The sequence below is a fragment of the Sebastes umbrosus genome, chromosome 1, assembly GCF_015220745.1.
Source record: "Sebastes umbrosus isolate fSebUmb1 chromosome 1, fSebUmb1.pri, whole genome shotgun sequence".
NCBI lineage: Eukaryota > Metazoa > Chordata > Actinopteri > Perciformes > Sebastidae > Sebastes > Sebastes umbrosus.
This window is the reverse complement of record NC_051269.1, coordinates 7,587,772-7,704,881: the sequence shown is the minus strand read 5'-3', so window position 1 is coordinate 7,704,881 and position 117,110 is coordinate 7,587,772. Positions and strand designations below refer to the sequence as shown.

The 117,110-nt window shown below is 40.3% G+C and overlaps 3 protein-coding genes and 1 long non-coding RNA gene across 5 annotated transcripts; 1 reads left to right on the top strand and 3 right to left on the bottom strand.

Moving 5' to 3' along the window:
- Positions 1-7,151: 7,151 nt before the first annotated feature.
- LOC119496595 (serine/threonine-protein kinase 4-like) lies at positions 7,152-46,881 on the bottom strand. The gene is made up of 11 exons (XM_037784007.1): positions 46,417-46,881; positions 40,110-40,190; positions 39,159-39,287; positions 37,884-37,998; positions 37,472-37,636; positions 36,057-36,224; positions 35,723-35,860; positions 35,269-35,400; positions 33,735-33,954; positions 16,784-16,935; positions 7,152-7,983 (listed from the first exon to the last, which is right to left on the bottom strand). The coding sequence occupies exons 1-11, from the start codon at positions 46,458-46,460 to the stop codon at positions 7,825-7,827; spliced, it is 1,503 nt and encodes a 500-aa protein (XP_037639935.1). The 5' UTR covers positions 46,461-46,881; the 3' UTR covers positions 7,152-7,824.
- A 2,356-nt stretch (positions 46,882-49,237) lies between these two features.
- On the bottom strand, positions 49,238-56,780 carry LOC119497066 (cytochrome c oxidase subunit 6C-1). 2 transcript variants are annotated; one of them, XM_037784876.1, is made up of 4 exons: positions 56,612-56,780; positions 50,890-51,004; positions 50,339-50,471; positions 49,238-49,372 (listed from the first exon to the last, which is right to left on the bottom strand). In XM_037784876.1, exons 2-3 carry the CDS (start codon positions 50,992-50,994, stop codon positions 50,346-50,348), a joined length of 231 nt encoding a protein of 76 aa, XP_037640804.1. In that variant the 5' UTR covers positions 50,995-51,004; positions 56,612-56,780; the 3' UTR covers positions 49,238-49,372; positions 50,339-50,345. The 2 variants fall into 2 exon arrangements, with proteins under 2 accessions (XP_037640804.1, XP_037640812.1); XM_037784884.1 differs by having other exon boundaries at positions 56,586-56,743.
- Positions 56,781-62,506: 5,726 nt separating this feature from the next.
- LOC119501346 lies at positions 62,507-63,039 on the top strand. Its single transcript, XR_005209808.1, has 3 exons — positions 62,507-62,618; positions 62,793-62,834; positions 62,925-63,039. It is a non-coding gene; the product is annotated as an uncharacterized LOC119501346 (long non-coding RNA).
- A 158-nt stretch (positions 63,040-63,197) lies between these two features.
- angpt4 (angiopoietin 4) lies at positions 63,198-109,986 on the bottom strand. The gene is made up of 10 exons (XM_037786232.1): positions 108,461-109,986; positions 75,772-75,927; positions 75,566-75,687; positions 71,321-71,405; positions 70,767-70,914; positions 69,592-69,704; positions 69,135-69,236; positions 68,838-69,004; positions 68,544-68,677; positions 63,198-63,756 (listed from the first exon to the last, which is right to left on the bottom strand). Exons 1-10 carry the CDS (start codon positions 108,851-108,853, stop codon positions 63,596-63,598), a joined length of 1,581 nt encoding a protein of 526 aa, XP_037642160.1. The 5' UTR covers positions 108,854-109,986; the 3' UTR covers positions 63,198-63,595.
- Between the last annotated feature and the right edge of the window lie 7,124 nt (positions 109,987-117,110).

The window sequence follows — 117,110 nt, the reverse complement described above, 5'->3', positions numbered from 1 at the left end:
CTCGCGCTTGCTCGCTCTCAATATACCTGAACGAGCATCGCTCAAAACAGTGAGGCGACACACGTCAGCTAAAACCACAATATCACTCTATATTTCAGCTGCTTGGCAGTAATGTTAGCTGACCAGACGAAGGTCTCTCCATGAACATGATTTAGATCTGATCCTAGTGTTGGCTTTTCCTGCCTAAGTGCAGGCTGAGGCAGCGGGGCTCTCCAGCGTGTCTCCCTGCTCTCTCCGCCCGCAGCCGGAGAGAGCAGAGGAGACACAGGCACCCGGTCGGTAACGAGAAGACAACGTAAATCTCTGTAGAGCTCCGTCACTTCACAAGACACGGAAAACCTCTGTTGGTCTGGAGGAGCTGCAGCAGTTATTTCTGCACAAACATCCCCTGTACATTCACTAGATATTCTCAGAGCTAAACTAACTCTTCTGCAGTGTGTAGTGGGCGCACGTTCACGTCTAGAGGTGGAGCGAGACAGCGAGGACGCCGCGCTGTCTGAGTGAAGGCGAGCAGGCAGAGGAGGAGGGTACAGCGGCTATATAGTCCCTTTAATGAAATACAATTTAATAAATGATTAAAATAATTTAATCCAAACTTTAACAAGAAAAAGAAAAAGAAGAAGAAGAAGAAGAAGACAATGTAAAAACACTTCAATACAAGTAAAAGTACAGTACAGTATCAGCAAAATGTACTGAAAGTACTGTAGTGTTGCTGATACATCCACACTAATGCATTTTGGTTTTAAAACGCCGTTTTCAGACGAGCGTTTTAGGGTCGTTTCAGAGTCCCCACAATGTGACTGTGTAAACAGATATATACAAATATATATATACTGTATATACAAACACTGTGTGTCCCGCTGCAGACTGAAGGACACAGGTCAGATTTGAGGCTTCAGCTGATTAAATATTCATCTCTGTTATTTTGGCGACGACGACAACATGGAGAGAGAAGAAAGAGGAACAAAAGGTTGATTTGATGGATCTGATGAGACAACAGAAGAAGAGAGGACGCTTTTATGGAGTCACTCTGTCCTCCAATAAAAGAGGACGAAGAAGACGAAGAGAATGAGGAGGAATCATTTAGTTTAGTTAGACGGTGTGTTGATGGTGATGATGATGATGAAGGAACAGTTTTTATTGCGAGGGGGGACACACAGCTTCCCAGCGTCGGACGCTTGATGGGCTGCCACCGGACACGAGGAACCTGATTGGACGAACTCTTCTCCTCGCGGGCTCCTGCTTCCGGCTTTCAAACCGAAACCAACATGGCGGCTCGATTCGGAAACTTTCTTCTCTTATTTCACGAAAATATTTCACCGAAACATGTATCTGAAAACATTTAATGAGTAATAATTCATGTAGTTGATGAATCTGTCTTTATTTTAGATCAATGGTTAGTTCAAAAGTTTCTCTGGAGTTTACAGATGCAGCGAGATCCTGATTTGCATAAAGTAGCCTCGACCTCAACTTTATGTAAATGAGATGAGGAGCAGGCGACGTGACGCCCCGTCTCTTGAATCGCGCCATCACGCTACCAGAATGCGTTGCACGGCTGCTTAAGTAAACACTGAATGGGAAGCGTGGAAAAGACGGAGGCTGTGGACAAGAACCGTTACAGATGTGGTTTAATGGAAGAAGCATCCCGTCTGCACGGAAAGCCGTAGAAATGCCACGATGATGCGCTAGCCGCTTAGCGTGCAATAAATACGCCTTTGTTGATTTACGTGTGTCTTTTGTACGTCATGTATCCTGTACCGACACCGGACTTTTAACCAGGAGACTGGTGTTCGAGGCCGTTGTTGACCGGTGTTTCATTTATAAGTTACGTTTCTGAAGTTTGTTTTCCGTAGTTGTTTCCGTCCTTATTTTAAGTTCAACCACGACGTTTTCCCTTACCTTAACTAAGTGGTTTTCTTGCCTGAAGCTAACTGCGGACGTTTACGTGACGTACAAATGACACACGAGAAAACGCTAAATTACGTCCTCGTGACACGCTGAATGTCCGTGTAACGTCGTGGTATTTCTACGACTTCCTGTGAGACGGGTTGGGAGAAGAGATATCAGGATACTAGTCAGTACATTCAATCACTGCTGGTTTCTGTCTGAACATGTAGTAGGATGTAGTACAGTACTGTATTCAAGTACTAATGTGAAGTACTTGAACGTTTCTTGAGTATTTCCATTTCATGCTACTTTATACTTAAATTAATAATATAATATTCTTTTACTCCACTACATTTATTTGACAGCGATAGTTAAATAAGGATTTTACAAACAACACTATAATAAATAATAATAAATAATAAATCCTAAACGCAGACGATCATCAAACGAATCTATAAAACCAGAAAAGTATTAAATCAGAAACATTTCTTGGTGTAAAAACGAAGACGCAGCGTTTTAACTCTCCTCCATTTTTATTCATTTCTTTATGAGACGAGCAAACAGAAACCAACCAGATATCAGTGCCGTCAAAAAGACTTCACCGCAGACTTTAATAAACTTTAAGGCAAAAATATAAACTTCAGAAACATTTTCAGGCGTCAAACAGGAAGTGTGCAAAACATGAGAAGAGCTCAGAAGAGACAGCAGATCTTTACATGGCTGGAATAATAATAATAATAATAATAATAATAATAAGGTTTGAACATAAAAGAGACTGAGGACAGAACAGCTGATTCACCTCAAGATGAAACCGTTAATCCACTTTTTCTTTGTTCAGGTTTTATATGGAAGCCGACGACGGTTTTGTATTTGAACATTTTATAGTTTGTATTTCCACTTTAGAGCACACGTATTAGAAAACATCTGGAAACACCTGCAGGAAGTGATATTTGAGCTGCTGAAGATGACCCATGAAAAATGAATAAATTAAACACGTCTCAGCAGGATTTAGACATTTTAACAGATATCACTAATAAATTAGAGCCTCATGAAGTGAAACATCTTCCACCACCGACAACAAACAACTAACCTGAAATGAATCCAGATGTGTTTCATGTTTTCACTGTAAAGCTGATCAGTAATAATAATTGTCCCGACCTTCCCTTCATGCTCAACAAACCTACAAATGCCTGCAGTGGTTTGTTTCATATAAAAACATTTAAGAACATCACAGAAAGCATTTTAAACATCAGAACAGTTTAACCCATTAGTGCCCACAACTGATATTTTTCAAATGTGACGACATTTTTTAGGATCGGTCGAACCGTTTGGCTGAAAAGTGAGTTTTTCTGATCATACTATATCAGTATTTGGGCAAATGATGGGACAACTGTTATTGCAACAGACTATATTTTTGGAAAAAACAATCATCCCATGTATCCAAATACTGGATATAGTATGATAAGATAATGTCTCTCTCAGAAACTACAAGCAGCACGATCAAGTGTCAAGTATCAGATACTGATCGGTGCATCCCTAAATGATCCCTGGATATCGGTGACAACGGGGCCGATCTATTCGGTTCAATTCTATGTTTACGCCTGATAACACGTGCACATACTACGTCAGCAGCACGCCGGTAGACCGCATAGTTGAGGGAGCTAACAACAAACATGTCATTTTTCATGTGATCTAAACATGTCAAAGTTTTCCTGTTAGATATTTGCCCAGCGTTTGTCAAACTTCAAGACTTTTGACCAATCGGAACAAACGTTGTGGCATTTTTCCTGCTCATATATAATACAGTCTTTGGGCACAAATGGGTTAATTTCTGTTGCATATCCAGTGATTACGACTTAATTTTTGATGCATCACTTCACTATGGAGGACGGAACCTGACAAAATAAAAAATAAATGGATGAATAAATAAATGAATCAATAAATAAATAAATATATCATTAAATGTAGCAAAAATTCATCAATTAATTGAAAAAATGTGATATAAATTGATATTTTTGTTTTAATTTGCCTTTTTATTTATTCACCTTTGTATTAATTCCCTTATCTTTTACTTTTATTCATTTATGTATTTATTTTTAAATCTATTTATTTATTTTTGCATTTGTTTTTATTTATATTTATTTTTAAATCTATTTATTTATTTTTGCATTTATTTTTATTTATGTATTTATTTTTTAAATTTATTTTCAAATCTATTAATTTATTTAATTATTATTATTTATTTCTGCATTTCTCTTTGCATTTCATCCCTCATTTATCTCTGTATTCTTAGAGGGGTGAAATGCAAAGGGAAAATCATGCATAATTAAATAAATAATTACATGCTTAAACACATAAATACATACATTTAAAAATAAATAAAAATAAATGCAAAAATAAATAAATACTTTTAAAAATGTATAAAAAACAATGACATAAATAAATTAAAGTGGAAATAGAACAGAAGACTAAATAAATAAAGGAATCAATACAAAGGTAAATAAATAAAAAAAACTATTTAAACAGAAATATCAATATATGTCACATTTTATCAATTAATTAATGGCTACATTTATTTTCTATATTATTTTCGCTACATTTATTGACATTTATTTATTTAGTAATTTATTTATTTAACCGTTTATGTTTTATTTTGGCAGGTTGCATCCTCCATAGTTCACTGCCGGCATCAAACAGCTCATATTTTATAACAATCACGTTGCATTATTTTTAATATTGTCCCTTTTTTTATACTAAATCACTGTTCAGAAACATAAAAGGCAGAACATCAATAATAAGGCAGAAAGGAAAATCCCTTTTTGTTTTTCTTGTAACACAGAAGAGAAAATAAAAAATGAATTGTGCTCACGAGTCGTTTTCTTTCAGAGAAACGAGTCTAACTCCAGCTGACGGACGCTCATTTTAACTTATATTATTATAAATATAACTTAATGAAAAGCGTCTCATTTTGGGGATTGAACCCTCCAACTGTTCACATATAATCCCGATATACAGCTGCAGCCAGCGGTGCTCATACTGTGTATATATATACACAGACGAATAAACTATCTACAGTCACGTCTCATCACTGCTGTCATTATTTTTACACCCCTGAGGAGTTTTATGACCTGAGAAGCTGCTTTTCCTTTTCGGTTGTGACACTAAATCTACGTAGAAAAATAGAAGTTTCTGTGCTGGGTGAAGAGGAATGTTAGAAGTGAAGGCGAGTCAGACGGCGGTCGACGCCAGCTTCAGTCTGACGCTTTTTAATCTCGTTCAGTTCAGATCAAACTAATAAATCCAGGAAATAAAAGCTTTGTTGAATCGATTCCATAAATCTGTCGACCTACGTCATTTATTTTTTGCTTACTGAGGAAGAAAAATAGATGCTGGACACTGAAATAAAAACTCAAATTATACACCAAGAAGTTCACTGGAGGTTAAACAAAGTCAAGTTTCCATCTCATTAAATTCCCTTAAAACATTTAGACAGTTTCAGACATTTTCAGATCTAGAAGAAAATGAACTAAGATATTATTATTATTATGCAGGTGAGAAAAGACCAAACTGTTTTAGCTCGTGATCCTTTAAATGAAGTAAAGTCAACCAAAGAGAGACGGAGACCTGTAGAGGTCATTTCAAAATAAAGATTAGAGGAACATCTGACGCTTTGCTTTGCGTTTTCCTACGAATGTCCAGCAACACGGGACGCACGTGTCAATTTCTGCTCCAGTCTTTTTCAAAATGAAACTACTTAGTGAAGTTTAGTAAAAGACGGCGGTTTGGGTTCAAATAAGTGTTGAAAGTCTGGTGTTTTTTAGACCCACTCATCCACCCCGACCTCCTCCCTACACGCCGCTCGCCGCTGTTTATACTTCCTGGTTCACGATTACGTGGATTATATACAAACTGATTTCATGCTGACCATCAGGGGGGAAAAAAGTGAACTTCATGTTTATGTACTGTTAATTTAATGTTGCCATTCAATCTCGTGACTATTTCCCGCCCTGCTGTATGACCGGGCTGATATGAGACACTATAATGTAGCTGTTATGATTATTAATGTATTTGTCAACTTAAAATCTGCTGAAAATAATATAAAATATGTCTTCATAAGAAGTTGGGAGTAGTTGAGAAATACTGTAGATTAATAAACGTGAGTTTCAAGTATACATTTTCTTTGTTATCATACTTTTATGTTTATGTTTGTATTTTAGCCCTAGAATTTAACTTCCACTGGCTCAGATTCTCATTTTGCTTTTACCCGTGTCTTTTCTCTTTCTTAAATACATATTTAATGAGCGCTGTTGAAGGGAGCCTGAAGATGTTCATTGCCAACGACTGCTTCGCTGTAACTGTTGTGAACATGATAAATATAGATATATATATCGGTTTATAATTACAGCTACATTATAGTGTTTTATAAACCATTTAAATGTTTACGTACTGATTATAAAATACTAAACGGGGGGTAAAGTAAATAAATGTAATTATTTTACTGTTAATCATCTCGTGACCCACAAACCAAACACTTCAGCTACATCTCAAGATCTAAATCTACATCTTGACTTCTCAGTGATGATCTGTGGATTGTGAATATTTGTCTGTAAATCGTCTTTTAGACAAAGACGTTTAACCTCCAGTTAGATCCATGATGATGGAATAATCAATCATATAAAAAATAATAGTATTAATCTTCACCAGCTGACGGAGATCAACAAACACCGACTACGTTTACATGCACACTACTATTCCTCTTTTATTCTGAATATGACAATATTGTGAATTTGATACGGGTCATTTAAACAATAGGGCTGCCAAAGTTAACGTGATAACGCAAATTTGTTTTAACGCCATTCATTTCTTTAACGCATTGATGCAATTTTATGCGCAGTTTTAAAGCTAGAGTGAAGATACTGGTATCACATGAAACTAGAAAACCTGGTTGAAGGATTGAAAGAGGGAGGCTGCGTTACGGTAATCAGAGTGTGAACGGCTGCATGTAAACAGGAATATCAGTGGAATATTCATTTTCATTAGCCGTGTAAAGAGATCAGTAGGACTATTGTCTTTTTCAGAATACGGACAGAAACCAGAATACGTTGTGCATGTAAACATAGTCGTTGTTCAGTGATCCATCATCATTGGGCATTAAGAGTAACTTGAGTTAATCTGATTGAAGAAGCTCCGTTATGAATGTATTTCTGCTGTTTGGCTCCATGAAGCAGAACTGAGCGGGAAACTCAAGTGTCACTTTTGTTGAGAGAGAGAGACGTAAAACTAAAACATGATGAGTTATGAACTTCAACCACGGCTGTATATGTAGAAAAATACAAAAAGTAAATAAAGTACCGGATTAAAGAGATTTAGTTTTCATGGTTGAGTTTAAAGTTTAGAGAGAAGAACAGATGTTCTCCGGTTATCTCCTCTCCTTTTTAGATCATTCAAACATCTGGTTCCTTATCATTTATCAGAGTTTTTGAACGATCTTGAAACTTTGATTTGTGAGAAACTTTCCAAGAAGGGAATGATCCATTTCTAGACTTTCACAGTCGAGCAGCAGCAGCAGCAGCATTTACCACCGATGAGAGGAAACACCAGTACCTAAGGTGAGCAGTCAGCAGGTAAAACGATATTGTACCACACGATTAAGTGAAAAAAAGTAAAGAGATGAGATTGTAACAACCATCACTGAGTCCAGATGAGCTGCTGATGGCGTCGAAATCAAACGTTCTTAAACCAGAAACAGAAAAAAAGTTCCTGAAGACTCAAACCTGGATCTTAAATCAAAAAGAGAGAAAAAAAAAAAGTTGTGAATATTGTGTCAAACAGCTCGTTGGAAGTTCCTCTTCATCAGTTTGATCATCAGAAGTCTTCACACAGTTTTACCGTCGTTTCACTGAACCGCTGCAGAGATGAAACATCCGTGTTTCCTTCTCAGAAGTTCTGCTGCCGGCGTTTTTTGGCCTCGATGGCGTCGAGGATAGGCTGCCTCTTGGTCTGGTAGCGCTGACGGATCTCCTCGATCTCCTGCTCCATCTGAGGGTCCAGAGAGGCCAGACGCAGTCGCAGCTCCTCCACCGACCACGAGTTCACCTACAAACAGCAAACACCTTTATTCTGACACCGTGTCCTGACTGGATGGGACGCCGCCGAGCGGCAAAATCAGCTTGATTACACTGTTTTCTATTAGAGCGTCCTAACTGGCTGCCAGCGACGCGGCGCTGCAGCGTTTTGGGGCAGAGGAAAACAAGCTACCCGGTGTCAAGAAATGTAACCGCCTCCTCACTAACGGTTAAAACACAAACAGCACAAAAATGACAACTAGTAGCCACCAAACCACCATGTTCTGACATTTTTCTTCAGATTTTTTGGGACATTTTTCAGACTTTATTTTTTTCGTATATATTTCAGACTATAGTTTGTTATCTTAGCCTGTTTCTGAAACTGAACAGTGTGTATAATCTCTACTGTTTCCACCCGGACGACAATAGAGCTACACCAACTGTCGTTTCCCGGCTGAAGAGAGCAGGCTATGCTCGCGACACAGCGCAGTTTGAGCTCATGTTTAAGCTGCGCTCGCCACAGCGTGCAGCGCCCGAAGTTGGGCTTTGCTCGACGCAGCGAAAAGCCGCTGTGGCGCCGCATAAGCCGTTAGAAATAATGTGTTTCAGAGGTCAGTGGTGGTGTTGTATTGTTGTGTATGAAAGGAGATTCAGTGAGTGAGAGGAGGAGAGAGAAATGGAGAGAACTAAGAGATAGAAATACTCAAGCAGGAGCATAAATAAATAAAAACTGATGAATATTATTTTATATCAGAGATTCATAAACCGAGGTCACACCAGAGGGGCGAATTATTCAGTTTTCTTTCCTGGGAGTTAAAGGTCAAATCAAAAGTTTAACATAAAATGCTGTTGCGGTGAACTTATTATTTTGCTATTTTCGCTCTTTAAAAGTCACCAGAATGCAGGAAACTGGGAGGACCCCCATACCCCCACTATGGGATAGAAACCCTCCCCCTCCCCCCCTTTTAAGGTCTCAAGGTTGGACAGTATGTCCGCGGTCCAGCCCAAAAAAAAAGCTGTGCAACATTCAAAGATTGATTTAGAATTTAAAAGTCAACGTTATGAGTGAAGCTTCGACATTTCCAGCTACTCAGTACAGCCTTCCTGGTTTTCATATCATTTACAAATACAGAAAACTCACTGGCTCATAGATCTCGTAGTATCTCAAACCTTAGTAAGGTTGGGACGTATATAACTGGATATGAAGCCAGTTAGCTTCTGTGCTAATGATGTTATTGTCCTGAGCAGCTGGAGGACTCAAAGATCCTTCTGTACCGGGTCCATTAACGGACACTTAGGACAAACTTCCCCGCAACCTAAAAATACCTCCAGCCTGACAGCGATGATCAAGGTGTGTGATAAGTGCATCTATTTCCGTAGCTTTCAGAAGGCTCCATCTATTGATATTTAGTCAATCTCTTTCCCTCTCTGCTGTGGGTCTCAGATGGGGACCTGATGCCTGCTTTAGCCTCCCCCCCATCCACCTCCCCTCCCCCTCTCCCCCGACCCCCCGGGGGGATTCCCCCTCTCAGCTTTTACCAGCAGCACTTCAGCTATTTATTACCCAAAATCAATGGAGCTAAAATAACAGTGGCGTCCACTGGAGAGATAACCGCCGAGAGAGGAGGGACGGTCCTGCAGCTGGACGACACCAGGGTCAACGTGAAACACACACTACTACGCTATCGCTGAGCATTGAATGATTTAGATCTGGAGGCAACATCCACTATTTATTAATGTCACAGACTATGAAGTCAGATCAGTCTCAGTATTAATGAACGCACACACAACCATTCACACATGGATTTTGTGATTGTTATATAAATGAGTCTCCACAAAAATATTTTCAATGCACAAAAAAATATATATTGTTGTATATAGGGGTGGTATTTTGATTATTTTTTAACCGATAACCGACCCACCCTCGTCAAGTGGATTGGTGATGCCTGGTCACGTAATGCCCCCCAAAGTGAAACTTGCTGCAGAGCTGGGCCAAACACGGAAATAGCTCCCCCTCGGTGAGGGAAAGGGAAAAAGAATCGGCAGCGATCTAGTAAATAGTGAAGTGATCCGTTTCATTACTTTGTATTCATGTAATAAATATTAGGAGTGGGGTGGGGGGGAATGGATTCACCTATGTATTGAATTTTATTTTTTAACGATTTTGAAATAGATGTTTTAATACCAGAATCGATACATTTGCTTCTTTTGAGTCCATGTGGAGGTAGAAGGAAGTTACCGCTTTTATTGTTGTAGTCTGAGTAACGTGACGTCATATCCGTTCCGTATCCGTCAACCAAAACAAACCGCAGAAAGTATAAAACGTCGGAGGGTCTGCGAGGATACGACCTGCACCCTCCCATTTTAAATCCAGCGTGGTAAACACTACACATCCAGTAAAGGATGGAAACACTTTGGGTAAAGAGAACGGAGCTGACGGGAGAGCTAGAGACAGCCTTGGAGAAGTTAGAGGAAGTAGACATGTGGGACTACGTCCGGTTTTCAAAATAAGGTGTTAACAAAGGGAACTGTATATACTAAATACATCTATGGAAATAAGATTGATGGATTATATTCACCAGAAGTATAAAACATTACATGTCCCTTATAAATTAAAAAGAAAATATCACTAATCTGTGAGGGAAATGTCTTTATTTCTTGATTTGTGGGTTGCTGGATAAAAAGTGTAATAAATACTTTGTGACAATGACTGATATATTTGACTTCAGGACATCTCTGACTACAGACATGCTGAAAATCAAACATTTTTACTGGATTCATTAAGAGATTTTCTGAAATAAAAGTCTCTAAAAGTGTATGATTCAACTTTTCCCATGGTCTAGTGTTAAAAACGTATCAAAAATCACAATAAATCGCAATATTGAATCACAATACTTAAATATCGCAATACATATTGAATCGGCACCCAAGTATGGTGATAGTATTGAATCAGGAGATAGGTGGATCGTCCCCGCTGTGACAGACACCACCACACACTGCTAGTGAGGATTAAGAGAGATTACTTCAGTCTATACGTTGTGTTTTTAGAAAGATCCTGCTCATTGTGCTTTTAAGACATTAGATCACACGTGGACTCATTGTCTCATGGGAGTTATAGACGGACGTCTCTGAACTATTAAACCGTGACAGAACATGTGACTGGTGATGGGTTCATTAATAGTTGAAGGCGCAGCGAGGGATTTAAACTTCTGTCGGGATCCGTTAGATACGAGTACGAGAGGAAGGACGGAGAGAAGGAGTCAGAGAGGAGACGGGGAAAAAGGACACCAGTTAGGGAAGAATAAAAATAGAGGACAGAATAGAGGCAGATTGGTTGTTCTACGTCTGCTCCTCATGAATAATGGAGGTTAGTGCTTTCCCGCCACATGTTCTATGCTGCGTTATAACACCGGAGAACTGGCTGAAGCATACGCCACAGATAACATGGTAAATATTAGACACGGCAGCTAAATATAAAATATAACATTCAAACATAATCTAAATATGGGGGTGTTATAAAAAAAGTGTTAAACTATGCTACAGCCTTGACCTCTACCTGAGAAAGTATAGAAGTTAATGTTAAATAGTGAAGTATAAACCATAAACTGATGGAAACAGCAGCCAACATGATGCTGTTTTAGATAACTACATAAAAAAACACATCTGGAAGCAAAATACTAAAATAGTAAAGTAGACAGATCTAAAATTAACCACAGTCAGCACGAAGCTGCCACCCAGCTGTCTCCACGTATTAAAGATCCCAGAAGAAATCAGCTTTTTAGCCTCACATTTAAAAGTCTAACGGAACAATAAATCCCGAGTGGATCTGTGTCGTCTAGTGAATCCTATTTGATTTCTCTAAACGCTGCGGTAAAACACGCAGATATCTTCTGTTTCATTAAACTCCTGCTGTCTTTGCACATTCGTTACACGTTACTGAGATGATACTGGTGTATAAATAACGGTAATAAGTGTCTCTCTGCACCAGCGTCACTAAGTAAAAGCTGCTTTTAGGCTCCCGATCAGAAAGAGCTGTTTTGCAGGTTGAAAAAGTAAAGCAAACTGATCTGACTGACTGACGCACTTTTGCTGTGTTTTTTTTTGCAGTTTGCTGCATCTTTTTGGATTGTTGCCAGGTAACCACCGAATGAGTGCTAATGGTTCCTTCAGATGTGGTGGTGTTTGCCGTGTTCACCAGAAGAGTCCGTATGAACGCCCCCTTCTTGTCGTATTCACAACCTCGTAAGTGGAACGTTTCTGATAGCTCACGAGTTGTGACGTGTTTGTTGACGTTGTCAGAAATGGCCGGAGCCATGGAAGTACATTGCATAATAAGTTAATATATTGTAATTTTAGTTGTATATTGTTTTTCTTCATAATTTTATAATATGTCTGAGGAAAATGTTGATATTCCCAACTGCCTCATCTTTTTCCTCTGTCATTATGTCTTTGTATTTCCTGCATTATGTTACCTGCTTGCTAACTTGCTAACTCACCAGTTTCACCTGAAGGCACCATAACGTTAGCCAGGGTTCCTGCACATTTTACATTTCATGATTCCAGACTTTTCCAGACTTCTCTGTGGATTTTTCGGATCACATTGTACTTTGAGACTCGGGAAGGAAGCTGTGACAAGATTTTACACAAAGTTTCCATCCAGCTCTGTTTTCCCATTTGGAATAGTTAACCAACCAGGCTTTGTGTTTGGCATCGTCAAGCCAGCCCTCAGAAAACTTTCATTTACCCGTTGTGTTAATACTACTACTACTACTACTACTACACTACCACTTCTACTACTAATACATATTGCTCATATGGCAGACTGTGTAGATGTAAATGAGCTTTTCTCCCCTCAGACACATGAAGAACTTCCCATTAACTCAGATCTGTTACCTGACTGACTTCACTGTGAGATGATCCTCTGACGGGGTGTGTGTGACGTCTATTAAATCTCACAGTGTGTAGGTGTCACTGCACTGTGTGTGTGTGTGTGTGTGTGTGTGTGTGTGTGTGTGTTCACAGGGAGACAGCAATAGAGATCCAACAGAACAAGAGTGAATATCAGGGTCATCCAGCGGTTACCTGTCACTGTCTGTTAGAGGAACAACTTCACATGAGCACACATCTACTCTAAGTCTCAATGGGTGCATGTAACACACAAACACACAAACACACAAACATACACACACTCAAGCCTTTGTTCTTTTACAGAAGCACACTTAAACAACGACTACATGCTGATCCACGTACAACTCAACATTTCACAGTTCTACTTCACCTACAATAACTGATGGGGGGGGTAGAAAAAAAATGGATTGACCTATATGTCGTGATTTTATATTTGTTTCATTTGAGTCTATGTTGAAGTAGAAGGAAGTTACCGCTTATATTGTTGTAGTCTGAGTAACGTGACGTCATATCTGTTCCGTATCCGTCAACCAAAACAAACCGCAGCGAGCCGAAACCAGAAAATAGAAAACGTTGGTATACGCGTGGATACGACCTGCACCTTCACATGTTAAATCCAGCGTGGTAAACACTACACATCCAGTAAAGGATGGAAACACTTTGGGTTTCACACATTTCAGGAAAAGCAGAGCTAGACATCACGGCTAAAGCTGCATGCTAACTCTGTCACGGACAGAAAACGTTATCGTATAGCGTGGTAACGTGCGGTCGAGCCGGCCGTCACTCTCATCTCCGTGGTCAAATGGGCCAAAGCTACAACTGTAGAGCACCCGTATACTGACATTTATGTTAAATGCATTGAAACGGCCCCGATGGAGCTGACCATGTATAGGAGCTGGATGTATAAAGAGAACGGAGCTGACGGGAGAGCTAGAGACCACCTTGGAGAAGTTAGAGGAAGTATAAATGTGGGACTACGTCCGCTTTTCAAAATAAAGTGTTAAAGGGATTCTTGCTGTGTTAATTTCGAGATTTTCCAAAGTAAAAGTCCTTAGAAGTGTATGATTCAACTTTTTCCCATGGTCTAGTGTTAACAAAAATCACAATAAATCATAATATCAAATCGCAGTACTTAAAAATCACAATACATATCCACACAGCACCAAAGGATCGTGATAGTATTGAATCAGGAGATACAGACGTAGGCAAAGTTGTTGGTAACGTTCCGTTAAAGAGAGAAAAACCCACAATGGTCACTGAAATAACTTGAAACTGACAAAAGTAATAATAAATAAAAATTCACTGAAAATTAACTAATGAAAATCAGATATTGTTTTTGAATTATGGTTCAACAGAATCATTTAAAAAAACAAACTAATGAAACTGGCCTAGACAAAAATGATGGTAACATTAACTTAATATTTTGTTGCACAACCTTTTGAGGCAATCACTGCAATCAAGTGATTTCTGTAACTCTCAATGAGACTTCTGCACCTGTCGACAGGTATGTTGGCCCACTCCTCGTGAGCAAACTGCTCCAGCTGTCTCAGGTTTGAAGGGTGCCTTCTCCAGACTGCATGTTTCAGCTCCTTCCACAGATGTTCAATAGGATTTAGATCAGGGCTCATAGAAGGCCACTTCAGAATAGTCCAATGTTTTGTTCTTAGGCATTCTTGGGTGTTTTTAGCTGTGTTTTGGGTCATTATCGTGTTTGAGGACCCATGACCTGCAACTGAGACCAAGCTTTCTGACACTGGGCAGCACATTTCGCTCCAGAATGCCTTGATAGTCTTGAGATTTCATTGCACCCTGCACAGATTCAAGACACCCTGTGCCAGATGCAACAAAGCAGCCCCATAACATAACCGAGCCTCCTCCATGTTTCACATTAGGTACAGTGTTCTTTTCTTTGGATGCTTCATTTTTGCGTCTGTGAACATAGAGCTGATGTAACTTGCCAAAAAGCTCCAGTTTTGTCTCATCTGTCCAAAGGACATTCTCCCAGAAGCTTTGTGGCTTGTCAATATGCATTTTGGAAAATTCCAGTCTCGCTTTTTTATGATTTGGTGTCCTCCTCGGTTGTCTTCCATTAAGTCCACTTTGGCTCAAACAGTGACGGATGGTGCGATCTGACACTGATGTACCTTGACCTTGGAGTTCACCTCTAATCTCTTTGGAAGTTGTTCTGGGCTCTTTGCTTACCATTCGTATTATCCGTCTCTTCAATATGTCATCAATTTTCCCCTTGCGGCCACGTCCAGGGAGGTTGGCTACAATCCCATGGACCTTAAACTTCTGAATAATATGTGCAGCTGTAGTCACAGGAACATCAAGCTGCTTGGAGATGGTCTTATAGCCTTTACCTTTAACATGAAGGTCTATAATGTTCTTTCTGATCTCCTGAGACAACTCTCTCCTTAGCTTTCTGTGGTCCATGTTCAGTGTGGTACACACCATGATACCAAACAGCACAGTGACTACTTTTCACCCTTTAAATAGGCAGACTGACTGATTACAAGTTTGAAGATACCTGTGATGCTAATTACAGGACACACCTTAGTTTAATATGTCCCTATGGTCACATTATTTTACATCTTTTCTAGGGGTACCATAATTTTTGTCCAGGTCAGTTTCATTAGTTTGTTTTTTAAAATGATTCTGCTGAACCATAATTCAAAAGCAACAGCTGATTTTCATTAGTTCATTTTCAGTAAATTTTTATTTATTATTACTTTTGTCAGTTTCAAGTTATTTCAGTGACCATTGTGGGTTTTTCTCTCTTTAACGGAACGTTACCAACAACTTTGCCTACGTCTGTAGGTGGATCGTCCTGGCTCTACTAACTGCTGGAAATATGTCTGTTCTTTTTAATAATAAAAGCTATCTAGTAACGGTTGCCTTGGTGGTTTATTGTTCCCTTTGAAACAGAAGAGGCTTCAGAGCCCTCTGAATATCTAAAGCTGAACCGGCAGCCGGGCGGTCTGGTAAGAGAAACCACCTCGGATTTAAAGGTCACATATTTAATATTTAATTCCAGCAGCAGCAGCTTAAAGACAAACAGCTTCTGCTCCTCCTCTCACTGTAATGTATTTTCCACAGAGGCATAGTTAGTCAAACTAAAGTAAACAACAATTTATCACTATTGATATCAGCAAAGCTAAAAAACAGAGTGACCAATTTAATGTGAAAAAATAACCTTTAATAATGTGATTTTAATACTGACGCTTTAAATCACTTCAAATTATTTCATATTGCCTTTACATTAAAATTATTGACCGGCCGATACGAGACAGGACCCAAACACACCCTCTGAGGTAGTGTTGCACAGTATACTGATACTAGAATGGTATCGCGATACCCTGCCGTTAAAAACGGTACGTCAATAAGGTTAAGGAAGTGTCCTTCAGAATTATTAATAAATATGAACCTGTCAATCACTACAAGCAGAAATATTAAAAAAAACGACATAAAGACCTTTGCAGATCTGTCATTAATCATATCTTTAAAGACATTATTATGGGAAAATATAGTGTTTGGTTTCTTCAAAACAATATTTTCTTATAATAAATTTGATGTATTTTCTTTTAATCTTTTATTCATAAATATAAATTTAACAATTAATACCTTTTTTGTTGTTTTCTTGAAGGATGTTGAGCAATATGTAAAACCACTTTCTATTTGGACTAAGAAAAAGGCTATTAAGATATTCAATATATGTAGGTTTTAATATTTTTGTTTAATGCGATAAACCTCTGGCTCTTTTGTTATTGTCATGTGAATTATGTTCTTTTGTTTCATAAAGAAAGAAAGCAGAGAGAAGTGGCCAACTGGTGTAAAATAACATGACGCTGTGGATTGTTTTTCCTCCTGTCCTCCATTGACACTCACTCACACACACACACACACACCTTCTTGTAACTCACCACTTCAAGGTCTCCGTCGGCGGGCAGTTTGCGGTTGTCTGCGTTGTTTTCTCCTCTTCCTCCTCCGTCATTGTGGCTGTTGGCCTCCTTCTCTTTCTGCTCAAAGTACTGGAGGAAGGACGGCTTGGCTGGCTGCATCGTCTCGTCTCTCCCTGAAAGACACATAACCAGTATTTACTTTATGACAGCAGACACACGGGAACCTGACTCAGCGATAAGGATGTTTGTAGTTCATGTTAAGACATAAAGAGTTCAGAGGATAATACATAATTTATTATTATTATTATATTACATATTATAGATCTCAGACACACAGTGCCACTGAAGCGTATCGACGCCCTGCTGCTGTCCTTCAGGAGGATGTCGGCTCGGTCGGTGTGTTGGGTTAAATTGAATTCTTCTGGATGAGCTAATTAAAGACTCTCTGTGTTGTCTTTATAATTAGAGCAGGTTTACATAATGTACTTCCTGTCACCTCCTTGTTAAGAAGCTTCGTAAAGGAAAGAATAATGTTCCTCAATCAAACGGTCACATGATGACTCAAGATATGAGAATATTATTTTAAGATGACAAAGTACAGAATAATTCAAACAAACAGTGCCGATAAAAGACTCCTTGGACTTTTTAATGTTTTATTTTTGTCTTGCGTTTGCACTTTTAAACAATTAGTGGATACTCGTTTGACTTCTTTTAATCAGTGTCAAAAATTCTAATTACATCTACTGAGATTTAATGTTGAAATAAATATAAAAAAGTCTTCAAGCAGTTGCTGAGAGCAAACATACCAAAGTCCCCACTTTATTTATATGTCTGCTAAACATATAAACCCTCTGTGACCTATAATAGAGACGTTTTAACCCTTTTTTAGCCGTTTTAGTCCTTTAGAGGGAGAGAGCAGGTCAACAGTAGATGTCACATAGAAGTGGTGTACATCATCTGAAAGCTGGATACCTGAATGAATTATTTAAAATTAATTTTAAAATTGTATAAGGTTTTAGAACATTATGATAGAAGTAAGTGACTTGCCCCCAAACTGCATGTGATTATCATAAAGTGGGCATGTCTGTAAAGGGGAGACTTGTGGGTACCCATAGAACCCATTTTCATTCACATATCTGGAGGTCAGAGGTCAAGGGACCCCTTTGAAAATGGACATGCCAGTTTTTCCTCACTAAAATTTAGCCCAACTTTGGAGCGTTATTTAACCTCCTTAACGACAAGCTAGTATGAAAATGTACCAATGGATTCTTTAGGTTTTCTAGTTTCATGCTACAGCCTCTGAAAGACAGTAGAGTTGGTCGGGATCGTGGTCTCAGGGGGTTAAAGATGAGAGGGAAGCAGCAGTATTTTTCACAAGCAGACTACAATGAAATTTTAGAATCGGTGTTTAAATTAAAGCAGCACCAGTCTGGAAACTTCCTTCAACCAAAAGATCAGGAAGCAAACAGATGTCAGTAAGTGTTTGCTCTGAATCCTCAACAGTAAGATGTTACTGAGCATGAACACACAGAGGACGTCCCTTCCCAGGATCAATGACATGTTGCATTATTAAAGAAGGAACATGATTATCAATATATATCTGAGCTAATCCAATACTATTATTGATCAATACTCGGCCAGCTGCTGACATTTGGGACGTAAAACTCAAGAAGACAATAGAGGCTTCAACATATAAAACATGAAGGACACAGAGGGGACAGACAAAGTTAACAGCTTTATCTGCAGTCTTACTAAATGAATAATAGTGATTAGCAGTTATTCAAAATGTCCTTTCAGCTACTCTTTATAATCAATAACCGTTGTAATGGTGCTACATTTGATTAAATTCACAGAGGTGTTAAATCTACCGTTTGTCCAGTCCAGCTCTCTCTGCAGAAACATTATTCATGATGACACTTTAATTCATTTATTACACTTCACTTCTTTTTATAATCCATTATGATTAAAAGGGGGATTCAAAAATCACAACTCATTTTAAGAAGTGAATCATTACAATGGAGATACAGCTCTCTTTAAATGAAAATGACTCACAGCAGTGGTTCAACTCTAAGAATAAAAACATTACTTTGTGAAATAGAAGCATTTAAAACGGGACAACATCCCAAATATGTTTCAAATAAGGGGACAGCGTACTGTTTTGTTGTGTTTGTATTCTCCTCAGTAAAGGAGTTTAAATGTGTTTCTATGACACACACAGTTAGTAGGGCTCTAACGGTTCGTGTATTCGTGCAGATGGTCCGGGGGTCACGGTCCGGCGCACCCAGCCGCACAATGAATACACGGTGTGTAGATTGATGCACATAATGAAAATAGTTTACCAAAGTTCCCTCAGTCCCCAGCAGGAGGATTGTGTCTGTCTTTGACACTTGGACTACTGTCTGCTCAGAATAAATCAAAACAAACAGATCGTGATGCATTTGTTATTTTTTCGCTGTACCGAACTCACCAAACTGTGACTCCTAACCCGGGGTATGAACCGAACCCCTCGGAGTTAAACAACGTGAGTTTTCAAAGCACGCATGAAGAAGAGTTGCAATCAACACGGCTTCATCACAAAACACCAAACTGCACCAGACAACACGACAAAGAGGTCCAATAAAACAAAGAATAAGGTAAAACGTAATGAGTGGGAGGGTGTACTGTATGTGTGTGAATGTGTTAGTAAAAGTATACCTGCATAGAAAATCAACCACTATAGAGACACAAAGCGAACTTGTCACGCAGCGCGATCACACACAATGTCAATGCAAAGAGGAGAATATACATGAATTCCCGCCGGGCGACGCAAATGGTGCGAATGACGCGTCGCGAACACGCAAAATTTGAGTCATTCGGGTATTCGCCGGAGTTGAAATATTTCAACTGGAGTGAGAAATTTGTGTAACGCTGTGTCTCATTCACATTGAACAACAAGAATCCCCACCAAAAACCCCCCAGAAATCTCACTAAATCTCTGGCGATCAAACGTGACTTTAGTGTAAACAAACATGGCGGAGGACGGGTAGGAAGAATTAGTGATGTTAGTTTTTACTTTGGACTGAAAACTGATGATGGATGGATGGATGAAGTCATGGAGACACGTTAAATAATCAACAAGTTGCTCCTCCATTTCTGAGCTCCATCTCACTACTACTTTATGCTTCATTAGCATAGCATTAGCCGCGGCTCTAAACTCTTGTTTCAGCTTACAGACGTCTCTTTCCCAATGTAAGTCTTTGGGAAAAAGTATTTTTGGGCCCAATGGCATCACTTGACGGACACAGAAGTTGTACTAGCGCCGTTCGACCACTATGAAGATTGGCATCAACGACCGGCGCTCTTCCTGATGGCTTGGTAAATATTGAACATGTTTAATATTTACCATTTGAAATCGGTGCGTCCAGGATGGACTTCTGAGCCGATCGGAGGGTGTGTAAAAACACTCTGAGCATACCTCACACCACAGGAACATCTGGAAAGATCATCTTTAGATCCATAAACAACCAGGGCTTTACTGACCATCGTCAGGAGGAATCAGGACCAGCATCAGCTGGATTCTGGTGTACTGTGAACCCGGGGTTAGTGTGTGGTAAGCAGTTTGGGTCAAATCGTTGCTCTCCACACACTATATGAACAAAACTGTCAAATTTGCCACATGTCGTTATGTGTGGGCTCGCTCAAATTATACACATCTGAAACATCTGTTAGTGTGGGCTAGCCTTAATGCAGCTTTAAACAAGTCATCTGTTATCAGAGACAGACTTACACTATGTGTTTATTCTCATCTTGGTAATGATGATTAATGCAGACTGAGTTGTTGGCTCACTTTAGCCAACATCTCATTGCTGATCTCACTTGTGGGCACGAAATCAATTGAAAGTATCTGGTATCCCCCCCGACTGTAAAAGAATTAATGGCTGTTTATTCTCCGTTTCTGCTGCCAGGTGCCTCCGCACTGGATGAAGCTGCCAAGAGCGCAGCCCTTTGAGAAGTCATTGTTTAAGGAAACCAGCAGCAGTTTTCCCAATATGGACTTTTTTTCAACCTAATCGGATGAAAGAAGGTCAGACCATAAAAATCCATCATCTAACGTCTCTCTGATTCTAGTTTGGTATCTGCTGCTGCTGCTGTTGTTGAGCAATTATCTGACTGGTCAAAGACTCTTTCCAACTGAGCTTCACAATCCCATAAACTGTGACCTGCTGTGCTTTGTTGGTTGCTATGCCAACCCCATGTGGAGGCAAGCCAGCTAGTGAGCAGTATTTCCTCTGTTGTTATACTTCTGCATCATACCTGCCAACCCTCCCGATTTTCATCGCCCTCTCCTGGTTTCCTCCCGGAGTCACAATCCTCCCGCATTTCTGGGAAATGTTCACCCTTTTTTCCTTTTCGTTGTGTCAACCTGTTTCGGGCGCTGTACAGCGTCTCTATAAGCTCTACGGTTTCCACCCGGACAACAATACAGCTACACCTAATGTGCCCTGGCAGAAGAGAGCTGCTCACGACTGCTTGTGACACAACGGTTTGAACTGCGCTCGCCGCTGGGTTCACATTACACCACGCAGTGCCCAAAGTCGGGCTTTGCTCGACGCGGGGAAAAGCCTTCGTGGCTGCTTGCTGCTAGCCATTGGAAATAATGTGTTTCAGAGCTCAGTGGTGTTGTTGTCACGTTGTGTCTGAAAGGACCTTCAGTGACTGAGAGAAGAAGAGAGAAATGGAGAGAACTAAGAGAAAGAAAGACTCAAGCAGACCGATGAATATTAGTTTATATCAGAGATTCAGACAAGTTCACGACAGAGGTGCGAATTATTCAGTTTTCTTTCCTGAGAACTAAAAGAGAAATTAAAGTAAGTTAATTAAACATAAAAATGCTGTTGTGGTGTATTTATTATTTTACTATTTTAATTCTTTAAAAGTCACCAGAATGTAGGAAACAAAGTCTCCCAGGACCCCCCAACCCCCTTTGGGTTAGAAATCCTCCCTATTTGTGAGGTCTCAAGGTTGGCGAGTATGTTCTGCATGTATATATTAATTACTGTGATGATTAACTGTATGAATGGCACACATATTCAAGAGGAAAGTTAAAGGTAAGAAAGATATTAAAGCAAAAAGATGTGTATTCTTCATTGAAAATCTTTACAATCTCACTGAGTTAGGAACGTTTCTGTTTCTTTCAGCTAATCCGTCTGTTAAAGGGACTCTATGTATGTTTTTACTCATATAAACATGTTTTAATTGTTTCTTTATTGCCAGTGTGTGAACAGTATTTTAACCTAACAAATTAGACCTTCCATGACTTACTGGGTTTCGTCCATCAGCCTGTAGACGGCTTTTAATGTGAATGTTTTTAAACATTTTAATGCAGAATATTCTATCTTTAAATGTGCTCATGCAGGATGTGAAGTTTTGAAACAAGATTTTTCACTTTAAACTTCAGCCTAAAACATCACTGAGAACATAAAGTCGAGTACTGACAAACATAACAAACCACTTGATCCGTTTGACCTGACGTGGTTCTGGTCCAATTTGAATGTAGCCGAGTTTAAATGTTTAATAAACACTCGGCAGGGAGACTTTAAATAAGTCAAATGTTTGAGCAGATTCTCGTTCTGACCAGCAACATCCACATTTGGTCCGAATCCCAGATGTGAGAGGCACGTGTGTTTTGATGATTAATGAAAAATATATCTATACTTGATAAGAACGGAGACTACGGAGTGAACCGAGCAGAAGAAATGAGATGTAGACAAAGAAGTTGAATACTTCTGTGTTCTCCGTCGGTAAGTGAATATTCTAGTTTTTCTCGCTGCGTTCGTTTGATCAGTAGAGACAGAAGAGAAAGACGAGGTTGATTTAAATTGGAGTATTGATTGATCAGCTGAGCTGCTGCCGCGCCCATTCGCCTTTTCATAATGAAATCATCTGTTTGACAGTTCTCATTTAGGTCCTTTTTTCCACATTCTGGCAGCAGATTAAGACGACATGATGAGGGAATGGAAAAGTCATCTTACTGGAAGCAACATGAACCAAACAGATGTTATTACAATTAGGCGATTAACCGTAATATTAGATTGTATCACTGCAGACTATGAAAGGTTGTCTGATGCCAAAAAGACAATAAATACACAAAATAAAAGAGAAATCAATGTTATGTCTGGGTCGTTACAGCAAAGAGTTTAGAAGCAAAGAGGCAAAACTCCGGTGCTTTTTTTGACAACAACCGCTAGATGGCGCTGCGGTATCGCTGCCGCCATTTTGGACTGAAAACACCAATGAGTCTGTGTCCATGGATGAATAAAGAGACGTCTGTAAATCAGAGGATATAAATCAACTTCCCAGTAGGAACACTTCAATATCCCTCATTTAAATCATGATGTCTTAAAAGTAGTAAAATGAACTAACAGCTGAATCCAGAGTTATTTTCCTCGCCATAATGAACGGTCATCAGACCCACGGGACTGCACCGCCCTGCACGCTCATATGACAGCTTCCTGCTAGCTGTATCGCTGTAATAATGGATATATTGGCTGTAATTCATCACTTTTATTATCTTATAATACACCCATGGGCTGTATGCTGTCAGCCTGTACCGTGGTGGATGTATAAACGTCTCTCTTCCCAAACAACCGGCTATCGGCCAGTAGCTAGTAGAGCTAGTAGCATGACATCAACAGGATTTAATGGGGTTGTAGGTTATTTACTAACACGCAGAGCAAAAGCACAGGATACAATCTCTTCTACATCCATGGTCAGTGGTCTATTGGACCTTCTTCTACATCCATGGTCTGTGGTCTATTGGACCTTCTTCCACATCCATGGTCAGTGGTCTATTGGACCCTCTTTTACATCCATGGTCTGTGGTCTATTGGACCCTCTTCTACATCCATGGTCTGTGGTCTATTGGACCCTCTTCTACATCCATGGTCTGTGGTCTATTGGACCCTCTTCTACATCCATGGTCTGTGGTCTATTGGACTCTATTTTGGATCCTTGACATGAAAAAGTTTGAGATTGATCTCAGAATCTGTGTGCTGGATTTTTCTAACTTCCATTTATGTCCATCGCTCACTTTATGCTCCTCTGGGAAGCAGCCGGGCAAAAAGTTTAATAAATAAAAAAGTGAGTAGTTAAAATAGTATGAATATTTATATTATGACTCCAGCACCACCGTAAGGAATCTGGGAGTTGTCTTCGATCAGGATATGTCCTTTAACTCTCACATAAAACAAACCTCACGGACTGCCTTTTTTCATCTACGTAACATTGCGAAAATCATCAGGCACATCCTGTGTCAAAATGATGCAGAAAAATTAGTCCATGCATTTGTTACCTCTAGACTCGATTACTGCAATTCCTTATTATCAGGCTGCTCCAATAAGTCTCTTAAGACTCTCCAGTTGATCCAGAATGCTGCAGCACGTGTACTGACAAGAACTAGAAAAAGAGATCATATTACGCCTGTATTAGCTTCTCTGCACTGGCTGCCTGTAAAATCCAGAATAGATTTTAAAATCATCCTCCTCACCTACAAAGCGCTAAACGGTCAGGCCCCATCATATCTTAAAGAGCTCATAGTACCCTACTACCCCACTAGAGCACTGCGCTCACAGAATGCAGGGTTACTTGAGGTTCCTAGAGTCTCCAAAAGTAGAATGGGAGCAAGAGCCTTCAGCTATCAAGCTCCTCTTCTCTGGAACCAGCTCCCAGTTTCAGTCCGGGAGGCAGACACCGTCTCTACATTTAAGAGTAGGCTAAAGACTTTCCTCTTTGATAACGCTTATACTTAAGCTGCTATAGGCCTAGACTGCCGGGGGACTTCCTATGACACACTGTCATAAGGAACTTCCTATGACACACTGAGCTCCCCTCTCCTTCTGTATATACTCATGTCCCATGTCCATGTTGTTACTAACTTCATTCCTTCCCGGGAGTCCTTGTGCCTCCTTGTCTCGCAGCTAACCGTGGAGCGGGATCACACCGGGAGCGAGGTTATACCTGGAGCAGGGGTACACTTGGAGCGGGGTTTCACCTGGATCTTGGCGGTCTCCGGTATTGTGGCTGCATCTGCTGCGGCGTCCGGTGCCTGCTTGACACCAACTGCTACCATCCTTAATTAACTACGTCTGTACGAGGGACTACCAATGCTAACGAGGGATTACCAACACTTAGTGACAATGTGGCAGCCTGGAGAATAACACTTCTCGGTCACTGCCAAAGACATCAAGAGCTCCCAGCAAGCATGCTGATGCTGCGGGAACCAACGCACGGGCATCGATCACAGGGACGTCCCACACCAACACACATGGACGTACTGAGGAGAGATGCTGGACAGTGCTGGCGATCTAGCCAGATGTATGGTGGACTGAGACAGCTGGAAGCTCCACTTGAAAACCCGTCTGGGGACGACCCAATGACATCAATTCCGATAGTTGTACTATCACTCTTTCCATCCACCACTATTGGTTTTGTGCTATCAGTCCTACTTATATTAGCTATTACAGCTGCTAGGCTACTGTTGTGACTGTTTCTCTCTCTCTCTCTCTCTCTCTCTCTCTCTCTCTCTCTCTCTCTCTCTCTCTCTCTCTCTCTCTCTCTCTCTCTCTCTCTCTCTCTCTCTCTCTCTCTCTCTCTCTCTCTCTCTCTCTCTCTCTCTCTCTCTCTCTCTCTCTCTCTCTATCCCGCCAGCCGGTCTCGGCAGATGGCCGCCCGCCCTGCGCCCGGTTCTGCTCCAGGTTTCTTCCCAGTAATCGGGGAGTTTTTCCTGGCCACAGTGCGCTTGGTGGATACTGTTGGGTCTCTAAACTATGGTGTACGGTCATAGACCTGCTCTATATATAAAGCGTCTTGAGATAACTTCTGTTGTGATTTGACGCTATACAAAAATAAATTGATTTGATTTGATAATCTAGTTGTTGTTCAACACAGGACTTAGCGCCGTGTGATGATGCTAGTTGACGAGTGTTCAACCAGACAAACTGGCCTCAGTAGGACAATAGTCTCTCCCTCCAGCAGTGCTGATGCATTATTCTGCCCACATAGTCTCACACGTGCTGCCGCCCTCTAAACCAGACTGAACATAAAAGGTTTTACAGTTTGAACTTAAAGTGAAGGCCAAAGAGAGTGGACTCTAGAGACGACCGCCATCTGCTGCAAAACAATATGAAACTTTAATAACGTAAAGAAATGTGAGAGCTGAGCAGGTACAGACAACTAAATCTTTTTAACTAGAACACTTACAAAACAGGGTCATAGAAAATACACTACTGTGTGTATACAGTATATATATACCAGCGCACCGCCACGGAGGAAATAGACGCCGGAGGGGATCCTCAAACACCGAGTGGCCTTCCCTGACCCACCGAGTTGAAATATTTTCAGTTCATAGGTAATTAACAGGAAACACTGCTGCTGGTTACATTCGTATATCTGTCCTTTAATAAATCCATCCTGACTGTGAATGAGTCGGAGACGACGAGAGCGACGGAGAGGTTCTAACATGGATTATTATTCTAGTGATTGGAGAGGCTCGGTGACTAATCAGTGTAGATTAAAAGGCTTTTTATTATTCAGAACCATTAAGGGAGGATCAATATCTGATCTAATATCTGATCTCCATCCTCAAGGTCCCCTTCAGCATCAGACTGTGGTCATTAGTTTGGGACACACACAGGCTGACGTAGACACAACTTTGTGCAAGAACACACACACATGCAGGCATTAAAAGACACAACAGAGAAGTACACACACACACACACAACTGAAGGATATCGGGGTACTAATGTAATTATAAACTCTAAATGTTCCTGTGTTAATGCGGTTTGAACTGCCAGCAGTGGAGATCTATACTAACTCAATAGTAGGACATCAGACAGGAGACAGTGTGTGTGTGTGTGTGTGTGTGTGCGCATTTCTCTGCATGTTCATGTCTATTGTGTTCAACCCCCATTACTTCTGACTTCTGCTCTTTTCATTCACAGATATATTTTACATATTATTGTGTGATTCTTAACTTTTACTTGTTTTTCTTTATATTTTCTCTCAATATGTGGGACGATACACATACAGTATCTCCTGATTCAATACTATCACGATTATTGGGTGCTTATTCGATATGTATTGTGATTTTTAAGTATTGCAATTGTTGTTAACTTTTTTAACACTAGACCATGGGAAAAGGTTGAATCATACACTTCTAGGGACTTTTACTTTGTAAAATCTCTAAATGAATCCAGTAAAAATGTTTGATTTTCAGCATGTATGTAGTCAGAGATGTCCTGAAGTCAAATATATCAGTCATTGTCAGGAAGTATTTATTATTATTTTTTATCCAGCAACCCAAAAATCAAAGAATAAAGACATTTCCCTCACAAATTAGTGGTATTATCTTTTTAATTTATAAGGGACATCTAATTTTTTATACTTCTGGTGAATATAATCCAATCAATCTTATTTCCATATATGTATTTTGTATATACAGTTCCCTTTGTTAACACCTTATTTTGAAAACCGGACGTAGTCCTACGTGTCTACTTCCTCTAACTTCTCCAAGTCTGTCTCTAGCTCTCCCGTCAGCTCCGTTCTCTTTATACATCCATGGTCAGCTCCATCGGCCGTTTGAATGCATTTAACATTAATGTCAGTATATGGGTGCTCTACAGTTGTGGTGTCGGCCCATTTGACCACGTAGATGAGAGTGACGGCCGGCTCGACCGCACGTTACCGAGACACGATAACGTTTCCTGTCCGTGACAGAGTTAGCATGCAGCTTTAGCCGTGATGCTTAGCTCTGCTTTTAATGTGTGGAACCGAAAGTGTTTCCATACTTTACTGGATGTGTAGTGTTTACCACGCTGGATTTAAAATGGGAGGGTGCAGGTCGTATCCACGCAGACCCTCCAACGTTTTATACTTTCTTGGTTCGGCTCGCTGCGGTTTGTTTTGGTTGACGGATACGGAACGGATACGGAACGGATACGGAACGGATACGGAACGGATATGACGTCACGTTACTCAGACTACAACAATAAAAGCGGTAACTTCCTTCCACCTCCATATAGACTCAAATGAAGCAAATATATCAATTCTGGTATTAAAGCATCTATTTCAAAGTTGTAAAAAAATCACGTTAAACAGGTGAATTGATATCTTTTCCCACCCCTAATTGTTATGCACCAAAACACCAAGGCAAAGTCCTTATGTGCCGTGTGTGTGAAAGCCTTCTTGCCTATAAACCTGATGCAGACAGTATTAGGAGGCCCTGCTGGATGGGAAATGACCTCACTCATAGTCCACATGCTGCCAACACCTGCCAGTGTCTGTTGATGCTATAAGGCTCCCACGGCGTAAAAACATAAAGCTCACTAGATATGGTGCAGAGGATGAGATTTAATGTTGTGACACAACAAAGCATTACCGGAGTCACACAGAGCAGAAACAAACATGCACACATCCAAACTCAGCGTGCTGTCGTGTCTCGTTGGGGTTAATTCTTTGCGTATAAAAACAAACACATGAAACACACCCACAGACTGCCAGCACCGATGAACGGAGTCCAACTCTTATTGAGACTCCCATCCAAAAGCACCCAATACAACCAACGCTTCAACTCCCACACTGCAACAAGACTCCAAACAGCTCCGGTTAATCCCTCAATACACCACACCAGAAGAAGGGAATGTTTTCACTGTATTCAGTGGGATTATTATGACTTGAGTTCTTTCCTCACTCGCCCTCAGGACCACAGCTGGTTCAGGAAAAGTAGCTAGAGTGATTGCATTCGCAGGTTTTCTGTATTATTATTATTATTATTATTAGTATTAGTATTAGTAATAATAATATAATAAATAATAATAATAATAACAACTTTACTTTAGGGCTGACCCAAATGCTTTGAAGCTTTGACCATTGCCATGGTTATCTACCTCCAAATCAGTATTACATTTTTTTATATATATATATATATATATATATATATATATATATACACACATATACACATATACATACACACACACACAAGTATGTATATATATAATGGATAAATTCCAAAATAGCCCATGAAATAAGGAATTATCCCACAACATTATTCATTATTCATATTCAGCATTAATTAATATTATTTATTCTCAGACGGATATCGCTGTTTGTTGTGTGTAGAGATGTGTGTGTGTGTGTGTGTGTGTGTGTGTGTGTACAGTAGCACTGTCCCGAAGCTTCGAATACCTTCGAATATTTCTCACCAAAGCCCAAAAAAATGGTATTCGGGAATTCAAAAACAAGTTACAAAGTGCTTTATAAAGACGTAAAAAGTAATAAATCAAAAATAGATATGATACAGTAAAAATGACAAGCAAAGTAACAACATCTGAGATTTGAAAGACTAAACAGAGATGGCCGACCTGATATCCGATTATTAAAAGCCGTTTCACACCAAGCACGGATTTTCAGCCAAAAAATTAGCATGGAAATTTATAAAGACTGATTTTGTGGGTTCTTATGAATCCTTGCACACCGCTGCAGAATGTTTGTGCAGAAATGTATGTTTAACCGATGAAATCCTTTCTTCTAACTGAGCGCCGTCATTCTGCGTAATAATCAGCGTAATGTGCTTCTGTTTGTTGCACAGTGTGAGTGTTTTCACAACAATGGCCGTTTGTTTTCGGGGTAACGGACTGTCGGACAAATGGGCTTTTTTTCTGTCCAATGGGACATTTTAGGGACTGCTGGTGTTTGGGAATAATAACGGGCCGTCCCCTTCAATAATGTCAGACAAACATGACTACCTCAACAACCAAATAAAGGACAATATCTGGCCTGATATCGATATTATCTTAATAATAACATTAACTTAGAAGTAGCAGTCGTAGTAATAATATATTTTTTTGTTTATATTCATTCTCTGTTTAGCATTTTTTAAAGTTATTATCAACATTAGAATTTAATTTGGATTAAAGATTTAGAATAATCATCTGGAGCGTGGCTCAGCGTCTGACGGAGCTTTGAAATAATCAAACATTTAAGCTTTCTGCGAGAAATACAGTTAAAGTTACGTGAATAAACATTTATTTTTATTCAAAATATTTAAAAGGGACTGTTTGTAACTTCTTACAAGTATAAATCAATCTGGGTCGGTGTCCTATGCGCGCTCGCATGTGGCTACGCTGTTCAGACTCAGACTCCAACACAAACTACACGGAAGCACCAAAACCGCAAAGTTCTATCTAGTGAAGCCCGTCTGTTAAACAGTGTTGGCCGCGGTCGGAGGACACGGGGGAGACTGTAGCTTTGGTCTCCAGGGCCGGAGTCTCTGCTGTACTCTGCTCCTCTGCCTGCCTGCTTGCCTTCACCCACACACTGCGCTCGTTCTCGCTCTTTCGCTCCACTCACGTGCATGCGCGCACACTCCACAAGGCAGAAGACTTCGTAGCTCTGAGAATATCTAGTGAATGTACAGTGGACGTTTGTGCAGAAATAAATACTGCAGCTCCTCCAGACCAACAGAGGTTTCCCGTGTCTTGTGAATTGACGGGGCTCTGCAGAGAGAAACGTTATCGTCTCCGACCAAAACTCCGGTGTCTCCCCTGTTCCCTCCGGCCGCGGTCGGGAGGCTGAGGCAGGAAAAGCCAACACTAGGATCAGCAGTGATTCATGGAGAGACCTTCGTCTGGTCAGCTAACATTACTGCCAAGCACGTGAAATATAGAGTGATATTGTGCTTTTAGCTGACGTGTGTCGCCTCAATGTTTTGAGCGAAGCTCGTTCATGTCTATGTAGAGCGAGCACAAGCGCGAGCCTGAGCAACAGGACGCTGATATTCGTTGACTTAACGGCCAGGCAGGTGTCGCTGTTAACAAGACATTTCTGATTCTCACAAACAGTCCCTTTAAACATTAAAAACAATCTATTTAATAGTGACGTCTCCTCTATTCAAACAACAGCTCCCTTTTAAAAGTCTGCGTGTCTTGTGCAACAATATCACAGCATCATGTTCTGTTTAACATTATTATCTTTAACATCACAATCCAGATCATATCCATAACGTTAACTACTCTGATGGAGCGCAGAGCAAAGTGTTGGTGAGCAGGTGTACGGAGAACGAAGAAGACGAGGGTGTCAGATCCATGAAGAAGAGACAAACTGGTATGTGATGAAGGATTTAAAATGATTAACGGGGCTCAGTGGGCGGACATGCTGCTGCTCCACCAGAAACATCTCTAAATGACTCCGCGGATTATTTTACAACATCTTATTTCTGATAGTAAGTTAGTTAAAATCGCCTTGATATCAGAGTACGGAAACAACAGTCGTCCCTTCAATCGTTGATATACGATCACAACAAAAACCCAGCAGAGCTCTGGTCCTGAGGACAGGAAGTGATGACCACTAATCTACAGATCTCTTTACCATCCTGAAAACTATTATTATGCTATTAAAAAAAGGGACAACAGAGACAATTTTGGAAGTAATCATCGACTGCTGGATGAATACGTTCTAGATAAAGTAGTGACACACACACACACACACACACACACACACACACACACACACACACACACACACACACACACACACACACACACACACACACACACACACACACACACACACACACACACACACACACACACACACACACACACACACACACACACACACACACACACACACACACACACACAGTGATCCTCCAGTTCACAGGTGAGTCGGGGAGTCATACTCAGTGTGATGGTCACTCTGCTCCCTCTAGTGGAGAAAAAGAGAAACTCTACAGCTGCACTTTGTTGGATGATGAGAACAGAACAGAAGACATGTTGACTTATGACAGCAGGAAAAGCTCAGGTGTAGATGATGAAATGAATGATGGCTGAATTCCATTTAGCTTCTTTGATTTCAGGGTCTAGGTCTGGCTGTCACGGTGAAGGAATTTCAACCCTGTGGTGATAATGATTGACTCAACAGCACGGTATCAATGTCTTTTTTGCAAATTACTTAATTTATCCTGATTTTTGCGCTGTATAAATAACCTTTATTGTTAGGCTATTAATAGGTATATTGTTGCTTTTCAAATGACAAAGATGACAGTTTTAAAACTAATAAATTACTTCTTTACTGTTAAATGCAGAACACAGAAGGACAACGAGGCGCAGCGGTTTTTTTCAGCTGAGACCCTTTGGTTGCTTTCATACGGAATATCTGCGGAAGTAAAAATGTCAGCAGCAGGTAAAGTACTGGTTCTGGATGAAGGAAGGCTGAAGCTCGTAGAGAGGGAGAGAGAGAGAGAGGACGGACCGCCGGTCTATGTGGATTCATTTCTCCTCCATTGCACTTGCAGCTACATGTAGGATGTGACGGTTGGTCGCCAAACATGCAGCGCTCAGCGCAGAATAGGCGCTCAGCCGCACCTCGTCACACTGCTGTTGTTTGTAGCAGAGTGTAAACGCGGCGCTCCCATTGCAAAGAATTAAAAAAGGAAAAAAACAACATGAACGTAGCGGTTGCTTGCACTCTCACTAGAACACTTGAATAGACCAGAGCCATAGATAGTGTTATTAGTAACACCTGAGCTTTTCCTACTATAACAAATCAAAATGTCTGCTGTAAAAAATTCTAATGAAGAACCAAACATTTAATAACAGCCATAACTGAAATTACTTGATTAACCTCTTCAACTCTTTGAGGACGCCGGCGACCTCGGCCGACTTTACTGTCTTTCAGAGGAAGTAGCAGCTTCAGCTTTAAAGCTTGAGTGAAGCTCCGAAGTTAGGCTTAGTATAAAAGTGTTATTTCCTCCTATTCTAAAATGGTGTGTTTGAATATTTCTACATACTGGGGTCCCTAAACAGTCCTGAAAGTACATAAATTGTTTCTCACTGTAAAGTTGAGACTCTTGTGGATCCAATGAGCCCAACTGTATTCATGTGAGATGATGTTAGTCACCATAAGAGACATTTCATTGTTGTGAAACTTGACCTCACTGTATAAAATGACCTGTGGTGACCTCTAGGATAATCACAGCCTCATGAAACTTTACAGCCACAAACTAGAGACCTAGAGCATTCAGAGGACGGATGGCTTTCCTAGCTAGATTGACAATAAGGGGGTTTCTGAGCAGTTTACACAACAGAAGTGCTCGCCATCCACTCGCTAAAAAAAATGCAATTCTTGCAGAAATCTCCAAATGTCAAAAGTTTTTGATCCCAAATCACAGCATGGCTTTTTCTATGGTGTTCCTCAAGGTCTTGGTGTCTTAATGTGGTATTTTGGAGGGATTATTGATTAATTTTTATCAATTCTCCAGTGGTAAAGAATTGTTAAATTTAGCACCAAATCTGTGTAACAAATGGAATCAACCCAAACATTACTGCAACAACTTATGAGACATAATAGAGCATGGGGCGGATCATCAGATACTTCTATCATAATGTTCTAAACCTTTATACACTTTAACTATTTGAATTCATGGTTATTTCTGATTTATGACTAGAACAACTTGACGCACAGTGCTGAGCTGCATCTCAAATTAATCTTCAGGTTCCCAGCTTTCAGATGACGTACACCACTTCTATGTGACATCTACTGTTGACCTGCTATCTCCCCCTAAAGACCCCCTGTAACCTCCCTAGTAGAAAAGGTTCAGAAAATCCACTTAAACTCACTGAACTGAATCTGTGGTCAGCGTTGCTCACCAACTACAGCACACGTTCAGTAACATGTTTGATTTGATAGAGAAACTCAGAACAGAACCAGTTTCTAGTTTATAGACCTTGTATTGACGGTCTATGGAGCGGACCAGATGAAGTGACAGTCAGCCTGAATCCACTTTGTTTTAAAAACACTTCCTCATCAGTTGGTTCCTCTTACACTCTGTCCAGTAAACTGTGAGCCAATTCCTCATGACGACCTGCATTAGTGTACCACATCTCTACACAGGCCTCATTAGTGACTGACACACATCGTGTTAGTGTTTACTTACTTTTCATAGTACCAGCTTCCTCCTCGTCCTCGTCATCAGAGTTGATGACCATGGTGCCCAGCTGTGACCGCATGGTTCCCGTGTCCTCGTCGTCGCCGTGTGCGATCATCGTCGGAGCCGAACCGCCGAGCGATCCTGTTAATGAGCCGGCGACTCGGACGGTCCCCGAGTCGCCTGTTCCCGCCCGCACCATCGTCCCCTGGTCCACCTCATCCTCATCCTGAAACACACAACTTTATTAACACACGCCATCACAAACAAACCGTCCTTTATAGAGCTTCTTCTGCCCGAGAACATCAAACCCACCATGTTAGTTATTATATTATTTATTCTTTTTGATTGGTTTTATTATCTCTTTGTTGATATTTGTGACAATTCAGTTTTCATTATCTATCTTTTCATACGTAGACTCATTATTATTATTTTCTGATTTGATCTTTTTGTCTACTTTGTGGAGGTTAATGTGGAAAAGGGAGTTAAATAACAAATAAAGAATATTTTAAGTGAATTAATTTTACTGCTAACGCCCATTACTACCATCAGCAAATATGATTTTATTAAAATGCCATTATGTTTTATGTCTGGAGAGTTAAAAATCCAAAGCAAATTATCTACAATGACACATTCTCATTAGTTAAGATTATTTTGTATGCTTTTTTTTAGTTCTAGTTACAGTGATCAACAGCTGATAGTGATCAACAGCTGATAGTGATCAAACAGCTTGGGACAGAATCATTCCTCTACAAACACTGTTTAAATAATCTGCTTATAGTAATCAAGTAGTCCGCCTGCAGTGTTAATTTGGGGTCTTTTCATACATGAAAACATACGGAAAAACATTTTAAAACTATGTTAGACTAACGTTAGTAGATTTTTCGTTTTGTTTTTTAACTTTACTCCCGTGATATTCTGCCTTACGGACCGTCTGCTTTCCGGCTGGATACGTGAGGCTGATGCTGCGTGCGCATTGATATCATGACGGGAAAAAGAAAGTCAGTTCCTCTGAATAAAAAACCTGGTCAAAGTGGATTGATAATGCCTCGTCACGTAATGCCCCCAAAGTGAAACTTTGTAAACCGGCTCCTCGGCATCGGCAGCTCATGCAGACCGATGCCCGTCTCCCTCCACGCCGCTACTGAGTGAGCGAGCGAGGAGCCCCAACAAAGAGGTGCCATTCTGCATGCACCGCTCGCGCTGCAGAGCCGGCCAAAAACAACAACGCCTACCCCTCGGTGAGGGAAAAGGAAGACGAATACGATTCGTCTTCCTACGAATACTATACAAATGTCAATTAGATGGTAATCTGCATGAGAAATGATGCACAACAACAATATTTACTGAATTGTGATCAATTTGACCCGGAGAGACGTGATCACTAGAAGCAGTTTCCACTGTACTGGTTTTGTAAATCCGGTAAATGGATGTTTTTTTCCATCAGGGCCAAAGTGCTCAAAGAAACGCACGACACTACAGCAGACGACACTTTCTCCATTTAACTATTTTCTACATATTCTATGATTATTTCTGTCTTTACCGAATTGTCGTCATCTTCTGCATCCTGCTCTCTCTGTTCTGCCTCCTCTTGTCTCTTCAGTTTGATCTCCATGGCGTCTGTGATCAGCGCTCTGAGGATGGAGCTGGGCTTCGCCGACTTGATGAACGGATGCTGAAGGAGACAGAGAGACAAACGAAAGAGAGACAACGTGGTTAAATTAACGAGAATAGGAAGAAGATATACACAAATTATCTGTTTTCCACACCAGCACACATACTAGCAGCTGATGCCTAATTCAATAGCTCTTAACTACAATGAAAATTCAGTCTTTACTAGTAAAGGTAATGCTCTGACGAAAACACGTATTACTATAACCAAATTAAGATTACGATGGGTATAACACCAGCGTACCCTGAGTAACACACCTAGCATAATACTGTCAAATACGTCCTCTATAGTTCAGGTTCCGTAGTGGAGTTTATTATGGCGTTACCTGTAACAACTGTGTGGCAGTCGCCCTATTTTCGGGGTTTTTCACCAAACACTGGCTGACAAATTCTTTAAATGACGGCGCCCACAGATCCGGGTTCCTGAACGTTGGCGGAGGGTTGGTGGGAATCATGAAGATGGCCTGGAACAGGAAACATAACTCAGAACAGCCAAAGACGAAGGAGTGCACGCAGAGAGAAATACTCAACGTAACTAATTATCCTCGTCTTCATAGTCGACCCTCGAACATCTCTGCACACACAAATATAAAATACTTTCTCTGTACAAACCCAAACTCTTTCACCAAATACACAAAGCCACTGCAGAGCCTCTCTCACCCTCATGGGATGGATGTCGGCGTAGGGCGGCTTCCCCTCGGCCATCTCTATAGCGGTTATCCCCAGAGACCAGATGTCAGCCACACAGTTGTAGCCGATCTCCTGTATGACCTCTGGAGCCATCCAGAACGGCGTGCCGATGACGGTGTTTCTCTTCGCCATGGTGTCCTGAGGGAGAGAGAGAGCCGGATGTTATCGATACTTGTTTTATACTGTTGGTGCAGAACTTTCTGAGAAGTAAAGAGCACAGACGGACAACAGCTTTATAGTTTGGGCTGAACAATTAATAGAATATTAATCGCGATCATGATTTGGGCTTTCCACAATTAAATGAACATGATCAACTGCGATATTGACGTTTGAAATGTGTGCTCCTCTCAGAAAAAAACGTAGCTGCAAAAAAGAGCTAAATTTTGAGCTTCCTAAACTCAAGACGATCAAGATGTTTTGTCATGCCACTGCGTACGCACCCTACAGCGGCAGCCTGTGAAAAACGTTCCTGAATGTTGCGGCTACAGTCCAGTAGAGGAGTAATTACACTGTATATTACTCGTTTTTGCCTCGTAATGCACTGAAATTAAGAATTAAGAATCTTATTTTGATGCAAAGATTTGCGGGATTGTAGCACAACATGGAAACAAAGCTAAAAGCAGTGGTCTGTTTATTTAAATGTGAAAGTGCCATAAAAAGATATTTTGTCATTCAATGAATAATCATGATAAATAATCGTGATCTCAATATTGATCAAAATAATCATGATTATCATTTTGGCCAGAATCGTACAGCCCTAGTTTGACCGATGTTGCATGATACACTGCTGCGCTGTCTGAATATTCCAATAACAACTAAATCATCATTATCTGCTTTGATACTGACTCAGATGCCCGTTTGTTTAAAGTTACTGTGAGAAACTTTTAACTGGTTATGAAACCGTCTCAATTTAATCCTGATGTCTCTATATGTCCTACATCAGTAAACAAGAGCATCAGAGAGAAGATTGGCTATTTCTATATAGATATTCCTAGTGCCCGTCATCGGGTCGGATTTTGGCAAAATAAGTCGAAACCATGCAGGTTCACCAGAAACTACTTCAGTAACAGAGGTTTTCTAAAGGGACTCTGGTGCTCGGAAACACTACCACTGTTGTCCACAGGGACCGACAAAATCAACACAGAATAAAAGTTCCTCGAAGTAGCTTTAAATCTTGAAAGTTAACAGTCCAAAACCCACCAACTATAATGATCTCATTAGTCAAGATTCCTGCTTTTTTTAGTTCTAGTTGTTTTGTTAAAGTAACATCAGGTGTATGTATGGAGATGTAGTCCAGATTTTGTTGTTATTCTGTTGACATTTTAGCGGGCAGATATATTTAATAAAACAAACATACAGTTAGTATATATCTAATTTGTCCTCACTGTGAGTTGTCCAGCAACTCCGAAGTCGGCCAGTTTGGCCTGACCCTCTGCGTTCAGCAGGATGTTTCCCGCCTTGATGTCTCTGTGGATTTTTCTCATGAAGTGAAGATATTCCAGACCCTTCAGGGTGGACTGCACGATGGTGGCTATCTCCTCCTCCGTTATCTACAACACACACAAACGCAGAGATGATGTAAGTATTAAAGTATCGTCAACACGTCAACATACTCAAAACCTCTTTTTCCATTAAGACACGTAAACACACACTTCAGCACAATAACACTTACTGATACACGTGCTCTCAATGCCCTATACAAACTATGTGTATGTGTATGTATGTATGTATGTGTGTGTGTGTGTGTGTGTGTGTGTGTGTGTGTGTGTGTGTGTGTGTGTGTGTGTGGTTCATTACCGTCTTGTTACGTAACCGGATGATATCAGAAACTGATCCGCATCCACAGTATTCCATGACGATCCACAGGTCACTGTTTTTGAAGTAGCTGCCGTAGTACCGCACCACATGAGGACTGAACACATAGAGAGGTATTAAACTCAGCAGGATACACAGAGCTGTGTCACATTGTACAAGACTGTGGTCACTTTTTATACATTTCAGCCTGCTTAAAATCTTAAGTGTGTTTTGTTACTTAAAGTGCCGGTCCATTATTTTTTGTTTTTATCTAAATCATTACAAATGCAGCGCGTCACGACGTTTTGAGCTGAGCTTTTGTCGGACGCCCTGGTCCTATTTTTCCCTGTCACTCAAGTCGAGAGTGTCGCAACAACGGCGACGAGGAACGGCTGATTGGTTTAGATAAAATGAGCCGTCAGCGGGAGAAACCTGGGTCAGTTCATTGACGCTCGCTGTTATGTGCGTAGCGTCCACCAGTAAAAAATTATTAGGAGCTACGTGGTGTCAAGAAATGTAACAGCCACCTCACTAATGGTCAAAACAAAACACAAATGGCCACGCCAGTTTTTCCTCGCCAAAATCTAGCTAACGCTCGGAGCGCGACAAGCAAGTGTTCATCAGTTTATCTAGTTTCATATGATACCAGTATCTTCACTCTAGCTTTAAAACTAGCCGCCACAACCTAAAAATCACAAGTTGCGTTAATACATTTAGTGAAATTAGTGGCGTTAAAACTAATTTGCGTTAACGTGCCGTTAACTTTGACAGCCCTACGAAGAATACATTTTGTTTATCACAAATAACCGATTCCTTGGTTCATTAACAAAAGACAAACTGTTACAGTGTTTCCCCTAAAAGTTTCTGTGACAGGAGGGAGGGTGTTTGTTTCTGGGAAACCCCCCAGACGGTTTATTTGATGTCTGACTCTTGTTTCCACGGAGGTTGAAAACACTTATTATGAGTCACTGTGGACAACCTGATGACAGTAATGATTGTAAAGTGTATATTAATAACATAATTTAAAGTCAAATAACAATCCAATGAGAGGGTTGCACTGTAAAGGACAGAAGGTGTCGTATCCTGTACAGATTGTAAAGCCCCCTGAGGCAAATTTGTGATTTTGGGCTATACAATTAAATTCGACTTGATTTAATTCACAACTCTTTTATAGCTTATTTGTAAATGTTTTCAGTTTGCAGCCCACCTCTGCTAAAGACGAGTGGGAGACCTCTGAACACGTAAACTGGAAAGATTTAATATCTAACCAACAAGTACCTGTTGCACTGCTGCATGATGGAGATTTCCTTGATGATCTCCTGAAGGTCAGACTCCACAGGAACTTGTTTGATGGCTACAATCTCCCCGGTCTCTTTATAATGGGCTTTATACACACAGCCATACGACCTGCAGAGGCACAAACAGTTGGTTGTTATTACCTGTGGATGAGCCGATACGCCACTGGTCACAAGTCAATCGATTAGCAACTAAAATCTGTCGAGTGTAGCAGCAGGAAACACATGAATATCAATGATATCATTTCAATTTAAAAGCAGACGATACACCTATCTCCTGATTCAATACTATCACGATACTTGGGTGCTGATTCGATATGTATTTTGATTTTTAACTATTGTGATTTGATATTGCGATTTTTGTTAACTTTTTTAACACTAGACCATGGGGAAAAGTTGAATCATACACTTCTAGGGACTTTTACTTTGAAAAATCTCTGAATGAATTCAGTAAAAATGTTTGATTTTCATGTCAGAGATGTCCAGAAGTCAAGAATATCAGTCATTGTCAGGAATTATTTCTCCTGTAGCTGCTCTGGATTATTCTCTAGCACTCTGAGTTAGTTCTAAATAAAAACTAACAGTGAGAAAACCCTAAAGGGTGTGACTGGTGTGAACATTAAGCCTCATTAACACCAGTGGAACTGATGATGCAGAAAGAAACTACACACAGAACGAGCTACGTTCACTGGAGGGTCATGGAGTAGAGCTAGATGCTAGTGTCAGCAGTGACACACACACGGCGTCAATCAGCCGCACTGAACACAGGAAGTGCGTTGAGAAACAGGATATGAAGAGGCAAAGTTTATGTTGATGAGCACCACAGCAGGGAGGAGCTGAAGACATGAGGCAAAGATAGAAAAGAGAAAGAGAACGATCCTTTATGACTACAAACAGCAGAAATGTGTAATACAGGTGTCTGTTCATGACTCACCCTTCACCCAGCTTCTCCAGGACGTCAAACACTTCCTCTGGCTGCTTGGTGAGGCTGTCCTCGCTCAGCTTCTTCAGCTGTCTGTAGACACAGAGACAGACATGTAGACGGTTGAGACGGGGATAACAAAGGAGCATCTTTTCAATGTAAATATTTCAGAGTAGAGTTGCAACTAACTACTACTGCCGTCATACACCGTGTAGACAGGTTAAATGTCAGGAAGGTATGAAAAAAACAGATACCGTCCGAACCTAATTAAAGCAGAATATTTTGTTAGATAAAACTAGGGCTGTCAAAATGAAAGTGATAATAAACCAAAGTTGTTTTAACACCACAAATGCGAGTGTACACACCGCTGTCATCGTCATCAGTTTATTGGCCCCCGAGCAGTGGAAAATAAATCAATAACTAGGGCTGTCAGAGTTAATGCAATAGTATCGCGGGTTGTAGCGGCTCAGTTTTAAAGCTAGAGTGAACATACTGGTATCATATGAAACTACAAAACCTAATGAATCAATTGGTACCAACCATGTCATACTAGCTTGTCGTGAAGGAGGTTAAATAACGCTCCAAACTTACGCTAAATTTTGGTGAGGAAAAACTGTCATGTTCATTTTCAAAGGGGTCCCTTGACCTCTGACCTCCAGATATGAGAATGTAAATGGGTTCTATGGGTACCCACGAGTCTCCCCTTTACAGACATGCCCACTTTATGATAATCACATGCAGTTTGGGGGCAAGTCATAGTCAAGTCAGCACACTGACACACTGACAGCTGTTGTTGCCTGTTGGGCTGCAGTTTGCCATGTTATGATTTGAGCATATTGTTTTATGCTAAATGCTAAACCCGTGAGGGTTTCTGGACAATATCTGTCATTGTTTTGTGTTGTTAATTGATTTCAAATAATAAATATATACATACATTTACATAAAGCAGCATATTTGTCAACTTCCATGTTGATAAGAGTATTAAATACTTGACAAATCTCCCTTTAAGGTACATTTTGAACAGATAAAAAATGTGCGATTAATCACGATTAAATATTTTAATCTATTGACAGCACTAATAAAAACATGTTGTGATTTTTTGAATTGATTACATCTGTCTTTTTTCAATAAATGTTGACTTTTGGACTCTCTGGAGTTCTTGGAAATGTTTGGATCACGTAATTTAATTTAATTTATTTTTTTTTAATCACACACTGGGCACAAATACCGGCTTTAAACACAATGAAGAGGCGTGTAAAAAATGCATTCAAATGTTGATTTAGAATTTGAATTTCAACGTGATGAATGAAGCTTCCAACTATTCGATAAGCACCTCTACTATCAGCCATAAATTAGACAGAATGACACAATTTAGCTCAAACAGAAGGTTTTTTATTCTTTATTCTACAGTATAAAAAGCGTAGTAACTTTGAGGAGCACTATATAAATCTGATGTATTATTATAATTATTATTATTACAAGTTAAAAGCTTGAAACACCATTTTAAGAAGTGCTTAAATGAATTAAACAGTCAGTATGACCAACAGCTATTCTTGTTTCCAGAGAGTCTTCACGTGTTCAGAATATTAATTCATCCTCCTTTAGGTGTAGCTGTCCACCTTTGCTCTCTCCTGTTTGAGCCGAAAAACAAAACTCCTCCAGATGTTTGATAAGTCAAGACAAGATAAAAATAGTCTCAGTATACAAACAAAAATAGATCCAAACATGTCCTAGATACAGATGTAACAAGCAACTTGTAGGATGAGTACAGGAAGGAAATATCTGCTGCTCCACTCTCACATTTCTGTTCAGACGCCTGGATCACACAGACTTTTGGTTTATTTATTGGTGCTTTCATACAATGTTTAAGTTGGCTTGTGTGTCGACTCAGATGTATCAAATTTATATATCACCGTAAACAAAATCTGTAGTCTCACGTGTAAACGTGTGCAGCCTGTGATGATTAGTATGCCTGAAGAAATTAAATCTGAAATGAATGTGTTGTTTAGCAGTCCTGGATGCACAGAGGATGGCACAAGCTGCATTTTTTTATCATTTTTGTTTGTCTGTCAAGTGTTCAGTTGATAACAGACCTGTGTGTCAAGACGTCCGTGACTTTCTTTTAAAGCCTCAGGACCACATTTCATACTCTGCCCAAACTGTACAGGCTTCAAGCCTCGAAAGAAACTGAGAACTGAGCACTGAAATGCTAATCTACCACAGCAGCCCATAATCTGCATTTCAAGGGACTCTGTGAACTTCTACTAATGCATGTGTGTATCTGCTGTGGACACACCAACTGTTTACATTACTAAATTTAAAGTTTTCCCTCTGGTCTCTTTTTCTAGTACGATACGTTTGGAGCGTTATTTAACCTCCTTCTCAACAAGCTAGTATGACATGGTTGGTACCGATGGATTCATTAGGTTTTTCTAGTTTCACATGATACCAGTATCTTCACTCTAGCTTTAAAACTGAGCCGCCACAACCTGAAAATCACAAGCTGCGTTAAAGAAATTAGTGGCGTTAAAATTAAAATGCTTAACGCGTTATTATCGTGTTAACTTTGACAGACCTATTACGGACACAACCAAAGTAAATAAGATATTCAAAAAAAATTTAAAGTAAATTATTTTTTGAGTCGTAAATTAAAGAAAATCATAAAAAAAAAAAAAATACTGCAGTCACTCAGAATTGCTTCTGTTGCTCTCGCATAACAAATTACCAAACTGTTAAAAAAAGCTAAAAAAACAAAACAATTCTTGCCTGAACATAAAGGGCTAAAATGACGTAAAACTCCACGTCTACATCAGTTTAATGAGGAAACGGTGGATGAGTGAGTGGACATGATAAACAAGACACACTGTGTGTTTTACTGACATCCTCCTGATAACCGGACAGAATAGGAACTCGTCAGTTCCTTCTGTCAATCACACACCAAACTGAGCTCACAAACAAGTTTAAACTCTATATTCTAGACCTAAATATACAGTTTATACTAGAATGTACTATTAAACAGAGAAAAACAGTAGATCTTTACATTAGAGAAGCCGGAAACAGTGAATGTTGGCTTGAAAAATGACTGAAACAATTAATCAATTATGAGAATAGTTGCTAATTAATTATCTGACAATGTGCTAATCACTTAATTGACTAATTGTTTCAGGATTATTGGTGAAAAACCTCAAGAATTAATACATTTAAACAAACCCCTGACAGGTCAATATAATGTATTTACACTGTTGTCCTGCATTAACCGTCACCAGACATGAAGCAGCTTGTTTGCTCAGCTGACTTCATATAATAACTTTATTATTATACTTTATTTATCTGCTTTTATTGTCTTGTGAAGCACTTTGTAACATCTGTTTTGAAAAGTGCTATATAAAAACAGTAAATATATTATTATTATTATTATTATTATTACTATCAATAAAACACAGAAAGATGTGACAGACATAAAACTGACTCAGTGTAGGATGATAAAGATGATGAAGTCTCTCGTACATCACGTACACCACACCTGAGTCAATCCAGCTGTTTCTGTTGTTTTAACCAAAGTATCTGAACTATTTCCTGTGACCTCATTTTTCTGATACTACACGTGCTGTGGTCTCTGACGCCTAACACGCCTGTCGCCATAGAAACCCATCTGACAACACAAGGCTGTCAAACCCAACACATACACCTGAGGAACACGGAGGATTACAGGCCTCCTCTATCTGAGCTGAGCTGCAAGTGAAGATTATCACACAGAGTTAAGGCATTAAACTGGATCAGCAGGGGGTGATAGTGATTAAACTCAGGGATAAGACACAACAGAGGCTGATCCAATAACAGGTGGACTCATGTAGAACTGGTTTTTATCTATTTATGGGGGTTTCTGCAACCACGGTCACTTTTGACTCTCCTAAATTAAAAAAATAAACCTCCATGAATTTTATCTATAATATTTTAACCATTGGATTATGTAATACATATAAAGAGCTACACAGGAACGTATATTGCTAAGATGTGAAAGTCAATAGTTTGTTCCACTGCAACATCAGCGCCCAGCAGCAGAGATACGCTACCGCCATTTTGGACTGAAAGAGACTACCAGACGCCAGTAAAACGTCGGCCTACAAAGAGCCGTACCAAAGTAAAGCTAAATTATTTCTCTTCTATTGTCATATACTACTACTTCTACTGAAATGGCCTGTGTTGAACAATAAATTATTACAAATAATATAATAAGCATGTTCAGTCCAAAATGGCGGCAGCGGCTGTTGTCAAAAAAACACCAGAGTTTCGTCTCTTTCCTTCAATACACTTTGGTAAAGAGGACCCGCTCCCCATGTAAATATGAAGGACTCATTCTAAGCTAACGGAAACACAACGACTCTTATTATCAGGTGATTATACACTAATGAAAACATAGTTATGAATATTATATTCCATTTCTCATGATAGATCCCCCGAAATTATACACACTGGTCCTTTAAGTAAAAGAACAAAACTATAAGCATCAATATACTCAAAGTACCAAATGTAAAAGTACTCATTGTTATGCAGAATGGCCCATTTCAGGATCATATATACTAGGGGTGGGAAATTGATTCACCTGTGTATCGCGATTGTTTTTTTTTTAAGATTTTGAAATACATTTCTTAATGCCATAATTGATATATTTGCTTCATTTGAGTCTATGTGGAGGTAGGAGGATGTTACCACTTTTATTGTTGTAGTCTGAGTAACGTGATGTCATGTCCGTTCCGTATCCGTCAACCAAAACAAACCGCAGTGAGAAGAATATGGCGGAGGGTCTGCGTGGATACGACCTGCACCCTCCTATTTTAAATCCAGCGTGGTAAACACTACACATCCAGTAAAGTATGGAAACACTTTGGGTTTCACACATTGGCAGGAAACGCAGAGCTAGACATCACGGCTAAAGCTGCATGCTAACTCTGTCACGGACAGGGAACGTTATCGTATCGTGGTAACAAAAATCACAATAAAACCTAATATCGAATCGCAATACTTATCGAATTGGGAGAGAGGCGAATATTCCCAGCCCTAATATATAAACTGGGGAAAAAAGTTTGTAAACTTGTGTTTGGTGGATTATTTCTCTGTTGTTACAATGCTAATGGTCATTGTATTTTACATCGTTGGAAAGCCTGTTTATTTACCTTCACAATGATGTTCAACTTGTAAGGATCATGCGTTTGTGGGATGAGCAGCACAGCTGATTATGTGGGTAGCGCCCAAGAAAAATTTGCCAAAATGCTCCGTCAATGGCAAACAGTGTATTCTCCTGTTGGTATTGACTCTTGTTTTGAGTTGGTTGATGGATTGGATGATTGAACTCTCTATCAGTAACAAGGAACAAACGAGATATATTGGCTATTTTACACTTTATTCATTACGTATACAGAGTAATAATTATTGATGCATTAAAGCCTCTGAACACCCACACAGGTGAATCTGCCTGATCTGGTGTTCAGAGGCTTTAAATCATGAATACTGCTAGGTAGCTTCAACATTAACCTATAAAAATGTAATTTATTAGTTGATTATATTTTGATCATTATAATCTTTAAAGTAACTAAAGCTGTAGACTTTGGACGTTAGCACTGGCACTTGCTAACCAGCTTTTAAGAGTATTTATTGCTAATGTCTATTTTTAATCTTATTTATTTTTATTCTATTCTTAATCTTGTTGTGTGCTTGTTTTATCTTTTGCTGCTGTAACTCAGAAATTAGTAGTACCTACCTAAAATAAATGTAGAGCAGTAAAAAGTACAGTAGTTCTCTCTGAGGTGTAGTGGAGAAGAAGTATGAAGTGGCATAAAATACTAGTAAAGTACCTCAATCAAGTAGAGTAGTAGAGTAAAAGTACTTAGTTATGGTACATTACACCGCTGGGTGTCTCACTATAACCAGGTATCTCACTATAACCAGGTATCTCACTATAACCAGGTATCTCACTATAACCAGGTGTCTCACTATAACCAGGTATAACCAAGTGTCTCACTATAACCAGGTATAACCAGGTGTCTCACTATAACCAGGTGTCTCACTATAACCAGGTATAACCAGGTGTCTCACTATAACCAGGTGTCTCACTATAACCAGGTGTAACCAGGTATAACCAGGTGTCTCACTATAACAGGTGTAACCAGGTATAACCAGGTGTCTCACTATAACAGGTATCAGGCTCATTTCATCCCAGCAGCAGCAGCAGCAGCTCAGTTGACCACAACCAGACAGACCAGACAGATCTAATCAATGATTACTGATCGATATGTTTTCATTATTAGCATGTTGACGTTACCTGCGAGGGTGACTCCTCATCTGAACTTTGTCCTTGTTCTCCATGTTGTCCTCTTCTGTCTTCTTCTCTGTAGTCTCAACTTGACGTTAGCTCGTCTCACACGGAGCTCACTCGATGCTAAGCTAACTATGCTAAGCTAACTGTGGTAGTAACAGATACACTGTGTGCTAACTGTGTGTTAGCTCGCTGGCTAACAGGCTAGCAGCTAGCCTCCGCTGTGTCCTGTGTCCTAGCAGCGTCCCTCCAGCCGTCCGTTAGCCGTTAAAGACACATACCGTCCGGTAATCATTGCGTAAGGACACGTTCACACCGCGGACACTCTTCACACCGCTGCCGGGTCCTCGTCTCTGAGCTCATGTTGTCCTCTCCGTGTCTCCACAACTTTGGACGAGTTGGGCAAACCGCTCGGCTGCCGTTTGAAAACACCAGGAAGTGATCGCGAGGACAGGAAGGACGGAAGGAAGGCGGGCCGGACAAAGACTGTAGTACCGGGGACCGACAGCAGGGGGGGACAGAGACACACTGAGTACAATACAAGAGAGACCACCTCAGGTAAAACACCATAGATATAAACAAACACCATGGAGGTTATAAACACTGGAGAAGTACACATACATACATACACATATATATATATATATATATATATATATATATATATATATATATATATACAGTATATATATATATATACTGTATATATATATATATACTGTATATATATATATACAGTATATATATATATATACACTGCACTGTGGTTATTTGTTATATATTGGACATCTTAATGCAAATATTTGTATAAATTTCATATATTTTCATTTCTTAGTTTTAGTTTTAGTACTTATATTTCTTTACACATATTTTGTTTGTATTTATATTGTAAGATAAGATAAGATATTCCTTTATTAGTCCCACAGTGGGGAAATGTGCAGTGTACAGCAGCAAAGGGGATGGTATAAAAAACAAGAAGCATCAGTAAAAACAAAAAGCAAGATACAACACTGTAAAAATAAAAAAGCAAAACAAAAGTAGATAGACATATAAAATATGAACAATTTAAATAGAAGGAAATATAAAAATAGGAACAATATAAACAAGGAGAATATTTAAAATAGTAACAATATATACAGTATTGACAATAAACAGACTATTAACACAATTGCACAAGTGGAAATATGATATTGCACAGTGATTGGAATGAAATTGCACCTGAAAGTATTGATATTGCACAGTCAGGGTACAGTATAGTGCAGTTATTGTCAGTTTTGGTGTGTAAGTGGTCTACTGGGAGCAGTGCTGGTTGTAAAGTCTGACAGCTGCAGGAAGGAAGGACCAGCGATAGCACTCCTTCACACACTGCGGGTGGAGCAGCCTGTCGCTGAAGGAGCTCTCCCTGCTGAGATGGTGTCCTGCATGGGGTAGCATTATGTACACGACTTACATGTTAAATACTCCTTTATTTCTATTTTCTTATATTTTTTGATGTTTATACAAGAGAAACTGTGATTATTATTTTACAGCCTACATATTTAATGGTATAGTTGGAGGGAGCCTGAGATCTAAGATGTTCATTGCCAACGACTGCTTCTCTGTAATTGTTGTACACATGATAATAAAGAACTTGAAATACTTCAGTGTAGAAATACTCCGTTACAAATAAAAGTCCTGCATTAGTATAAAAAGTTGCATCTAACTTTTGCAGAGAAGTAACTTCTGCACTATTTCATTTCTAACTAAATTGCCAATGTTCACTTGACAAATAAATAACTTTAACTTTGAGGATATGAGTTTGTTTTAACACTGGAAAAGTCATTAAATTACAAATTATGTATGCTGAACTAAAAACTACCAGTGGTGGGATCTAACTAAGTACATTTACTCAAGTACAAATTCAAGGTACATGTATGTTTCTGTCTTTTCTCCTCCTTCATAAAAGCTTTAGGGGTTGGTTTTTATATTTGAATGGTTACGTTACTGAACTGATGAGTATTTTTATTAAGTGACTTTGAGCTGAGTTGCTATGGTAACCGGGAAATCCCGAAGTGGAGTTTTGTCGTTTTCTTATAAACTGAACTGATGAACTCTGTTTTTCTTTCTTTACCTTTCACGTTAATATAACCTTTGAATTTGAATCGGTGGTGTGCTTGAGTTTATCTGATTTGAGTGTTTAATTCTACTGCTTGAAATGGATCAAACATGTGTCTGTGTTGGACAAATAACCAGTGGTAACGTTTATTATAAATGCATACAGTATATCCTTTGTGGGGTTTGCTTTAAACTTGGTCAAACCACTAAAACTTGTACTTGAATATTTTCATTTTCAACTCCACTACATCTAACACCAAGAATATAAAAACATTTCTTGTAAACTTATTATGAAGATATATTTTAGGTATAGCTTCGTGTTGATGCCTGCTCATAGTACTGTATGATAACATACATGTATATTAGTGTATGCTAATAGAAAATATGATTTGTAGGAGTGGAGATCTTGTGGTTTTTATGTTTTTAATGTTAAAAATCAGTATATAGTACCTACTTTATCTGGCAATACACTGTATGGGAGTGGGACTCAGTACTTGTCTTGAATACTGTCAGTACTACACAGCTGTACACTTCTCTTCCTCCCAAACCAAAAACTAGTTTCAGTTTTAACAGTTAAATAAAATGTCTGCTGGATGTAACGGTGATGTTTGACACTATTATTTCACAGTAGATAAACAGTATATAATCAGTTGTTAAAAACACTTAACAGACACTTGTAGTGTTCACTAGTAGAAACTTACTTTTCCAAACTCAGGACAAAACACAGAAGAGCTTTTACATTAATAGAATATTTTATTTAGAGGAACAAAACAGCACAGCGATGTTCACATCTAAATCAGTAAATAACATCCAAGAGGACACGAAGGAGCTTCATCCTCAAACCAGGAATGACTGTCGGGAAGAAGAGCTGCAGGAAGAAAAGAAAACACAATGAGATAGAGAAACATCGTCTATACGCTCCGTCTACGTTGGATTCTGGGTCTCTGGGTTGAAGAGCTGCATATGAGGCGTTCAACTCAGAGGTGAAAGTAGATTGAAGTTCTTGCCGGTACTACTGGGCTACCCCAATCTTCATCTCTTGATATTGTTCCTTTGGAATTTGTATTGTTCCAACCTGAGGGGGCATTCACATGGATTTTATCAGTCGGGAACTCATATTTCTGATTATTCCAACACTACATGAATGCAGCACAAATGCTCTATCTGGCAATGTTAATAAAAGTTAAACAAATAGACCTGTGATTAGGGATGTTTTATACACCACACAGTTGTACCAGCAGGGACACATAGGCTACAGTAGTGCACAGATGCCGTTTCCATGGTTACCACGCATAGCGTACGGCGTTTACTCGCAGAGCGCTCGTCTGAATGAGGAGCACAGTCACTACTTTCACCCCTGCTTGAGCTTTAATATAAAATAAGTCTTTACTAATCCTCAGAACTCAAGTTTGGTTGTTGCAGCTGCACATGGACAGAAATAAACACAGTTAGAGAAAGTAAAACAAATAAATAATATGATGTATATCAAACTAAAATGGAATAAAATAGAAATAATACAAGAGCAATTAAAGACAGAGTTACAAGGTAGAAGATACCGTAGTGTGATGTGGTTAGTAGCAGCAAAAAGAGTCAGCAAGTCAGTATATACAGTATACATATACACAAAGTACATATATATAAGATTATGTAATGGTCCTTAGTATTTGTCAGTATCAATATGGAAATCTGATAGAAATATAATACAGTATGTAATGTAATAAAACTGTATAACATAATATACAGTATAGTACAATAATATAACATAGAATATCAAATATAATAAAGTATAATATACGTATATATCCTTGACTCTTCAGATGTTACGGTGACTCACAGTGGTTTTACTCCCCGGAGGGCTGCACGCTCTCAAAGACGCCGGCTTCCTTCATGGCGTTGAACTCTTTGGCGGCGTCGTACTGCTTGTAGAAGTCAGCGTAGGCCTGTTTCCTGGGCTCCGTCACTCCGTACTGGGGGGGGAAACAGAAGACATGTCGCACATTGTTCACAATTTAAACCAAAAGCTGAAAAGAGAGATGGTTGTCATGAGACAAAATGTTTGAATTAAACTTCAGACAGTTTAATCTACGCCACTCGACTAGATTGTATTTCGATTTCGTTATATTATTCTGAATGTCTGCTGCAGTAGAAGCTGGTCAGGATGCTGATATTGTTCCCGCCATCATGTCTGTAAACAGAGCTCTTAATCAGCGCCGGCTAACGGCCAAACAGCCGACTACTTTATTATATTTATTTTGGATTCTAATAAAATAGCGGTCTACTCCATATCCTTGTGGACAGCCCTGTATAGAGTGTCCTTTTTAAATCTCAACAGTGTCCTCAGCGTTCAGGTTGAAGCCACGCGGACGCTGCGTCTCTCACTCTCACCTTGAAAGCGACTGCAGCCACGAAGGACAGAGCGAAAGCGATGGGCAAGTGAAACCTCAGACGCTTTCCCAGCAGCCCCCTCATCACAGGCTTTTGCAGAGACATGATGGATCACCTGCAGGGGGACAAAAAGACAAAAATACAGCTTCATTCTTGGGCCGATCTGTGCACTCAATATGTCAAGGAATGACTGCACTCGACTCAAACTGTATTTAGTCGGAGTAAAGACGCAGTCAGGCTGATATTCCCATATTCTATGAGGAACGGCAGGAGACACATTCGCTCCTTAAATAAATACAGATGTGAAACATTGTGAAAGACCAGAAGTTGTAGTTTAAACACTAGAACAGCCCGGCCAACACTACTATTTCATAGTTCTTTTTTTTTTTTTACATAAACAAATAGTCTCGATACTGATGGCTAGGATTTGTTTTGTTTGTTTTTAAAATTGTGACCAAGAGATAAACTGAGCGGGATATTTGACATTTGAAAAATAAACTTATCAGTTCTCTCTGGTGAGATACAACAGGGACAAGGTTTCTAAATGACCTTTAGTTTGGCATTTCTCTACTGCAACTTCCTGTTATCAGCCGATAAAAACACTGATAGTGACACATCTGCAAAAGTGAGTTCAACTTCTTTATTGTCATGATGTGCACAGCAATAATTACAGCAAAGAGTTTAGAAGCAAAGAGACGGAACTCTGGTGCTTTTTTGACAACATCCGCTAGATGGTGCTGCGGTAGCACTGCCACCATTTTGGACTGAAAACGCCAATGAGTCTGTGTCCATGGATGCATAAAGAGACGTCTGTTAATCAGAGGATCATTTTAATTTTTAGGGAAATCAACTTCCCAGTACGAACACTCAAATAGCTGCTAAATCAGCTACTTCTTGCTGTTCCCATGTCCAGTTCTGTGACTAGAGGGGGTCGGGATTTTGCTGTCAAACTACACTTTCTGTAGAAATTTAATCATCTAATTCTGTATCCACTTTGAAAAAAACTGTTGAAAACACATTTTTTTAGGATGGCATTCTTATAAGGTCCCGTTGTCATATGTCTGTCTATGCATTTTTATATGCATATGTGTCATGAAGCATGTGTACAGAGCATTTATGTATGTGTGTGTGGACATATATATTATTTTTATCATCTGGTTGTACCATTTTACTACATTATTATTATTATTATTGATATGTTCTGTGATGTTCTGTTTTAACTGTTACCTTTTCTTTTTTTGTTACTTTATCTGCCTCGTTTTCTTGTGAAGCACTTTGTAACATCCGTTTTGAAAAGTGCTATAGTGCTATATTAATAAATGTATAACTTATTATTATCATTATTGTGCTGCCATATTTGGATATTATATCACAAAATTATGGAAAATGAATTGCTGCATTAAAAATAATAGATACTGGATTTTCTTTGTGACATTAGTCAAACATTCAGACACCAAAGGTCAATTAACTTCACTCATCGGCTTGTTTTCAAAATATTGACTTTAGTTTTTCTTCAGACATTGAGAGAACCGTGAGACAGACATGTTTTATGATTATAAACATATTAATTTTTTTTCCTGGTTGGAATAACTGTATTTGATCTGTTTGTAAACAAGGTCATAAATCAATTTATGTAATTTCTTGGTTTTAAGCATTTGAAATCAGATGCATTAAAGAAACAAAAGTGGAAAAGGCAATGAACATAAATCAGCAAATAGGACTTGAAACAGTTTTTTTTTTATGAGTACACATATCCCACAAGGCCAAAACAGTGGAGCTGAAGCTTGAAAAAAAAAAAGAAAAACAAAAGAAAGAAAAGGTGCCAATGAAATGACTCTTTAGTGGACAGTGGGTAAAATCCATTTTACAACGTCAACAGATCTCTCTATATTATGGCACAGGATACACAGGTTATGTCCCTGAAGGCCATTAGAAGTCATGTCAGCACTGAGAAATATCCAGTGACCTCTCTGTAGGAGAGTAACATTACTTCCAGGTACATCTGTCCTGTATCACACTGTATATAGGAGCATTATTGATCACCTTCAGGAGGGTATTATTAACTAGCTAGTGTTAACAGAGAGGAGAGTCAGTGTAATGCTAACAGATGTAGCATAGCTCAGGTCAAAGGAGCATGATGTCAATTAAAGATTACTCTCTTCTCTTTAACAAACAACAAGACAATTTCCTCCTCATCCTGCGATTTGAAAATTGTAGGAGGCCATATTGTGATTTTGATAAAATTTCGACTAATTGTGCAGGCCTAGATATGATATTATATATATATATTATTATCAAATTATGGAAAATTAATTGCTGCATTAAAAATAATAGATACTGGATTTTCTTTGTGACATTAGTCAAACATTCAGACACCAAAGGTCAATTAACTTCACTCATCGGCTTGTTTTCAAAATACTGACTTTAGTTTTCCTTCAGACATGTAGAGGGTCGTGAGACAGACATGTTTGATGATTATAAACATATTAATAATGTCCCTGAAGGCCATCAGAAGTCATGTCAGCACTGAGACTATCCAGTGACCTCTCTGTATAAGAGTAACGTTACTTCCAGGTACATCAGTCCTGTATCATCCATGTATACAGGAGCATTATTCAGCACCTTCAGGAGGGTTTCATTAACTAGCTGATATTAATAAGCATTATTGATCACCTTCAGGAGGGTTTCATTAACTAGCTGATATTAATAAGCATTATTGATCACCTTCAGGAGGGTTTCATTAACTAGCTGATATTAATAAGCATTATTGATCACCTTCAGGAGGGTTTCATTAACTAGCTGATATTAATAAGCATTATTGATCACCTTCAGGAGGGTTTCATTAACTAGCTGATATTAATAAGCATTATTGATCACCTTCAGGAGGGTTTCATTAACTAGCTGATATTAATAAGCATTATTGATCACCTTCAGGAGGGTTTTATTAACTAGCTGATATTAATAAGCATTATTGATCACCTTCAGGAGGGTTTCATTAACTAGCTGATATTAATAAGCATTATTGATCACCTTCAGGAGGGTATTATTAACTAGCTGATATTAATAAGCATTATTGATCACCTTCAGGAGGGTTTTATTAACTAGCTGATATTAATAAGCATTATTGATCACCTTCAGGAGGGTTTCATTAACTAGCTGATATTAATAAGCATTATTGATCACCTTCAGGAGGGTTTTATTAACTAGCTGATATTAATAAGCATTATTGATCACCTTCAGGAGGGTTTTATTAACTAGCTGATATTAATAAGCATTATTGATCACCTTCAGGAGGGTTTCATTAACTAGCTGATATTAATAAGCATTATTGATCACCTTCAGGAGGGTTTCATTAACTAGCTGATATTAATAAGCATTATTGATCACCTTCAGGAGGGTTTTATTAACTAGCTGATATTAATAAGCATTATTGATCACCTTCAGGAGGGTATTATTAACTAGCTGATATTAATAAGCATTATTGATCACCTTCAGGAGGGTTTTATTAACTAGCTGATATTAATAAGCATTATTGATCACCTTCAGGAGGGTTTCATTAACTAGCTGATATTAATAAGCATTATTGATCATCTTCAGGAGGGTTTTATTAACTAGCTGATATTAATAAGCATTATTGATCACCTTCAGGAGGGTTTCATTAACTAGCTGATATTAATAAGCATTATTGATCACCTTCAGGAGGGTTTCATTAACTAGCTGATATTAATAAGCATTATTGATCACCTTCAGGAGGGTTTCATTAACTAGCTGATATTAATAAGCATTATTGATCACCTTCAGGAGGGTTTTATTAACTAGCTGATATTAATAAGCATTATTGATCACCTTCAGGAGGGTTTCATTAACTAGCTGATATTAATAAGCATTATTGATCATCTTCAGGAGGGTTTTATTAACTAGCTGATATTAATAAGCATTATTGATCACCTTCAGGAGGGTTTCATTAACTAGCTGATATTAATAAGCATTATTGATCACCTTCAGGAGGGTTTCATTAACTAGCTGATATTAATAAGCATTATTGATCACCTTCAGGAGGGTTTCATTAACTAGCTGATATTAATAAGCATTATTGATCACCTTCAGGAGGGTTTCATTAACTAGCTGATATTAATAAGCATTATTGATCACCTTCAGGAGGGTTTTATTAACTAGCTGATATTAATAAGCATTATTGATCACCTTCAGGAGGGTTTTATTAACTAGCTGATATTAATAAGCATTATTGATCACCTTCAGGAGGGTTTCATTAACTAGCTGATATTAATAAGCATTATTGATCACCTTCAGGAGGGTTTCATTAACTAGCTGATATTAATAAGCATTATTGATCACCTTCAGGAGGGTTTCATTAACTAGCTGATATTAATAAGCATTATTGATCACCTTCAGGAGGGTTTTATTAACTAGCTGATATTAATAAGCATTATTGATCACCTTCAGGAGGGTTTTATTAACTAGCTGATATTAATAAGCATTATTGATCACCTTCAGGAGGGTATTATTAACTAGCTGATATTAATAAGCATTATTGATCACCTTCAGGAGGGTATTATTAACTAGCTGATATTAATAAGCATTATTGATCACCTTCAGGAGGGTTTCATTAACTAGCTGATATTAATAAGCATTATTGATCACCTTCAGGAGGGTTTTATTAACTAGCTGATATTAATAAGCATTATTGATCACCTTCAGGAGGGTTTCATTAACTAGCTGATATTAATAAGCATTATTGATCATCTTCAGGAGGGTTTTATTAACTAGCTGATATTAATAAGCATTATTGATCACCTTCAGGAGGGTTTCATTAACTAGCTGATATTAATAAGCATTATTGATCACCTTCAGGAGGGTTTTATTAACTAGCTGATATTAATAAGCATTATTGATCACCTTCAGGAGGGTTTTATTAACTAGCTGATATTAATAAGCATTATTGATCACCTTCAGGAGGGTTTCATTAACTAGCTGATATTAATAAGCATTATTGATCACCTTCAGGAGGGTATTATTAACTAGCTGATATTAATAAGCATTATTGATCACCTTCAGGAGGGTATTATTAACTAGCTGATATTAATAAGCATTATTGATCACCTTCAGGAGGGTTTCATTAACTAGCTGATATTAATAAGCATTATTGATCATCTTCAGGAGGGTTTCATTAACTAGCTGATATTAATAAGCATTATTGATCACCTTCAGGAGGGTTTCATTAACTAGCTGATATTAATAAGCATTATTGATCATCTTCAGGAGGGTTTCATTAACTAGCTGATATTAATAAGCATTATTGATCACCTTCAGGAGGGTTTTATAGGCTAATACTAACAGAGAGCAGTCAGTGTCATGCTAACAGATGTAGCATAGCTCAGGTCAAAGTAGCATGATATCAATTAAAGCTTCCTCTCTTCTTATTATGACAGATGATTTCCTCTTTAACAAACAAGACACCATAACTAATATCAGATATGTAACGCATATACTATAATGCAGTCAGTCAGAGTGAGAAGGGTCAGCTAGCATGTAGCTAATGTCAGATAGCGTTAGCTCGATGCGGCTAACTGCTATCAGAGGACAGAGGTCAAATACCAGATACATGATCAAATAAATTAGTCCTTATTGGTGTGAAGAAGAACACGTTATGATCTGAATACAACACACATACTTACACAGTTGAATGTTAGAGAATACTCACGGTTTGGACTCACGACCTTCACAGAACCAGCTAACACGTTAACACCGCTCAGCTGCTGAGACGCTCTACCGGAAGAGACGCTCTACCGGAGCCACGGAGGGACACAACTAACACGGCCCGCAAAACGCGAAGTCAGGGCAGGTGAGGTCAAGGAAACCTGAGAAGAGACTGCAGTCAGATAAACACTCACCTTTAACCACATAGAGACTGACTCGTTTTAAATAGACAACATCTGATTCTGATATCTGACGTTGTTTAGTCCTGATCCAGTACTGGACCTTCTGTGAAGGTCCAGTACTGGATCAGGACTAGAACTAGTTTCTGCTGGAGTCTGCAAACTGGACCCTTACAAAGAAGAAGTTTATTCAAGTATGCTGTTAGTATACTTCTTTAAACTTAAAATAAGAGCTTATGCTTTCAGTTCACTTTTTAGATAGATGGATAGATAGATAGAGAGATAGATAAATAGATAGATACTGTAGATAGATAGAGAGATAGATAAATAGATAGATACTGTAGATAGATAAATAGATAGATAAATAGATAGATAGATAGATAGATAGATAGATAGATAGATAGATAGATAAATAGATAGATAGATAGATAGATAGATAGATAGATAGATAGATAAATAGATAAATAGATAGATACTGTAGATAGATAGAGAGATAGATAAATAGATAGATAGATAGATAGATAGATAGATAGATAGATAGATAGATAAATAGATAGATACTGTAGATAGATAGAGAGATAGATAAATAGATAGATAGATAGATAGATAGATAGATAGATAGATAGATAGATAAATAGATAGATACTGTAGATAGATAGAGAGATAGATAAATAGATAGATAGATAGATAGATAGATAGATAGATAGATAGATAGATAAATAGATAGATAGATAGATAGATAGATAGATAGATAGATAGATAGATAGATAGATAGCAACTTTATTGATCCAGAGGGAAATTCAAGTTTCCAGCATCACAGCTCCATAGTGCAAAACATGTTAGTAAAAAGGCAGTAAAAAAGTTGGTAGTACAAAGTACAAAAAAATATACCAGCTATAAAAATACAAGGAGATGAAGAAAACTGTTAAAACTGAATATAGTGCAGAAGAGACTGTTAAAACTGAATATAGTGCAGGGTAACAGCTGTGATACACGACTATTAAAAAAGTGAATATAGTGCAGAAGAGACTGTTAAAAATGTTATAGTGCAGGGTAACTCCAGTAGCTTAGTCTATGAAAGTGCACTATGTGCATTATTATCCGTCCTGCAGACCGTCCTCCTCTGTCCAACCCCTCCCTAGAGAGGTGTTGTACAATTTGATGGCTCGGGGGACAAAGGATTTCCTGAGTCTGTCTGTGGAGCACTTGGGGAGCAGCAGCCTGCCGCTTTTATGTAGTTATCAGAGATACACTTAACAAAATTATACTTTAGTATACTTGGCTTATACCGACAAGTATACAGAAACGTCCAAGTATACTGAAAAGTCTACGAAAAAGTATACGTATATTTGGCCAAGTACTATAAGTTCACTTACAAGTATACTTGCAGTAAAAACTATCAAACTAGTAGTTTACTGAGAGTATTCCTTAAAGTGTAGTTTCATAAACTAAAACGTGGGCTACAAGTATATAACTAGTAAACTAACAGTATACCTATAAGTTCACTTGTAGTATAATTCATATTATAGTTGCAGTACAAAATACAACTTGGATGTACCAGTGTGTACTCACAGTTTACTACTCTACATTTAAAGTACACTTAAAAGTATAATTTAATAAATTAAAAAGTGGGCCAATTTAGTCCCAAGAAGAATTAAAGCAGTACACTTACAAGTATACTACTAGCACATTGATATTAGTATACTTATTACATAAAGTATACTTGGGATTATACTTGAACTATACTTATATTATATACTTAGTATAATTCTTTTTTATAAGGGTACCTACACTATCATATTATAAACACACACACACACACACACATATATATATACACTTCTATGTTGTAGTGACATAGTTCGACCACAAGAGGGCGGCAGAGCGACACTGAACTCACAGTACATTACTGCACAATGTTTGTATGCATGCAGCTTTTTAAATAAGATATTCCTAAAATATTCCTTTATTAGTCCCACCGTGGAGAAATTTGCAATAATACAATGAAAATAATACACCATTTATAATTGTTCAAGTGTGAATGTGATGTAAAACAGAATAAAACTGGAACAGATGTTTCTTTGATGATGATATTTTCCTTCAACATCCCTCTACATTATCATCAACTAGAGATGCAAGGGTGTGTTTTTAAAAAAGGAAATTATGTCTGATTACACAATTCAGTCTCTTCAGCTGATAACTGATATCAATGTGCATTAGTGCAATATTTATTTATTTATATTGCTAATTTAAAAGTCTCATATTATGCTCATTTTCAGGCTCATACTTGTATTTTTTGTTTCTATTAGAACATGTTTACATGCTTTACATTTGGTGACTCTTATGACATACTAGCTTGTCATAAAGGAGGTTAAATAATGCTGCAAACTTGCGCTAAATTTTGGCGAGGAAAAACTGTCATGCCCGTTTTCAAATGGGTCCCTTGACCTCTGACCTCAAGATATGTGAATGAAAATGGGTTCTATGGGTACCCACGAGTCTCCCCTTTACAGACATGCCCACTTTATGATAATCACATGCAGTTTGGGACAAGTCATAGTCAAGTCAGCACACTGACACACTGACAGCTGTTGTTGCGTGTTGGGCTGCAGTTTGCCATGTTATGATTTGAGCATATTGTTTTATACTAAATGCAGTACCTGTGAGGGTTTCTGGACAATATCTGTCATTGTTTTATGTTGTTAATTGATTTACAATAATAAATATATACATACATTTGTATAAAGCAGCATATTTGTCCACTTCCCATGTTGATAAGAGTATTGAATACTTGATATATCTCCCTTTTTTACTGTTTATTGTTATGCACCAATACAAAAAGGCAGATTCCTTCTTGTATCTGAAAACCTACTTAAATCAGATTTCTGATTGTGATATTGTGTTGACTCCAGCCACAATCATATGATCAAAGATAACACCGGATCCATGTGATGTTACTTTGTATGGCACAATATTGATGCATTAGTTTTGCATTGGTTTAGTATCTTTGGATTAATGAATGGATTCAGATTCTCTTTCTTATTTCCTTCATGCCTCTCATTCCCTCTCGTTCTCTCTCTGGTTGTTTAGTTTGTATAAACACCTTAAAAGTCCTCTGAGTTTCTTTATCAATATACATTTTACAAAAAAAATCCCATTGATTCAAAATGATGTAAATATGTGTCACAAAGAACTTCTTTACTTCCAGTGAACGTGGAAAACATGAATGACAGGATACCTAATAAAAATACAAGTCTTTATGAAAATCATTCTCGGAAAGATTATTTAGTTCCGACTCAGACCGGCTTTATTAACATATTTTATTGTACAAAATACTGCAGACTGTTTACAGCTGAGCTTTGCTGAACATGGTAAATAAAAACAAAGAACAACAGACTGAAACAACGAGAGCAAAGATGAAACTCCACCTTCTGTTCCATAAAGTGCATTTTAATCAGCTGAAGTATAAACTTCTTTATCTGAAAACATTTTATAGGCTCCACATACAAACTGTACTGATGGCTATTGAAAGGATAATAATCGATCAGCAGAATGTCAGCTCCTCTCATGTGAACCAGCGTGCAGCTTAGAGACGATCTACCTGTTTTTAAGCATCATAACCTCGGAGACTGGAGAGACACATGCTGCTACTCTGTGTGTTTCTCTGGAAACACCTGAAATGATAACATGGTGAGCGAAGGGTTAATTCAATTAGACTGTTAGACCTCCAATTAATGTTGTTTTTAATGATTCTAGATGGTCGCTCCACCTCTTCGGTCCACACCAACATAACTCAAAAACTGTGAGATGGTTTGTCATGAAACTTTGTGCAGACGTTCATGATCCCCAGAGGATGAATCCTACAGACTTTGGTGATCCTCTGACTTTTTCCTGTAGCGCCACCTGCTGGTAGACAGCAGTGGCTTTGAGTGAAATATGAGGACAACTATTGGATGTCTCCCTCAGGTTGAATTGTGACAACATCTATCGCCATCATCAGGTCAATATTTGAATTTGTCCAACACTTGATGTTCCCATCAACCTCAGCTGTACTGCAAATACCCTCAAAAACTGCAAAGAACGTACATTGATAAGAAGTGAAGGTCAATAGTTTGTTCCGTTGCAACATCAGCGCCCGGCAGCAGAGCTACGCTTCCGCCATTTTGGACTGAAAGAGACCACCGGACGCCAGTAAAACGTCCGCCTACAAAGAGCCATACAAAAGTAAAACTAAATTATTGCTATTCTATTGTCACATTCTACTGAAATGCTCTGTAATAATATGACAATAAAATATTAGAAATATTATAAGAGTTTTCAATCCAAAATGTCGGCAGTGGCTGTTGTAAAAAAAACACCAGGGTTTTGTCTCTTTGCTTCTATACTCTTTGTATTAACATGCTAACACTCTAAACTAAGATAGTGAACATTATACCGGCTAAACATCAGCATGTCAGCATTGTTATTATGAGCATGTTAGCATGATAATATTAGCATTTAGCTCAAAGCAGCACTGTTCTTAATTACAGCCTCACAGAGCTGCTGGTATGAATGTAAAAGTTATGTATTTATTAGGGCTGTCAATCGATTAAAATAGTTAATTAACAGAAAACAACCAAATGAAACTCTATTTGTACTATTTTAGTGAGTCCGTTTCTTTCTTCCTTAGTAATCGTTTCCTTCCTTCGATGTTCCAAAACACAGAGTACAGGCTGTAGATTAAATGTGTCGTCATGTCCGACCTCAAAAATCTGATTACTGATCCATCAAAACAGATTGTTTCTCTTCCTGAACAATAGTTAAAAACATGATGTCCAATGTGTCATAGTAGCCCGTCCTTCAATCAGTTTCCATTTATTATGTACAAGTCTGTTTCATTAACAGTAAACACATTAAAGGGGAATCTGAGCTGCCATTTGTCCACTTGGCATCTTAAACATACAGTATATATGTACATATATCCATAAACCACAACCATCGTAGTGGTCTCAAGAAGAAAACATCACTGCTCATCCTCAGATCGATCCTCAGATCAATCAGATTCTTATTCATGAAGCTAAACGCTGCTGTCACCTTCCACTTGTGTTAAAATGCAGATTAAAGCTGCAGTCGGTAACTTTAATCAAAATATTTTTTTGCATATTTGCTCAATCTGTCACTTTATCCTGATAGTGTTGTTAGAAGTCGTAGGGTCGTACCATCAGGGAGGTGGAGGGGTGTTGCTAGAAGTCGTAGGGTTGGACCATGACGGAGGTGGAGGGGTGCGGTTAGAAGTCATAGGGTCGTACCATCACGGAGGTGGAGGGGTATTGCTAGAAGTTGTAGGGTCGAACCATGATGCAGGTGGAGGGGTGCGGTTAGAAGTCGTACGGTCGTACCATCAGGGAGGTGGAGGGGTGTTGCTTGAAGTCTTAGGGTCGGATCATGACGGAGTTGGACGGGTGTTGCTAGAAGTTGTAGGGTCGAACCATGAAGGCGGTGGAGGGGTGTTGTTAGAAGTCGTAGGGTCGTACAATCACGGAGGTGGAGGGGTGTTAGAAGTCGTAGGGTCGTAGCATGACGGAGGTTGAGGGGTGTTGTTAGAAGTCGTAGGGTCGTACAATCACGGAGGTGGAGGGGTGTTAGAAGTCGTAGGGTCGTAGCATGACGGAGGTGGAGGGGTGTTGTTAGAAGTCGTAGGTTCGTACCATCATGGAGGTGGAGGGGTGCTGTTAGAAGTCGTAGGGTCATACCATCACGGAGGTGAAGGGGTGTTGCTTGAAGTCGTAGAGTCGGACCATGACGGAGGTGGAGGGGTGTTGTTAGAAGTCGTAGGGTCGTACCATCACGGAGGTTGAGGGGTGTTGTTAGAAGTCGTAGGGTCGTACCATCACGGAGGTGGAGGGGTGTTAGAAGTCGTAGGGTCGAACCATCACAGAGGTGGAGGGGTGTTGGAAGTCGTTGGGTCGAACCATGATGGCGGTGGAGGGGTGTTGCTAGAAGTCGTAGGGTCGTACAATCACGGAGGTGGAGGGGTGTTAGAAGTCGTAGGGTCGTAGCATGACGGAGGTGGAGGGGTGTTGTTAGAAGTCGTAGGTTCGTACCATCATGGAGGTGGAGGGGTGCTGTTAGAAGTCGTAGGGTCATACCATCACGGAGGTGAAGGGGTGTTGCTTGAAGTCGTAGAGTCGGACCATGACGGAGGTGGAGGGGTGTTGTTAGAAGTCGTAGGGTCGTACCATCACGGAGGTTGAGGGGTGTTGTTAGAAGTCGTAGGGTCGTACCATCACGGAGGTGGAGGGGTGTTAGAAGTCGTAGGGTCGAACCATCACAGAGGTGGAGGGGTGTTGGAAGTCGTTGGGTCGAACCATGATGGCGGTGGAGGGGTGTTGGAAGTCGTTGGGTCGAACCATGATGGCGATGGAGGGGTGTTGTTAGAAGTCGTAGGGTCGTACCCTGACGGCGGTGGAGGGGTGTTAGAAGTCGTAGGGTCATACCATCACGGAGGTGGAGGGGTGTTAGAAGTCGTAGGGTCATACCATCACGGAGGTGGAGGGGTGTTAGAAGTCGTAGGGTCGAACCATGACGGCGGTGGAGGGGTGTTGCTAGAAGTCGTAGGGTCGGACCATGACGGAGGTGGAGGGGTGTTGTTAGAAGTCGTAGGGTCGTACCATGACGGAGGTGGAGGGGTGTTGCTAGAAGTCGTAGGGTCGTACCATGACGGCGATGGAAGGGTGTTGTTAGAAGTTGTAGGGTCGTACCATCACGGAGGTGGAGGGGTGTTGCTTGAAGTCGTAGGGTCGTACCATGACAGAGGTGGAGGGGTGTTGTTAGAAGTCGTAGGGTCGTACCATCATGGAGGTGGAGCGTAGGGAGTAGCTGGGGCCTCTGAAGTGGTGCCACTTGATGCCGTTGAGCTTCCTGATGTTGTGGCCGACGGCGTAGTAAATACCGTTCAGGTTGGAGAATCCACAGGCGTCAAACCACCAACCTGATGGAGAGAAGAGACGAGACAGAGGAGTTCATCTTCTCCATCTTTTCAGTTTCAGTTCAAATGACCTTCATAACAAACCAACAACAGAATACATTGTTTCTCACTTCCTTCCAAAACAACCCAAATGAGCAAAACAAAATCGATTTGTGTTTTCTGATTTGACCACGTCACTAAAACGACCTGTTTAAAGGGAGAGATCGTGGTCATTACTCTCACGGCCTCAAGAGGTCAACCAAGATGCGGTAAACACAGCTAGTCTGAAGCATTTACAGTTTTTCTCGATTGTTTACACACATTTTCTGAAAGCATGCCTCATACTCTCAGAACTCTACACACAAATCAAAAAACACACACACAATGGGCAAAACCCCTCAATTATCCTGCAAAATGAAACTTTACATTCAAAACAATGTTATTTCTTCTCAAAATGGTATTTTGTTTTCAAATGACACACACAAACCATCATATGAATAGACATTTATAAGAACCAGTTGAACACTGATGTGCTCAATGTAAAACACTATGATGAATGGAAAACACTTCTTCTCCATTCATCATGATGACTTAGGCCTTTTTTTTGTTCAGTGTTACACTTACTACAGACAGTACATACATAAGTGTGTTGTAAAATATTTTAGAATATTGTTTTTATACTCAGAACACACAAATACACGGTAACAAATATATTTTATTTTCCCCACAAAAACAATGTACACAGTGTACATCCCAACCAACACAAAGTTGCACATACAGTGGTCTACATACAAAACAACAGAAGAATTTACTGTATACAGTTACAGTAAAAAAAAACTATGCTGCATCCTCTCTTCTGTTTCGGTCTGGCCACAGCACCTCATCCACATCACAAGCAATGTTTTCCCTGGCCAAGCAGCGGGGGAAATATCGCTTAGCATGTCGAATCCAGCCATGAAAAGCATCAACTGATTGCTAATTGTAACACTGTGTGACAGGTGTTTGCCCATGTGATGAGTCAGTGTGCATAGTAGGGCAATTGGCTTTAGAATTTTGAATGACAGTGTGTTCCTTGTGAAAACGAGATTTTCTTCATGAAAATTGTGCCAAATGCAGAGAATTGTGTGTAGTGTTTTGAAAAAAGTGTGTTGTAGAACTGCAATTTGAGTGTAAAGCAGGAATTGTGCTTGTAGTTTAGCAGAATTGGTTCAGGGGGTTGGTGCATGAGTTACATGTTGTGGTCATTGTGTGTCAAGTACCAGTATTTGTGTGTAAACAATTGAGAAAAACTGCAAAGATCCTGTTTGGTGAGGACGGTCTCCTACAATCAGATTTAAACATCGAGGTGAAATTATACTTTTAAATAAAATGAGTGCATCTCAGCAGACAACATGTTGGGTCCATGAGGCCGTACGGACATCTGATGTACAGTATATCATCATCATAAAGTCAGCATAAACATAAAACATGCAGTGACTTGAGCCCTATTCACACAGGACTAGTGTAATCAGCCACACCTCATGTGATTTAGAAATTACACCCCACATCTGTGTTTCATACGCTGCATTCACACCAGATAAACAAAGTCTGTATTTTACATCCGAAAAAACGGTAGCGCCGAGATCGAGAAGTGGCTGATGGTGTGTCACTGTGGTTCAGAGTGGTACGGCGGTGGTATACCGCTCCTGTTCCTCTGCCATATACCGTTTCCTAACGACAGGCGCCTCTTGAAAGTAAATACACAAGGACTCAAGCCAAGTCAAGAAACAAGAAATCTAGGAGTGATTTTTGATTCTGATTTTAATTTCTAGGCTCATGTCCGGAGTATCACAAAAACAGCATTTTATCATCTGAAGAATATCTCCAAAGTGAGGCCATTTCTCTCTCTGAGCAACACAGAGAGACTGATGCACGCTTTTATAACTAGCAGGCTGGTCTACTGTAAGGCTTTCCTTTCTGGTCGACCAAAGAATACAATAAATCAGCTACAATTGATTCAAAATTCTGCTGCCGTAGTGCTGACTAAAAAAGGAGAGAACAACAGAGCAGGAAGTTCCCCTCAGATCCTCCGGTTCTTCTCTTTTAGTTGTTCCACAAAGCAGAACAAAAACATGTGGTGATGCTGCTTTCAGCCGCTGGAACGACCTTCCAGAGGAACTGAGAGGAGCAGAACATATTGATAGTTTTAAATGTAAACTAAAAACCCATCTATTTAGTCTGACTTTAATGCAGTGTTTTATAGTTTTATAATTTTATGGTTTTATTGTTTATACTTATTTTATTTATCATCATTATTATAGTGTTTATTTTACTCTATTTTGTTTAATCAACATTTTATAGCTGATCATCATTATTACTTTTATTCTACTTTATTTTATTAAAATGTCATTATTTTCATACAATTATTTTGTGTGTGTAGAATTTGTATTTATTTATTTTTATTGTTATTTTTATTGTTATTTTTATTTCCTTGTATTTTATTTATCTTTTATTATCTTAAATACCCATCTTTTATTGCTTTCTTATTCAGCGGCAGGGAGCGAGGCAGGGACCGGTAATTTTTTAAATATTTCATATTATAATTTCAAAGAGTTGCATTCAGAAGAAATACATTCAGATATATGGTTCTCAAAGTAAAATATTTCAATGTTATGAATTCAGTGGTATTTGAATTTCAATATTACAGTTTTTCTCAATTGTTTACACACAAATACTGGTACTTGACACACAATGACCACAACATGTAACTCATGCACCAACCCCCTGAACCAATTCTGCTAAACTACAAGCACAATTCCTGCTTTACACTCAAATTGCAGTTCTAAAACACACTTTTTTCAAAACACTACACACAATTCTCTGCATTTGGCACAATTTTCATGAAGAAAATCTCGTTTTCACAAGGAACACACTGTCATTCAAAATTCTAAAGTCAATTGCCCTACTATGCACACTGACTCATCACATGGGCAAACACCTGTCACACAGTGTTACAATTAGCAATCAGAGCTTTAGCATAAAAGGGCAAACATTGCTTGTGATGTGGATGAGGTGCTGTGGCCAGACCGAAACAGAAGAGAGGATGCAGCATAGTTTTTTTTTTACTGTAACTGTATACAGTAAATTCCTCTGTTGTTTTGTATGTAGACCACTGTATGTGCAACTTCGTGTTGGTTGGGATGTACACTGTGTACATTGTTTTTGTGGGGAAAATAAAATATATTTGTTACCGTGTATTTGTGTGTTCCGAGTATAAAAACAATATTCTAAAATATTTTACAACACACTTATGTATGTACTGTCTGTAGTAAGTGTAACACTGAACAAAAAAAAGGCCTAAGTCATTATGATGAATGGAGAAGAAGTGTTTTCCATTCATCATAGTGTTTTACATTGAGCACATCAGTGTTCAACTGGTTCTTATAAATGTCTATTCATATGATGGTTTGTGTGTGTCATTTGAAAACAAAATACCATTTTGAGAAGAAATAACATTGTTTTGAATGTAAAGTTTCATTTTGCAGGAGAATTGAGGGGTTTTGCCCATTGTGTGTGTGTTTTTTGATTTGCGTGTAGAGTTCTGAGAGTATGAGGCATGCTTTCAGAAAATGTGTGTAAACAATCGAGAAAAACTGTAAGTATTCAGTGGCTGCTAGAGGAAAGGAGAGGAGAGGACAGGAGAGGAGAGGAGAGGAGAGGAGAGGACAGGACAGGAGAGGAGAGGAGAGGAGAGGAGGAGAGAGGAGAGGAGAGGAGAGGAGAGGAGAGGAGAGGAGAGGAGAGGAGAGGAGAGGAGGAGAGAAGAGAGGAGAGGAGGAGAGGAGAGGAGAGGAGACGAGAGGAGGAGAGAGGAGGAGAGAAGAGAGGAGAGGAGGAGAGGAGAGGAGAGGAGACGAGAGGAGGAGAGAGGAGACGAGAGGAGAGGAGAGGAGAGAATAGGAGAGGAGAGGAGAGGAGAGGAGAGGAGAGGAGAGGAGAGGAGGGGAGAGGAGAGAATAGGAGAGGAGAGGAGGGGAGAGGAGAGGAGAGGAGAGGAGAGGAGAGGAGAGGAGAGGAGAGGAGGGGAGAGGAGAGAATAGGAGAGGAGAGGAGAGGAGAGGAGAGGAGAGGACAAGAGAGGAGAGGAGGAGAGAAGAGAGGAGAGGAGGAGAGGAGATGAGACGAGAGGAGGAGAGAAGAGAGGAGAGGAGGAGAGGAGAGGAGAGGAGACGAGAGGAGGAGAGAGGAGACGAGAGGAGAGGAGAGGAGAGGAGAGGAGAGGAGAGGAGAGGAGGGGAGAGGAGAGAATAGGAGAGGAGAGGAGAGGAGAGGAGAGGAGGGGAGAGGAGAGAATAGGAGAGGAGAGGAGAGGACAGGAGAGGAGAGGAGAGGAGAGGAGAGGAGAGGAGAGGAGAGGAGAGGACGAGAGAGGAGAGGAGGAGAGAAGAGAGGAGAGGAGGAGAGGAGATGAGACGAGAGGAGGAGAGAGGAGACGAGAGGAGAGGAAAGGAGAGGAGATGAGAGGAGAGGACACGAGAGGAGGAGAAAGGAGACGAGAGGAGAGGAGGAGAGAGGAGAGGAGAGGAGGAGATGAGAGGAGAGGAGAGGAGAGGAGAGGAGAGGAGATGAGAGGAGAGGACACGAGAGGAGGAGAAAGGAGACGAGAGGAGAGGAGGAGAGAGGAGAGGAGAGGAGGAGATGAGAGGAGGATGAGAGGAGAGGAGAGAAGGAGAGAAGAGAGGAGGGGAGGAGATGAGAGGAGAGGAGAGGAGAGGAGAGGAGAGTAAATGAGAGGAGAGGAGAGGAGATGAGAGGAGAGGAGGAGACGTTACCTCCGGTGAGCATCAGGGCACATCTGCAGTGGTCACAGTTGTCGTTGTCCTGGTCTCTGGTGCTGAAGCCGGTACCGTGGCTCGCCAGGCTGCTCTGCCTCCCTGCCGTCCCGCTGTAACCTCTCAGATACAACCTGAGAGACACGAGACAAGGTCATCTCCGTACTGGGAGTACTGGTCTACTATGGATAAGTACCTCATACAGCCCCACTCAGTACTAGAGTTAATGTACTTAGTGGTATATGATGTCATGTGTGAACAGTATATATATATGTGAGTGTAACTGTCTGTTACCTATACTGCTGCCTCTCACTGGTCAGTGTGAACCGGTCGTACTGGGCGTGGGCGGGGTTTCCCTCCCAGTCCTTCAGCTCCACTCTCAGAGAGTACTGACCCTGACTGGTCAGCAGGTACGTCACCTCGTTACCCAGCCAGTGCTCCCCAAACACGTCCCCGAACCCCTGCAGGAGGAGGAGGAAGAGGAGGGGGAGGAGGAGGAGGGGGAGGAGGAGGAGAAAGGCTTCAGTGATTTAACTTGTCTTATTCTGACCTTTACTCTGACTTCATCGCTCTCAGGAGACACAAACAGACCATCTTGTATTCTCTCCAGCTCCTCTGGAAGTCAACGCTGCCGTTAAACCGCCGCTGGAACACCGTCCATCCCCCACCGCTCGTCTCCATGTCACAGAACACCTGGAAGAGGAGAAGAAGAGGAAGAAGAAACAGCGTTAGAGGATAATCTGATTATCTTCTGTTGGATTAAAACTAATGACCACAAGACTCATGGGACATAAATCTGCTGTTTGGAAGAACCATCAATAATGTAAGTAATAAAGTAAAGCCCATGACCGGACAAGACCAGGTATCACAGCATTAGATATATATTAGATATCTTTTATAAATATAATGCGGGTTGTGCTTTACCTTCATGCAACATCACATTACTTTAGTAAGAAAGTGAAAATATGAAACAATGACAGGTATTTAGGCCTAAATGTATGTTATTTTTTACTTGAGTAGAAACCAGGTGGAGGTTCAGCTGTGGTACCTGTACAGGTTCAGTCCTGTTACTGATGTAGATGTTATACAGTCCACTGACAGAGTGACCGGCCTTATAAACATCTGCACAGTCCCTCCACATCTGGTCCCTGGGAGGAGACCCTGAACACACACACACACACAGATTAACATTTCATTACGAGGTAGTACTGAAGGCAGTAAACTCAGACACATCTTATTTTAAACTTCAACTTTTTACGTTGTACAAACATGCACAGTTTAGACAAAGTGTGTGTACCTGAAGTAGTACTTGTAGTAGTACCTGTAGTGATACCTGTGGTAGTGCTTGTAGTAGTACCTGTAATAGTAGTACCTGTAGTAGTAGCCACCATGTTAATGAGTGTGTGAGCTAAGCCTGCTGTCTCTGCAGAGCCGTGTTGTGTACCTGTAGTAGTGTGTGTATCTGTAGTAGTGTGTACCTGTAGTAGAACCTGTAGTAGTACTTGTAGTAGTACCTGTAGTAGTACCTGCAGTAGTACCTGTAGTGATACCTGTAATAGTGCTTGTAGTAGTACCTGTAGTAGTAGCCACCATGTTAATGAATGTGTGAGCTGAGCCTGCTGTCTCTGCAGAGCTGTGTTGTGTACCTGTAGTAATGTGTGTACCTGTAGTAGAACCTGTAGTAGTACTTGTAGTAGTACCTGTAGTAGTACCTGTAGTTGTACCTGTAGTGGTACCTGTAGTAGTACCTATAGTAGCACCTATAGTAGTACCTATAGTAGTACCTATAGTGGTACCTGTAGTAGTACCTATAGTAGTACCTATAGTAGTACCTGTAGTGGTACCTATAGTAGTACCTATAGTAGTACCTATAGTAGTACCTATAGTGGTACCTGTAGTAGTACCTATAGTGGTACCTGTAGTAGTACCTATAGTAGTACCTATAGTAGTACCTGTAGTGGTACCTATAGTAGTACCTATAGTAGTACCTATAGTAGTACCTATAGTGGTACCTGTAGTAGTACCTATAGTGGTACCTGTAGTAGTACCTATAGTGGTACCTGTATTAGTACCTGTAGTAGTAGCCACCATGGTAATGAGAGTATGGACTGATTCCATCAGCTGAGCCTGTTGTCTCTGCAGAGCCGTGTTGTGTACCTGTAGTAGTACCTGTAGTAGTACCTGTAGTAGTGTGTGTACCTGCAGTACTACCTGTAGTAGTACCTGTAGTAGTAGCCACCATGGTAATGAGCGTGTGAACTGATTCCATCAGCTGAGCCTGTTGTCTCTGCAGAGCCGTGTTGTTGCTGCTGGCGACTCTCAGCTGCTTCTCTAGAGACCCGATGGCTTCAATCTGAGTCCTGATGACAAACTGAGAGGAAACGTTTTATCTGTCAGCGTGAACGTCACACATCAGATCTATAACATCACACATCAGATCTATAACGTCACACATCAGATCTATAACGTCACACATCAGATCTATAACATCACACATCAGATCTATAACGTCACACATCAGATCTATAACGTCATATTTTATGTTTACTGTTTATATTTTTTATGTTCATGTTGGCCAGCTTAGACTAAAGTAGCAGTAATAAATATTCTGCACATTCAGATCTGTATAATTTACACCTATGAGGTCAGACACTCACTCTTCATCTTGTGCCTCGTAAATGTAAAACACATTCTGATTGATTCACATAAAGTACTCCTCTATGTTGTAGATATAATATAACATGGTTAATAGAGCGACAGCTGCTGCTGGAGTTTACCTGCAGTCTGTTCTTCTCCTCCTTCATGTCCTCCAGTTCTCCTCTCTGCTGAGACTCCAACATCTGGACTTTACTCTCCAAACGACTGAAGGACAGAAAAGACACAAGACACTCGATTCACATGACCGAGCTAGGGATGTCACAACACCAGAGATTTAGTAGTCTATACCAATACCAGTAAAGTTCAACGATTCTCGATATCACGGTCAAAAAACTAAAGTAAAACAATTAATCCCACGAGTGACAGATGGTATCTACATATTACAAAGAAATGTATATTAAAGACTGTCAATTCTAGTCTAAAAATATGCAAAAATGTGCATTAAAAACTATAAATTCTAATCTAAAAATGTGCAAATAGAAAAGACTATAAATTCTAATCTAAAAATGGGCAAAAATGTGCATTAAAGACTGTAAATTCTCATCTAAAAATGTGCAAAACAATGTGCATTAAAGACTGTAAAGTCGAATCTGAAAATGTGCAAAAATAAAAGACTGTAAATTATAATCTATAACAGCAGCAGTGGATATTTTGGTGTTAAAGAGTTATCGACAGTGTATGACTGATTAAGTGTTCAGCAGAGTGATGGTCTGTGAGTAGAAACGGTTCTTGTGTCTAAAAATGTAGAATGAAATGAATAAAATGAAAAATGATGGAAGATGCAGAGACGCTTGTTTCTACACCGGGAGAAGTTTTTCAGCAGGACTGGAGAAGCTGCATAAAGGCATTCTGGGAAATGTAGGGAATAACTAAATGAAGAAGGAGTGGAGGAGGCTGAAGGAAAGTAACTCCTAGGATGTGTCATATTAACATGAATGCCAGCAGGAAGACACAAATCTGTCTGTACTGGACCAGAGGTTGTAACTCCTGAGTTCCTCCCTCTAGTTAGAGAAGCCGTAAAACGGTGAAGTAAAGATTAATAAGCCGGCCATCATTCTTTCTGCCAGAGCAGACTGCGGTCCACGTTATCTGTGCAGCTGAACCAGCAGAGCAGCTGCTGGAAATAGACTCAGCCCAGTTAGATCAACAACGCCGCAGCCAAACGAATGAAACCTGATGAAGGAGTGGCAGCGGCTTCACATGGAAACATGGGACACTGAAACATGGATGAATGTCCAGTTCACACTCACTTTTCTGGCTCCAAGTGCAGAGGACAGAAAATGTGAAAACGTGTCTTCTTCTCTAATGTTTCCCAGAATAACTCACACTCTGCTAAATACTCACGATGTTAACCGTGCACGGCAGCTGGATTCTCACGAGATTACGCTAGAATCGCAAGATCACGTATCACGCGAAAATCCATCTTGTCAGGCTTCAAGTAATGTGTTTGTGTCCGGCAAGCCAGAGCACTGACCAATCAGTGAGGAGCTACTGACAGCTGGGGGCGTGGCTACGACACAGTGAGGCGACTGTTGGTTCTGAACGACCATGGCGGCACCTGAAGAGGTTCTATCGTTCTATCAGAACTGGAGAGGGTTTCTTCACTGAAAGAAGAACAAAGAACGACACTGAAGGCTTTTCCAGATGGAAAACATGTTTTCACTCTTCTCCTGACTGGCTACAGCAAGAGTTTGATTGACAGATGGTTCATCCAATCAAAGTGCCTGCCCTTTTCCTTCTCAGATGGTTCTGTGGAACAAACCATCTGGCGGGTCTGGTTACTCACTATGTGCTGCTGGACAATATCAAGAAAATACATAATTAAAATAAAATATCTCGTCACCTTCTTTATGAGTAGACTCATCGTGTTTTTATTAGTGTGGTTTACACTGACTGGACGTCACAGACTTGATGTCCTCATGCATCCAGTAGTTATTGTTTCCTTCTGCAAGAAGACACTAATGACTACAGTTCACCGTCCCGCTGTGAAAACATCAGCTCAGAAAATGTGCTGACATTCAAATGAGCACCAAAATGAAACAAGACGTCTACAGTCCTGCTAGTGCTCTGCTATATGAGGCTGTGCTCAATGTTAACTTCAGCATGCTAACATGCTCACAATGACAATGCTAACACGCTGATGTTTAGCACGTATAATGTTTATCACCATCTTGGTTTAACGTGTTAGCATGCTAACGTTAGCTGAGTGTTATTTCTGCAGGTATTTGCAGAACTAGCTGCTGCTGCTTCTGATCACTTCAACATGCTGACCTGCACATGAACGAGGCCACGCCGCTCACTGAGAGCTGGACTGATGGGGAGTCACTGATCGCCGCCATGCTGCGGTTTCTACACACTGTGTGTTTGTGTGTGTGTGTGTGTGTGTGTGTGTGTGTGGATTAATGAGTTTGTCCCCAACTACATGCAGACTGTGTGTTTGTGTGTGTGTGTGTGTGTGCATGCGTGTGCGTGTGTGTGTGTGTGTGTGTGTTTTTCATGGTGTTAGTATTTCAGAAATCTTAACTTGTAACTTTTTAAGATCTGTACTATAAAAACCTGACTTAGGAATTTATTTCTTCAGTTGACATTTACCACCAACACTGACTGGACGTCACCGTAAAAGGTGGAGAATTAACTCCAAACCTAGTGTATATCTGGACCGTTTATGGTCACTCTGTGAATTTGTGGCTAAATTGTTCTGGATAGATGCGATTCGAGAGACGGGCCGCTCCTCATTTGCATAAAGTTGATGTCTCGGCTACTTTATGCAAGTCAGGGGTGTCCGACGCGACTCGCCGCCTCTGGAAACTCCCTAGAAACTTTTATGCCAGGATCAGACTACACGATATTTTAGACAGTTACGATGGTCAGTATGTCAGATTAGACGATTGAGAGTCATAAATTGTTGTCATGACTTGGCCGCAACACATGACGGACTTCACGTCAGTCCCCTGTTCCGACAATACACACTCTCCCGGCCCCGCCGTCTTCATATACAGGCTAACTGGGGCTCAACTGGGTGGTCCGCTGGTCAAATTCCTGGCCATGACGGAACACGTCGTGGAAAGCAAAAAAAAAATCAAACATGCTAGACTTTCTGTCGGGACGTCGTGAGGCGTCCCGACAGAAAGTCGGGACGTCACGACACTCGTTTATCGTTCCCGATCCGAGTCGACACCCTGCGACAGCCGTGTCGGGCTGTAATCAGGCTGATATCGTGTAGTCTGAACCGGGCATTAGAGTGACAGTTGTCGATCTAAAATAAAGAGAGATTCATCTGCATGGATTATTTCTACATTGAATGTTTTCAGAAACACATTTAGGTGGATTATTTTTGTGAGTTTCCAAACGAGCCTTCATGTTGGTTTCGGTTTGAAAACTGGGAGCAGCAGCCCACGAGGGAAAGCGTTCGTGCATTCAGGTGCCTCATGTCTAGTGGCGGCCCATCAAGCGTCCGACGCTGGGTAGCGAGGCGGTCCCTCGCCATAAAAACGCCGCTGTGGACACGTACCATCAGTGACTGAAAACATCTGTTCAACAAACACTGTGACACACAGTGTACACATACATCAGTGAAATCCACTGAAACTGAAGATATAGAGAGTCAATGAGGTGTGCTAGCATCCACACACACACACACACACACACACACACACACACACACACTCTATGTGTTTGTATTATATCTGTTACTGATAATGACTAGCACTACGTCCAGCTTCACCTCACCGTGAACAAGAGACAATATTGTGATTGTAAATATTGGCGCGTCTCGCAGCAACAGCTGTGGACGTATTTCCATCATCTCTAATGACCTGCTCGTATTTCAGATATTCTCACTGTTGTAGTTGTGAAATCACTGATAAGGCTGACTCTGGGTCGGCTCATATTTAGGTCAGGGGAGGGAGAGGAGAAGATGTTATTGTTCGAAAGCTGCACCGATCTCATCCTCTGAACTGCACGGCTGTGGGTGATAAAGCAGGAAGGCAAAAACAAACTTTTGTATAAGTTTATATTGAAATTGTCTTGGCAACATATCCTACAATATTAGGATATTTAATATGCTATTAATTAATTAATTAATTTGGCATATTTGCCATCAGGCATGTTGGCCGTTGATAATTTCATCTGCCGGACATCTACACGTGATACCGGCAAGATAATGTAAACTCTGCTTTGTTCGGAACCAACGGTCACCTGACGAACCTAAGCCACGCCCCGTGATCTTGTGAGAATCCAGCTGCTGTGCGAGGTTACACGTTCTTGGCAGAGTAGGATTCTGAATTAGCTGCTCCTAAGCTGTGTCTTCAGAGTCTCACTGAGTGTCTCAGACCCAGCAAAGTTATAATCGATGTCCTTCCTACCTGTTCTTGTCTCGTAGCCGACTGATCTCGGAGGTCTGCAGCAGCAGCTCCTTCTCCAGCTTGTTGGTGGACAGAGAATTCTCCAGAAGCTGGATCTCGATTCTAGACGTGCGGTTCAGCACCTGGTGGAAAGATGTCAAACATCACGTCCAGGAAATCTGCTTTCAGGTGACGACATGAGCAGAGCGGCGGCGGCGGCCCGTTACCTTGGCTTCCACCACGTTGAGTTTACGCGTCTGCTCGGCGGTGTGCGTGAGGAGGTTCGTTCCGATCTTCAGCATGGTGGCCGTCTGGTTGTGAACGACGTGGGACGGTATGTTAGTGACGTCAGGCTTCGCGCTCTTCTGGATGACGTTCTCCAGCTGACGAACCAAAAGGACAACAGAGAGTAAAACTAAAACAAGGCAGACAGGACAGAGAGAAACAAAACAAAACACTGACTCTTACTGAATCATACACTTCTAGGGACTTTTATTTTGGAAAATCTCTAAATGAATCCAGTAAAAATGTTTGATTTTCCGCATGTATGTAGTCAGAGATGTCCTGAAGTCAAATATATCAGCCATTGTCAGGAAGTATTTATTAAATCACAAATTAGTGGTATTTTATTTTTTTTAAATATGAGCAGTGAAATCAGCTGTGAGCTCCAACACCACCCACTCAGTGCATCAGGTTCACCACCATGTCAGGAGGTCTGGTATATAAAGACGCAGCTCTCTCAATCTCTGGGAACATCAAGCCATGCCAACTCACACTGCCATGCTGTGACCTTTGACCCCGACAAATAAATACTCCGTCCATCCAGCCATCTCTTCGTCCCTCAGACTCCTCGTCTTCAGGGTATCAGTGCCACCGAGACGCACTGGGAGCTGATAAATATACCACTGCACCAACAAACAGACTGGTCCCAGTGGGACGGCCAGTTACCAGTGAGGCTGTTTGATGAGTCAGTGGGAGGACAACGCCAGCTGGAGTCTGGATCCCAACACACAACTCTAGTTAATCTAGAGCTGCAACTAACCAATAATCTGTTCATTATATTCTTGATTAATCGATTAGTTGTTTGGTTTATAAATAGTGTTGTCAAAGGTAACGTGATAATATCGCATTATACCAACCATGTCATACTAGCTTGTTATGAAGGAGGTTAAATAACGCTCCAAACTTGCTTTTTTATGCTGAATGCAGTACCTGTGAGGGTTTCTGGACAATATTTGTCATTGTTTTGTGTTGTTAATTGATTTAAAATAATAAATATATACATACATTTGCATTAAGCAGCATATTTGCCCACTCCCATGTTCATAAGAGTATTAAATATTTGACAAATCTCCCTTGAATTTACATTTACAACAGATACAAATGTGTGATTAATTTGCGATTAATTGCGATTCGCAACAATCATGAGATTAACTTTCCAACGCTCCCAATTTTCCCGGGAGACTCCCGTTTTTCATCGCCCTCTCCTTGTTTCCTCCCGGGGTCACAATTCTCACACATTTCTCCAGATTTATGTCATTTTCACACATTTTTTTCCTCTTCGTTATCTCAAACTGTTGACATGCACCGTGCAGTTCTATAATCACTACTGTTTCCACCTGGACGACAATAGAGTTACACTAAATGTCTTTTCCTGGCGGAGAAGAGCTGCTCACGACACCGTGGCGTGGTTTGAGCTGCACCTGCCACACATCAGCGCTTAAGCCGCCGTGGCGCGGCGCGGCGCGGCGCGGCGCTCGCCATTGGGTTTCAGAGGTCAGTGGTGCCGTTGTCACGTTGTGTCTGAAAGGACCTTCAGTTAGTGGGAGATGGAGAGAGAAATGGAGAGAACTAAGAGGAAGAAATACTGAAGTAGGGCAAAACATGACTGAATGAATGAAAACTGATGAATATTAGTTTATACCAGAGAGGCAAATTATTCAGTTTTCTTTCCTGAGAATTAAAAGTAAATTAAAAGTAGGTCTATTTAACAAAACATGCTGTTGCAGTGTACTTATTATTTAGTTATTTTCATTCTATAAAAGTCCCTCCAAACAGATGGAAAGAAGTAAAAGTTGTGACTCTTTGGGTGCGTCAAACTCTAGCAGGTATCCTGTAGAATCACCACCAGGAAACAAGTATTGCTCTTTTAATGACGAATTAAAACAATAACCTGAAAGCACAGAAAGTTACACAATCCTCTGATAATTCTAATATGAAAAAATGTTTAGAAAACGATCATCGGGATATATGTGACGGATTTCTTTGCAAACAGACACACGGGACCAACACCTCCTGAGTTTAAATAATAAAATGCCATTTTAAATCAGCTTTAGTGTGTTTGTTATGACAGCTGATTCATTTTTCATAAGTGCTGACTTACGTCGTGTTTTCATGGTTTTATTCCTTTCAACTGCTGATGTTATCCCCGTTGACTGACTTTATCACATTCATCATTCCTCATGTGACTCATTTTCTCGACTCCATTAAAGTTATTATGTTTAGTCTGCTTCAATTCAGCCTCAGATTAAACAAGAGGCGCTCTGCTCAGTCAGAAAATGATTTTACGATTCGTATCGCAGCCGTCACACAAATACAAGAGGCCTTTTAGTTGGTAAAGTGGGAGCTGGAACAAGGAGGGAAAACTACATCAGATGTTGTGATGCAGCGGGAAGTTAATCAAATAATCAAAGAAGCTGGAAGGAGCTGGTTGGTTTCTGCTTCCTGAGATGCTTCAGATAAACTCTGACGAAGGCCAAAACCTTCACCTGGCTGCTGCAGCGTCCGACAGCAGAGAGATGGAGGGCGACAGAAGCACTGAGCAGCTGCAGTGCTGGTATGAGTAGTAGGGGTGGGAAAGAAAATCCATTCACCTATGTTTCGCGATTCTTTCTTCTTTTTTTTACGACTTTGAAATAGATGTTTTAATGCCAGAATCAATATATTTGCTTCATTTGAGTCTACGTGGAGATAGAAGGAAGTAACCGCTTTTATTGCTGTAGTCTGAGTAATGTGACGTCATATCCGTTCCGTATCCGTCAACCAAAACAAACCTCAGTGAGCCGAAACGAGAAAGTATAAAACGTTGGAGAGTCTGCACGGATACGACCTGCACCCTCCCATTTTAAATCCAAAGTGGTAAACACTACACATCCAGTAAAGGATGGAAACACTTTGGGTTTCACACATTGCAGGAAAAGCAGCGCTAGACATCACGGCTAAAGCTGCATGCTAACTCTGTCACGGACAGGAAACGTTATCCTATCACGGTAACGTGCGATCGAGCCGGCCGTCACTCTCATCTCCGTGGTCAAATGGGCCGACGCTACGACTGTAGAGCACCCATATACTGACATTTATGTTAAATGCATTCAAACGGCCTCGATGGAGCTGACCATGGATGTATAAAGAGAAAGGAGCTGACGGGAGAGCTAGAGACCACCTTGGAGAAGTTAGAGGAAGTAGACACGTGGGACTACGTCCGGTTTTCAAAATAAGGTGTTAACAAAGGGAACTGTATATACAAAATACATATATGGAAATAAGATTGATTGGATAATATTCACCAGATGTATAAAACATTACATGTCCCTTATAAATTAAAAAGAAAATACCACTAATCTGTGAGGGAAATGTCTTTATTCTTTGATTTTTGGGTTGCTGGATAAAAAATGTAATGAATAATTCCTGACAATGACTGATATATTTGACTTCAGGACATCTCTGACTAAATACATGCTGAAAATCACAATACATATCGAATCGGCACCCAAGTATGGTGATAGTATTGAATCGTCCCAGCCCTACTGAATATACCATATGAACAGAAATATGTTGTCTGTGAGAGGATAAATCAGAAACATTCAGAATAACTGAAATAAACTAGAAAAGTTCAGCAGGTTCTTTTTTTTGTTCTTTTCTTGTTATTTTTTTGTCAAGTCTCTGGAGACACAATGTGCTGACTCTTTAATTGACCCTGACTTCCTGCTGTAGGATTACAACTACACACACACACATTCACACACAAGCATGCACACACACAAACACAATTAGCTCTGACACACACTCACAATTATAAAGTACACAAGCTGACCGAGGAGCTCTGGGACGACGCTGACAACCCCACGTATGGAGGGCTGGTCTCTGGGATGCTAACTCAAACCACATGTTGGCTTCGCTGTGATCTGGCCCTCTGAGGAGGGGGGGTCACCAAACAGCCTTGATAACAAGACTGACGCACAGGCAAGTAGCACCGATAGGGATCTGGGGTAACAAGTGCACTGTGGGTCGCTGGAGTGTGTCGGGATCTGAGCTGACTGGACTGAGGCAGTTCAGTATGAGACTGAACTCATCAGTACTGGTAGAAAGGATAAAACTGATCCATGTTGAGTAAGTAATAGTGCTGGATGATTCACCTATCTCCTGATTCGATACTATCACGATTATTGGGTGCCGATTCGATTTGTATTGCGATTTTTAAGAATTGCGATTTTTAAGTATTGCAATTCGATATTACGATTTATTGTGATTTTTGTTAACTTTCTTGACACTAAACCATGGGAAAAAGTTGAATCATACACTTCTAAGGACGGAGAAAATCCAAGATGGCGACCACCAAAAACCAAGATGGCGACGGAGAAAAACCAAGATGGCGACAGAGAAAAACCAAGATGGCGATGGCCACAAACCAAGATGATGACAACCAAAAATCAAGATGGTGACGGCCGAAATGCCGAACTCGAGGCTTCAGTCCACAAACCAATGGGTGACGTCACGGTGATTACATCAACTTCTTATATACAGTCTCTGGTTTAAACTTTCAACAACACTTGTATTGTCCTTAATCACACACACACACACACACACACACAGACACACACACACACGACAACCTCAGATACATTAAAGTTAGTGTGTTTGTTTGTCATCATAAATAATGAGCGACAGTGAACCGTCTTCCTTTCTATCACATCTGTTGAAAGCCATCAGTTTATACAACGATAATATAATCTGACTTCATGAGCTGGATGAATATGAACTAAGACTCTCATGCATGCTTACAGAGCTGGTTGTATTACTGCAGTTTGTCTTCAGTATCAGAGAGTCCAGATGTTTTGGCTGAACCTCAGAGTTACGAAGCAGCAGAACAAGCCAACAGCCTCAGGCTTTGTTTCTGAGCAGCGGGGAAATACATCTCTGTCCTCTCTCCGTTAACCAAAAATAACTGTCTCTCTTTCTCCATCTCATGTATGAACTTATCTTCAGGTGTTTCATCTCATCTTTCTTCATTTATCTGCATATTTATCGACATTACACTTTCATCAGTAAATGCTTCAAACTAACACGTTGTTTATGGCTGTGTATTGGCAAGAATCTGGCAATACGATATGTATCATGATACAGGGCTCGCGATTCAATATGTTGCGATTTTTTAGAATCTAATTTTAGGAAAACTGTCATAGTATAAAGACACACCACCATATGTATAAAATCTCAGTAAAAAAAAGTCACTATGTGAAATGTCTACTATGGGGACTAACATCATCACACATGAATACAGTTGGTCTCATTGGATCCACAAGAGTCTCAGCTTTACAGTGAGACACAATTTATGTAATTCTAAGACTGTTTAGGGACCCCAGTATGCAGAAATATTCAAACACATCATTAGAATAGGAGAAACTAACATATTTATACTGCATCCAAAAAAGGGCATGTCTGTAAAGGGGAGACTCGTGGGTACCAATAGAACACATTTCCATTCACATATCTGGAGGTCAGAGGTCAAGGGACCCCTTTGGAAATGGCCATGCCAGTTTCTCCTCGTCAAAATTTTGTGTAACTTTGGAGCGTTATTTAACCTCCTTCGTGACAAGCCATATGAAATTGAATTGACATTGGTTGGTACCAATGGATTCAATAGGTTTTCTAGTTTCATATGATACCAGTAGCTTCACTCTAGCTTTAATACTGAGCCCAATACAACCTCTGAAAGTATAACGTACAGGTCAGCCGGCGGGCCAGCAAATCTTTAAGAGGTTAATTAAAAATCAATACAGTATCGCAAATCATAATATCGCAATACTGTATCGATATTTTTTACACCTTTAACGTCATTTGCCAATAACTTCCAAAACAACATATCGACTGTTCTATTTAATGTTGTGAAACGCAATTACTTGATCGTGGTTTGGCTTAAAATAAATGTTTTGTTACGTAACTGGCGTTATTAGAAGAGGGTCCAATAGACCACAGACCATGGATGTAGAAGAGGTTGTGTCCTGTGCTTTTGCCCTGCGTGTTAGTAAATAACCTACAACTCCATTAAATTCTGTGGCCAAGACCAGGGAGATGGTGATCAACTTCAGAAGGAAGAGGACGGTTTCATAACCCCTGCGTATTCTTGGAGAGGATGTCTACGTGGTGGAGGACTTTAAGTACCTGGACGTCAAAATCAACAACAGACTGAACTGGAAGACCGATTCTGAGTGTATATAAGAAGGGGATGAGCAGACTCTATTTCCTGAGGAAGCTCAGATCCTTCAATGTGTGCAGCAAGATAAGAAGAAACATAAACATATTACAACGTACATTTAAATGTGTTCGAGCAGTAACTTCATGGTCCAGTGTTCATGAGAGGAGAATGGAACCAGAAACAGATGTGATTTTAACTTTCACTTTCTCTACTTTAAGAAATGCTCCTTCTGGGAAGGCTTTATTTAATATATTTATTTTATAAAGAGGTAGGAGTGGGAAAGTGGTGGAGAGGACCCAAGTTACCATGTTATTCTGGATCTAGTTCCCACAGGACCCAGCATGAGGACTCTGCATCGGACGTGGGCCAAACACAAACACAGCTCTTCTTTAAAACATTAGGACTGAATCAAGTCTTCACTATTACGACATGTTCTCCAAAAATCTACAGTCAGCACAGAGCGGTCACCAGAGAGATAAACCCACAAGACGTCCAATGACTCCATACATTTCCTGCTATTACTTCTTTTAATGTGTTGAATTGGATTATTTCTGACGTTGGTGCCCCCCAGTGGTTGTAGTGGTGATTTTTGTCAAGGGCACAGGTTTGGTTTTGGTTTTTGGCCATCTCGATCTTGTTTTTTGGCTGTCTCCATCTCGTTTTTTGGCTGTCTCCATCTTGGTTTTTCGCTGTCTCCATCTCAGCGCCGGCTTCACTACGGCGACCATAAACCAAGCTTAAGCAGCCAAAATCTGCGTGCTGCAATGATGATGGTAATGAAGTTGTGGTAATTCAGCAGTAAAAGCCTCACTGACTAAACTAAACAGTGAAAACAAAGATAAATGGATTTCCAGCATCGTGAATGCCTCACAGTATCTTCATGGCTCCATGTGTCAGTGTTGCTTATCTTTCTACAGGATGTTGAGACGTCCTCGGTCAGAAAGGGTGAAGCAGTTAAATAGTCGGTGGGACAGATCATAAAGTTCTGGGTAGTCCTGCACTACAATGATTAACTTCTCCTCCATATATTTAAGGTAGACTGATATTTACAGAAGAAAGAAACGATATCTGCTGGCTTTGATTGGTTTTTCCTCGTCACATGACATGCGGTGCGCGTTCCAAAAGTTTAACTATTTTTATCTCGGGGCGCAGCCGTCGCAGCCATACGACCCCTGAATCCCCAGAAGAAGCCAGCAAGAGGAGTTTGACTGGAAACTGTTAAATGAGTCACACCAGAAAATAATAACAAACTTTAAATCTTATCTCAGGAAGTTTAAGGTTTTTATGCCCAAGTGAATTTTGATAAGTCATGATTCACGTACAATTCTTGTAACTGGAGATGAGGTCACAGCCAGAATGACTGCTTCAGTCTCCACCAGGACCACCAGCTCTAAAATAAACTCACAACGGGAAAGAAAACGTCCTGCTTCTGTTTAATATCTATTTCATCTTTAGCTGAGCTCTCTGCTGTGTCACTAAACTACACATCACAGTCTAATGAACCATCTGTTGTGTGTTAGATCTCCAGCACTGTGTGTGTGTGTGTGTGTGTGCGTGTGCGTGTGTGTATGTGTGTGTGTGTGTGAGAGTAAATGAATGAGTGAGTGTGTGTCAGTAAATGTTACTATCTACAATGTGTGTCAGTCAGACTGCCGGGTCACCACGACAGCCACGACAAACATCTCAATCATCTCACCACAATCAGGACCAGATGGACTAAGTCAACACACTGGTGTGTGTGTGTGTGTGTGTGTGTGTGTGTGTGTGCGTGTGCGTGCGTGTGTGTGTGTGTGTGTGTGTGTGTGTGAGTGTGTGTACAGACGCATTAGTTTTTAAGGTTACCAGTGAAAGTGGACTTGTATGTACATCAATGTAGTAGTGTGCGTTCTACCACTTGTTTGCATACTTAAGTATGTTTGTCGTGTTGATTTACAGTATTTATGCAGACTGTATATAATTAGTGGACGTAGTTACCGTGACGTCATCCATTGGTTCGTGGACTGCCATTTTGAAGCCTCGAGTTCAGCATTTAGGCTGTCGGCATCTTGGTTTTTTGTCCGTTTCCATCTTGGTTTTTGGCCGTTGTTATCTTGGTTTTATGTCGTCTCCATCTTGGTTTTTGGCGGTCACCCTCTTGGTTTTTGTCCGTTTCCATCCTGCTTTTAGGCTGTCTTCATCTTGGTTTTTGGCGGTTGCCATCTTGGTTTTTGTCCGTTTCCATCTTGGTTTTTGTCCGTTTCCATCTTGGTTTTAGGCTGTCTTCATCTTGGTTTTAGGCTGTCTTCATCTTGGTTTTTGGCGGTCGCCATCTTGGTTTTTGTCCGTTTCCATCTTGGTTTTAGGCTGTCTCCATCTTGGTTTTTGGCGGTCACCCTCTTGGTTTTTGTCCGTTTCCATCCTGCTTTTAGGCTGTCTTCATCTTGGTTTTTGGCGGTCGCCATGTTGGTTTTTGTCCATTTCCATCCTGGTTTTTGTCCGTCACCATCTTGGTTTTAGGCCGTCTCCATCTTGGTTTTTAGCCGTCGTCATCTTGGTTTTTGGCTGTCTCCGTCTTGGTTTTTGTCCGTCACCATCTTGGTTTTTAGCCGTCGTCATCTTGGTTTTTGGCTGTCTCCGTCTTGGTTTTTAGCCGTCGTCATCTTGGTTTTTGTCCGTCACCATCTTGGTTTTAGGCCGTCTCCATCTTGGTTTTTAGCCGTCACCATCTTGGTTTTAGGCCGTCTCCATCTTGGTTTTTAACCGTCGTCATCTTGGTTTTTGGCTGTCTCCGTCTTGGTTTTTGTCCGTCACCATCTTGGTTTTTAGCCGTCGTCATCTTGGTTTTTGGCTGTCTCCATCTTGGTTTTTGTCCGTCTCCATTTTTTTTTTTGGCCGTCACCATCTTGTTTTTTTGGTCGTATAATACCGCAAATCATATCGCAAATAAAATATCAGTCAAAATAATCGCAATTAGATATTTTTTCAAAATCGTTCAGCCCTAGTTGGGATTTACCCTTTTTGAGAACTACTAGCACAGTTCAGGGCCATTAACCCGTCCTGCTGTCAGATCGTCTGGTTCAGATAAACGTATGAAAATGTCCAACAGGAGGTTACTGCTCTTATATGTAAAAAAAGAAGGTTTAAAAACCAGTAAAAGAATGCAGACAGAGAAATAGTTTGACTGGATTATATTTGAGAAGAGGCTGTGATGGCTGCAGGAGAGGTGTAGGATAAATAAATGAACGTATATCTACAGTCACTGTACAAGTCTGTAACATTACCTGTATGTCCTAATCTATTCACTATGACAATAAATAAAGCCGGTGTTTTATGAAGTATTACTGTCAGCGTGTTTGAACAGATGGTGCTGGATGAACGCCACTCGTCACTGACGGGATGACAGACAGCGCGGTGGTAAAACAGGAAGAAGAAGTGATTGTGGTCGTAGATGTTTGGGTTCTCAGTGAAGAGGAAAGAGATGAAGAGAGACTCTGTAGAACAATAAAAGATGTTTCTCTGCTCTTTCACCTGTTTCATGATTTCTTTCATTCATAAGAAAATTATAATACGACAGAATGATGTTTAACAGACGCTTTCATTTCTTTGTTGAGGCGAGAGAGACAAACTGTAATATCATTTCAACACTCCAAAGATGTTAAAAAGCAGTCAGCTCCATTCATTTTTAAAAATATTTAATTGCAAATATTTTGACTAATATTGTATTTGCAATATTATACGGCCAAAAACCAAGATGGCGACTGCCAAAAACTGAGATGGTGAATTGGCAAAAAAAGTTACTGTATCGATTCGAATCGTATCGTATTGCTTTAGATGAGCCAAATATCGTCCTTGAATCGTATCGGAACCATGGAAATCGCATCGTATCGTTGTAAAAACGTATCGTTACACCCCTACTATCTCATTTTATCTTAACTACAAAGTCCCGGGTTTGAATCTGGTCCAGGACATTTGTCTCATGTCCTCTTCCTCTTGCTTCTCTTCATCGTCAAACTATGATTTCAAAAACCTAAATCCATCTCCGACTGTCTATAAGGTGTAAAAAGAGGACTTTCATACATCAGTTTAGACAACCTGCTGTCCCCACAGAGCTGAGGAGGAGGAGGAGGAGGAGGGGGAGAGAGAACAGGGCCGATGAGGAGATGAAGAGGGATGTTTGAGCCCTCAGTGGCCTCACGCCAGGCTATGTGTGTTTGACTTTGTGTATTTGCTGTACATAAGTGTCTGTGAGAGAAGAATGAGAAAGAAGAAGAAGAGAAGAAGAGTGTGGTTGTGCTCAGTTTGGCTCTCGGCCACGAGGCACTGGGAATCTCTCCCTCTTTTACTCCCCCTCTCTCCTCCTCCTCGTCTTCCTCCTTTCATCTGTTATTCATCTAATATCTCACCACGATCTTTACACTCCTTCACTTCTTACTGCTCTACTTTTTCTCTCCATCCATCCTCTCTCCACAGTATTTTCTTTACTTCCTCCTCCTCTTCCTCATCTCTACCCCTCTATCAGTCTGTCCTCCCTTTGCCCCCTCGGCGTGTCAACTTCTATGGTAACTGAAATCTCCACTCTGCCTCCTCACAGCTGCAGTGATGAATGACTCTTTAAACTGGGATTAGAAAACAAAATGAAACCACCAGTCAGTGTGTCATTGTCTCCATCTGACGCACGCGCGCACGCACACACACACACACACACACACACACACACACACACACACACACGCACACGCACACGCACACGCACACGCGCACACACACACACACACACACACACACACACACACCGTCCAGCTGATATCAGTCTGTCTGCTCCACTAACTGATTCGGTGGCCTTTTGAACGGGAGATAAATCTCACTTACAGCCTCCCTCTCTCCGTTTCCTCCTCTTGGCTATCTGTCATGTGATGTGTCGGGTCTCAAAGTCTGGCTCAGGGCCCCAGAGCAGGTCAGACTTTAAGTCAAAGTAGTAATCTGAGTCATCTTTTTACCATTATCTTGGCAGCTATTTTTGCTCATGCTAACTACACAGTTCTTCTTCTGTGTCTCCTAAACACCTAAAACACATCGAACCTGAACGCACCGCCGACGCTGACCTACCTGATGACTAAAAGCTCAGAATAAACAAAGGTGCAAAGAACACATAATGCAGAAATGCATGTAATGTTGTCTACATGTTGAAGCTACGGTACAGCAAGCGAGCATGTAAAATGTACTTTTTAGGGTTGTCGGTCGATTAAAATATTTAATCATGATTAATCATTTAAATTAAACATTTATCTGTTCAAAATGTACCTTAAAGGGAGATTTGTCAAGTATTTAATACTCTTATCAACATGGGTGTGGACAAATATGCTGCTTTATGCAAATGTATGTATATATTTATTATTGGAAATCAATTAACAACACAAAAAATTGGATATATTGTCCAGAAACCCTCACAGGTACTGCAAAAATATGCTCAAATCAGGACATGACAAACTGCAGCCCAACAGGCAACAACAGCTGTCAGTGTGTCAGTGTGCTGACTTGACTATGACTTGCCCCAAAACTGCATGTGATTATCATAAAGTGGGCATGTCTGTAAAGGGGAGACTCGTGGGTACCCATAGAACGGCTGGCATGTTAGTTTATATTTTAATTCTCTTGGTTTTCAGGTTAGCTGCTGAATAGTTCAGGGCTGCAACTAATGATTTTCGTTATCTATTAATCTGGACATTATTTTGTTGTTTGTCATACATACAGACGTAGGCAAAGTTGTTGGTACCCTTCCGTTAAAGAGAGAAAAACCCACAATTGTCACTGAAATAACTTGAAACTGACAAAAGTAACAATAAATAAAGATTTACTGAAAATGAACTAATGAAAATCAGATATTGTTTTTGAATTGTGGTTCAACAGAATCATTTTAAAAAACAAACTAATGAAACTGACCTGGACAAAAAATGATGGTACCCCTAGAAAAGATGTAAAATAATGTGACCATAGGGACATATTAAACTAAGGTGTGTCCTGTAAATAGCATCACAGGTGTCTTCAAACTTGTAATCAGTCAGTCTGCCTATTTAAAGGGTGAAAAGTAGTCACTGTGCTGTTTGGTATCATGGTGTGTACCACACTGAACATGGACCACAGAAAGCTAAGGAGAGAGTTGTCTCAGGAGATCAGAAAGACAATGATAGACCTTCATGTTAAAGGTAAAGGCTATAAGACCATCTCCAAGCAGCTTGATGTTCCTGTGACTACAGCTGCACATATTATTCAGAAGTTTAAGGTCCATGGGACTGTAGCCAACCTCCCTGGACATGGCCGCAAGGGGAAAATTGATGACATATTGAAGAGACGGATAATACGAATGGTAACCAAAGAGCCCAGAACAACTTCCAAAGAGATTAGAGGTGAACTCCAAGGTCAAGGTACATCAGTGTCAGATCGCACCATCCGTCACTGTTTGAGCCAAAGTGGACTTAATGGAAGACAACCGAGGAGGACACCAAATCATAAAAAAGCGAGACTGGAATTTTCCAAAATGCATATTGACAAGCCACAAAGCTTCTGGGAGAATGTCCTTTGGACAGATGAGACAAAACTGGAGCTTTTTGGCAAGTCACATCAGCTCTATGTTCACAGACGCAAAAATGAAGCATCCAAAGAAAAGAACACTGTACCTAATGTGAAACATGGAGGAGACTAGGTTATGTTATGGGGCTGCTTTGCTGCATCTGGCACAGGGTGTCTTGAATCTGTGCAGGGTGCAATGAAATCTCAAGACTATCAAGGCATTCTGGAGCGAAATGTGCTGCCCAGTGTCAGAAAGCTTGGTCTCAGTTGCAGGTCATGGGTCCTCAAACAGGATAATGACCCAAAACACAGCTAAAAACACCCAAGAATGACTAAGAACTAAACATTGGACTATTCTGAAGTGGCCTTCTATGAGCCCTGATCTAAATCCTATTGAACATCTGTGGAAGGAGCTGAAACATGCAGTCTGGAGAAGGCACCCTTCAAACCTGAGACAGCTGGAGCAGTTTGCTCACGAGGAGTGGGCCAACATACCTGTCGACAGGTGCAGAAGTCTCATTGAGAGTTACAGAAATCACTTGATTGCAGTGATTGCCTCAAAAGGTTGTGCAACAAAATATTAAGTTAAGGGTACCATCATTTTTGTCTAGGCCAGTTTCATTAGTTTGTTTTTTTAAATGATTCTGCTGAACCACAATTCAAAAACAATATCTGATTTTCATTAGTTAATTTTCAGTGAATTTTTATTTATTATTACTTTTGTCAGTTTCAAGTTATTTCAGTGACCATTGTTGGTTTTTCTTTCTTTAACGGAAGGGTACCAACGATTTTGCCTATGTCTGTATACAGTTCCCTTTGTTAACACCTTATTTTGAAAACCGGACGTAGTCCCACGTGTCTACTTCCTCTAGTTACAATAAATTACAACTGCAATGTTTTACACTGAGAGAGAAGGATAGGAGAGTAAAGCTGTTTTGTTGTGAAGAACTCCTGCTGTGTCATTAAAATAATAAAACTACCAACTGAGATCAGAATCAGACAAACTCTGAGTCTCACAGATGTTCTCATTCAGAGCTTCACGTTATGTGTACTTTTATTTTTATGGTATTTTACAGTAAATCTTGTTGACGTCTAATCTTGTGAGGTCCAGACCTCGCTGACGGTAGTCCACATTCTCCAGAGCTGTCCGTGTACGTTCACTATTTGTTTAACGGAAGCTGTTCTGTGTAACTGAAGGCCATAAAACTCTCCATGTTGAGGAGAAGCAGCAGATTTACACACAGTTTGGGAGTTGCTGTGTGTTTTTAAATGCTTACGTTCAACACCGGACTCTGGATGTTAAAACAGGAACCAATTTATTTATGACGCCCAGCATGAAGAACGTTTCAGGTGAGGCTGCAGGGATTTAGATTTCAGGGCCCATCTGTCCTCCAGAGGAGATAGAGAAGTCATTAATCTACCGTTGTCATGGTCACATGGTCATTTGTCTTGCTGATTGGTTGCTGAACGTCAAGAGGGGCAGGTCTTATCTGACACGAGCCTTTCAGAGGGCAGAAGGTGGAAGAAGAGAAAGAAAGTTAGCGAGCTGCAGAAGTATTTTGGTTTTATTTTCTATCTGCGTTTCTATGGTAACCGACATGGAGTGAAACCAACGCTGAGCTCTGAGCCATCAGTGCACGGTTTGGATTACAGCACCCAGGTCCAGGTAGGCGACGCTGCGGGGGTTCAGGTGAGAATTAAACGCCAAAAAGACCAAATAGATGTAATTTTGGGATTTGGGTGAACTGACCCTTTTAGCCTGCAGGGACCATCCACTTGATGCTGACACTAACGTCCAGACTGGACCTCTCCTGAGACACAGACAGACTAACCTCTCCACAGTTCATAGTATGAACAGACTAACCTCTCCACAGTTCATAGTATGAACGCTGTGGAGAGGTTAGTCTGTCTGTATGAACTTCATACAGACAGACTAACAGACAGACGTGCTGTAAACAACTTCCTCTCAGTTGTTTGTTCATGTGGAGTAAAACAATTTCCCCCCCAAAAACACACTTCATATTCTCCATCCTTAACTGGTAATTACATGGAGGTGCGGGGTTAAGGCTACATTTGATTGCGCCAGCAGATTCCAGCCGATTAATTACGTGTTATCATAAAGTTCGGACTGAGCCCGAAGTGGATTTTTCTGTTTTCTTTGCAATTCAGATGGTGCTGGCTTCCCCCAAACTGAGCCTGAGTGCTTTGACCCGGCTGCTCAGAGGGAAAGAGCAGCGGCGGGCCAAGAGGAGAGATTCCTCTCTCAGGCTCACATAAACAAACAAGAGGGCCGAAGGACTGAAAATACACAGAAATAAGAAGCAATGCCACCTCAGTAAAACCTGAATAAAATCTGAGTAACTGGACTCATCTGCTGAACATACTGAAGTCTAAACAGCTGCTCTTCAACATGCTGAAACCTCCACTGTCAAGCTTTTTCTGGAATATTTTTTCAGAAATTAAAAGATTACTTTATTTAGGAAGCGAGGTCCTCTGCATATTGTTGACTCAAGGTTTGGAGCTTGTACTGTCACTTGTTGTATATACTGCACATCTACAGAGATTAAATGCTCTGTTAAATTTATTAGTAAAGAAATGTTAAACGTTACTGCGGTTCACTCCAGACACGCACTGGACTCCTCGCTCTCTCACCCAGTAACGGCGCCGAGTGAGATGGGCACCGGTTCTGCATGAGCTGCTGGAGCTGCGGTGCCGAGGAGCCGGTCTACGGAGTTTCATTTTGGGGGCATTACGTGTGCAGGAGCTATCAATCACTTGACGCGGGCGGCTTCACCTACAGGTGCTTTCCCCGTGCACTGTTGTTTTTTCATTCAGAGAAAATTACTTTCCTTTCCCTGTCATGATATCAATATGCACGCAGCATCAGCTGCCTCACGTATCCAGCCGGGAAGCAGACGGTCGGCGAGGCAAATTATCACGGGAGTAAAGTAAAAAACAAAACAGAAATAGTTAAAAAACATAGTTTTAAAATGTTTTTCCGTATGTTTTCATGTAGGAAAAGACCCCAAATGAACACTGTAGGTGGACTACTTGATAACTATAAGCAGATTATTTAAACAGCGTTTGTAGGAATGATTCTGTCCCAAGCTGTTTGATCACTATAAGCGGTTGCTCTCTGTATTATTGATCTACCATTTATATTGAAACTGAAAAAAGTAGGAGCAGGTTAAACTACTGTTCATTTAACTTGAATAGAAGTTGGTTTATTATATTTTTTGTTTAATATTGCACTGCCTTGTATCTTGAGAACTGAATCAGCAGGTCCTGAAGTTGCATTTTTTATTATTTTCAAATAAAAGCTGTATGTATTTGCCATTAATCATTGTGTTTACTTGTTTATATCCATAATTAATTTATCCCTGATTCCCTTACAATAAAAACTTTGAGTAATCCTGACCTGCACGGTCCAATATCAGATTTTTATTTCACAGTCCCACTGATTGAATTGTTGGCAAAAAAGTTGCTGTATCGATTTCAAATCATTGAATTGTATCGTATCGCTTTAGATGAGCCAAATATCGTCCTTCAATCGTATCGGCACCATGGAAATAGTATCGTATTGTTGTAAAAACGTATCGCTACACCCCTAAAATATATATTATACAGTATCAGACCACTGAGGCACGTCCAGGTTCCTCTGAAACAACATGAATGATGTCATTGAATGTGGTGGGAACACATCAAAGTAAAGGATGGTAAACCCAAAGAGTCTCTATAGAGTCTGTACAGGAATAAACACACAGCCCTGTTTAACTGGGTGGTTTGTCTCAGATTAAACTCTGATTAGAGTCACACATGTAACGCCTGTTCCTGGAAGCATTACACCACTTTATCCACTTTAGCATCAACCAACACCTACTTTTCTGTGTTTAATGTTTGAAATATAGAGATCCAAACTTCCCCATAATCTACTGAACATCTTGTTTGTTGTCTTGACAACCTTACTAAAGTATATTTACATGTGATAAAGTGTGTTATTTGCTGTTCCCCTCCTGCACTGTCAACTCCACTTAACATTTTCTTTGGATCAGAGAGGTGAAGACAGCGAATGTTTATCAGCAGACCGCCTGAGAAAACCGAGTAATGGCAAAATAATGGTTAGCCAATCCCACCGAGTGTGTGTGTGTGTGTGTGTGTACGATGTATTCAAACTGAGAGCAACATGAGTGTGGCTGGTTCATACCACAGCTGCTGAGAGCTAGTTTTCATTATTCTATTCTACACCCACACATGTTCACAACCATTCAAACATACATGCACACACACAACATGTGAATTAGGCTGCTGTGTCCCGGTTTAAGTGATTAATGTCAGGCCTCTAGTTCACACTGTGTTCTTTCTTTATTAGCCGACTTACCGAGGCCAACACTCAGACAGGATACTTAATAGAGTACCCCTAAGATTTAGCTTTGTACTGCTATAAAACTGTTGGTCTAAAGTACCAAAATCCATAAAGCAGAACCAATACTACCATATTTAGTCTGCTAGAAAAAGATTTAGTGTGTCCCAATACATAGTATGACAAATGCAGTATGCCAAAAATACCAGGAGGTCCTACTACATCCGGTCACATTCTGCAGTATGAAGCCAACATGCTGATCTGGCAATTCTGACCCACAATCCTCTGCACAGCGGAGCGGGAGGGTTAAAGTTCAAGACGCAATGTTAATGATGAGGTCGTAGTATGTCACAATAGTATACAAACTGCATGCAACAGTACGTATACTTTGTAAGGGCAGCTGTATTAAAAGTAAAAAGAGAAAGAATGAGATTTGGAACCCATCCATCGTCCTTTTTATTCCATTCATTCTTCTGGGTTATGAAACCGTCCTCTTCCTTCTGAAGTTGATCACCATCTCCCTGGTCTTGGCCACAGAATTTAGTTGTAGGTTATTTACTAACACGCAGGGCAAAAGCACAAGACACAACCTCTTCTACATCCATGGTCTGTGATCTATTGGAACCTCTTCTACATCCATGGTCTGTGATCTATTGGACCCTCTTCTACATCCATGGTCTGTGGTCTGTTGGACCCTCTTCTACATCCATGGTCTGTGATCTATTGGACCCTCTTCTACATCCATGGTCTGTGGTCTATTGGACCCTCTTCTACATCCATGGTCTGTGGTCTACTGGACCCTCTTCTACATCCATGGTCTGTGGTCTACTGGACTCCATTTTGGATCCTTGACATGAAAAAGTTTGAGATTGATCTCAAAATCTGTGTGCTGGATTTTTATAACTTCCATTTATGTCCATCGCTCACTTTATGCTCCTCTGGGAAGCAAATAAATGGGAAGTACTTTTGTACACCTCTTTGTAGTCGCACGTTTTACTGGCGTCTGGTAGTCGCTTCAAGTCCAAAATGGTGGAAGTGTAGCTCTGCTGCTGGGAGCTGATGTTGCAACGGAACGAACTATTGACTTTCACTTCTTATTAATATACGTATGTTTGGTTGTGTCAGAGATTCCGGTGTGTTATGCTGGTAGCAGCTAATGTAGCCTGGAGGTGTAATTATGGATCCCTCTACTTTTCTTGGCAGAGATCCGCCCTGTGTAGCGGGTTGAGTTTAGGCACTGACCTCGCGTGGTTAAGGTCAGGATGGCCCATTGGTCAGGGAACAGGACCTGAACAATTCGGGTTAGCAGTACCTCGTGCTAGCATGGAGGCAGGGCGGGTGTTGCCAATGAAAGCGTTGAGAGATGAACAGCAGGCCAGAGAGGTCTGGTTAGATCACTTCTTCTGTTCTTCTATTTTAATTTACAGCCTTGAGTAACTCTGTACTCACCAGCCTCCACCTCTGCTGTAATCTCCCAGGATGCCTCGGGGGAGTCGATAAAATGTTATCTTGTTTTATATCATCATCTACTGTTGATATAATTGGTGGTAATGAAAGCTGAATAAAAACAGAGCTTGCTGAGTCGTCATACAGCACGTAGCACTAAGTGGACTGAATTAATGGCAGCAGCCTGAGCGCCCGATGACAACATGAATAATCATTACAAACACAAACAGCACGTACTGTATTACTGTTGTATTACTGCAGGAACACAAACACAGTGATGAAATATCAACATGCATCTAGAGATCTGGCCGTGTGTTTGTGTTTGACGGTGTTTTATTGGTGCACTACTACAAGTAGTGATTGATTTTCACTCAGTTAAACACGTATTTGGCCTGCGGCATCAAATCAGATCAAATCACTTTCACCCTTCGTACTGCTCTCACTCATTAAATCACATCATAGACTTGTTTGACTTGGCAACAGAGAGATTCTTTATCCACTTAAAGTGAACAATTTAAATCAGAACCTCGTTTAGGTCCCAAAAATATTTAGAAACAGTTACACGAGGGAGAACCAAACTATAAAGAGCAGCTTTGAATCAAGAGCACATTAGTAATTAAAGGACTGGTTCACTATCTTTCAAAGTGTATCTTAAAACAACAGTCAGGCGCTCATATGAACATTGAACCAGGGTTGTAATAATTCCTCCTGTTGATTCTGGCTGTTTAAAGATCCTTCCCTTATTAACCCTCTGAGACCCACAATAGAGCCGTTTTAGTCTTTTTTAGGAGGGTACGGGGGGTCTTTAGGGGGAGATAGCAGGTCAACAGTAGATGTCACATAGAAGTGGTGTACATCATCTGAAAGCTGGAAACATGAAGATTCATTTGAGATGCAGCTCAGCACTGTCTGTCAAGTTGTTCTAAAATTGTGAGAGCGTTTAAGGGTTTAGAACATTATGATAGAAGTATATGATGGTCATCCCCATGCTCTATAACGTCTCATAAGTTGATACCATTTGTTACACAGATTTGGTGCTAAATTCAACCATTTTTTTACCACTGGAGAATTGATAGAAATTATCAATACTCCCTCCAATATACCACACTAAGACACCAAGACCTTGAGGAACACCATAGAAAAAGCCAGGCTGTGATTTGGGATCAAAAACCTTTGACATTTGGAGACTTCTGCAAGAATTGCATTTTTTTCGGTGATTGGATGGCGATTACTTCTGTTGTGTAAACTGCTCAGAAACCCCCTTATTGTCAATCTAGCTAGGAAAGCCATCCATCCTCTGAATGCTCTAGGTCTCTAGTTTGTGGCTGTAAAGTTTCATGAGGCTGTGATTATCCTAGAGGTCACCACAGGTCATTTATACAGTGAGGTCAATGAAATGTCTCCTATGGGGACTAACATCTTCATATATGAATACAGTTGGGCTCATTGGATCCACAAGAGTCTCAGCTTTACAGTGAGACACAATTTATGTGATTCAGGACTGTTTAGGGACCCCAGTATGCAGAAATATTCAAACACACCCTTTTAGAATAGGAGACAATAACACATTTATACTGCATGAAAAAAACTACTGCATGTGATTATCATAAAGTGGGCATGTTTGTAAAGGGGAGACTCGTGGGTACCCATAGAACCCATTTTCATTCACATATCTGGAAGTCAGAGGTCAAGGCACCCCTTTGAAAATGGCCATGACATTATTTCCTCGTTAAAATTTGACCTAACTTTGGAGCGTTATTTACTATTGGTTGGTACCAGTGGATTTCTCAGGTTTTCTATGATATCTGTACGTTGTAGCTCTAAAACTGAACCTGCTACAGCCTCTGAAAGCGTCTCAGGGGGTTAAGAAAGAATTATCAGTTTTTACAGATTTTTTTTATTGTCTCTGCGAAATTAAAATCTTCTATCTCCAAAAAAATACTATTTTCTGGAGCACCTCGGTAGCCCAATGGTTACAGCCCATGTCACATAAACACAACATCGCTGGTACAATTCCAGCCGGGATTTTTTTTTTTGTGTCTCTTCACTATCAACTGTCAAATAAAGGCAAAAAAAAAGCCAAACAGTCATCTTAAAAAAGGAAAAATAATGTGCTAAACAGCTGACTCTTTCTCTCTGCTCTCAGTGTTGATAACATTCCAGTAATCAGCTGCAGTGATGCAGACGGACGACCTGGCTCCCACTAAAAAGAAACTCCATTAAACTGGTTTCATCTTTACAGGCCAGTTAAAGCCATAGAGAACACAAGAAGTGTCTGAATGGTTCCTTGAGTATGAAAATGGCCTTTACAGCAACCAGATCTCAACCCAACTGAACACATATGGGACATTTTGGAGCAGCGCGTTAAACAGCGCTCTCCAACATCATCATCATCATCATCATCGCAACATGAAACGAGGGGATATCTTCAGGACGGATGGCGCTCATCGCTCCAATAGACTGCAAAGACTTGGAGAAGACAAGAAGCTGTTGTGGTGGTGGTGGAATAACACCTCACTGAGACACATTACAGGATGTTAGTTTGTTCTTTAACCTTTTAGATTTGAGCATCAGCCCGTTGAGATACATCACCTATATTTACCAAATCTTTCTGGGTTAAACCTGGTAACAGCTTAACCAATTTGTCGCCAAAAGCTTCATAAGTCAACATATAAACACTGATGTCTGTGACTCTGTTGGGAAAAACTTAACCAGGTTGGCCTGAAAGGTTATAAATAATAGTGACATAGTGATCTCACTTTAAGACTGGAATAAAACAAAACTGTTCCTGCGGTGAAGAACAGTTTTTGACGAATGTGATTTGATTAATTTACCTCATAACCATGTATGGACGTCTTAAATTACATTTGACTTCACACATTCACATGGATATATATATATATATGTGTATATATATATATATACACACAAACAGAAACACACTCTCTCCCACTCACGACCACAGACACTTCCCCTGTGATTCCACTTCCTGTATTAGTTCTGCTTTTCATGTTTTCAATTTCTACTTTAATAGCTTCCTCATCATTTTCATGGATCTCGTGTTATTGTGTTCAGTGTTCTTTCTAATCCTATTTTCATCTCATAAAAATCCAATAAAATGAAACAGAAAAACAGAAATGATCTCATGAAGTCTTCTGTTTGGAGGGTTTGTGTTTTTCTTTGGTTAATGTTACAGATGCTGAACTAGAGTAAAGCTGCAGAGTGTAACAGAAGCACATGAGACTCTGGTCTTTACATTATCAGATCACGAACCAGCAGCTCCTCAGCAGTCAGACGGGTTCATGAGACACCCAAACACACTCCCTGCAGATCTCCATCAAACTATAAAACTGCCTGCTGCGGTAAAAAAACATTCCCAAACGTTCCCATCACGGCCTCCAATCCTCAATAATCATTCACAACCGTTCCCATCACAGGAATAAACTCAGATAGAATCCCAGACCCAAAAACCTGTAAACAGTTAACTCAGACTTCAGGGAGTGAGGGCCCTATTTAACTGATCTGTAGCTCATGGTTGGACTCAAAATAAATGGATCAAAAACCAAAATCATGCGGATCAACAGCAAAAGCATGAATCCTATAACAGTCGGGGGACCAGCCACTGGAAGAGGTCGACAAATTCACATATCTAGGAAGTGTTATAGCTCTGGGTGGTGGAACAGAGGAGGACGTGAAATCAAGAATCAGAAAAGCAAGAACAGCATTCAACATACTGAACAAAATCTGGAAATCCAAAAACATTTCACTAAACACCGAGCTCAAAATCTTCAACTCCAACGTTAAAACAGCACTGCTGTATGGATCAGAAACCTGGAAGACCACCACTAACATCATCAACGAGCTGCAGACTTTCACTAATCTCTGTCTAAGACGCATCCTTGGGATCTACTGGCCAACCACCATCAGCAACATCAACCTGTGGGAACGCACCAAACAAGAGACAATAGAAGTACAGCTGAAAAGGAGAAAGGGGAGCTGGATTGGACACACTCTGAGAAATAAAACGGCAATAACCGAGCAGGCATTGATATGGAACCCAAAAGGCAAACGGGGGAGAGGAAGACCCAGAAACACCTGGAGAAGGAGCACGGAACAAGAGTTCAAAAAGAAGGAACTGATGTGGAAACAGCTGGAGAAGATGGCCCAAGACAGACAAGGGTGGAAACTATTCAACAAAGGCTAAATGATGAATGATAGCTCATGGTCTAAAGGTTATTTAGGGTGTGTCCAACTCCACTTTTGCTAGTTAAGCGGCACATAATCTGAGCACAAAGTAAGGCGCAAGGAGCAAAGGGGTTGTATTTAGTCTCTTAAATAATCATAGATTATCATCTCCCATTCCCTTTAAAAGACACCGGGCGCATCGCTATTTAAAAGGCGGATTCAGCAAATAAGAGAAGAGAGGGGTTTTCTGCCGAGGAAACGGATCTGCTCGTGTGTGAAGGGGAAGTGAGCGAGCAGAAGTATGTGGTTCTGGTCCGGTGAATCCTCAGTCCCATCAACAACTCCACCTGACTACCGATAACCTGTTTAACTGCTGCAGGTTAAGCCATTTTTCAAAATGGGTGCCACATAGGTGCTAAATATTCCTATTTGTTGCAGATTTTATGACTCCTGATGATTTCCAAGGTGTGTTCAAGCTGGTTAGATCGGATGTCAGAAGATCACAGACAGGTTTTTATTACCTCTTTATTTTTTGAGGGTACTTTTTAAAAGCTGTTAACTTGAGAAAAATGCAAAACAAAACCAAATAAAAGGAGCATGAAGGTCACTTCAGGGTCAAACTTCATCCTCTTGCCTTCATGATAGAATGACAACCAATATGCAACCTGTGACTAGAAGTTACTGTCAATCCTGAATTTTAACCAGCGATAACTCTGTCAACGGTGTATTTGTTGTGGTCGCTAATGGCCCCCCAGGGCCAAATTGGCAGCGCTCCCGATATCTACACTCACCGGCCACTTTATTAGGCACACCTGTTCAATTGCTTGTTAACACAAATAGCTAATCAGCCAATCACATGGCAGTAACTCAATGCATTTAGGCATCTAGACGTGGTGAAGACGACTTGCTGAAGTTCAAACCGAGCATCAGAATGGGGAAGAAAGGGGATTTAAGTGACTTTGAACGTGGCATGGTTGTTGGTGCCAGACGGGCTGGTCTGAGTATTTCAAAACTGCTGATCTACTGGGATTTTCACGCACAACCATCTCTAGGGTTTACAGAGAATGGTCCGAAATAGGGGAAAATATCCAGTGAGGCAGTTGTGTGGACGAAAATGCCTTGTTGATGTCACAGGTCAGAGGAGAATGGGCAGAGTGGTTCGAGATGATAGAAAGGCAACAGTAACTCAAACAACCACATCTCTGAACGCACAACACGTCCAACCTTGAAGCAGATGGACTACAGCAGCAGAAGACCACCCGGTACTAGCACCGGCCACTTTATTAGGTACACCTTGTACCTAATAAAGTGGCCGGTGAGTGTTTATCTTTTCATAACAAATAAACCCACATCTGTGACAAATTTGTTGCTTTTTATCACAAAATGCACAACTATTACTAAAAGCACCAAGAAGAGATAACGCCACAAATTGAATGCCAATCATTTTGATTTCTGAAGATTTTTGAAACTGAAACTAGTATACTTTTGTTCAGTTTTCCTGGTTTTTATGTACTTTTAACAAGGCAGTTGCAGCTGAATTGTCTTTGTTTGGACTGAAGGAGGCTGATAATGGCCGTCATTAGGCTGTTATTAGTGCTGTCAGTGGGGTCTGCTCACAGCTGGCTGATGTGAGGCTGTAAAGCATGATGGAGCACAGACCAAGTGTTTCTCTCCAGACTGAAGTCATGCTGGATCTGCAGATACTCTCAGTGTAGTTTCTTATTACTCTATTAATTAAGTTCATGTTTTAAGGCTAACTGGTTACCAAACGTTTATCACATTTTAGCATTCAGCAGAGTAACGTTAAAGTCACACAAACACGGGGCAAAGTCGAGAAAAGCTCAACTTTATGTAAACGTCCTCTGACGCAATGCAAGCAACAACCAAAGGAGAGCCAATCACTGTGTTTCTAAAGACTTTATTAGATTTTACAGTTATTGTTAATTTATAAATTAGTGATTGGTAGAGCCGTTAAGTCCACGTTATGATCCTAATCTATGTTATTACCTCGCGCCAACATTTGGGCTTCATTTAATGAAAATGTAATATTGTTTTGGAGGTGTGGATCCTTGCTAAAATGTTTGGAAAAGATTGTTTTAGTGAATTGAACATCTGTATAAAAAGGCCTTTTAACTGAATTGTAATCTTTCCCTCATTTGAAAAGCTCAGTATTCTTTCTTTTCACTCTCCTGTGATGTGAGAGCTGTAAAACATTTTGTCCCGCGTAGTTAAATTATAATCATAAACATGCTCACAACAAGGCCCATATGAAATCATTTAAATTTATGATGATATTTCCTCAATACAATAAATACCACAAACTGCAGACTGTTCTGCTTTCAACTGACATTTGTCTTCAAACTGTGACTTTATTTCTTCATAAATGTTATTTTACACTCATACAGGACAAACCAGAAGCTGCTGCTGCAGTATATCTTAAATTACAATATGTCGTCTCTCTCTTTCTTCTGGTCCCGTCAGATTGCTGTAAGATACTAGAGTATATCTTAAATTAAAATCTGTCGTCTCTCTCTTTCTTCTGGTCCCGTCAGATTGCTGTAAGCTGCTACTGTGTTTCGTTCTGCAGGTTATCATCACAATAACCTCTGAGCACATCAAACGTCGTATCGCAGCGCAAGCAGCGGCTGATAGCCGGGCTGTGATCTGACCGTAGAGGTTTTCCTGTCTCTCCCTCAGTCTCGGCTCCATTTGAAGTCAGTCATTTGGCAGAAAACTAAACAAGCTCCATGTTAACTACCTCACTTACTGCTGTTTACAGACCGACTCTCTGGAAAACCACCAAACCGCTGCAGAGGCCACGCTGACACCGACAAATGACTGAAACGTTACACTTTCAACTGGGCTTACTAAACAGTTTCTACAGAGGCTGAAAGTTTTGTAGCAAAGGCCACAAAATTGTAGCACGAGTTTTCCGATATTTGTTTTGCTTTTATTTGGTTATAGCAGCTGCATACAAGGCTCCGGACTAACTTTTTTCACCACTGTCCTGAAAAATGTAAACTGTTCCTAAGTCAGTGTAAACCGTCAAATATTGTAAATGTTATTCTTTTACTTTGTTATTGATTATTATTTACATAAAAACACAATTCAAATGATTAGGAAATAAATTCTTGTATTTTTATTTAAACATTTACTTTGATTAAAAATTATATAGAGATGAAAAATTCTAAGCTGCTTGGAGCTGGTGTTAGGAAGTTAAACAGGTCATAATTCCCTCTTTAATATCTATTTTATATTGCTGTGATGGTGATGGCCAAAAACCAAAATGAAGACGTCCAAAAACCAAGATGGAGACAGCCAAGACCAAGATAGTGACAGCCAGATACCAAGATATGATGGTCAAAAACTAAGATGGTGACGGCCAAAAACCAAGATGAAGACGTCCAAAAACCAAGATGAAGACGTCCAAAAACCAAGATGGAGACAGCCAAAAACCAAGATGAAGACGTCCAAAAACCAAGATGGCGACGGCCAAAAACCAAGATGAAGACGTCCAAAAACCAAGATGAAGACGTCCAAAAACCAAGATGGAGACAGCCAAAAACCAAGATGAAGACGTCCAAAAACCAAGATGGCGACGGCCAAAAACCAAGATGAAGACGTCCAAAAACCAAGATGGAGACGGCCAAAAACCAAGATGAAGATGTCCAAAAACCAAGATGGCGACGGCCAAAAACCAAGATGAAGACGTCCAAAAACCAAGATGGAGACGGCCAAGACCAAGATGGTGACAGCCAGATACCAAGATGGCGACGGCCAAAAACCAAGATGAAGATGTCCAAAAACCAAGATGGAGACGGCCAAAAACCAAGATGAAGATGTCCAAAAACCAAGATGGCGACCGCCAAAAACCAAGATGAAGACGTCCAAAAACCAAGATGGAGACGGCCAAAACCAAGATGAAGACGTCCAAAAACCAAGATGGAGACGGCCAAAAACCAAGATGAAGATGTCCAAAAACCAAGATGGCGACCGCCAAAAACCAAGATGAAGACGTCCAAAAACCAAGATGGAGACGGCCAAAACCAAGATGAAGACGTCCAAAAACCAAGATGGAGACGGCCAAGACCAAGATGGTGACAGCCAGATACCAAGATATGATGGTCAAAAACTAAGATGGTGACGACCAAAAACCAAGATGAAGACGTCCAAAAACCAAGATGGAGACGGCCAAGACCAAGATGGTGACAGCCAGATACCAAGATATGATGGTCAAAAACTAAGATGGTGACGACCAAAAACCAAGATGAAGACGTCCAAAAACCAAGATGGAGACGGCAAAAACCAAGATGGCGACAGCCATAAACCACGGTTAAAAAAAACAAGACAGCCACGGCCAAAATGCCTAACTCAAGGCTTCAAAATGGCAGTCCACAAACCAATGGCTGACGTCATGGTGATGTCATGGTACCGTCTATAACTAAAGGCAAGATTGGGAGTATTTCTATTGCCTCTGCACGGCTCTCAACAAGGCAATGGCTAAACTAGCGGCATGCAGGTAACGGTGCTAACAGTGCTAGCAGTGAAAACAACAGCAACAGTACTGACAGAGCTAATAGTGTTAACCACACGTCTTTACATCAACAACAGTTGTTGATGATACTAATGCTGTGATATCATAGACTCAGGTAGACATTACTCCTCTATATCTTTACATAGACAAAAGTTGATGATGATATATATTAATACTCTGGATATGAGGTGAAACAACATTACTAACACCCCACTAGCTGCTCCGTCATCTGTAGCTTGACCAAAGTCAAAGACTCCGGCTTTAGTGTCTGATTTGTGACTTCCTGAGCTGTGAGAGAGAACATTTGCCGCCAGTGACCGCATGAGAAACGCAAATATTGAGAAGAATTTGAACGGAGTGAATCTAGTGTGTCTCAGTTTGGGGGTTGGGGGAATGAGACCGTAGACACGAGACAGCTGTGGTTCTGGAGAAAAACGTTGCTTTTGCTCATTAGTCATTTCACTTTTGTTGTTCAGACCACAAAGAAAACAGGATTTATGTCAAGAAAAGCCTGCGTATGCGTGTAGCTTTGGTTTGGAACTAACTGGAGCTGAAACGAGTAGTCGATTAATGAATGAATCTACAGAAAAGGAATCAGCAATTGGTAAACGATTAATAATTTTAGTCATGTAAAATATCCTCTGATTCAAGCTTCTCAAATGTCTGTCTATCCTTGTCTTAATTTATAGTAAACTGAATATTCTGGGCTGTTGGTCTGACAAAACAAGCAATCTGAAGCAATTCAGAAGTTAACTTGAAGCAAATATATCGATTCTGGCATTAAAAAATCTATTTCAAAATTGTAAAAAAAAATTGAAATACATAGGTGAATCGACCCCCCCCCCCCCCCACACACACTCCTACTATCTCATAAAGTTGATGTTTTTATAGTACAGGAATTTAATTAAGTTCCTTGTTCGTCGAGTCGCAGGTTTGGTTCTTAAGTTCCTCAAAAGGTTCTTGGTCACCTGAGAAAGTTCCTGTGATGGAAACACCTGATTAGTTTCTCATGAGGAAATTATAATTTTTCACTATTTTCCGATCTCTTATACAGGATTAATCGATTGAGAAAATAATCAGCAGGTTAATCAAAAATCACAACAATCGTTATTTGCAGCCCTAGTTTTAAAAAAAATACAGAAAATACTAAATTTAATTGAGGAATTCATTAATAGATTTCATGTTAACATGGCCATCAGCAAGGCTACAAACAACAGAACAAAATACAGAAACACTATAACCAAAACTAATTGTGTTAAATCAGATGTCTGGAAATGGAATTTAATTCTCAAATTTTCTTGAAATTTGGTCTTTTCCAGTAAACCCATGTATTATCGTTTGGTTTTTGGCCAGCAAGAGTGATTGATATATTTTCCTCTCTAACGCTGCGTACAGGATCAAAAACTCTTCTAACAAACTGTCCTCCAATCAGATCTCCTTGTTTTAACAGTTTGATGATCATCTATTGATGCATTAAATGGATTTACGGTTGATTTATTTCAGGAGTGTTTTTTATCCAGCTGCTCTGTGTGTGTGTTTACCACCCACACAGTTAAACCTCAGAGGAGACGCGGGTCAAGTCCAGAGCTGAGGTCTGCAGCACCCCGACAGGAGACAAGGAGATGACCTTTGACCTTTCACCTTCAGCCGTCAGTATCTAATCGCTGTCTGACTCAGTCACATTTGTTAGCGTCCTCGCATCAGACCTTTAATTCAATTTAGAATAAAGATAACTACGTCTCCTCTCGGTTTCCTTCTCCTTTATCTCTGCTGGAAGTTACAGCACCAACACATCAGAGAGTTTAAGGTGTTTTCAGGGTTGAAGTCAATTAAATTCCTCATTAATTCAGAGAGATATTCATATTCTAGTCTGACTTTGTGCCTCTATCCAGTAGGGGTGGAAAAGAAATTGATTCACCTATGTATTGCATTTTTTTTTTTACGATTTTGAAATAGATGTTTTAATGCCAGAATCGATATATTTGCTTCGTTTGAGTCTATATATGTATCATGTGATTACACACTAATGAAAACATACTTTCTGCTAATAGATCCCAATAAATGTTACACACTGTTCCTTTAATACATCTGCTTACTTCTCAAATTTCCAGGATACCAGCCTGCTTGAAGTTGCATGTTTTTCTTCTCTAAACACTACGGTGAACGGTGGGCTCTGGTGGAAACACCCAACATTTAGAAAGCTAAATAAATGTGCTGTTAACTCAGCATTCCTTCTGTAAGAATTATGATTCATACTCTGACTTCTAAAACAGAAGCATGATTCATGCTGCGGCGGCGGCGACGTTTAAATGATTCTAATGATGATGAATGGGGACTCCCCGCGCACACATTCCTTTCAAAAATGTTTTCTTTCACTAATCTGATTTCATGGATCAACATCACCTGCTGCACTCAAACCACTTCAATCTGCACATCAGCAGGAGCTGGACTGAACGTTTAAGCTATCAGGAGATGATGATGACAGAGGAACGGCAACAACTGTAAAGCCAGGAAGACACTGTGTGGTCCGTATATATATATATATATATATATATATTAGGGTTGTCAATCAATTAAAATATTTAATCACGATTAATCGCAAATTAAATGCAACATTTTTTTCTGTTCAAAATGTACCTTGAAGGGAGATTTGTCAAGTATTTAATACTCTTATCAACATGTGAGTGGACAAATATGCTGCTTTATGCAATGCTTTATTCACCCAGATGTGCAGCAGGTTTTAATTATGTCCTCTTTTATTTATGGATGGTTTTTGTTTAGGTATTAGTGATGATATCTTAATGAGATCTGGCCACTTTAAATCGTAATGGTTGTTGAAAACATTTGCTGCATGACGCAGCATAAAATAAAATACAAAAACTACATAAAAAGTGTAAAAGAATTATCCAAGCCATTACATAGAAATGTTCAGCATAAATTGATGAGCTTCTCTTCAGCCTTTTCCCTGCTTCAGTGCTCTTGAATGGTCAACAAAATGTGGTTGATAAAGGTAAGAAGTAGGGCTGTCAATCGATTAAAATATTTAATCGCGATTAATCACAAATTAATTGTAAATTTTTTATCTGTTCAAAATGTACCTCAAAGGGAGATTTGTCAAGCATTTAATCCTCTCAACATGGGAGTGGGTAAATATGCTGCTTTATGCAAATGTATGTATATATTTATTATTGGAAATCAATTAACAACACAAAACAATGACAGAAAACCCTCACAGGTACTGCATTTAGCATAAAAATATGCTCAAATCATAACACGGCAAACTGCATGTGATTATCATAAAGTGGGCATGTCTGTAAAAGGGATATTTTTTAGACATTTTTGGGATATTTATTGGATATTTTTCGCAATTTCTTTCACATATTTTACTAATATCTTTTGGATAATTGTCTATTATTTTTTGGATGTTTTATCTTCTTCTGTTTACTCTGTTATCGTCTACGAGGGACACGGGATTTGTTTCTCCCTAAAGGTGGCGTGGTCATGAGAGCCTACTCTGGATGACGTGTTGCCGGTCTGATGTATAGGAGGCACACGTCAGTCTGACAGCCTTCACGAGACAACAGTGGAGATAACAGTGACAATTATCACGGTACAGAAGGAACTACACATTAGAAATTAGAGGAAAACGTGGAAAAATAACAGATTCTTAATAAAAGGCAGCTGGTAGGTAAAATGTGAAATCCTTCCTACTCACAAACAGTGAGACCTCAGTCATCAGACGTCCGTTCACTAGATTAACAGAGTTCTGCAGGATGGATGCGAGGTAACGTGGTTTCACATTGGTTCTCATTACGGTCACAGCTCTGATGAAACCACAGACGGAGGAATTATAGTTTGTTAGGACAACAGGAGGGAAAGAGCTCGCTGCCTCTCTCCTGATTGAAACCAGCTGCCACTCATCCAGAGTCATAAACCCAAACTTTGATCTCTGCTCTGCAAACCACCGAGCAAGAAAATCACAACACACATACTGCGTACACAGCTGCTGAATGACATTTCCATTGAAAGAATCCTAAGTCACATAGTTTCTCGAGGGGTTAAACGGTCCAGGACAGAGCATCCATCAACATGTAGGTCACATATATGACTCTAATACACTCTGCCTTTCTCCTGTGTGATGTTCAGTTTGATTTCACCGTATCTACTGATGCACACAGTGTGTCGCTACACTTTCTACTGAACTTTAAGGATGTTTTTTTTTTACGATTTTGAAATAGGTGTTTTAATGCCAGAATCGATGTATTTGCTTCATTTGAGTCTATGTGGAGGTAGAAGGAAGTTACCGCTTTTATTGTTGTAGTCTGAGTAACGTGACTTCATATCCGTTCCGTATCCGTCAACCAAAACAAACAGCAGCGAGCCGAAGGAATTATAAAACGTTGGAGGGTCTGCGTGGATACGACCTGCACCCTCTCATTTTAAATCCAGCGTGGTAAACACTACACATCCAGTAAAGGATGGAAACACTTTGGCTTTCACACATTGCAGGAAAAGCAGAGCTAGACATCACGGCTAAAGCTGCATGCTAACTCTGTCACGGACAGGAAAAGTTATCGTATCGCGGTAACGTGTGGTCGAGCCGGCCGTCGCTACAGCTATAGAGTACCCATATACTGACATTTATGTTAAATGCATTCAAACGGCCCCGATGGAGCTGACCATGGATGTATAAAGAGAACGGAGCTGACGGGAGAGCTAGCGACGGACTTGGAGAAGTTAGAGGAAGTAGACACGTGGGACTACGTCCACTTTTCAAAATAAAGTGTTAACAAAGGGAACTGTATATACAGAATACATATATGGAAATAAGATTGATTGGATTATATTCACCAGAAGTACAAAACATTACATGTCCCTTATAAATTAAAAAGAAAATACCACTGATTTGTGATGGAAATGTCTTTTTTTTTTTTTATTTTTGGGTTGCTGGATAAAAAATGTAATAAATAACTCCTGACAATGACTGATATATTTGACTTCAGGACATCTCTGACTACATACATGCTGAAAATCAAAGTCCCTAGAAGTGTATGATTCATCTTTTTCCCATGGTCTAGTGCATCGCAGTACTTAAAAATCGCAATACATGTTGAATCTGCACCCAAGTATCGTGATAGTATCGAATCAGGAGATAGGTGTATTGTCTCAGACCTACTGAACTTCACCTTTTTAATCTGACAGAATGTTACTCGTGAAAAGTACCAAAACATTCATGAATTCCTTCATCTGTCCTGTCGACAGAGCACATGTTTTTCTGTAGCTGCTTCTCTTTTTCTACGTAGGAGTTAAGTTATATTGCAAAGATCTCCAAACACGAGGACAGAGAGAAGAAGACAGTTTGTCTCTTACCTTCTGCAACCACAGCGTGTTGTTCTCCATTGTGCTCTCCAGGTGCTGCAGTTTCTGAGCCGACCATTCGCCGTCGATCGGCGGCGAGTCTCTCTGCACGACACCGGCCCCGCCGCGAGAGGCGCCGTACTGCTCGGTCTGTGAAGGCGATCCTCCGACCTGGCATCCGTCCAGCTCCGGCAGGATGAAGGTGTAGCTGCACTGGCCGTGTTGGATGCGATGAAACTTCCTTCTCTTCTCCGCACCTCCTCCTCCTCCACCGCCACCGCCTCCGCTGCCTCCTCTTCTTCTTCCTCCAGCTCCTCCTCGTTCTGCGCTCGCGACACCATCAGCGACGAAGGTCCAAAGCAGCAGAAGCACCAGCAGCCCCCCGCTGAGGTTCAAACCTTTCATGACGCTCTCTTCAACTGGATTTAAAGTGTTTCCTGTCAGTGCGAAGAGGGTCAAGAGAAGCTCCTTCACGCTTTGACCCCAATTAACTTTATGAAAACATCTGTGTGTCTGCACCTACCGGTCAATCCATGAGGTCTGATCCTGCACCCTCAGTCCTTAAGCGTCTTTAGCTCTGTTGAACTTCAAGACGTAACTTCTCTTTTAGAAATGTAGAAACAGAAACACCTGTCCTGTGGTTGTCTCCTCACTTGGTGAAGAATCACATCAGATACGTTGGTCAATAAGTGGGATTCATCTCCCTCCTTCCTGCTTCTTTATTCTGTCCTCTATGGTCGGGTTCGTCCTGTTGGTGAAGATTTTTCAGGATGGGTCCATTGGTTTGACCGTGAGCAGGTCTTTCATGATATTATTAACCTTAATGTGCCAGGTGCAGGTCCAAACCCACTCAACGTTTAAGGATGTGGAGTAGTGAACGTCCAGACTGACTGGGAGAATGAAAGAGATGAAAACATCCTCCTCTGGTGGCTCCAGTTTCAGAAGTGGCCAAAGAGAAATACTTCTGCTCCCTTCTTATCTGGGGCTGGCTGAGAAAAGGAGGAATGAGTGAGGGAGGAGGATGAGGAGGAGGAGGAGGAGGAGGAGGAGACCTGAGGGAGGTCTATATATTAGAGAACCCTCTCTATTTGTAGGCTGAGAGGAAAAGAAAAGAGGGAGGAAGAAGGAATGAGAAGTAGCCAGAAAAAGAAAAAGGGTGAAGAGGAGTGAAAAAGAGCAAGAGAAGTAGACAAACACTGAGAAAGAGACAAAAACTGGATAGAAGAAAGAAATCTGAACACATTTAGTCGCTGCTGTAATCTTCTGTCCTAACTGATCTTTCAGTTCTGAAGTAAATCCTGAAGTCTTGTATAGTTGTTCATACTGAGTCAGCAGCTCTGTCCTCTAAAACACAGCCATGCTCCGGGGAATCATGGGAGATCGGGGGGGTTTCGTTTGGTTTCTCTCTCTGTCGCAGGATGTACCATCTCATGCTGCTCTTCACTCTACATGGAGATGCACACAAAGACAGATGTCTTATGAAACACAAGCTCCACATGTGAGCTGTCGATTATTGAGTTTATTTTCACAGCAATAAACTGTTCTGCAGAAGTTGACCGATAGAAATGCAAATAAAATTCTTTGATAAAAGCAGAGAGATAACAGACACACTTACAGATTTGTGCAAGAAGATACAAAAAATGTGTTCAAAGTGACAACAATAAAAAACGATCCTCCTTATTGTCGGGGCGTTACTGTAGAAATGATGATGGGTGTAACTTCCGGTGAGGTACAGCGGAAGTAGCGTGGACAAACAGGATCAGTGCATGGCACACTTAGCGTCCAGGATGTGAAATAATGTCTGAACCTGAGAGTGCAGCGGTGCTGTGATGGATGAGGTCACGACCCTCCTCACACTTTGTAATTCTCAACACCTGTAAAAACACATGATGGGATGTAACCTGAGGAGCTTTCGCTCATTCATGAAAACAGAGGGAGTTTTTTTTACACATACAGACCGAGTGGACGGACAGGTGAAGGGATGACAGGATGAATGGATAACCCTGCTGAGCTAAATGCATCAATTCTGTGTTGATGGAGAAAACATGAAGGGGTAGTACACATCCAGTAAAGGATGGAAACACTTTGGGTTTCACACATTGCAGGAAAAGCAGAGCTAGACATCACGGCTAAAGCTGCATGCTAACTCTGTCACGGACAGGAAACGTTATCGTATCGCGGTAACGTGCGGTCGAGCCGGCCGTCACTCTCATCTCCGTGGTCAAATGGACCGACGCTACAACTGTACAGCACCCATATACTGACATTTATGTTAAATGCATTCAAACGGCCCCGATGGAGCTGATCATGGATGAATAAAGAGAACGGAGCTGACGGGAGAGCTAGAGACCACCTTGGAGAAGTTAGAGGAAGTAGACACGTGGGACTACGTCCGGTTTTCAAAATAAGGTGTTAACAAAGGGAACTGTATATACAAAATACATATATGGATATAAGATTGATTGGATTATATTCACCAGAAGTATAAAACATTACATGTCCCTTATAAATTAAAAAGAAAATACCACTAATTTGTGAGGGAAATGTCTTTATTCTTTGATTTTTGGGTTGCTGGATAAACATTTATAATAAATAATTCCTGACAATGACTGATATATTTGACTTCAGGACATCTCTGACTACATACATGCTGAAAATCAAACATTTTTACTGGGTTCATTCAGAGATTTTTCAAAGTAAAAGTCCCTAGAAGTGTATGATTCAACTTTTTCTCATGGTCTAGTGTTAAAAAAGTTAACAAATATCACAATAAAATCATAATATCAAATCGCAATACTTAAAGTATCGTGATAGTATCGAATCAGGAGATAGGTGAATCGTCCCAGCCCTAATGTTTTATATATGTTAAACATTCTTATCTTATGTGTTCTTATTTTGTAAGTTTTTGTCGTATATGATCTTTGCCTGTTTTTTTTTTTTTTATTTGAAGCCAATTGAGTCTACACCTGTCGTATGAATTGTGCTATATAAATAAAATTTGAATTAACTTTACTGTTTAACTGACGTTTGGAAACTAAAAAAGCTCTTTTCTATATTTGTTACAAACGGCCTTTTAGACTGAATCAGTGCAGAAGAGTTTTGACCAAATTTGGTGCAAATGTAATTTTGTCTCAGTGACTCTGTTTGTCTCTGTTGTGTGTTTATCTTGAAGATTGTAAGTGCTTTCTCTTGACTTTTATTATGGTCATTCAATCATATTTATTGAGGTTTTCTGACGTTGAGAAAAAGATTAGAAGAGATTAAAGACATAATGTCTCATGTGACATGAAGCCTCTCAGATGAACTGAGCAGCACTTTAAATGGCCTTCTATCTGAAATGATGGTCAGTGATTCCTTCAATACTTCCAGGAAATGTTGTTGCTAAGTAACATTACGCAAAACTGACTAATATTATTAAACACAAATAAACCAAAGCCAGCACACTGGCAGAGGTTTATTTATGCAGTTTCTTGCTACAGATTTCTCTTACTTTGAAAACATGATGTAAAAGAAACAAAAAGTAGACTGCTGGTGCTGAATTATGTCTCAGCTCCGCCTTAGTGTCCTCGAGCAAGACACTGGATTTGTTCCAGCTACAATAATCTGCGACCGACGGCGACCTCCGACCGAACAAGAGAAGAGAGGAACAAGACCACGCCACCCTTACAACTGGATAGTAGGCCTTTTAGTTTTACTAAATAATAAAGTCTTACAGATTTAGAGTTATTGAATGTACTTCTATGTCCTTCTTCTACTTTATGAATGAACTTAATGTGCTGCTCAACAGGATGGTTATAGAGTTGAGATGTGGGGAGCTGGTTCCAAATATGTTTCTTCTGTATTAAGTTTTCTTTGAACAATATTCTCAATTCAACCGAAAAGAGAAACGGCTCTGAATCATAGACTGTATATAATTAATGGACGTAGTCACCATGACGTCACCCATTGGTTTGTGGACTACCGTTCTGAAGCCTTGAGTTTGGCATTTTGACAATCACCATCTTGGTCTTTGGCTGTCACCATCTTGGTTTTTGGCCGTCTCCATCTTGGTTTTTGGCCGTCACCATCCTAGCTTTTTTGCCTTCTCTATCTTCTCTATCCCGAAAGCTGAATAACATTTTCAGCGACCAAAAAGGTTCAAATTAACTTCAACTAAGTGAAAAGACTGTGAAAGGGTTGAAGTTGTAAGACGAAAACACGGACAACTACCAGACGGCATCTCCCTCACCAGCTCCCTCACCCAGAATTCAATGCAGTTACGAGACAGGTTGTATTTGGAGTTAAATATGGGTCAGCAGGGCTAAATACAAACACAGTTTACTCCTCTCTGTAGGAAAAGACTTACTGTAGCAGAAGTATAACATTCAGGTTAAAGGAAAGTGGAGATATCGCAAACATTTTTCTCCACAGAAAAAACATCTCCAGGAATGCACTGAACATTACAAAGTGGTAATAACAGTTTAGGAACAGTTAATGGGGTTTTTTTTCAGTGGAGGTGCGACTGAAAAGCTCCTCTACAGTTCTAGCTCAAACATGAGCTAAAGAGGTCAGGCTTTTTCTGTGTTTCATTATAAGATAATAATGTCTTATTTAATGAAAATGTCTCATAGTTTATACACGGTAGCACGTAAACTAATCTCCTGTCAAGGGTTTCTGTCCGAGGACAGAAAAGGAAGCAGGAATGCTTTCAGGGAGTAAAAACACATCATTACTTTCAAAAGAGGAATTTACTGCAGTTGTATCTTCAGATTTGAGAAGCTTGGCGTCAATGGAGGGAGATTTCCCACCATTAGTGGTGATCATGTTTATACTGTATTATCTGCTTCATTCTAACTGTATCACAAATGTAATTCAAAACCTGATAAGAGCAGCTATGAAGATTAACAAGGTGAATTACTGGTATTAAAAAGAAGGTTTATCTACCTCCTTTAGTGGCATTTCAGAAGTGAAATATAACACTGATGAGAGGGAAATTGCAGGATTATTTATGTTAAAAGGATGGATCACATTATTAATCAGTTGCAGGGCATCTGGGCTTGCTGTGGGCCAATCAGGGGCTGGGTTTAGACCAGGAGGACGGCCTGCAGCCGGCGGTTACTGACAGGCTTTTAAATCCTTAAATAAACAGTCTACAGCTCCCCTCACTGCAGGGTAACATTAACCCTCATCAATCAAACCTCACAGAGCAGCTACATCCGTCCCTAACTAGACAGTATAAACCTGTCACATTCACCTTTACTCTTTAATCGTGATTCACTTTGGCACATGGTGATGTCTTTTAACAATTAACTCTCATTATAATATCATCCTTCTGTTCATCTTTCTGTCGGTATATATACGATCTGCACTGGGACGGACTGCTTCCAGGATATAGCCACAGCCTCACACTCTATCTGACACTGACAAACTTTCTCGTCTTCTCCCACCTACTCTGCTTTTATGTGTTCATGAACTAACTACCAACTGACTTACAAATGTATTCAATAAAGCAATTTAATATTGCATGCTGCTAGGAATCATCCCAAACATTTGAAGGATAATATCCAAGTTGGTCAGTTTTTGAGGCTGAAACGCAACCGCTCAGATCCTGATGACTTTCACTGCAAAACAATCACCATGGCTACTCGATTCAAGGAAAGAGGTTATGCCTCCAACTCTATCCAGATAGCCATGCAACGTGTAAACACCCCCTGTCGCTCTGGTCTCTTAACTTATACGCAAAATACAAAAAAATTCAAACCGGTCCTGTTTTTTTTACAGAATACAAACAATGTATTTTACAAATTAAACAGACACTCAAGAGACACTGACTTTTTCTCTGAGACTTTCTCGTTCAGTAGAGCACCCAGAATTAACATGTATCACTGTGGTGACTGTGCCTGCTGCGACAATACAACAATCAATCATCCCCACACCGGGAGGAAACTTCATAAACTGTAAATCACCACGTGATTTACATGCTACTATGTCCCTGCGGTCTAGCATATGCCGGACAAACCAAAGAGACCCAGACCGTTGTTAACCGGTGTTTTGTTTTGTATGTTACATTAGTAACGTTTGTCACGTTTTTTGTTGACGTTTGTAAAGTGTTTTCCGTAGTTGTTTCCGTACGTGTTTTACTTAGTTTACTTACTTATTTTAACCGGAAGTAGTAGTTTCTGTACATGTTTCTGTACTTAGTTTACTTATTTATTTTAACCAGGAGTAGTAGTTTCCGTACGTGTTTTACTTAGTTTACTAATTTATTTTAATCAGGAGCAGTTGTTTCCGTTCTTGTTTCTGCACGTGTTTTACTTAGTTTACTCACTTATTTTACTTACTTATTTTAACCGGGAGCATTTATACGCCTTCCCGTGAGACCGGGTTGAGTTGCCTAATCTTCATGGTTCTTTAAATGTGGTGGAAATGCTAACAGGAATTAGCAAAAGGAACTTTTAGTTCCTGAGATCAGTTCCTTTGGCTCCATAGTACCTGGAACTTTTTGGTCAAAAATGTGTTAATGTTACATCACACAGATGTAGAGCATCATCCCGGCCAGGTGATAACATGGTATAAGATGCCTTCATGGTAACAAAAATCTAACAAAATCCTCTGAACAAAACAGAAACAAACAAAATCCACTACAACAAACACATGTAAGGTTGCTTTCCTCTTTGATATCTGCGATTCATCACTCAAGCTGAGACTTCAGCTTTTACTTGTAAATGTTCTTCCCACCAGCAGGTTGTAAATAACTAATACATCACAATGAATCACAGCCAGTCTTTATAAACACCAATCAACTCTGCATGTGTGCGTTTGTTCTACAGACCTTTAAAAGTATAATATCTCTATCTTATCTGTGTTTTCTTTCCAGATTGGCTGGCAGTCCCACCGATCACCAACACACACTCATAAACCACAAAAACACACTCAGCTATTGTTCCATGTTTCACTTGGAGCAGATGACAAACGTTATCAAACCCACAGCGTCGGCCAAAGCACATTAGGGTTTAGGGAAAGAAGGCGGGTGTCCCTCCCAGTTCACACAGCCAAGATACCCGGAGAGGACTGTCAGGAACAATGATCTGTGTGATTAGTAGTGAGAGATGAACTTAAATTACAGCTTTAAACACAACCGAATCAATCTGATGCTGTGTGGAGGTCAGCGTGAGGACGTTCTGGTACCAACTCATCACAGACTGTATATAAAGGTGGACGACGCATCTCCACTTCCTCCCACTGCACTAAAGTGAAGCCAAAATATTTCGGATATGGGAGCTGCCACTTTGAGATTTTGACGTCATTTGGAGCCAGAAGGTGCGTTCCGATCGCCTAGCAGTTCCCTGCGAAGTGGACTGATCAGGGCATTCGGCCACGTTAAGTAAGATTTCAAACCGTCGGGTGTAAATATGCTCAGTTCAAAGAGAACTGTGAACTGTGTCGGGAAGAACTGAACATCGGCTCTTCACTTCACCATAAATTGACAAGCAAGTTAATCTAGGATTGTTTTCAGGTTCCTGCTGGCTCTGTTGCATGTTTGGGCTGATACAGAGTTCCTCTGCATCTGAGTTTGTTGACACTTGCTGACACAGCTCCTCACAACTTGAGTGTTTGTGACGCTCAAAATTGATAATTTTTCAGCCGTTTCTTTTGTAATAAAATTTAATTTAAACAAAAAATTTGGCCTAGTGTGAGTCAACATCACCTCACAGGTTAGAACTAAGGCTGGCAATCGATTAATCGCATATTTTTTTCTGTTCAAAATGTATCATAAAGGGAGATTTAAAGCAGCATTAGGCGAGATCAGAGCAAATATGATTTAAAAAAGTTATTTTTATAAAACGGTCGCTATATCCTGACAGTGCATGTGCAGGTAACCTGAAAACAATCATGTGCCTCTGTGTCCTCCGGTGCTCCTAACGGCATCTGCAAGATTTCACAGACTGGAGGAAAACAACCAATCAGAGCCGATCTGGAGCCTTGCCTCTCTGAGCAGCTGTCAATCACTCACCAACTCCGACCAAACGGTCAAACTAGGCAGCGCTGATCAAATATGAATCAATATGCTGTTACTGTAATGCCTATTTCTCTCCTCCAATGTTTTCAGAAACATCTTGTAGTGTACTGTTTAGCTGTGAAATGAGAAAGTCTGTGACCCGGCAGTCATGTTGAGATCAGCTGAGGAAATACCAAGCACCGCCCACCAGCTGGAGCAAACTTTCTAATTTTACAGCTAAACAGTACACTACAAGATGTTTCTGAACACATTTGAGGAGAGAAATAGGCATTACAGTTTGCGAGTGATTGACAGCTGCCTCTGTTGAATGAACAGCCAATAGGAACGCTCTCTCTCTGAAAAGACCTGTGATTGGACAAAGTCTCCCATCACAAGCTAAATGTTTTAAAGCCTGAAAACAGAGCCATGAGGAGGTGCAGAAGTCTAGTTTTCTCTCAGAACACTTGAATTACAATATGCTGAAAGGTTATTATGGAATTTTTGCACATTGATGCCAAAAATATTCTGCATACTGAAGCTTTATCAAGTACTTAATACTCTTATCAACATGGGAGTGGACAAATATGCTGCTTTAGGCAAATGTATGTATATATTTATTATTGGAAATCAATTAGCAACACAAAACAATGACAGATATTGTCCAGAAACCCTCACAGGTACTGC

Bases quoted from the DNA above. Each gene is read 5' to 3' on its own strand.
- angpt4 (XM_037786232.1), bottom strand. From the start codon at position 108,853: ATGAAAGGTTTGAACCTCAGCGGGGGGCTGCTGGTGCTTCTGCTGCTT. The intron at 75,928-108,460 runs GTAAGAGACAAA...TTGGTTCGTCAG, and splicing joins ACACGCTGTGGTTGCAGAAG to CTGGAGAACGTCATCCAGAA. The intron at 70,915-71,320 runs GTAAACTCCAGC...GTTTCCTCTCAG, and splicing joins AGGAGAAGAACAGACTGCAG to TTTGTCATCAGGACTCAGAT.
- LOC119496595 (XM_037784007.1), bottom strand. From the start codon at position 46,460: ATGGAGAACAAGGACAAAGTTCAGATGAGGAGTCACCCTCGCAG. The intron at 37,637-37,883 runs GTAATGAACCAC...TGTGTGTTGTAG, and splicing joins TCCGGTTACGTAACAAGACG to ATAACGGAGGAGGAGATAGC. The intron at 35,401-35,722 runs GTAACGCCATAA...TGTCTCCTTCAG, and splicing joins CTGCCACACAGTTGTTACAG to CATCCGTTCATCAAGTCGGC.
- LOC119497066 (XM_037784876.1), bottom strand. From the start codon at position 50,994: ATGTCTCTGCAAAAGCCTGTGATGAGGGGGCTGCTGGGAAAGCGTCTG. The intron at 50,472-50,889 runs GTGAGAGTGAGA...TTCCCCCCCCAG, and splicing joins TGGCTGCAGTCGCTTTCAAG to TACGGAGTGACGGAGCCCAG.